Source organism: Amblyraja radiata, chromosome 18 (genome assembly GCF_010909765.2).
Source record: "Amblyraja radiata isolate CabotCenter1 chromosome 18, sAmbRad1.1.pri, whole genome shotgun sequence".
In the NCBI taxonomy this organism is placed as follows: domain Eukaryota; kingdom Metazoa; phylum Chordata; class Chondrichthyes; order Rajiformes; family Rajidae; genus Amblyraja; species Amblyraja radiata.
In genome coordinates, this window is record NC_045973.1 from 25,714,244 (window position 1) to 25,858,422 (window position 144,179).

The 144,179-nt window shown below is 47.2% G+C and overlaps 2 protein-coding genes across 4 annotated transcripts in view; both read right to left on the minus strand.

The window, feature by feature from the left end:
• Positions 1 to 2,073: 2,073 nt before the first annotated feature.
• usp19 (ubiquitin specific peptidase 19) lies at positions 2,074 to 92,751 on the minus strand. Of its 3 annotated transcripts, none has more exons than XM_033036937.1 (25): positions 92,458 to 92,751; positions 82,025 to 82,153; positions 79,386 to 79,522; positions 72,020 to 72,523; positions 67,216 to 67,576; positions 64,295 to 64,451; positions 62,644 to 62,715; positions 61,182 to 61,297; positions 58,667 to 58,881; positions 56,247 to 56,445; positions 54,802 to 54,935; positions 49,470 to 49,628; positions 48,785 to 48,895; positions 43,197 to 43,307; positions 41,808 to 41,909; positions 39,756 to 39,896; positions 38,606 to 38,721; positions 32,844 to 32,981; positions 30,765 to 31,129; positions 27,471 to 27,581; positions 22,656 to 22,872; positions 20,089 to 20,241; positions 19,452 to 19,615; positions 11,155 to 11,333; positions 2,074 to 3,797 (listed from the first exon to the last, which is right to left on the minus strand). In XM_033036937.1, exons 1-25 carry the CDS (start codon positions 92,591 to 92,593, stop codon positions 3,654 to 3,656), a joined length of 4,371 nt encoding a protein of 1,456 aa, XP_032892828.1. In that variant the 5' UTR covers positions 92,594 to 92,751; the 3' UTR covers positions 2,074 to 3,653. The 3 variants fall into 3 exon arrangements, with proteins under 3 accessions (XP_032892828.1, XP_032892827.1, XP_032892826.1); XM_033036936.1 differs by lacking the exon at positions 2,074 to 3,797 and adding an exon at positions 4,995 to 5,533 and having other exon boundaries at positions 58,667 to 58,875; XM_033036935.1 differs by lacking the exon at positions 2,074 to 3,797 and adding an exon at positions 4,995 to 5,533.
• Positions 92,752 to 103,660: 10,909 nt separating this feature from the next.
• lamb2 (laminin subunit beta 2) overlaps positions 103,661 to 144,179 on the minus strand; it is a 49,748-nt gene continuing 9,229 nt past the window's right edge. The window contains exons 2-33 of the mRNA XM_033036934.1: positions 142,512 to 142,681; positions 141,656 to 141,791; positions 137,900 to 137,973; positions 137,227 to 137,415; positions 136,418 to 136,481; positions 133,173 to 133,375; positions 131,434 to 131,554; positions 130,572 to 130,760; positions 129,683 to 129,862; positions 129,053 to 129,165; positions 128,672 to 128,751; positions 127,186 to 127,321; positions 126,556 to 126,714; positions 125,808 to 125,935; positions 125,195 to 125,315; positions 124,633 to 124,825; positions 123,792 to 123,935; positions 122,940 to 123,171; positions 122,545 to 122,708; positions 121,706 to 121,930; positions 119,599 to 119,816; positions 118,790 to 118,886; positions 117,217 to 117,589; positions 116,409 to 116,593; positions 115,420 to 115,661; positions 114,124 to 114,327; positions 113,800 to 113,944; positions 112,950 to 113,157; positions 111,294 to 111,435; positions 109,928 to 110,104; positions 108,771 to 108,930; positions 103,661 to 106,375 (exon numbers count right to left, since the gene is read on the minus strand). Of these exons, the coding sequence (XP_032892825.1) occupies positions 106,239 to 106,375; positions 108,771 to 108,930; positions 109,928 to 110,104; positions 111,294 to 111,435; positions 112,950 to 113,157; positions 113,800 to 113,944; positions 114,124 to 114,327; positions 115,420 to 115,661; positions 116,409 to 116,593; positions 117,217 to 117,589; positions 118,790 to 118,886; positions 119,599 to 119,816; positions 121,706 to 121,930; positions 122,545 to 122,708; positions 122,940 to 123,171; positions 123,792 to 123,935; positions 124,633 to 124,825; positions 125,195 to 125,315; positions 125,808 to 125,935; positions 126,556 to 126,714; positions 127,186 to 127,321; positions 128,672 to 128,751; positions 129,053 to 129,165; positions 129,683 to 129,862; positions 130,572 to 130,760; positions 131,434 to 131,554; positions 133,173 to 133,375; positions 136,418 to 136,481; positions 137,227 to 137,415; positions 137,900 to 137,973; positions 141,656 to 141,791; positions 142,512 to 142,681 (5,309 nt within the window). The 3' untranslated portion in view covers positions 103,661 to 106,238. The remainder of the gene's footprint in view (positions 106,376 to 108,770; positions 108,931 to 109,927; positions 110,105 to 111,293; positions 111,436 to 112,949; positions 113,158 to 113,799; positions 113,945 to 114,123; positions 114,328 to 115,419; positions 115,662 to 116,408; positions 116,594 to 117,216; positions 117,590 to 118,789; positions 118,887 to 119,598; positions 119,817 to 121,705; positions 121,931 to 122,544; positions 122,709 to 122,939; positions 123,172 to 123,791; positions 123,936 to 124,632; positions 124,826 to 125,194; positions 125,316 to 125,807; positions 125,936 to 126,555; positions 126,715 to 127,185; positions 127,322 to 128,671; positions 128,752 to 129,052; positions 129,166 to 129,682; positions 129,863 to 130,571; positions 130,761 to 131,433; positions 131,555 to 133,172; positions 133,376 to 136,417; positions 136,482 to 137,226; positions 137,416 to 137,899; positions 137,974 to 141,655; positions 141,792 to 142,511; positions 142,682 to 144,179) is intronic.

The window sequence follows — 144,179 nt, forward strand, 5'->3', positions numbered from 1 at the left end:
ACTTCAAGTTTGGAGCCTCCTTGACTCAAGGAGGGTCTCAGCCTGAAACGTCACTTAACCATATTCTCCAGAGATGCTACCTGACCCGCTGAGTTACGCCAGCACTTTTGTCTACTTTTGTAAACCAGCATCTGTAGTTCCTTGTTTCTCTCAGAATGTTTAATTCCTTACTCCAACAGTCCTTTTTCCAAAGATTAACAATGTAAAGTAATTAATTAAGGGTAAGAAAAGAATTCAATTACATTACAGTAAATAGCAAAGAATACTTATCAAAAGATTCAAGGATTCATGCTTTGGATCAAATTTGAAATGTTTAAAAAAAATTAGGATTTCAGATAACTAGAAATACCTTTGGTCCATTTATGCGTGAAATAGGGGCATTTGATGAATAAATATATCAAAGAAACCACAGGTAGACATAAAATGTTGAAGTAAATCCACAAGACAGGCAGAATCTCTGGAGAGAAGGAATGGGTGAAGTTTCGGGTCGAGACCCTTCTTCAGTCAAATAAACCACTCCAGTTTACCCATGTGGCATCCCTCTGTGAGCCCCCCTCCCCCCCCCCCCCCTCTAACAGCTCATGAGGCGGGGCATCAACCAGGGTCAAACACCCAGGTGGGAACATGCGATTGAATCTGTGCCCTCAGATAGGCAAAACAGATTTTTATTAAAAACCTTGCAAAGTGCAGCATGAAATGAATAGAAATCAATAAGACAAGGGCAAAACTATTTGTTTAATCAAGGAGAAATTAACAAACTGAAGTGCAAACAATTAATTTACACAACATTTTGTAAGACAGTGACTGCGACCACATACCTACAAAGTTAGGGCTGCAAGGAGAGGATAAAGAGCAACTCAAAATCAACCAACGGGACCGGGGGGGGGGGGGGGGGGAGGGAATCGGAGGGAGAGGGAAAGCTCCTGAAGGGGAAAGAGGGTGGGGCAAGAGCAGGAGGGAGGGGGAGGGGGGGCAGGAGAGAGGGGGGAAGGAACAGGAGGAAGGGGAAGTGGGGCAGGAATGAGGGGAGTCGTGCAGGAGGGAGGGGGAGTGGGGCAGGAGGGAGTGGAAGGGGGCAAGGGGAGGGGGCAGGAGGGAGGGGGAGAAGGGCAGGAGGCAAAGTAAGGGAAGAGAGAAAACAAGAGGGGGTGGAGGAAGTGACCATGAAGGGTGGGGGGCGAGAGAGAAAATGGAAGTAGCAGTGATGGGAGAGATCAAGAAAGTAGGGGGAATGGGAAGATGGAGGAAGTGGATGGGAGAGAGTGAGGGGTGTTGATGAAGAGTTTGTGAGAGAACATACAAAAAAGACAAACTAAAATCACACTTTTCATTGTTAAAACAGCCGCAGTAAGTTACCAATGCTCTTATTCAAAAGAACTTTAGAATCATTTCCCCAGTTGTACTATTTTTCATAGTCTCTGGTACACATCAGGAAGCTGGTGGCTGTGCCCAGGAATTCTGTGCCAGCGTGCCAATCCCCATGGAGCGTGGGTGTCCCTGGCCTCCAGCGTGTGTCCCTCCACCTCGAGTCTGTGCCTCGCAACATTTGATACCACAGACGAAAGCCACCGGAAGGAACGGAAATTTGCATTGAGCCCTTTTGCTCATTTCCCCAACACGTCGCCTTGTGGCTTTGTCAGCCATCTTTCCACAGAGATCTCAGATGCTCCCCAGCTGATTATTCCAGAAGGCTCTCAATCACCAAGAGTGGGGCCGTCACACCAGAATCCCCTCCAGTCCTCATCGGCCACATGACCTGTAGATATTAGGAACGCAATTCTCAACCGTCCATCCCAAGCTGGAGATGGCGGTCTAGATCCTGAAGTTCCCAACCCACAGTGGAGAACCTTCACCAAACGGGCCGAGTGATCTGGGAAGAAGCCGTGCCCCATAAGAGCCCGGTGGCTCCCACATCCCCAGAGCAGGGCTGGGGCCGGACAGACGTTCCACACACACCCTTTCTCTGTGCACATACCCACAGGGACAAGCAAAGAGTCTCAGATCCACAGGCCAGGGACACCAGGAGGGAATGCATGCAGCTTCAGAGACAAATAATGAGACAGGAGCCAAGCCTGCTGGAGTTTCGTTTTTAGTAAATTATAGCAAATACATTTTGATAACAAAATAGGAAAACAATTCAGTAAAAGGTAAATGGTCTTCGGAAAATTATATCGGAAAGGAAAACAAAATAGAATCAGCTTGTGATTCAGCAACCACTTCAGAAACACAAATTCTCCTGCCCCGCCAACCCAAGCCTGGAGGTGCAACGCAGGAATTGGGCAGCTACCTGTGATTGAGACTCCCCTCTGTCTTCCTTCTGAAGGCAGCTTGCAACTGCATCAAGGCACGACATAGGGCTCGACACCATGTTGCGGTGGCAGCTTTCACTCAGCTACATATAACCTGAAGCAACTGAGAGGCAGCTAGGTAAAAGGAATCCTTCAAATGTTGCTCATTATAGTTGCATTCTACTTTTGAGTGGGCAAACAAACTGCAAGGAAAGCCTAAAGGATCCAATTAGTCTGATTTTCTGAGCTCCACTGCCCACCCAGCAAGATGTGCAGGGGTTGTAGGGATAGACCCCAGCCTGTTGCAAGGACATCCCGTTTCCCTTCCAGTTGTATAAATCGACACATCACCGTTGCAAAAGGAACACACATTCATGCACGCACACACAAATACAGACATCCCAACATCACTGACAGATGCCAAATTAGATAGGTGAGTGGAGACCATTTTCATCAGTTTTGGACACCAATTCCCCAGGGGCCCCATGTGGGGGAGGGGGGTGGTGGGAGTATAGCTTCCATGCAAAGATAACACCAGTTATAAGAGCACGCAGAGGTCAGGAAATCACTCCAATCCACACTCATCCAGCAGACAGTCCGATTAATACAACCCCTCCTTGTCCCGTTGCCTTCTACGTCAGGGTCACCCCTCCTCTCAGCCCAGCTCTCTCTCTCTACCTCTCGCTCTCGCGGTGCCCCAAACTGCTCTGTCCAATGTGAGCCACATCCCAATGAGCAGTGGGGAACTGGCAAAAGGCTCAGCCCCCCAATGTTGGCCCGTTTAACTTGCAAACTTACAAACAAAAACAATTTTATTTTGCTTTTCGTTCCTCCAATGATTCAGGAAACATTATACAAATCAAAAAAGACCCTTTTTTGTTTATTTTATATAAAGCAGATGTAAAGAGAGATTTTTTTAAAAAGTAGCTGAAACAACGAATGCAAACAGGTGATCCCAGATAGATGCTGCTGGCAGAACAAACAGCACACCGGGGCTGCAGAATGTCTCCATTAATATGCACGTTGGTGACAGAATCGTTGTCTAAATACATTCCATTGCATCACCTTAAAAACACAATTCAGCAGCATCCTCGCACCACAATGGCATCCATGATACGAAGACACCACCACAAATTCTTCCCAACCGTCTCATACCTAGTGCCTCCGAGTCAGGCCCAGAAAAAGGGGTGGGAGTGGAGGCTGGGATGGAGGGGGAGGGAAGGTGGGGGTAAAGAAGGTGAGGAGGGGAGGGGATGGAGGGAAATAAATTAGTTTTATGAATTGAGGGGTTGTATTTTTTTGTCCAAAGTGCCAGGTCTCTTGCTGTGACATGCAGTTTATACAGAGTGCCCGTGAGCGGGACATTCAGTCTACCTCCTCCACGTTTCCATAGGCTGGGGCGCAGTGCTCCGTGGCGGGACGCGAGAACAGACCAGACACCGAGTCTGGCGTCAGCTGGGGAGCATCTTCGGGGTCCACACCTGCCCCCCGTGCTGCCTGACTAGAAGCCTGCAAATATATCAATCCCAAGATTTAGGACAAAAAGAGAGTACAACAGTGCTGTGCAACTCAAAATCGGCTGAAAAAGTCCAATAAAAATTTATTACTTTTGATTTTTGTATTTGGCTGCACCAGTATATTTTACGAATCATATTTAAACCTCAAGTGCCAATTAGTTATGTTCACTGACACTTGAGTGCAAGTACTGAAAATTGCAAATGAGATTTAAACTCTGCAGTTTTACAAGTTTAAAACACATTAACATTACAATATGGAAAAAAAATAATTAAATATACATTTAGCGGTGAGGCACCAATGTAACATCTAATGTTACACAATCCAAAGACAAAACACCACACTCATCCACACACACACGTTCGCGCACACATACACATGTCCACACACTCGTACACACACACACTCGTACACACACACTAGTACACACACACTCGTACACACACACACGTTCGCGCACACATGCACACACAGACTCGTACACACACACACACGTTCGCTCACACATACAGATGTCCACACACACTCGTACACACACACACACACACACACACACACACAGTAAGCCGCCTTTGCATGCAACATTTGAGATACAATGTTAGAAAAATCTTAAAAAGCAACAGGCCATGAATGTACAACAGTTTGTAATCCTAATCAAGCATTAGATTTGCAACATCCTGCAAAGATACAATCAACATATTTCATTGTTGGGGGATAACGTTGCTTGATAAAAGTTAGGCAGCCTCAGGCTGCACAACTGTGCATTTAATTAGTTCATTGTTGCTTGGATCATCAGAGATGGGTACTTCACTCTCATACCCCCACCCTGCCCCACTGCTCATTGCCTTGGCCTGGGAGGGGGGGAAAGGGAGATGGCCCTGATCTGCTACAGCAGTGGCCCACAAGCAGCAGACTGAGTCAGATTCACCCGCACCATTCTCCCCCCCCCCCCCCCCCCCCCCCCCAATCCTATGTACATCGGTGTCTTCAGCTGTGCGGATACAGTTCGGGTTGTGAGGGCGTTTTGTGTCCTGATGCAGTGGTAGTAAAACCAAAACAATTCACTGCTCAAAAATAGGTGTGCTTCAGAGAGAAAAATCACGTTGCTTTCAAGGGTTTATTAACTAATTCTTAAAATGTAAACTATCCATAATTAAAGCAATAAGATCAAACAATAGGCAGAGGTCAAAGACTACCAGTATTAAATTTTTATTTTTATTTTAAGAACCACAATAAAACTAGTTGTAATGAGTAGTAAAGATGCCATCGTCCGACATTGACTGGCTCAAGACGGAACATGTAGTCTTTGCAATGCCCTTTAAAAAAAATAACAACTTGTGGGAAAATCAGGCAGCAGAGATAAAGCGAGCCCGTGACGCAGGGCAAGACCATCACGGGTATGGGAAGGGGAATGGCTTGACCAAGGGTGTAAGAGAGACAGAGTGAGGGGCTGGTATGCAGTTGTGACCAACTACTGCCGCCCCCTGCTGCAGGTCCTAAATGAGCAATGGGTACAGGACATTTACAAAGAGAGCTAGTATTGCAGCGAAAGTGCTGAGGACAAAATATCGGATGCAGTCTTGGTCTGAGTAGTCTGTGAGCAGAGTTCCTGAGAGGTCCTCGTTCTTGCGAGACTGCAGGGGCCTAAGTCCCTGATTATGCCTGTTTGCTGTGCGTGGTGCCTCTTCCCCAGTATCTTCTGCCTCCAACTCCTGCCATATGAGAGACGCCTGCGATTTGTGGAAACTCCCGTCAGCCTCTCAAAAGAACATCGTAATACAGGCCTTCTCTAACTCAAGTCCCCCAAAACAACAACATAGCCACCTTTGGGCACAGTAAACCAGGAATGTGCAAGAGTTCTGTGGCAAGCCTGATGGGAATGCACGGGGTATAAAGGCAGGCCCTGCACTTGGCTGGGGAGAATTAACGTTAGAGATAAACAGAGAGAAAAAAAGATTTAGAAAGGAACAGTTTTTCCTTTACGAGGGAGAAACAAACACCTAATGTAATAGGGCAACAGATAAATGGGTCCAAGGTTTCAGACCCAGTTAGAGAACAGCTCTAAGCCAGAGTGGGTCATCGATCAGGAGCAGAAAGGTAGATTTATTCACCATTTTGTTGTAATTCAGCACACCACAGGAGGGAGTGGATAGCAGTGAAGTATGTGTGCTGTTCCACAGGTTAAAAATCACCCGCCATTTCTGTTCCCAACCACTGTCCGCGTGCTGGTGAATGGTTACTCCAGTGTTGGCCGAGTCCTGGACTGGTCAGAGTTTATGGGTCCGTTATAACCAGTGAGGGGTGTGGGTCAGAGCGAGGGATGAAATTTCCCATAAAGGCACTCGTTTCCAACATGTTATATTGACTACAATCAAATGGGGTGGGGGTGGGGGTGGGGGCACTCTTTTTTTAAAGACCCGTCAGTTGCAATAGAACGTTTTGCACATTCCAAGAGGCCAATGATAACCCAGGTTAATATCGTAGTACAGGCTCGCCTGAGGGTAAGTGGAGTTGAAGCACCCATTAGTTTGGACATCCTGCACTCTGGCCATGCAGGATGGCATTTGCAACAATTCAATTTGATATTTTAACCCTCAACCCACCTACAACTTTAAACCAGCACAACTCTCAGGTTAGCCTGCCTTATGTTATCAGACTGCAACAAATAAGGGTGTAAACATAACTAGAATGTTATTAAATATACACAATCTCGTTTCAATAAAACTAACACAAACCATGTAAAGCATTCAGCCTGTGTTTAAAACACTGTTGCGGGATGTTCTGTTTATCTTCTAATCTCAGAGATACATTGGAAAAGGCAACAAGGGTGGTCAGATTATCACAGGGTGGTAACATGTAGAAGGGGGAAAATTGTGCCCCATTAATGTTCTCCATGGGGAAACTGTGCAGGAGAACTCTTGGTGAGGAGGGAATGGACACTGAATGTGATGCTGCCTTGTTCAATAACTATCCAACGTTGGAGAAAAGTACAAAGCTGGATACGGTGCTGGAAATCACCCTTGGGATTTCCCCAAACTTCTCGCCACCTCCATGGAGAGAGGAAAAGAGGAGGAAAAATATCCCACACAGGGAATAGGCAGGATGGAGAGCAGCAAGAGCAGACAGATGGAGCAGTGCTACAGGGAGATTTGAGAAACAAACCCACTGAAAGCAACCAACAGCAGGAGGCCTGCAGGGACCGAGGCTAAATTAAGAAAGGTCACCTTTGAGCTCTTAATCTTACTAAGGCCATGAACATGAAGGTCTCCAGGAGACTGTTACACAAAACAATTGTTTAAATATTTTGCTTTAAAGGAACAGGCTTACAGATGCAGATATTCACGGGATAAAACTAAAGGCTTCAGTAAACTGATTAGTAAAACCCATGAGTTTCCCCCAATATGCAGAGACTAGAACAAGCAGAGGTCTCTGGCCCACCACAACAGCAGGCACTAAGCGAGAGAAAGGGCTCTAAACACCAAGTGCAAAGCAGTGGGATCGTTTGCTTTTGGCCCACTGATCACTGGGAGACAAAGTGATTCCTTCGGCTTTACTAATCTGACCAAGAGCAGAGCAATCTCCGAAATGCTCCCAGTTCACTGGAACGCAGTGACAGCGTGGGCCCACTTCAGCCAAGTGCCACTCCTTCACAAGCAGCCTGCCTGCCTGCCCTGAATCACAGCTCAGGAACCACAGTACCATCATTGGCATCAGGGAGGGCAGCACCATTTGCAATACTTGTTCTACCCAATTTCCGTCACCCCATATCCAAAAAGCCCCTTGGCACTACTCCCTGTTTTTTTAGCCAAATGATTAGCCATGTGTCTGTAGCTGTTTTATTCCATGGATTTCTCTCTATGTGGCACATCACCAAATAGCCTTTGGAACTTCATCAATCCTCTTCAAACTCCATCAATCTACTTCAAACAAACTCTCATTCATTTGACAGACTCGCCTTTAACAACATGCTGGATGCCTCCACAGTTGACCAAGTGACTGCTTTCTCTGCTTCTCGAACCTTCTACACCAGAGGTTTGAGAGTCAAGAGTGTTTTATTGTCATATGTCCCAAACAGAACAAAGACATTATTACTTGCAGCAGCACAACAGAATATGTAAACTGACAGGTCTGAAGGTCATGAGATTATTCCAACCCTAATGCTTGAACAGGATGCAACATTTGCAGGGTTCTAATTCTTATTTTTGGATCATTCCCCTGAACCCAAACCCTGTTTGGAAAATTATGGCCAGGGCCTCTACAATTTCTTTCTACATCTCCCTCAGCAATCGAGGCTCATTCCATCCAGCTCCTGGACAAAGGACCATTTGAAGTACAACCAGCTTTTCCACTTCCAACTCTACACATCCCTTATGACTACATTCAATGCCTCAGCGGCAACTTCCCTCTTGCTCTCTCATCTCCCCCACTTCTCCTACAACCTACTTCACGATTTTGTACCCGTGGAATATTTTTGGATTCTCTTTTACGTTTTACTGCGACTCTCTCTCTCTCTCTCTCGTCCTTTTCCACATCTCCTCTGACCTTTCTACAATAATGAGACAAAGTCTTCCGCAGCTACCAAGGATAATGAGTCAACAAGGAAATACCATTGCCTGCTGCTTGTGGCCACCACGCCAAAGGCCTCTTTCAGCCTCTGCAAATTCATCGTAGCTGTGTGTGAAAATCAAAATTCCTAAGAAACCTTTAAGCCCTGCTAAGGATGTGTAGCATGGGTCCTAATCCAGTCATGGCCTGTGTGTAGTCAGGTAGTGTTGCTGCCTCACTGCACCAACAAACTGGGTTCGACACTGACCCTTGGTGTCGTGTGTATGAAGTACACACGCTCTCTTGCGTCTGTGCGTTTCCCCCGGATACTCTAGTTTCCACACATATTCCAAAGATGTGCGAGTTATTAGGTTAATTGCTGCTGTAAACTATCCCTTGTGTAGAAGAATTAAGGGGGAGCCAGGAGAGAGAATAAGTCACAGAGAAATGGGAGAGTTGAGGCCAACACAAGTCATCCATGATTATACCGAATAGCCAAGCGGGATCAAGGTCCTGGCGGTCCACTCCTGCTCCTATATTTTGTGTACAAATGGGGGAAAGGAGTTCAAGGGATTTCTCCAAGAGCCAGCATAGACCCGATGGGCAGAGTGGCCCTCCTGTGCCATGAAACAATGGGTGATGAGATAAAGCTAGAATTTGCACGGAGCTGGTGCTAGGAGTAGACACAATGTCCACGGTTGAGGCGGGACATCAAGATGTGATGCAGCTAGAACTTCAGAACAGGAGATAGCTGCTCAGCTGGGAGGCTGGCCAAGTTTCCGTACAAAATCTTTAAGTTTGATTTTTATTTGTAACGACTCAAGGACAAGGTCATATTGGGGGTTTTATTCAGGGATATTCAAAGTAACAAGTGTTGAATCTAAGGAGGCAAAAAGTAAAGAAAATCACGAAAATGAAACAATTTCTGAGCACGTGATACCCAAGTTCAAGTTTCAATCTGTTACATTTTCTGATCTGCAACACATTTGGAAATATGACTTTTTAATCAGCTCTGCTAAACTGGCAAAATTGGCTTGTGATCTCAGAATAATGTTGCTTATTTACACATTCCTCTCCTAAATAAACTGTACAATCAATAGGCTGTATTGTTCAACAATACTCCTGCTTGGCACAGCTAGTTGGTGAATTAAAATAGCAATTGCAACCACAGAATCCTGTTCAATTTGCTTTTAAAAACCCTCAAACAATCATGGAAAATGATTCAAATAGTGAAAATTTACTTCAATGTACTAAAAAGGGTAACTATTTCATACTCATACACCACGGAAACTGGCCTTAAATGACAACGTCCGTGCCAAACAAGATGCCCCATCTAAGCCCATTACATATCCCTCAAAACTGTTGATATCCATGCACCCGTCCAAACTTATTTTAAATGTTGTTATAGTTCCTGCATCAACTACTTCTGACAGCTCGTCCCATAGACCTCTGAGTGGAAAAAGTAGCCTCTCAGTATCCTATTAAATCTTTCCCCTCTCACCTTAAACCTATGTCCACTGGTTCTTGATTCCTTTACTCGTGGTTAAAGACTCTGTGCATTCACCCACTCTATTCCCCTCATCATCCTAAACCTCCAAGATCATCCCTCAGCGCTCCAGGGAGTAAAGCCCTAGCCTGCCCAACCGCTCCATATAGTTCAGGCCCTTGAGTTCTAGCAACATGTTTTTAAGTCTTCTCATCACTCTTTCCAGTTTAATTGCACCTTTCCTATATCTGGGTGACCAAAACTGAGCACAGTACTCCAAGTGTGGCCTCACCAACATCTTGTATAACATTTCCGGTCCCATCAGAAATGTAATGGTTAAATAGTGTCTCCACCAGACAATCCTAGCAGCATAGTGAAGTTTAACACGTGGCTAAACCAAGCACGAGAGAGAAAAGCAAAGCAGCCACAGTGGTTAGGCTAGCTGAAGTGCTGGTGGAAGTCGGTCTGGCCACCCCCGATGTGCTCAGGAAACAAAATAGCTTTATCCACCAATCTACCAAAATAGCTGACCATCAATCACCCGTTCATACTAGTTCAATGTTATCTCATTTTCACATACTGGAGACAATTTTACAGCACCCGATTAACCTACAAACCCACAAGTCTTTGGGATGTGGGAGAGAATCCTCGCAGTCCCAGGGAGAATGTGCAAACTCCACGCCGAAGGTTACGATTGAACCCGGATCGGTAGCTCTGCAAGGCAGAAGCTCTACCAGCTGAACCACTGCACCTTGATCCAGTAATTCGTGCTCAGTGTGCATGTGTGGGCATGGAATGAGAAAGACCAGGGTGGCAGCATCTGCCATCTTGTTACATCTGTGAACAGCCATGCCATCCGAGGATACCACAGGAGGATGAGGGATAAGTACATTGAGATTGCAACTCTCAAGCAAGGTGACACCAGCAAGAAATACAGTACGTTTCTTCAGAACAATGTGTTCATGGTGACAAATCCAGCTGACTTGGCAGCTTCAGAAGCAGAGCGAGTAACCTTGAACAAAGATACGTGACAGAGTAACACATCCCAATCAACTTTTACTGCACACAGAGTGGCCAAGGAGGAAAGTTTATTGCGGCACGCGGTTTAAGGAGAGTTATTGTTCAGTGGCCTGTGTGGTACATAACATTAACAAGTAAGTCTATGGAAAGGGCAAATCAGAGGGCTGCACTTTCCTGTATATGCTGGAGAGAGCGTGGTAAGATCTGTCAGCCTCGGGTTAGGCAACAAAAGCAATACATCGCATCAGTCACAACAGACTGCAGAGCAGGGGAGACGGACATCCCGGCCCTTCTACAAACCTGCGAGGCCGCTCCATCCGCTTCGGCCGTGCACTCCGCTCCACGTGCTGCACCTCTTGTCCGCGACGGTCTCACCACGGGAGAGTTTCGGCGGCGGTAAAAAAGCACATATGCGTGCCGTGCAACCACATGGCTCTCGTCGACCGTTGTAACGGTGCTGTCGTCAAAGAGACGCCAACCTGCGTGGGAAGAGCGGAAAAGCAAAGCACAAACTTAGCTCACAGCTTGGAAGCGACATGGACCAAGATACAGTGAACAGCTTTCTTTTGAATGCTCTCCTAACAAATCAGATATACCATACCTAGATACAATCAGGTCAAATTCAAGTACAACAGGTAGAGCAATGTACAGAGTGCAGTTTATTGTCCTTGGCAATATCATTTTCCCTATCCACATAGCTAGAGCCAAAACAGGGAGGAAATAGAGGGAGATGCTGTGCATGTGGTGGAGATTCTTCTGCCATTACTCAATACAGTTTTGGAAATGAGATTAAGCAGTAGCTGACTCAGCATACTGAAATGAACTACTCCAAATGATGTTTCCATTTCACTCAGAGTAGCAAGCTGAGGAAAGTTGCAACTCACACACAGAGAGAGGTGAATTGTTACCCAGGGACATTTTGCACAAGGGAATAAATGCACTAGAAAACAGCATCACACTAGTGCATCTGTTGTTACTAAATTAATACTCAGAAGTCTGGACAATTGATCCACAAGTTAAGTTCCACCCTAATTGCAAAATCTGGGTAGTTAAATGAAACTGCAACGTATACTGTATATACACAGTGCCCTCCATAAGGTTTGGGACAAAGACCCATCATTTATTTATTAGCCTCTGTATTCCACAATTTGAGATTTGTAATAGAAAAAAAAAAAATCACATGTGGTTAAAGTGCATATTGTCAGGTTTTAATAATGGGCATTTTTATACATTTTGGTTTCTCCATGTAGAAATTACAGCAGTGTTTGCACATAGTCTCCCCATTTCAGGGCACCATAATGTTTAGGACACAGCAATGTCATGTAAATGAAAGTAGTCATGTTTAGTATTTTGTTGCATATCCTTTGCATGCAATGACTGCTTGAAGTCTGCGATTCATGGACATCACCAGTTGCTGGGTGTCTTCTCTGGTGATGCTCTGCAGGCCTGTATTGCAGCCATCTGTAACTTATGTTTAAGAAGGAACTGCAGATGCTGGAAAATCAAAGGTAGATAAAAGTGCTGGAGAAACTCAGCGGGTGCGGTAGCATCTATGGAGCGAAGGAAATAGGTAACGTTTCGGGCCGAAACCCTTCTTCATACCATCTTCTTCAGCATCTTTAGCTTATGCTTGTTTTGGGGGCTAGTCCTCTTCAGTTTTCTCTTCAGCATATAAAAGGCATGCTCAATTGGGTTCAGATCGGGCGATTTACTTGGCCACTCAAGAATTGGCCATTTTTTAGCTTTGAAAAACGCTTTTTTGCTTTAGCAGTATGTTTGGGATCATTGTCTTGTTGTAGAATGAACCGCCGGCCAATGAATTTTGAGGCATTTGTTTGAACTTGAGCAGATAGGATGTGTCTATACACTTCAGAATTCATTATGCTACTCCCATCAGCAGTTGTATCATCAATGACGATAAGTGAGCCAGTACCTTCAGCAGCCATACATGCCCAGGCCATAACACCCCCACCACTGTGTTTCACAGATGAGGTGGTATGCTTTGGATCTTGGGCAGTTCCTTCTCTCCTCCATACTTTGCTCTTGTCATCACTCTGATATGTTAATCTACACCTCATCTGTCCACAAGAATTTTTTCCAGAACTGTGGTTGCTCTTTTAAGTACTTCTTGGCAAACTGTAACCTGGCCATCATATTTTTGCGGCTAACCAGTGGTTTGCATCTTGCAGTGTAGCCTCTGTATTTCTGTTCATGAAGTCTTCTACGGACAGTGCTCATTGACAAATCCACATCCGACTCCTGAAGAGTGTTTCTGATCTGTCGGACAGGTGTTTGGGGATTTTTCTTTATTATAGAGAAAATTCTTCTGTCATCAGCTGTGGAGGTCTTCCTTGGACTGCCAGTCCCTTTGCGATTACTAAGCTCACCAGTGCTCTCTTTCTTCTTAATGATGTTCCAAACAGTTGATTTTGGTAAGCCTAAGGTTTGGCTGATGTTAGGGACACCTGCAACAGATGTAATCAATCTCCTGCCAACCATAGCCATATGTTTTGGTCTTGCCCTAAGCTAGCAGCATTTTGGAGGAGTGTTTTCGACTTGATAAGCAGAGCCTACGGCCAGACTATTCATCCAAACCCACTGTCAGCCATTTTCGGTACCCCTCCCAACACCAACCTCTCTGTTGCGGTGAAACGGGTTCTAGCTTTTACAACCTTGTTAGCTCGGAGACTGATCTTGCTTAACTGGAGGCGCACCTGTCCCCCGACACACACCAGCTGGATTAAGGAGGTGCTTTACAATTTAAAGCTTGAAAAACTTAGGTTCTCTCTCAAAGGCTCTACCAAGACATTCCTAGATACATGGAACCCTTTCTTGGAACTTGTTAACTCTCTCAACTTGTCCCCAGACTCGGACTGAGTGCTCTCCACCATTGTTCTGCTCTACTGCAGCTGCTCTCCCCTTAACCCCCCCTCCCCACACTTATTTATTTATTTATTTACTTATTTACTGTTATTAGTGACCCCCCCTTTTTTTTCCCTTCTTTTTTTTTTAGTACTTTTTGTTTTGTTTATCTTACCATATTTGTGTAGATGTGTATGTATGTGAGTGTTGTTTGTCCCCGTTTGGTTCCGACCTGATTCGGGTGGGTTGAAGGTGGGTAAGGGTAAGGGCTTTGAGGGTCGCTTACATACTGTTGCATAATTATGCCTTGACTGTCACTGTCTGTTATCATTGTATGTACGCAAATTGCTGTGAAATTCAAATAAAAAGATTTAAATCAGGTTTGGCTGATGTCTCTAACAGTTTTATTCTTGTTTCTCATTCTCATAATGGCATTGTTGACTTTCATTGGCACAACTTTGGTCCTCATGTTGATAAACAGCAATAAAAGTTTCCAAAGGTGATGGAAAGACTGGTGGAAAGACTAGATGCTGAGAGCTCTCTGATGCCTGCATTGAGGCAATTAAATCCACCTGAGAAATGACAAACGCCTGTGAAGCCACGTGTCCCAAACATTATGGTGCCTTAAAATGGGGGGGGGTCTATGTATAAACACTGCTGTAATTTCTACATGGTGAAACCAAAATGTATAAAAATACCCTTTAATAAAATCTGACAATCTGCACTTTAACCACATGTGATTTTTTTCTATTACAAATCTCAAATTGTGGAGTACAGAGGCAAATAAATAAATGATGGGTCTTTGTCCCAAACATTATGAAGGGCACTGTATACACATACACACATTCTATAAAACAATATTATTATTGGCAACCAGACATCGTAGATTGCTGCAACATCCATCTGGTTTGTTACTCATCCTTAAGTGATGGAAAACCATTGCTCCATACATCCAAGCCGACATGGGACTCGATGTATGGTTAACTCTTGACTGCCTCTGACACTGCCGAGTGAGCATCGTAATTCACGGGACAATTAGGGACAAACAACTAGTGATGGCTTTCCCAGCGACAGCCAGATCCACCAATGAATGAAACAAATGTGCTCTAGGTTTAAAAAAACTCATGGGAAATGAAGAGAAACCGGCTCCTTTTATTTTCAACCACTGTTTCTCTGGACCTTGTTGGGTAAAGCTCAGAGACAAGGGGTATCCAGTTCTGTGATTGCACTAGAATTTCCAGTGATTCTGTCCCAGGAAGTGTGGGGACAATTGCTGAGACCAATAGTCCCACCAACATACACACAATAACAAAATTAATAAGCTGCTGGGACAACTCAGCAGGTGTGTGAAATGAAACGCACAATATTTTGTCCATTTGCTCCACAGACCCGCTGAGTTCCTCCATCAATTTGCTCTGTACTTAAGATTCCTGCATCTGCAGCCTTTTGTCGACATAACACCAAAGACTTGGAATAACTGTGTGCCTCAGTGGGTAATGGAGGCAAGTACTTCCACAACATGGAGCACTAGCAAGGTGTAGGCGGTTACAGACCAAGAGTTGGTAAATGGAGTTATTATAGCGAGACATAGGCCGCCTGTTCTCAGAGTCTCACAGCGTGGAAACAGGCCCTTCACCCCAACTTGCCCATGACGACCAAGATGCCCCATCTATACTAGTCCTAACTGCCCGCCCATATCCCTCTAAACCGTTCATATCCATGCACCTGTCCAAATGCCGTTTAAACTTTTGCTACGATACCTGCCTCAACTATCTCCTCTGGCAGCACGTTCCAAATACCCACCACCCTCTGTGTAAGAAAGTTGCCCCTCAGGTTCCTATTAAATCTTTCCCCTCTCACCTTAAACCTTTGTCATTTGGTTCCTGATTCCCGTACTGTGGGTAAAAGACTGTGCATTTACCCAATCTATTCCCCTCATGATCTTATACATGATCACCTCTCAGCCTCCTGCGCTCCAAGAAATAAAGTCCTAGCCTGCCCAACCCCTTCCCATAGCTCAGGCCCGAGAGTCTTGGCAACATCCTCACAGATGTCTGTCTGTAAGTTGATTTTGTCCATTTGCTGGAAAATACATAAAATCACTGTTCACGTTTACCATGCCTCCACTATTGTTCTGAACAACATTAACATGAACATCTATTGACCTCCCCTGCCTAGTTACAATGCTACAGAATCAGGATGTCACTCGCCCAACAGCTGGTTGGGGTAGGTATGAAGTGTCACCTAGATGTTGCATTGTTAAATGGAGGATGGTTGTACAAGTGTCCATATAATCAGTGGCTTGTCAATTTGCAAAGCAACTCTGAGTGACCTCCTGTGGTGAAACCAACAGCCCATGTTCTTAGAAACAGTGGTGTCTGATTACAGCAGAGAGGAAACATGGAAACAGGTTTTTAATCCACGACTGGTTCTTGTTTGAATTGAACAATATTTATGGGAGCCGGATTGTATTTATGGGGTGTTCAAAAGTTTGTAACCCGGGAGAGGGCCTGTCCTGTACTAAAAAACAAAAGAAAAATGCCAGAAGGCAAATCCATTTCTGCATTGACCGAGGCTGTTCCGGGCATGCCGGCATGTACAGCACCAGGAGAGAGAGAGCAACTAAACTTCTCGCTACAAGCCTCTCTTTAATTACTGGAGCCTAATCTTCAAACATTTGCATGAATCAAGTGAGTCATCCTTAGGTTTGTCACAAGCCCATTTGTAAATCTGCAGATACTGGAAATGGAATATAAATAAAATTAAAACCAGGAAAAGTTGGAGATAAAATACATTTCATGCAAAACCTAGATTTGTTTTGTCTTCAACATCAGTCCTGAAGAAAGGCGATTGGCATGAAACGATAGCTCTACCTCTGTCGCCAGGTTAGTTCTCTCAGGGAGTTTCACCGTCGAGGGGGCAACTGCGAGGAGCAGTGGGAGATTTAAAAAGCGGCCGTCAGTGTCTGGGAGTGACTGCTCATTGTGGCAGGTAGGCAGCAGCATGGTGGGAGAGGTTCTTCTCCGAGGTCCAAGTGCTGTGGCCAAATGTTGTGGCTTTGGTGAGGAGTCCGAGCACAGGGTGTTGTGAAAAGGCCCTACGACTCTAAATCTGCTGTTCCTTACCCTGAACCCGTGTCCTTTGATTATGGACACTCTTGGAGCAACGTGGCTGCCCTTTGCACCAGAGTCCTCTCATTAAATGTCTATAATTAAAGGACTTTCGTGCAGACTGCAGTCACGTTGCTCCAAGAGTGAGACCCCAGGCGTCCTAACCAATAGTTTATAACATCGTACCATAGCATCCCTGTGCCTGTGCTCTGGCCTGCTAGCTTCCTGTGCTCTGGCCTAGTATGCTTCCTGTATGCCTTCTTCCTCAACTCAAGTTGCCACTTACAGGGATCGTCGGGTGTGGACCAAGGGCCAGGTGTTCCCCAATGCTCTCTTTGGCCATTCATTGAGGATGTTCCAGCAGTACTAGTCAATAGACAATAGACAATAGGTACAGGAGTAGGCCATTCGGCCCTTCGAGCCAGCACCACCATTCAATGTGATCATGGTTGATCATCCCTAATCAGTACCCCGTTCCTGCCTTCTCCCATATCCCCTGACTCCACTATCTTTAAGAGCCCTATCTAGCTCTCTCTTGAAAGTATCCAGAGAACCGGCCTCCACCCTCTGAGGCAGAGAATTCCACAGACTCACAACTCTCTGTGTGAAGAAGTGTTTCCTCGTCTCCGTTCTAAATAGCTTACCCCTTATTCTTAAACTGTGGCCCCTGGTTCTGGGCTCCCCCAACATCGGGAAAATGTCTCCTGCCTCTAGAGTATCCAAACCCTTAATAATCTTATATGTTTCAATAAGATATCCTCTCATCCTTCTAAACTCCAGAGTATACAAGCCCAGCCTCTCCATTCTCTCAGCATATGACAGTCCTGCCATCCCGGGAATTAACCTGTAAACCTACGCTGCACTCCCTCAATAGCAAGAATGTCCTTCCTCAAATTAGGGGACTGAAACTGCACACAATACTCCAGGTAAGGTCTCACTAGGGCCCTATACAACTGCAGAAGGACCTCTTTGTTCCTATACTAAACTCCTCTTGTAATGAAGGTCAACATGCCATTCGCTTTCTTCACTGCCTGCTGTACCTGCATGCTTACTTTCATTGACTGATGAACAAGGACCCCCCAGATCCCGTTGTACTTCCCCTTTTCCCAACTTGACACCATTTAGATAATAATCTGCCTTCCTGTTTTTGCTGCCAAAGTGGATAATCAAAGTCACATTAAACTGCATCTGCCCACTCACCCAATCTGTCCAAGTCACCCTGCATCCTCATAACATCTTCCTCACAGTTCACACTTCCACCCAGCTTTGTGTCATCTGCAAATTTGCTAATGTTACTTTGAATCCCTTCATCTCAATCATTGATGTATATTGTAAATAGCTGCGGTCCCAGCACCGAGCCTTGCGGTACCCCACTAGTCACTGCCTGCCATTCTGAAAGGGACCGGTTAATCCCTACTCTTTATTTCCTGTCTGCCAACCAATTTTCTACCCATGTCAGCATTCTACCCCCAATACCATGTGCCCTAATATTGCCCACTAATCTCCTATGTAGGACCTTATCAAATGCTTTCTGAAAGTCCAGGTACACTACATCCACTGGCTCTCCCTTGTCCATTTTCCTAGTTATATCCTCAAAAAATTCCAGAAGATTAGTCAAGCATGATTTCCCCTTCGTAAATTCATGCTGATTCAGACCGATCCTGTTACTGCTATCCAAATGTGCTATTATTTCATCTTTTATAATTGACTCCAGCATCTTCCCCACCACCGATGTCAGGCTAACTGGTCCATAATTCCCTGTTTTCTCTTTCCCGCCTTTCTTAAAAAGTGGGATAACATTAGCTACCCTCCAATCCACAGGAACTGATCCTGAATCTATAGAACATTGGAAAATTATCACCAATACATCCACGGTTTCTAGAGCCACTTCTTTAAGTACCTGGGATAGAGACCATTGGGCCCTGGGGATTTGTCAGCATTCAGTCCCAACAGTCTATCCAACACCATTTCCTGCCTAATGTGAAGTACCTGTTCTAACTAGTCCTCCCTAATTAATGCATCAACTAGCAGAATTAAATTCCATCTGCCGCTGCTCTGCCCATTCTACCTTTGAACCAATATGATCCTATGGCTGTCATTATCCTCACCATTAACACCACCACCGATTTTCCTGCCATCTGGAAACTTACGAACCATACCTCCTAGGTTCATATAGAAACATAGAAAATAGGTACACGAGGAGGCCATTTGGCCCTTCGAGCCTGCACTGCCATTCAATGTGATCAGGGCTGATCATCCACAATCAGTAACCCGTGCCTGCCTTCTCCCCATATCCCTTGATTCTGCTATCCCGTAGAGCTCTATCTAACTCTCTTTTAAATTTATCAAGTGATTTGGCCTCCACTGCCCTCTGTGGCAGAGAATCCCACAAACTCACAACTCTCTGAGTGAAAAAGTACCTTCACGTGACAATAAAGTATTCATTCATTTATTCATTCAAAATGTGGTTGAGTCTAGCATCAAAACCACCTGCAATATAATGACCTCAGTGATTCTCATGCAGAAGTCGGTGACAGTTGTGACGATTCAGCCAGGGAACATCAATGATAACAAACAGGAAGATATCTGTGGCTTGAACAGAAGATGTGCTGAATACTGACTCACCCACATCGCTCCGCTGACTGTTCTTATCGTTCGGCAGGCGAGCGTAGGCAGTGTAGTGACCTCCGATCATCCCGCCATAGTGATTGATTACTGCGTACAGATCGTAGACAGGCGGCTGTCGGTCATCCTTCTGACCAATGCAGAACTTACTCAGGTCCAAATTCCTTCAAGGCAAGAGGACTGATAGTAACAAATTATCATTTCTAGTAGTTCTGGTGCACTGTACGATAAATGATCAGACTGGGCACCCAACATCGCACACCCCCAAGAAGCTACAGCACCAGTTAGACACAGTATAGATCCCACTACACTCACCCCTCAAATCATCCTGGGTTAGGCATAGTGAAGCTCCCTCTACACCGTCCCATCACACATGGTCAGGCCAGGCAGAGTAAAGCTTTTGGAACATTACAACATTGTGTGTGTGTGTGTGTGTGTGTGTGTGTTCTTGTTCCGGAAGTACCCCCCCCCCCACCCTTAATGAGTTATGAGACGGTTAACCCACCAACCTTACCCACAATAGCAAATTGCGACATCCCTCAGAGCTGGAAGTGACTTCATTATTACTAGAGCCAGCAGGCCCACTGTGCTTTCTGACTCTACAGTGAAACACCATTTCTTCACCTGCGATACATACCTGATGGGAAACTCAACCATATCATTGATCTTATCTCTCCAGATAAAATTGCGAAAGGAAAAGCGTTTCAGTTGAATGATGAGTACATTGGGGAGCCACCATAACATCAGCTGCTTGGATGCCTCCCTGTGCTGTTTACATTTAGGGCAGTACCTGTCACAGATCAGAGATAGCGTCAGACCAGGTGTTCCACAAGCCATACCAAGTCTCACTCCACTTTGCGCCTTGTGCCCAAAACACCAAATTGTGTAGTTGGGGCAAGCAATGGCAGAGTGCTATTATCACCGGATTAATAATCTAGATACCGAGGGCAAAGTCCCACCACAGCAGATAATGATCAATTCCAACTTAAATTCTGCAATTTAAAAACTTCTCATGCCGATTGTTTTAAGGCAGTAGTGGCACAGTTGGTAAAGCTGCTGCCTCACAGCACACAAGACCATGGTTTGATTCTGACCTCGGGTGCTGTCTTTGTGTGGAGTTTGCACGTTCTCCCTGTGACCATGTGGGTGCCCCGGTTTCCTCCCACATCCCAAAGACCTGCAAGTTAATTGATCTCGGTAGTTTGCCATGTGTAGGGAGTGGATGAGAAAGTGGGATAACATAGAACGTGCGATCGATGAGTCGAAGGACTTTTCCCCGGCTACATCTTTCAATCTTCAATTGACCTGACACCCAACACAAAGTGCTGTTCTTTACGTATGAGCCTTGATAGATAAAGGTCTACCCTGACGTCTTGTCCATCATCGCCCAACTCGACGTATTAATAATAGTGCATTGATTCTAGGAGAATACAGTTAAAAGGTTTTCTAAAAATAAATTCTTAACCTAGACATAAATGTAGATGGGTTGATGATTAAGTTTGCTGATGACCAAAATTGGAGGAGTTGCAGACAGTCAGGGAAGCTGTCAGAAGATACAGTGGGATATAGATCAGTTGCAAAAATGGGTAGAGAAATGGCAGATGGAGTTTAACCCGAGGAAGTGTGAAGTGTTGCACCTAGGGAGGCTGAATGTAAGGAGGGAGTACACTGTTCATGGCAAACTGTTATGAGCATTGATATGCAGAGGGATGTTGGCAACACAAGTATATAGGGTGGTAAAGAAAGCAGATGACAGAGGGTTTCAGCTGCAGGGGCAGGTTGGTTAGACTTGGGATGATTTCTCTGGAAGGGAGATCGAGAGGCGACTTGATAGAAGTATATAAAATGAGAGGCATAGATAGGGTAGACAGTCAGAACCTTTCCCCCCTGTACTGTTCTAGGTTAACATTGGTGACATGGCCAAGGCTGATGTTCAGCCAGCTGAGGCTGCATGTTTGGCTGTCGTTACTAACGACACTGCAATATACCCGGGAGGATTGAGTTGATTTTGAAGTGAGTAACGGAGCATTGATCAAGTTGCCCGTTTACCCCAGGCACTGTTCTTACTTTGCACTTATTCTGGACACTGCCAGGTATCCCATCCCTGGGCTGTGTAAAAGGGAAAGATTCAAACCAGAATTCATGATCTCTATCCAGGGACATTTGTAATAAGCTTCAGATTTAGTGCAGAAGGAAGAAAAGAGGAAATTATCCAGGTTATTTAAGTCTTCAGGAGTACATCAAATGCTTTATTTTAAAATACTCCTGGCTAAGGTTGCTGTATTAGGAAATGCAGACTACAAGCCACACATGTGAAGCTCCCACAAACAACACAGATAATTATCAAATAGTCAGCTTAAAGAGTTAATGAACAAGGGATAAATCCTAGCCAAGGTATTGGGTAAATCTCTCCAATGTATTGATGAAATCTGAAAGAAGAGGTAGGGAACAAGTCACATCTCACTCAAAGTCAGCATTAACAATAGAGCAGTGTTTCTTCAGCACTTCTTTACAGAATTAGTTTGAGTTAAGTGGACTCAAAACATTATTTCGTTTGGCTCAATGAAGAGGGACATTTACTCTCTTTAGCAGGCTAACAATGGCAATCAAGGCTCAGACGTAAAGAGTAGCATTTAGTGTTGAGAGAGTGATGTAGTTTATAGCTATGGATCACAAAACAGTACAGCACAAGAATAGGCACTTTGGCTCACAGCATCTGTGTCGAATATAATGCCAAGACCATCACTTACCTACCTGCATTTAACAAATATCCTCCATTTCCTGTACACCCGTCTGCCTATTTAAAAGCCTTTTCAATGGCACTAACGGATCTGCTTCAATCACCACCCCTGGCAGCACGTTCCAGGCACTCATCACACTCTTGTGCCCACACATCTCCTTTAAACTTTGACCCTCTCCCTTTAAACCTCTAGCATTTGATTGTCCCATCCCGAGAAAAAGATTGTAACTGGCTACCCCATCTATGCCTTTCGTAATGTTATGTACTTTTATCAGTTCTCCCCACAACCTCTGGCGTTCCAGATAAAACAATCCAAGTCTGTTCAACCTGTCCCTGTAGCTGCGTTACCCACTAATCTAGGCATCATCTTGGTGAACCTCCTCTGTACAATCAAGGGAAACAGGAAGAAAAAAACAACTAGAATGGAGTGACATACAACCTATTTGACCTGGATGATGTCTTACCAAGCTTCCTCAGGTGCCAGCACCTCAGGTTTAGTGAAGAGGTTCAGACATTGCTCCAGTGTGAAATAGCCAGCTTTGGCTGCCTCGTTGGCTGAACTAGGATCTTCAACATACTCCAGCTCCTTCGACTCCACTAACACATACTCCTTCTGTCGCTCATTGTTCTTCCACACCATCGCTAAAGAGGCATTATCTGGAAGCTCCAACGGAGCATCACCTGTGCAGAGGGGAAATCAGAGTCATTCGTGGGTCATTGTCTGATCACCAGTAAGTATTAAATGTTAAAGATTACACTGTACACAATAGATAGTAGTCACAAAATGCTGGAATAACTCAGCCGGTCTGGCAGTATCTCTGGAGAAAAAGAATAGGTGATGTTTCAGGTCGTGACACTTCTGCCTGACCTGCTGAGTTACTCCAGCATTTTGAGTCTATCTTTGGAGTAAACCAGCATTCCTTCTTACACACTGTACATAATGCTGTGTTCATACACTGAAGGAGACTTTTTTCATTATAGCCTACTGTTCTCGCCAAAGATGGTTGAGGGAACACTGGGTAAAATCTCCCTGCACAGGGCTCCACTAGTTGAGCACTCTCACCAGCACCGGCACCCACCACTTCCTGCCCCAGTGGTGTAATAATAATTATGAGAATAATTCAGGTTGAGATTTATTATTGTCCCGTGCACAGAGTTACAGTGAAAAGCTGTGCTGTCCAAACAGATCAGATAATACTAGACATAAATACAATCAAGTCAAACTCAAGTACAATAGATAAAGCAACGGGGAAGAATGCAAAACAACGTTCTGGGGTTTGACAGGGCATATGTAGAGAGGATGCCCCCCCCCCCCCCCCCCCCCCCCCCCACCCCCTCGTGGAGCGATATAGAACGAGCGGGACATAGAAGATAGATACTACATGCTGGAGTAACTCAGTGGATCAGGCAGCATCGCTGGAGAAAAGGAATAGGTGACATTCTGGTTGAGACGCTTCTTCAGACCCAGACTTCTTCAGAGTGTAACAGTTTCAGAATGAAAACTTCCATTACTGTGGAAATGAGGAGGAATTTGTTCGTTCCTACTGTTTGGCTCCGAGCTTTCAGCATTTTAGGTTTAGAGGGATATAGGTCAAACATGTGCAAATGGGACTAGCTTAGATGGGGCATCTTGGTTGGCATGGACGTGTTGTATGACTTTATGACACAGTTTTCTGTTATAATTTCAGATTTCCAGCACTTGCAGTTTTTGATTTTCTTCTGCAACAAAGGCTCTTTGACTTCAGGTTTTACACACCCCCTGTTCACCCCTTCCCTCCCACTCCTTGCCATTCGTCACGCATCTTGAATTGCTATGCGCAATATTGTCCAATAGTCACAGGCATAACTTTAAGGTGGGAGGGACAAAGTATTACAGAGATATGTGGAGTAAGTTTTTTTTTTAAACCACACAGTGGTGATTGCCTGGAGCGTGTTGCCAGGGATGGTGGTGGAGTCAGATACGAAAGTGGCGTTTTAGAGACTTTTAGATAAACAAGTGAACATGCAGGGAATGAAGGGAAATGGATCACGTGCAGGCAGAGAAGACGTGTTTAACTCGGCTCCATGATCAGCACAGCCATGATGGGCCAAAGGTCCTGTTGTTATACTGTGCTGTTCTATGTCAATAGAGTCAGAGTCATGCAGCATGAAAACAGCCTCTTCAACCCAACTTGCCCACGCCAACCAAGATGCTCTTTCTATGCTATTCAAACCTGCCCTTTTTTTTGGCCCATATCCCTCTAAATCTTTCCCATCTATGTACTTATCCAAATGTCCTTTAATTGTGGTTATTGTACCTGCTTCAACTACCTCCTCTGGCAGCTCATTCGATATATACACACCACCCTCTGTGTGAACATTTTGCCTGCTCAGGTTCCTTTTAAATCTTTCTCCTCTCACCATAAATCTATGTCCTCTAGTTCGTGATTCCCCGACGTTACTCAGCAGGGACAATACTTCAAACAAGTACTCGGGTGTAACTGCTACAATCACGCAAATCAGGCAAATGCTGGATCTTTGGACAATTTGATATGGAGGCTTCACGGATTACGGAAGACCTGACTTACAGACTTCACAAATGTTTGAGAGAATTTGTGGAAATAATTTTTCAAAATAGGAAAGTTTCAGCTGACATCTAGAGCAGCGGATGCAATAGATGAAGTTGGAGGAGACGCAGGTGAACCTCTGTTGCACCTGGAACGACTGCTTGAGTCCTTGAATGCTTGGGTCCTTGAATGTAGTCGAGGGGGGTGTTTGTTGTACAAATGCAAACATCTTCAAGAGTTTCGGAAATAGGGATAGCAGCTAGTTAATTTAAAAGACAACCAATCTTCAAAATAAGAACTGTTCACATATAACCTCCCCTCAGTAATCAAACATACACCACTATGATGGATGCTGCTGCTATTCCACAGGGGCCAATCGCCACGTATAGCCCTCTGGCTTTACATTTCACTCCTCTTACACCTTACACCCATCTGTCAATCACCCTCTCCAACCCCTCACCTGTATCTATCACTTGCCAGGCTTTGTCTCACGCTTACCTTTTTTCCGGCTTCCTCTCCCCCCCCCACACCCACTACAAGCAGTCTGAAGAGGTGACCCGACCCGAAAGGTCATCTGTTCATTCCCTCCACATATGTGGCCTGACCTGCTAAGTTACTCCAGCACTTTGTGTTTTGCTCAAGCCTCCTGCATCTGCAATTTCATGTTTAGTTTGGGACACGTTCAATAACTACATTTAAAGGACATTTGGACAGGTATATGGTCAAATAGGTCTAGCTTAGATAGTGCATCTTGATTGGCATTGATGAGTTGGGCCGAAGGGCCTGTTTCTGTGCTGTAGAACTATTTTGTATACAGTATTGTAAATTCTTACACAGAAGTTTGAGAGGGTGAGGTGGGAGGACAGAATGTAAAAGTTCGTCATTTCTTTTCTACCGAATCTTCACATCACATTTAATAAAGCAAATAGCTGACTTGAAATGTTTTGTTTAAATTGAATGAAACAGGGTGTCAGAAACAGAGCACTTGGGTTGATGGCTGACATGTCCTCAGTGTGTAACAGGAGGCCAGCTTTGTGGAAAGCCATACAAAACCCATCTACCGTGTCTGGCAGAGGAGCTGCAACAGCTGCCACTGACAGTCCACATGCCTTCCGTAGTCTAACCGGTGACCGCTCTCAGTGGCAAACCCCCCCATGCATCAGTGTTACAAGCTGCTAGACAACGAGGATTCATGGAGGCGACCTCTTCAGGGTCTATGGAAAACAAAAGGGAAATTAATTTTCACAGCAGGTACTAGGACGAGGGAGCAGAGGAAAGTTAATAGAGAACTGAAGAGGTAAGTGCATTTGGAAGGAGACAATATATGGTTGGTGTGTATTGTGTATTGTATTGTATTGTATTGTATTGTTAGCGGGCCTGTTACGCTGCAGCCAGTAAGATTTTCATTGTTCTCCTGTCGGCACAATTAAACTCACGACTCTGGCAGGGTGCGCTTTCAGGCAATGTATCTGGAAGGATTATGAAGGGACTGGATTAAACTAGACTGCTCAGAATGACCAAGGTTCCCAAAATAGCTACAGTTGCTCTATATTTCAACCTAGCTTTGTACAGCAGCTGGCCAGAGAGATAAAATTCCACACACACATTAACAAACAGCCACATCTGGAAGTTCCACAAATAGGCTGTGGGCCGAGGAGCTTTTTCGTTCAGGTTCGTGACCCAACTCACGGAACTACCTGAATTTTTTAACATATTGTGTAAAAATATTATATAAATCATACCTGAAACTCGTCAAGAACAAAACCTGCGCATATTGTTTAAATATGACAAATACTTCCAATTTTCCGAATAGCAATTGTCCAATCGATGCACGTTTGACATGGACGCAAATTGACCAATCCCGCGCTTTGCTTTATGGTCGCTAGGCAGCGAGGACACTGGGATCATGGCTGCCTCCTCATTACATCAATAGCAATAGCGAGGTGTCCAAGGATAACGGTAATGCTAACCTTGTTGATCATTTTGTTTTTCAATTGAATTATCTTTATAAAGTTATGATGTGAACTTAAATAAAAATGATAAATAACAAAAGTGCAGCTAGGGTTAGGATTAGGGTCAGTCAGGGTTGTCGGTAGGCCGATGGATGCTGTGGCCGATCGGTCGGGCAGTCGGTCCGCCGGTAGATGGTGAGAGTGGTCGGACGGCAGGTGAGTGCTGCGAGGGGTCGGTCGGGCTGTCGGTAGGCCGGTGTTGCAGCGAGCGGGCAGACTGATGGAGCCGGCACTATGGGGGTGCTGAAGGCGGCCCGGGCGGAGTGCAGGTCAGTGCCACCATCATCACCACCACGATCCAGAAGGGCATGCTGGGTTAGGGTTAGTAAAGGGTTAAGCATTTTCCTCTCAGTGGAAGATGCCTTAGCCTTCCCCCAGCCTGGTACTGCCCCAGTCCCACTATGGCCGTGACCCCCACTCTGCACACTGGCAGTCAGTGGGGTTCAGTAAACGGGGGAACCCAGAAGAACTGCTCTCACCCATTAATTAGGCTGGTTCAGGAGCCGGACCTCTGTGGCAGTCTTATTCAAAAAACACACACACTTATATTGCAGCTTTTGGCACTGGCGAGTTACGACTTCCTTCTCAATTATTTTTTATCTAAATCTATGCAAAATTTCATGTAGTTCCGAGACACGGGTCACAAAAGTTCATTTCTAGACACATTTTTGAAGCTCGGCCCACAGCCTAAAAAGGGGCGTATCCCCACTGTTCACATCACCTTTATCTTCCATTTTCTGCTCTTTGTTTGATGGGTCAATGAGTTTGATGTAAAATTGGGGAGTGTGGAAACGCACAGATGCAGATGGCTGCTGGTAACCAGGGACTGCGGCTGTGGAGAGAGGACACGGGGAATCACAAGGTGCAAAAACAAGGACAAAGGTTACAGAAAGTAGTCGGCTGAGCCCGGTCCATCACAGATACTACCTCCCCACCATCAAAGGGATCCACAGGAGGCACTGTCCCAGAAAGGCAGCCAGCATCAAAGACCCACAACACCCTGGCCACACTCTCACCTCGCTGCAACCATCGGGAACAAGGCCTGAAAACCGGGACCTCCAGGTTCTAGAACAGGTTCTACACACGACACAACACTGTGATCTTCTGTGGACAGTGTCTTTGGTTGCACTACAGACTTTAGTTATGGTTAACTAGTAATACCATTATTAATTTATTGTACTATTGATTTCTATATATTTATCTGTGTGTTATTGTGCTAACAGGCCTGTTATATTACAGCAAGTAAGAATTTCATTGTCCCATTGCCGATACAGATGACAATTAAACACTCTCGACTCTTGCCTCTCCTCCTCACTCACCCTGTTATCACGTATTCCAGCTCCAACCCACAGCACAGGAAGGAGAGCTTCCAAGCCCCTGCCAACACCAATTAAAATTCACTGTGCCACAAAAATAAATCCAAATATCTTCTCCACTCCACCTGTACATTCCCAGTAACTCCCGGAAGTGTAGAGGGAGTGTCACTCTGTGCCTGACCTCTGTTCTGAGAGTGTGACAAGGGATAGTCAGAGCATGGAACAGGTTCTTTGGTGCACCTTGACCAAGTTGGCATACAAGGCAAGTTCTATTTGCCTGCAACTATCGGGCTCTTGAATGACCTATTGTACTTGAACGTCGCTGCTAAGCACAGAGGCATTTCGGCTTCAGCACCACTCTGTTTGCTCTAGGTACTTTGGCTTTGACACTACCATGGTCTAGCTTACTTAGAATAACCGATAATATATTGTATATGTATTGTTGCTGCGCTTCATGGAAGTGACAACGCAAGTAGATAAGAGTGGTAAAGAAGGCATATGGTACACTTGCCTTCATTGGTTGGGGCATTCAGTATAAGAGTCAGGAAGTCATGTTGCAGCTTTATAAGACTTTGGTTTAGCCGCATTTGGAGTATTGAGTGCAGTTTTGCTTATCCTATTACGGAAAGATGTGGAGACTCTGTAGAGAGTACAGAAGAGGTTTACCAGAGTGCTGCCTGGATTGGAGGCTATTAGCAAAAAGGAGAGGCTATTAGCTATAAAGAATGATGACAGACAGATGGAGTAGACAGGCAAAATATTTTTCCTAGAATGGACGGGTCAAAGATTAGAGGACACAACCTTTAGATGAGAGGGGCAAAGTTTAAAGGTGATGCGCAGACTGTTTTTTCCCCCATACAGAATGGTCGATGTTTGATGTGGTGGATGTAGCTATGAAAATGACATTGAAGAGACTTTTAGGTAGTCACATGGATATGCAGTGAATGGAGGAATATGGATCACATGCGGGCAGAGGAGATTAGTGTTACTCTTCATCATGTTTGGTGCAGTCATTGTGGGCCAAAGGATCAGCTACTGTGCTGTACTGTTCAATGGTCTATGTACCTGTAAAGCTGCAACAAATAAGAATGTCATGGTTTCGGCTCATATGACACATGTTAATTTTACTGCTGTTTAATAACAGCCTTGAGGGGGGGGGGGGGGGGAACCCACACCTATAAGAAAAGCTGCTCAGTCTCAAGCATCAAATAAGGTTGACAAGAAAATAACTGGAAAATGGCCTTTAAGTTTACAGAGAACATTTAGTAAATTCTCTAGGGAAGACTTCCAGTTTAGAGATACAGCACAACCCACCGAGCCCACGTGACCATTTACACTAGTTCTACGCAATCCCACTTTCTCAGCCACTCCCTACACACTAGGGGCTACTTTACAGCAGCCAATTAACCTACAAATCCGCAGAGCTTTGGAATGTGGAAGGAAACCGGAGCACCCACAGAAAATCCACGTGATCACAGGGAGAACGTGCAAGCTCCACACAGATAGCACCAGAGGTCAACATTGAACCAGGTCCCACTGAACTCTTGGAGGTTCCTGGGAATTTTACGGGTGGAGTGGGTAAAGCATTTGGATTTATTTTTGTGGCACAGAGAATTGGTGAGGCAGCTGGTCTACCAGCAGCTCAACCTATACTTTGGTCAAAGGATTTTAGGATTATTACAGTGTATTCTGGGGAATGTCTGGGCAAGGGAGAGTAAGGAAAATAAAAAAAATAAAAATAAATTAAATTTTTTTATTAAGGATGCAAGGTCCTACAAGAGTAAGAAAACTTGCCCTCTGTTCTCCAATCTAGTAGCACAATCTAGTAAGCACATGTAGAATTTTAATTATAATGTAGCGAAATGCTCTAATCTTGAGAATGAGATTATATAAAATTGAAGAATAGCAAATGATTTGCAAGGAAAGGTAGGAGTGAAGTTTTCATTTATGATAGTACAGTAGGTTAAAAAAAACACTGCAATCTATTTCTATTGGTGTGGTGATAAAAATGAAGGCAAACCTGTCACCTGCAATATTCCAGATTTATAGTGACAATAGAACACTGGAATCTATAGACACTAGTAGATACAAATCCACACCAAGACATTGACAAGCCACCTAAAGATGTACCGATATGGGTGCACGCAACAGCAAGTATGAATGAGGTGAGCGTTGAAGGAATGATGTTTACACCCTTCTGTTCTGTCCAGCAATTAGTTGATGATCTTCATCCTCCCAAAGTCACCATCCCAACACAGAGCCCCAAAGCTAGGAGCAAATTACTCAGCAAAGAACACAAAGTTAAACTGGAACATAAAATGTGGCCATGGGTGCATTAGTGATGGAATAAAATGAACAGATAATTCCCTGTACGTACAATAATACCGGGCATCTCTGGTGGAAAAATGTGGTGCGGTAAACATTCACTGTCTCAGAGGCAGCCTGAGCTGTCAAGTATTTTTAGTTTTTATTACAATGACGAAGGCACTGCTTGTGTTCAAAATCAAGCAACAACATTGAAGCTTGAACAATGTTGTGGGTCTTCTCTGCTCCTTGAAGGAGGCCATGACAATTACACTGCCCTCTCTGGTTTCTCAGGCTGGCCTTCCATCTCAGGTGGAGTGTAAAGGATTAGGAACGACTGTGATATATTTATCACCCTCCTTATCAAAATAATTCACAGAGGGCACAAAGCCTACCTTCAGGCTTTGGCGCCTTCTCATAAGAGGTTTCTTTCTCGCATCCCAAGTGCTCCTGCGATTCTGGCCGCAATTCCGAAAATCCAGAGTCGTAGCTGTGAATGGATTCCCTCTCTCTGCCTGGCAAGTTCGTTCCCTTTGAGAAAGCGGATGTCAGGAGGGGCTCGGAAACAGAGCTGGTTATGTGAGGACGGGGGACAGGCCTGAAGTCTCTCTCCTGAACTTCTGAGGGCAGCTTTCCGTCTCCAGTCTCAGAGCTGGGATTGCTTCCAGCAGAGGGCTGCGTGCTGTCCATTTTGGAGGGTGGCGGCTCTGGCGAGATTCGACCTGGCTGGAAGGGTGGCTGGAAGACGTTCACTGAATACCTACGGCAAAATATAATGCAAGAATGTTAAGCATGTCCTTTTCCAGACAATACAGATATCACATCATATGGCACTGGAAGAGACCACTCTTACATTATGGCTGCTCCATCTCTGCAGTTAGCCTCACACCACCACAATATTTTACAACATTCAACACAATGTGGTTTTGAAATACCCAACTGAATCCCTTTCCAATGCCGCTGCGCTTGCCCTACCATAACCCGAGAAGTAAAATGCAATTTCCATCTCCCTGCAGTGTTTTTGCCAGCTCCTGGATAGTCTAATGATCTACAATACAGATGTACCGTAGAAAGTAAACTGTCAGCATGCATCACAGCTCGGTTTGATAACAGCTCTGCCCAAAATCGCAAGAAATTGCAGAGAGTTGTAGATGTACCCCAGTCCATCACTCAGACCAGACTCCCCACCATTCAATCCATCGACCCCTCACTCAGTCTCAGAAAAACTAGTCCCACCCTGGCATTTCCTTCTTTTCCCTGCTTATGTCTGGCAAAAGGTACAGAAGCTTGAAAATAGGCTCCACCAGACTCGGGAACAGACTCATCCCCTCTGATATCAGGCTTCTGAATGGTCCTTCCATTAGCTAGGGTACTGTCTGATTCACCTCTACCCTGTTGTGGACATTGTCGCTACAATGCCAAGAGCTACTTTTTGCGATCTGTATCTTCCCCTTTGCTCTATCTATCGAGTTGAGCTTGAATTGATTGCATCTATGTGTGTGGGGGACATGGTCTGTTTGGACAGCGTGCAAAACAAAGTTTTGTGACAATAATAAACCAAAACCATCTTAATATAAACAATCTCTTCTGATTTTATCTGGTAAACCTTCTCATAAATTGGGACAGCACAACCAATTAGATGTTGGGGAGTAGACAATGATCAAGCAGTCTGAGCCTATCTGTGAGGTGGTGCCCAATAAAATAACAGCAGGTTGGTCACTGTGAGTTGGAGGTTGAAGCGAGCATGGATCGTAGGTAAGCGCGAGTCTCATGGTACATCTCTTGACACGCATGGGGAGTCACCATAACGTGAAGATGTACGCGTTGCGTGAAACTGAAGATAACCTCCCCCGCAGCTGGCTACCTGGACAGGTTCCAAGAGAGATTTTAATACAGCAATTAATGCAAAACTGTTTCCGCTGACAGACTCAGTAACTAGAAGACCATATTGGTTCAGATAATTAGGGAAAGAACCACTGGCTCAAGGGTGCTTTATTGTGTACAATGGTATAAGTGACAAGTGGACTAGGTGGTAAAGTGCAGCAGAATACCAACTCCCTCTGCTGATAACTCCCTCTGGCCAATGGCAGCAGCAACCAGCATCACACTCCAACCCACTGAATCATTAGTAATAGGCAGCTATCTCAGCAGATCACACAACCCAAGGGAGAATTAATAATCACACCGCATAAAGTCCACGCATTGTGGAACAATGGAGTCAGCAGGCCTGCCACATAACTCAAACGTCAGAGAAGTCATATCCCTGTGACTAAAGCCTTCTTGTATATCACATATTTGAATGATTCATAAATCCCTTCCACAATGTTGAAATAAAGTGAAAGGCATGCATGCATGTGTTACAGCCATTGTTTCTCTGCCCAGTGGGAGAAAGGGACAGCTGTTACTCTAAACCACTGCTGTACTAACCCGCACAGCCAGCTATGCATTTCTATATGAATTAATTTCCATTGTACCTTGAATATCCCTCCAGCAGCTGGGTGAGTCTGGAATACGTGAGCCGTGATTCTGGGACACTGATAATGAAGGGGAAGCCAATGTTTTCTGCTCTACATTGGTTTTTGTGATCTGACCAATGATTCATTTGACAGGTCCTGTGGGAGGGGAAAGACGGAGAGAGAAATTATTCCAATAAGGTTAGTGTATTTTCAACATCATGAAACAGCAATTTTCACTTGGAGAGCCTCATCACTGTTCCAGTTTACATGGCCCTTGCTTTATTCACAAACCTGTCTATATAGACGGGATGATGGTGGAGAGAGACAAAAGCTTCAAATTCCTGGACGTGCATATTTCTGAAGATCTTTCCTGGACCCAGCACACTGATGCAATTATAAAGAAAACCCGTCAATGTCTCTACTTCTTGAGAAGATTACGGAGCTTCGGTATGACACAGAGGATTCTCTTGAATCTTCTACAGGTGTACAGTAGAGAGCATATTGACTGGTTGCATCATGGCTTGGTTCGGCAACTTGAATGCCCAGGAGCAAAGAAGACTGCAAAAAGTTGTGAACACTGTCTAGCCCATCACGCGTTCTGACCTCCCCAACATTAAAACCGGAGTCGCTGCCTCAAAAGGGCAGCCAGCATCATCAGTGACCCACACCAACCTGGCCATATACTCATTTCACCTCTGCCATCGGGAAGTACAGGAGCCTGAAAACTGTAACATCCAGGTTCAGGAACAGCTTCTTCCCTCCAGCCATTAAGCTATTAAACACAACGACCTCCAAATAAACTCTTATTATTGCACTATTACTGTTTGTTTTTTATGTGTATGTATTTATACACCCACACACATACATATGTATATATGTATCATTGTTCTATCTGGGACATATGACAATAAAACACTCTTGACTCTTGACTCAGTGGTGCTCGCTTCCACCCAGAAGATATCAGTCGGACAAATGTAACACGACTGAACTTTTTCAACTTGTTGAGCGAACATGTTCAAACCTATCCTAGTTGTCCAAGAAACTGAATTCAGTTCCAAACAATAAATCTTGAAATTACTTTCATAAGAAAAATTTCAACTCAGTATCCTGTACCTGCTTTCTCTCCATACCCCCTGATCCCTTTAGCCACAAGGGCCACATTTACCTCCCTCTTAAATATAGCCAATGAACTGGCCTCAACTACATTCTGTGGCAGAGAATTCCAGAGATTCGCCACTCTCTGTGTAGAAAATGTTTTTTTCTCATCTCAGTCCTAAAAGATTTCCCCTTTATCCTTAAACTGGGATCTAAAATCTTTTAGGACTGAGATGAGAAAAACATTTTTTACACAGAGAGTGGTGAATCTCTGGAATTCTCTGCCACAGAATGTAGTTGAGGCCAGTTCATTGGCTATATTTAAGAGGGAGTTAGATGTGGCTCTTGTGGCTAAAGGGATCAGGGGGTATGGAGGGAAAGCAGGTACAGGATACTGAGTTGGATGATCAGCCATGATCATATTGAATGCAGTGCAGGCTCGAAGGGCCGAATGGCCTACTCCTGCACCTATTTTCTATGTTTCTATGTTAGTTGACATAGACTAAATGGGCTTCCACGTTGTACGGAAATGCAAAAGCAGAGCACAGCCATCTCACCACTAATTTTCTCTGTAACCTATTCCTCCCACATTCCCATCAACTTCCCGATTCTACCATTCTCCTGCACACTGGGGTTAAATTGATTGCAAAAAACCCAACTACCAGCACATTTTGGGGAAGTGGGAGGAAACCAGAGCACCAGAGGAAACCCAGGCTGTGACGGCTGAATGTGCAGCCCTTTGAAAGAGTTAATACATGTATGACTTCCCTTACTGTATAATTTGTGAGTAGCAATTTAGTGAATTCAAAAATAAACATGGTTCTTGTCCAGCAACAGTGAACATTTGACTCAGTGGGAACCACTTGCATTTGCAAGAAGAGGGTGCAATGCTCAAACCCTGCGAGTACAGACAAGCCCCAGCTAAGAAATGAGGCGATAGAATCTTCTTTCCCCATGGGTGAGGCTGGTCTTCAATACCACATGGAAGGCAAGAGCTCATAAAACACCTACCACTTTCCCTGAGAGGACTTGTCTCTTTCTCAATTAACTGGGATAAGAGGGTCGCAACCATAAGAGGGACAGCCTTATTAGGTTCTGAATCCAACCTGCATAATTCTAATCTTACCTCAGCAATGGAACACCACGGACCATCTCTTGCACTACCGCGACTTACATTCAAATTGTTTTTTGCACGAATGTCTTCTTTTGTACTTTGTTTTTCACAGCCTTCTATGATTTATGCATAATTATGTATAACGAGTTTGTGTGTGTCTGAGCCCATGTGCCTGTGATGCTACCGCTAGTAAGATTCTCTGCAAGTAAGGGCAACGTTTGAACCTTGGAACTGGGGGCTTTCAAGGAAGATTTGGAATAGGTTTGTGCACAGGTGATGGTAGAAATTCAGAATTCTTAATCAGAAATGGTAACTGTTAATTGTTAACATTGGATGGGGAAAAATGTAATACCTGCAAGGCTTTGAGGGAAATGGGGAAAGGTAGGTTCCTCCTCACCACTGACCCCATTCTGACTTTAAACTGTCACAGGAAAGCAGCCAACATAATCAAGGACCACTTACACCCTGGTTATTTCCTCTTCTCCCCTCTCCCGTCGGGCAGAAGTCACAAACATTAAAAAAACACGTACCACCAGACTCAAGAAAAGTTTCTTCTCCGCCGTTATTAGACTACGGAACATTAGACTACTGAACTCCCATAAGCAAGGGTGTGGTCCTGATCTCACAACCCAGCTCATTGTGGACCTTGGACATTTTTTCTGGCTCTAACGCAATAACTCTGTAACACTATATTCTGCACTCTGGTATTTTTCTCTTTGCACTACCTGTTGTACTTGTGTATGGCTTGATTGTATTCATGGACGGTATTATTTGACTGAAATGGCATGCAAACAAAAGCTTTTCACTTCATATCGGTACACGTGACAATAATAAACAAATACTAATAGCTACTAAATTACATCACAGCTCAGCCATGATCTCAGTGCAACAAGCAAGAGGGTTTAAAGAGCCTTTTGCTGTTCCACTGCAGACTGTTAGCAATTCAGCCCACAGATCTATCACTTCACACCATTCCCGAATGGAGCAGCCAGAAAACATGAAACAAGGTTCAGGCAGCGACGGTTTCCCTATAGGATGGTATAAAATATTTCGGAATGAGCTGAACCCACTTCTTCTCAGAACCTTTAACTGGATTATCGAAGAAGGCAAAGACACCCCCGTCATGGAAAGAGGCAATTATAATATTAATTCCCAAAGAGAACAAAGACAAGGAAAATTGTACCAACTACAGACCGATATCAATTCTAAATGTGAACTATAAATTATATTCTTCAATTATCTCCAAACGATTTGAAAAGTTCATGCCAGATTTAATTGATGAAGACCAGACTGGTTTTATAATAGGCAGACAAACACAGGACAGTATTAGAAGAACCCTACATATAATACACAAGATTCAAAAGGAAAGTATGCGCGCTGTTCTGATAAGCCTAGATGCGGAAAAGGCTTTTGATAGGGTTAATTGGGAATTCTTATATCAAACACTAGAAAGATTTGGCTTTACCGAAGGTTCAATTCAAGTTATTAAAGCAATTTACCAGCAACCTACCGCAAGAGTAAAGGTGAATGGGTCCTTAACTGAGAGATTTGTGTTAGGAAGAGGAACGAGACAGGGATGTTGTCTTAGCCCTACCCTATTTGCTATATATATATTGAACCATTGGCTCAAGTGATTCGTCAAGATAGGGAACTGAGGGGAGTAACTATAAGAGACAGAGAACATTAAATTGGCCTTTTTGCAGATGATGTAATGATGTATCACAGAAGTAAACACCTCCTTTCCAAGGATGATGGGGATCATAGAGAAATTTGATTTTTATGCAGGATATAAAGTGAATATTTCAAAAACTCAAACCCTCCTGTGCTCCTCCAGAAGAAATCAAGCAAAAGTATAATATTAAATGGGATTCAAAATCAATCAAATACATATAACAAAAAATATCAATGTTGTATGGGGCCAATTATAATCACATCAACCAAAACATAAGAAAGGATATAGAAAGATGGTCCACCTACCCAATGGATTTTAGTACTAAGATAAATGTGGTGAACATGAATATTTTGCCAAGGCTATTGTACTCATTTCAATCTCTGCCAATAGAGGTACCATTAAAACAATGCACGGAATGGGATAAATTAATATCTAGATTTATTTGGGGAGGAAAGAAGGCCAGAGTTCGATACACTACACTCTAGTTGCCAAAGGACAAAGGTGGAATGGCACTTCCAAATTTTAGGATATTTCTATGCAGCCCAACTTCGACGACTAATTAATTGGTGTGAGGACAGCTACATAGCTAGGTGGAAAGAGATTGAGACATATATCCCTGACTTCCACATCCAAACACTCTTGGGAGAAAAACGGCTTCCTGGACATATCAGGAGTATAATCGATCCAATAACGATATTTACTTTAGAAACCTGGTTCAGTCTTACCAGACAACTTAAACTGAATAAAGGACAAAAAGTTTTAAGATGTATAGCTTTGGATAGTGAATTTAAACCAAGGATGTATGACTCAACATTTAGAGAGTGGATGAAAAAAGTAATTACTGCATTTTGTACTGTTACTGAAAATGGAGACCGAAGAAATTTTCAAGATTTGATAGATAGATTTGCACTTCGGAAACAAGACTTGTTTAGATATCTCCAACTGAGAGATTTTTACAATAAAAAAGTTAAAAGGGAGGCACTAGAAGAAAAGAATCCAGTGGTAGAAGTGACAGTTAATGCGTATCATCAAAAAACATCAAGGATTATTTCTAAACTTTACCATAGTTTAATGGAATGTCAAGTTAAAACTACATTTTGTGTAAAATTTAAGTGGGAAAAGGAATTGAACATCACAATATCAGACGAAGAATGGCATCATATGTGTGTAACGCTACAGACACCCACTAATTCACAAAAATGAAGAGATTTCTGATTTGTTTCTTTATTACGCCTAACATAAAAAGCAAGCAAATTCTAAGGCAGCAAACATGCTGGGGCAATGTGGCCAAACAGACGCAAATCATGCACATATCTTCTGGAGTTACCCAAAAATAGAACCATTTTGGGACAGAGTGAATTCAGAATTAAAGGAAGTATTAGGATATATAGTTTCCAAGAAGTGTTCCATTTTACACCTGGGTAATATAACTACAGTGGTGCTGAAGGAAGATCATTACTTGGTTAAAATCCTACTCACAGCTGGCAGAAAGGCCATTACAAGAAACTGGCTTGCAGCGGACACACCCAGACTTAGACAATGGGTTAGACATAGTACAGGAAATATTTGTCACGGAGAAAATGACATTCTCTAAGAGTGAAAGAAGACGAGTTTAACAAAAAATGGGAAAAATGGATTAGGTATAGAAATAAAGACATCAACACTGTATAATTTTATTGACAATAATGTAAGTTATTGGAAAATGTTTTAAGAAAATAGTTCTGTATACTGCATCATTAATTGTAAACTGGACCCCCCGCTGCACTGTTGTATGTTTCACTGCATTGTTGTATGTTTCGTTGTATATTTGTGTTTTATTTGTGTATGCATAAAAGCAATAAAGACTAAAGTAAAAAAGGAAAAAAAAACAAGGTGCATGGAAAGGAAGGGCTGACTCACTGGTTGCAGTAGGCGACTCGGTAACAACTGGTGCAACGTCGCAGCTTCTCGTCGGGCTGCTGGGGCTTCTGGCAGGCAGCACACTTATTGATCGAGATGTTGGGGATCACCAACCGCTGCAAGACAAAGAAGCAGCAAATTACTTGTGATGCAGCTGGAAAAGCCAGATACACTCAAGGTGCAGGTTGCATCGTTAGCAACCTCCAGCTCAGCCAGTGCGTTTGATTTCTTTCCAAACAAGATTCAGAAATGTATTTCATTCTGCAATCACCAAACATGGCCTCACCCCAGTGGCACCTGGTTAACTGTAACAGAACTCACGATGGTGCTCGGGCAGGAACAGAAAGCACACACACAAGTGGATGAGCTTATTCCACAGAAACTGCAGCGCACCTCAAAAACACGATTCAGACTCGAACTTGAATTCTCCAACGTCAGACAATTTGCTCAATCTTTATTTGTATCAGGGATGTCACATTTGTTTTGCCATTCCTCACTTCGTCAGAGTTATAAAGCTATCTGTCACGGAAACAGGTCCTTTGGCCCACCCTCTCCATGCCAACCGAGTTGGTATACTCAGCTGGTCACATTTGCCAGCATTCGGCCATAGTAAGAATTTAATTGTTCCGCTTATAGTATATATGTCAGTTAAACATTCTTGACCCAGCCCTCCAAACTCTAATCATGTCCTCCAGAGATGCTGCCTAATCTGTTGAGTTACTCCAGCACTTCGTGTTCTACACAAGATTCTAGCATCTGCAGATCATAGAAACATAGAAAATAGGTGCAGGAGAAGGCCATTCAGCCCTTCAAGCCAGCACTGCCATTCAATAGGATCATGGCTGATCATCCAAAATCAGTATCCCGTTCCTGCTTTTTCCCCAGATCCTTATGTCTTGTTCTCTAAACCTAATCAATATATCCATTCAAATGTCCTTTAAAAGTCATAATTGTATCTTACATATATGCTATCTGACCTGCTGAGTTACTCTGGCACTTTGTCTTTTTTAGTAAACCAGCATCTGCAGTTCTTTGTGTCTCATTGTAAACAACCTCTCCCTGCCTCAAGGCTACAGCAACCCCTATTGCCACCCCATCAGAAAGCAGGCAACCAAAGACAGTTCAGAAGAAACAATAATTGGTGACGTACCTGTTGTACTTGCAATTCGACCACTCTCTCTTTTGTGAGGTCTTGAGAATGGACCTCAAAGCAGAAGAGTGTATCGCTAGGGGAAACGGTATCCAGGGACTGCGACGCCAAAAATAGCCGATGGAATCTGTTTCTCACAACCTACAGGAGAAACAAAGTCGAACAAACATGAGAGAGCCAGTCATCAGCAGAGAAACATACACCTTCTCCAAATGTAGCTCTGAGAATCTTCTTATATCAGTGGATCAGCAATGGACAAAACATTAAGTTGTTAAACCACTTAAATATATTGAAGTTATTTCATGAAATTATTGATTAGGTCTGCAGGAATTGGACAGGTAGTGGAAGAGATGGTCCTGTGGACATAGTCAGATTCAACACATTTTAGCTGCGGCAAAATTCATTACTTATTATTTAACTGTAATTAAAAGTGTAGATCGTCCACAGGTCCATCCAGCTCCGGTCAATGCTGCACGGTGGTGCAGCGGTAGAGTTGCTGCCTTGCAGCGCCAGAGACCCGGGTTCAATCCCCACCGTGGGTTAATGTCTGTACGGAGTTTGTACGTTCTCCCTGTGACTGCGTGAGTTTTCTTCGGATGCTCCATTTTCCTCCCACACTCCAAAGACAGGTTTGTAGGTTAATTGGCTTTGGTAGAATTGTAAATTGTCCCCAGTGTGTAGGATCGTGTTAGTGTATGGGACGATTGCTGGTAGGCATAGTCTCAGTGGGCCGAAGAGTCTGTTTCCGTATTGTATTTCTAAAGTAAAGTGAAGATGGTTATAAAGATATTTCTTTACTAGCCAAAGCACAAACTGCAAGGGCAGAGAGGTTAGGCTGAAACAGGATATATCAGTTGTTGGGCCTCAGCTCAAGTGTATAGGCTGCTTACTAACAGGAAAGGTGCAATTGCATGGACGGTTGTTGACCTGAATGGAAAATTTGAGTCAGAGACTGGATAAGTTGCAGTTTCTCTTTCAGGAACATAGGAAACAAAGGAGATGTCATTGAGCACATAAAATTACAAGTGATCTACAGACAGGACTCGTTTTTCTTAACAAGAATTAAAAATCTAAAGTATTTGGGTTTCATCCAGAAGGTGGAGGGTAATGGTAGGAAGTGGCAGACCCACTCATATCATTTAAAATGCAGTTCACTGTGTATTTAAAGAGCTGTGATCTACAAAGCTGTAGTCCCAATACAGAAAGGCTGCCATCATGTTGTAAAGTTTCTCTGCATTAATGCAGTTGGAGATAGGTCACAGAACATCAATGATCTGACTGAACTCCAGGGCAGGCTGAAGGGCAGTAGGGCCCACAGTTACTATATTAAGACAGACTGTTGGCAGGTTAATCAATCCCAGAGATTTCATTCCCAGAACCAACTACGTTCTCAGTGTCAATCGGAAGTGCATGTTTTGCAAGCTGAAATTGTTCATCAATATTCAGGATCAGAAACACCAGTTAAATGTGGAATGGAATGGAATGGAATGTGCCCTCGATATGCTCAGGAAAGCATATAGCGAGGCTGGGAATCCTGTTGTAAACAAAGGACTATCTTGTTTGGGGACTTTCAACTAATTTCTCTTGGAAATTCAGCCCAATTCACAGAATGGATTTGTTTTAAATTGGGGGAACATTTCCCTGGAGTTCTGTCACCACCTCTGGTCTTGTATCCAATTCAAACCAAAGGTATTTTACCTCATCAGCAAAGGGTTTATGAAGAAGAGTATTTTAATAAAATGAGAGAAACAATTCTTAAACATTTTTCGATATTTGTTTTTGCTCCCATCAATGTCATCGGAGTTTAACACTGACTTGCAGATTCCAGAACAATTCTGACAGAACAAGTATAAGGATCAAGACCCAAAACGTTGCCTTTCAATTCCCTCCACCGATGTTCCCTGACCCACCAAATTACTCCAGCACTGTGTTCTGCATGCTATAGACAAAGGTGGATTTCCAAGATAGAAATGTCAGTGCTGAGTTTAACCCACTTCCCCAGGGCCTGCTCCAGTTTAATGCCATCACCTTTGCAGCGTTTCGAAGACTTACCTCAGCTAGTCGAAGTATGCCTGCTTTTACCTTCATGTTCCGGGAAACGGCCTCAAATATGTCAGTGGCGCTGGCATTCTCCTTGCTCACACTCACCAGGATCTGTTGGTAGAAATGGAGCAATCACTTTAACAAAAATTATTTAGAGCACCTTTAACGGCAAAACATTGTAAGGGTCATCACAAGACCATAAGCAACCTCTGATATCAAGCAATTTAGACGGTTAACCAAGAGCCTGGGCAATGAGAGCAAGTTTGGAGGAGCATCTTAAAAGAGAAAAGAGAGATCGAGGCAGAGAGGTTTAGGAAGGAAATCACAGAAATTTTTCACAAGATGTTTGTCACTGAAGAGGCTGCAATTGTTATCCTTGTAGCAGAAGAAGCCAAGGGTGGGGGCAAGGGATTCAGAGATACAAAGTCATGAGGGCATGGATGGGGGAACAGCACAAATAGTTTCCTCATAGCAGAGGAGAACCAGAGAGCCAGATTTAAGGCAAGGGGTAGGAAAGTTGAGAGGATCCGAGGAAGAATGCCCTAAGGAGTGGTTGGTGCAGAGTCACACACATTAAAGTTGTCTCTGGCTGGCCACTTGAATTGCAAAGGGAAGAACTGTAGAGACTGCTGGAAAATGAAACTCACATAGATGGCTACTCAATGGTCGGCACAGATACAGTGGCCAAAGGGCCTGTTTCTGTGCCGTATGACGTATAGACTGAGTTTCAGAACATCAGTCATGTCTTTGCAAGTCTCCTCTGAGGGACAGACCCAGCATCTCCAGAGAATTGCCAACAAGTGAGACTGATCAATTTGAAATTATAGCCTCGAACGTCAACAGTGCAAAGATGGACTATTCACTGTCCTGTGGCCACCCGCGGGAGTCGCTGTGCATTAACCGCTGCTCTGCCTTCACACTTTACAAACAACAATAAAATAAACAACGCTTTTCACTCTCCCAGTATATATGACAATAATATTAAAAACCTACAATCACCTTTACATCTCTAGCTTTCGGCACTATCTCCACCCATCTGCCAATCACCCCCTTACCTGTATCCACCTATCACTTACCAGACCTAGTCTCACCTCCACCTCTCTTTCCCAGCTTTCTCCCCCGCCTCCATCTGAAGAACAATCCCGACCCAAAATGTTGTCTGTCCGTTCCCTCCACAGGTGATGCCTGACCTGCTCAGTTACTCCAGCACTTTGTGTTTTACTATCCACTTATAATGTTTGGTATTTGATTAGTGGCCTTTCTAATGTAACTGTCCCTCTGTTCAATCTTGTATTGCCCATGTCAAAGCAAGTCCCCTCACTTCCACGACTGTGTGACGGGAATTGTATGCACCATCCAGCTGTGTTGACCAGCTCTACACAGCAACACTGCTCTTACCTTGATTGGTTTTATGTGAGGCTCTTTAGCAAAAAAGAAAACAGTCAGCAGCTTCTGTTTCTGTGGCAATGGGACCGATAAGTAGAGGAAAGGATCAAATGTGATCGATACCTGGAAAACAAAATTTACAGACGAGTCAGACACAGGGACACATACAGACAGATACTGACACTGTGTCCTCTCTCACTCAGGCACCTTCACCACATCTTCATCACCCCATAAAGGACATAAATGACCCCGACTTCTTCCTTCAGACTGAAGCTCTCAGAAGCTTCCCACGAGTCGCTCACGGCCAAAGAAGATGATTTGCAGAGCCTGGGATTAATCATATTCCCAGCCTCGTGGGATAATAAAGCAGTATCCTGTTTATACCTCTGCCCTTATTCTCAGTACTTTGCTTCCAAATTGGTTTAAACATTGTAGTTTGTGAGCTTGACCAACAATCTGACCACTCATGGGGGGGCTGCACTATTGGAGTTGTAGCCTTTTTGATGAGGCATGAAATGAATGCCATGTCTATTCTCCCTGCCTGGGGTCATCAATTATTGTCAAATTACCTGGATGTTTCCATCAATGTTGCCCACTGGATCGTGCTATGTGTAGAACATTATAGAACATAGAACAGTGTAGCACAAGAACAGTCCCACAATGTCTGGGCCAAACATAATGCCACAACCATACCTTATCTACCTGCACATAATCTCTCTATTCCCAACATATCCATGTGCCTATCCAAAAGTCTTCTAAATATCACTTTAGTATCTGTTTTCACACCACCCGTGGCAGTGTTCCAGGCATCCATTACCTTCTGTGTAAAACAAACTTGCCCAGCACATCTCCTTCAAATATTTGCCCTCTAACCGTAAAGCTATGCACTATAGTATTTGATTTGTTTTCATCCTGGGGGAAAAGATTCTAAGTGTCTATCCTATCTGTGCCGCTCACAATTGTATATACTTCTATCAGGTCTCCCCTCAACCTCTGGTGTTCCAATCTCTCCCTGCAGCTAATATCCCCTAATCCAGGCATCATTGTTGCCATGTTTCCCAACTACCACACATACTACTCTGAAAGGCGACTTATTTGGTTTGGGAAATTGATTGCTGCAACAGCACGAGATACAATTTGAGCTTTTTTAAAATTCATTTACACCTCATATGAAAAGCAGAGCATGTGACGGTGTCTCAACAACCATACACCCATGCTCCTATTAGGCATTTGGGGAAAGGATTGCTTGAACTTGATTAGGGTAGCACTGACTGATAAATGTAGAAAGGTACAGCACAGGAGCAGGCCATTCAGCCCACAATGTCTGTGCTGAACATGACACCTATCGATCAATAATGTGAAACTCACATGCCTTTAATTTCCTGGATTATTCCCATCTGAAACAAGGGAACAACTTTGGCTATCCTCCAGCCCTTTGCCTGAGGCTAGAGGGGATATAAAAATCTCCAGCTGCTAATTCCAGAGAGTGATTGAACATTTTATTTTTTTAGCTCTACCCATATTGCATCAAAGGGCGACTCCTCCAATGTGACCTCGGAGTGATGTTGTGACATTCTCCCCGATTAGTAATGCAACTCACCCACCTCCCTCGCTAGCACGTCTGAAACATCAGAAACCTGGATGTTGAGCGGTCAGTCCTGTCCCTCTCGCAACCAATAATAACTACAACCTCAGTTCCAAACACTGCTCCACCACACTCTACGTTCAATCCATTAATATCAATAAAGTGTGCACATCACCAGTCACAGGCCACCAGTGTGAAAAACAACCCGTTACCACACTGATCAATTGGCAACCTCACCCTAGATCCAATGTGATCCAACCTTGCAGACCTGCCTTTTTCCCCAGGCTAAGAGAGTCTAAAACTAAAGAGCCTAGGCTTAAGGTGAGAGGAGCAAGATTTAACGGGGATCCGAGGAACAGGTTTTCCCACAGAGAGGGTGCAGGTTATGTGGAATGAGCTGCCAGAGGAAGTGGTAGGGGCAGGTACAACTGCAACATTAAAAGAACATTGGAATTGGCACACGGACAGCAAAGGTTTAGAGGGATATGGATTAAATCCAAGTCAATGGAACTAGCCCAGCTCGGCATCTTGGTTGGTGCAGACGAGTTGAAGGGTCTGTTTCTGCTTGTACGACTGAAATTATAACAGACATAACATAGGGCAGGTAGAATATTTTGTTCACAGTAGAGGTATCAGAAACTAGGACAAGTTTGGGGTGAGAGGAAGGAGTTTTATAGTGAATTTGGGGGAAGATTTTTTAAGCACGCACAGTGGTTGATATCAGGAGCTCGCTGCCAGAGGTGTAATCTGATATCACTGTATTTAACAGACATTTAGACAGGCTTAAATGGGCAAGGCACAGAAGGATATGGTCCTAATGTGGGCAAGTGATTTTGGCATGGACATGGTCGGCCAAGGGACCCATGTCTGTGCTATACAACCCTCCGCATCTTTCAAATGCAGTAAACCTCTCCAGCCTTCACTGGGTCCTATTTCAGAAGCACTAGACACTAGAAGCCATTGCTTACGTGCAAGTTTTCTTGTATGAGGTCTACATCCTTATTTGGCTTTCACGCTGTAACTTCAGCTGAACATCACCACCTAGTGTTATGTTAGGAATATACAAGTCTGTGTGGATGCAGTTCAGAAGATGACATCATCCACAACATAAGCAGCATTTGTTCAGTTACATTAAATTACTTCTTTCCACAAAAGCAGATCATTTAAATTCAAATTTAACTTTATTCAATGCTCGAAAAGTTGTGAAGCCCTTGTACATATTCAGCAATTATTCATCTTGATGGGGGCACTTAGGGTAGGTGGGTAGGTAGTTAAAGATGTCCCGAGTGCATTCTGCTGGTCATGGTCATTGCTTTCACCATAACACTCAATGAGTTCAGTATTTTGCATTTGCTTATTCACCATTTTGAGCAGCAACAGGCCAGCTGCGGTGATCGGGTGGACTTTATTCCTTGGAGCGCAGGAAGCCAAGGGTGATCTTACAGTCAGACTGACTGTCCAGATTACATTGGATCTGTTTGTTTTGTTGTAACCCTCTCCCAGCTAACAATAATCTATTCTACATTTACCTTGATCTCCACCCCCTTTGATGTCTTGTACTCACACCTTTCACTTCCTTATCACTGTATCTCCCCCTCCGCTGACTCAATTTGAAGGGTCTCGACCCGAAACGTCACCCATCCCGTCTCTCCTGAAATGCTGCCTGTCCCGCTGAGTTACTCCAGCATTTTGTGCCTATCTTCGGTAATCTTACATAGCTATATAAAATTACATATACATACACAATAGGTGCAGGAGTAGGCCATTCAGCCCTTCGATTTGATCATGGCTGATCATCCACAATCAGTATCCCTTCTACCCATATCTCTTGATTCTGCTAGCCCTAGGAGCTCTATCTAACTCTCTTTTGAATGCAGCCAGTGAATCGGCCTCCACTGCCTTCCGAGGCAGAGAATTCTACAAATTCACAATTCTCCTTGTGAAAAAGTTTTTCCTCATCCTAGTTCTAAATGGCCTACCCCTTATTCTTAAACTGTGGCCCCTGGTTCTGGACTCCCCAACATCGGGAACATGTTTCCTGCATCTAGCATGTCCAATTCCTTAATAATTTGATATGTTTCTATCAGATCCCCCCACATCCTTCTAAACGCCAGTGAATACAAGCCGTCGTCCCATTCTTTCATCATATGACAGTCCCGCCATCCCGGGAATTAACCTTATGAACCTATGCTGCACTCCCTCAATAGCAAGAATGTGCACACAATACTCCAGGTGTGGTCTCACTAGGGCCCTGTACAACTGCAGAAGGACCTCTTTGTTCCTATACTCAACTCCTCTTGTTATGAAGGCCAACATGCCATTAGCTTTCTTCACTGCCTGTTGTACCTGCATGCTTCCTTTCAGTGATTGATGCACAAGGACACCCAGGTCTCATTGTACTTCCCCTTTTCCTAACCTGACACTATTCAGATAATAATCTGCCTTTTTGTTCTTGCCACCAAAGTAGATAACCTCACATTTATCCATATTATACTGCATCAGCCATGCATCTGCCCACTCACCCAACCTGTCTAAGTCACCCTGCACCCTCACAGCATTCTCTTCACAGTTCACACTGGACAGATACATGGATAGGAAAGGTTTAGAAGGTAGTTGAGGCCAGTTCATTGGCTATATTTAAGAGGGAGTTAGATGTGGCCCTTGTGGCTAAAGGGATGAGGGGGTATGGAGAGAAGGCAGGTACAGGATACCGAGTTGGATGATCAGCCATGATCATATTGAATGGCGGTGCAGGCTCGAAGGGCCGAATGGCCTACTCCTGCACCTATTTTCTATGTTTCTATGTTTCTATATGGGCCAAACACAGGCAAGTGGGCCCAGTGTGGATAGGCATCTTAATCAGCGTGGGCAAGTTGGGCCCAAGGACTTGTTTGAGTTGTATGACCTTGGCTTCGAAGCATTTTCCAAGGATTGCTGCCAGGTATGGTGTCTTGTTCGAACTTATTCAGCTGACAGGTAATGATCTATCATTTCTTTGGTCCCATCGTTGATATTGTTTTGTGGGCTGGGGAGTTTCCTGCCGCAGACATAGAGTGGTCATGGACTTTTGTCTTTGTTGGCGTAAACAATGACTTGGATTTATCTCCAATCTTTCTCAGCAGTAAAACATTTCAGTGTTCATTAACCTCTTCTCCATCCCCTCCCAGTACTTTTCCATTATTCCTGTAACATGGCAACCAAAACTGCACACAGTGTATCAGCTGCGGTTTAACAAGCGTACTCAATTCAAGCATAACTTTCCGGCTTATATTTTATACCACATTCCACATTTTATACCACATTCATGGAGAGTATCCTGCCTTTGTAACCACTTTATCCACCTGCCATCTTTCAGGATTGGTGAACATTCATTTCATGATCCCTCTTATTTCTGATGAACAGAGGGATCCAGGGTTACCAGAAACAGTTCTCCAAAAGCAGCAGTACCAGTGGATGGGGCGGTGAAGTAGGCACAGGCCATGTTCTCTTCATTAGCCGCAGCACAGAACGTAAACGGTTGGACATTATGTTCCAACTTTATAAAATATTGGTTTGACCGCATTTGCAGCAATTCTGGTCAACACACTTTAGTGCAGTAGCACTGGAGAGAGTGCAGAGGAGATTCACCAGGATGTTGCCCGAATTGTAAGACTTTACTTATGGGGAGAGATTGGATATACTCGACTTGTAATCCCCAGAGTAATGGAATCGAGGGACAATCTGAGAGTGCTATGTAAAATTATAAAAGGCAGACATAAGACAGAATCTTTTTCCCATGGTATGGGTATCAAAAAGAGGGTATGGGTTTATGACAAGCGAAAGGAGATGGGAGAAATATATATATATTTTTTAAAGCAGAGAGTGGTTGATATCTGGAACTAGCTGCCCAATGAACAGGTGGTCAGACACAATTGCTATGTTTTAGAGATATTTAGACAGGCACTTGAATAGGCAAGACATTGAATAATACAGTCCATAATGCAGGCAACTGCATCGCACTCGTTTAACCACTCACCTTTAAACACATGGGACACACCAGCTTGGACTTGTACTGGCCCTGGAACAGATCCACGATAAAGGAATCATTTCTCATCTTGTGACGCTCCCAGGCCTCCTCTGCCACTACCTACGTTCCACATATAGAAGGAACAGGAAACACTGCAGATCAAAGAAGCTATAGAATTCCTTATTTCAACCAGAGTAATCAATAGCAATATGAGATCATTGGTACTTAATCTTCTCTCTAAGGTTATTTGTATGACAAGCAGTACAGGGAAAGCATGAGCAGTACAAAATAAACTGCTGAGGGACAGTTTCTTCCTAATAGAAATTGAAAGGCCTTGCCAAATAACAAGGGCTACGGGCCAAACGCAGGCAAATAGGACCAGCCCAATATGCCAACTTGTTTGGCATGGACAGCGTGGACCAAAGGGCCTGTTCCCATGCCGCATAGCTCTAGGACTCTCTGTCTCTATGGTTAGCTGAACGCTCCCTTTGTTAAAAGAGTGGCCAAAATTACACCGCGACATGACCAGTACTGAACTGAACAAGGAACAACAAAGCATTTAACGAATGGACAAGGCACTGATACACAGAAGGCACTGTTCATGGGGATGTACGCAAAGGCCAACATGTAACGTTGGGAACAGATGCAGTGAAAGTCCCCGGCAACAGTGTCAGGTCTGGGGTAACAAGCTTACCTCGTCGGGGCGCCCGTCGGAATCCACGGTCTCAGTGTACGGTTTATTCTGTATCCTATTTAGGTCCTCATGGAGGCCATCAAGCAGAAACGCCATAAACTCCTGCGCGTCGTGCTGTGCGTAGCCGGTGAACTGGCTGGCTTTGCTTGCCACAATAGCCTGGAAGGAAAGATTGACGACAAGTAGCCAAAACAACAAATGGCAGAGTTATTTGCATCACACAGACTTAGGCATTGGATATTCCTGCTCTACTCTTGGGTGGCCTTTGCCCTGGTTTAGTGTCAGTAGGTGCCAAAAATGGCCCATGAGAATCAAGATGAAACATTGCTTCTGCACAGACACTGCCTGGACTGCTGAGCTTTTTACAGCAGTTCTCACTTGGAGTGTCTGTGCATGACATTTGCTGGTCGAGCAGTGGAAACTGCCCAGCAACACCTTTTCCAAGCCTGCATTACATCCTGTTAATTTTAACACATACGTTCTGACATTTATTTGGCACATATTGCCAAATTTTCTATCATACTTTTGCAAGTGTACAGTAGAGTGCTTATTGGCTGGTTACATCGTGGCCTGTTTCAGCAACTCGAACATCCAGGAACAAAGAGAGTGGTGGACACTGCCCGGTTCATCACAGGGACTGACCTTCCCTCCATCCAAGAACGGAACTCACTATCAAAACATGGAGGGGACGGGGGACACAATTTTTTGGCGGCCACGCGCGCATGTGCACACTCACACATACGCACGAGGCTTCGGAGGCTCAGTCCAGCGCTAAAAGCGGCGATTTTAACATCGGGATCACAAAAACTTGGGGGGGGGGGGGGGGGGGATATCCCCCACCTCTCAAAACATGGGGGGGGACGTGTCCTCTCTGGCCCCCCCGGGTTTTCCGCCCCTGCCACCATCCATGGGATCTACAGGAGGTGCGGCCTCAAGAAGGCAGCTAATATGAAAGACCCACACCACCCTGGCCTCGCTTTCATCTCACTGCTAATAACAGAAGAAAGAGGTACAGGAGCCTGAAAACCGTGACCTCCAGGTTCAAGAACAGCTTCTTCCCAGCAACCATCAGGCTCTTGAACACTGCACAACACTAACCTCAGCAACTATGATCTTCTATGGACTGTTTCTTTGGTTACACTACGGACCTTGGTTTTGCACCATGTGGTTACCTAGTATTACTTATTAACCGATTGTATTTTTATTTTGTGCATTACTGTCTTTATAGGCCTGTTGAGCTGCAGCAAGAATGTCATTGCTCCAATATCCGAGAAACAGTCGCAACAGTTGGACAGTCTGTGTCATTCAACACGGCCTCTCACACTTCTAAACCCCAATAGGTGTTGGCCCAATCTTTCTTACTACAAAAATCTCTTTATCCTAGGAATCAAACTGGTAATCTTTCTCCGCACTGCATACCTTACTGATAAAAGCAACCCTAGTGCAGCACTAACTCAATGCTCCATCACCGCTGCCGTTTAACAAGCCGTCAGGCACAGCTCTGTAACGCTGATTTTTGAGAAATGTGTTTTGGCAGGTTAACGGCACAATGCCAGAGGAGGGAAAGAGGCTATTCGGAAGATGGCATCTGCTGTCATTTGCAGAGCAGGGACCTGGGGAGATAATCATTGCTGCACAATACCTCCAGATATTCATAATCTACATCAGTTCAAAGTATGCCATATCGACCAAGGAATCGTGCAGCTAAAAGGAGGTCACACAGTCCCTGCAGCTAGAGCAGCATAGGTTCATTAGATTGGTCCCTTGGATGTTTGTCTCACGAGAGAGCAAAAGCAAATGGTCTACACTGTCTTGAATTAATAGGAATGAGAAAGGACACTGAGGATGCCGAGTAAAACTGTTAGGATAGATTTGAGGCTGCTTCCTCAGGCCAGAATCTCGGAATTAGGGGCATGGTCTTGAGGAGTTACCCACTTGGAGAAAAGTTCACACTAAAAGGCTCAGATTCTTTGGAGGCCTCTGTTCCTGAAAACTATGGTTGAATGGCTGTCGCCGATATTATTGGCTCATAGAAACATAGAAAAATAGTTGCAGGAGTAGGCCATTCGGCCCTTTGAGCCAGCACTGTCAATCAATATGATCATGGCTGATCATCCACAATCAGTACCCCATTCCTGCTTTCCCCCCATATCCCTGGATTCCCTTAGCCCTGAGAGCTAAATCTAACTCTCTATTGAAAACATCCAGTGAATTGGCCTTCACTACTTTCTGTGGCAGAGAATTCCAGATTCACAACTCTCTGGGTGAAAAGCTTTTTCCTCATCTAAGTCCTGAATGACCTAACCCTTATTCTTAAACTGTGACCCCTGGTTCTGGACTTACCCAACATTGGGAACATTTTTCCTGCATCTAGCCAGTCCACATTTTATATGTTTCTAGAAGATCCCTTCTCATCCTTCTAAATTCCAGTGAACACAAATGTCAGTCCCGCCATCCCAGGAATTAACCTGGTGAACCTACGCTGCACTCCCTCAATAGCAATAATGACCGTCCTCAAATTAGGAGACCAAAATTGCACAAAATACTCTAGGTGCGGTCTCACCAGGGCCCTGTACAACTGCACTAAGATCTCCTCACTACACATTGAAAAAGTTTGTGGTCAGTAATAATTCTCTCAATTACTTATTGGACACAGGCAGATTCTCATGATTATGGAATTATAAGCAGAAAGACCATTCAGAAAAATTCGATATTCCACTCCCTACTAAAACTAGAGCTTTCACAATTATTGTATTGCAGCGGAGTTTATTCCCAGTAGCGATCACTGCAGATGAGAAAGTCCACTGCCAGAGCTCTCCCGTTCACTTTGCCATGTTTGTTCACTACTTCTTCTATATAATTTACCTGCAATTTACCATTTGTAAGTGGAAAACAATCAGCAGAATCATTCGCCCTCTTGTGCTTGCTCTTCCTTTCAATAAGACCATGAACAAACTCTAACCTCAGTGCTATTTTCTTGCACAAACCTGTTATCTCTATTGATGACAATCTATTGATAACTGCCTTGAATATACTCAGTAACCGAGACTCCACAATCCTTGTAGGTAGAGAATTCCAATAGACTCACCACCTGTGTGTGAAGGCGTTACTTTCCTTCTGTCCTGAATGCCTGATTTAGAGACTGACCTAGTTTGCAGGCTCTTTGACCAGGGGAAGCATCAATCCCCACAATGAATAGATTTTCAGATTTTATTTGGGAATGAGGCACAGAAACACTCATCATCCTACTGATGTAGATCAACACTGAATCTTGCACTGCCATTTCTAATCAAACAGGCGAGAACCGTTTACCCGTTTGAACCTTTTAGACCGAAACAGGATAATGCCAATCAACCTTCCAACCTGTCACGTTTCACGTACAATCAAAAAACCAAACTACACACAGTCTGGGGCAAGTGTTTTTGGAAAATTCTTCAATGACCGCCCCCACACACCCAAGCATCTCCTCAACTCCTTAACAGGGGAAATATGTGCAACATGGATACGAGTAGACTACTAGAATCATTTGCCCAGGTGGCTGCTTGGAACCCGCTGCCAGGGGTGGCGGGGCATTTAAGCGGCTTTTGAATAGGCACATGGAAATGCAGGAAATGGAAGGATATGGATCACATGCAGGTAGAAGGGATTAGATCAATTTGACACAATTGTTTGGCACAGACATTGTGGGCAAAATAACTTGGTCCTTCAATGTATTGTGTAAGAAAGAACTGCAGATGCTGGGTTAAACTGTAGACGCAAAAAGCTGGAGTAACTCTTCGGGACAGGCAGCATCTCTGGAGAGAAGGAATGGGTGACGTTTCGGGTCGAGACCCTTCTTCAGCCTGGTTAGGGATAAGGGAAACGAGAGATAGACTGTGATGTGGAGAGATAAAGAACAATGAATTAAAGATATGCAAACAAGTAACGACGATAAAGGAACCAGGCCATTGTAAGCTGCTTGTTGGGTGAAAATGTGAAGCTAGGGGAGGGATAGAGAGAGAAGGAATGCCGGGGCTACCTGAAGTGAGAGAAATTAATATTCATACCACTGGGCTGTAAGCTGCCCAAGCAAAATATGAGATGCTGTTCCTCCAATTTACGTTTAGCCTTACTCTGACAGACTGAGGACAGAAAGGTCTGTGTAGGAATGGGAAGGAGAATTAAAGTGTCCGCATCCAGGAGATCAGGTTGGTTCACGTGGGCCGAGCGAAGAAGTGCCGCGTAACGATCGCCCAGTCTGCGTTTGGTCTCGCCGATGTAGAAGAGTCCACATCTTGAACAACGGATACAGTAGATGAGGTTGGAGGGAGTGCAAGTCGAGGGAGGAGAAATAACGACAGGTGTTGCATCTTCTGCAGTTGCAGGGGAAGGTATCTGGGGAGGGGGTGGTTTGGGAAGGGATGGGTTAACCAGGGAGTTGCGGAGGGAACGGTCTCTGCGGAAGGCGGAAAGGGGTGGAGATCGGAAAATGTGGCTAGTGGTGGGATCCGTTGGGAGGTGGCGGAAATTTTGGAGGGTTATGTGTTGTATGTGACGGCTGATGGGGTGGAAGGTAAGGAAGGTAAGGACTAGGGGGACTATGGCTGTGTTCCGAATAGGGGGAGGGAGAGCAAGGGCAGAGCTGCGGGGTACTGAGGAGATACGAGTGAGGGCCTCATCTTTGATGGGAGAGGGGAACTCCTGTTCCCTAAAGAATGAGGACATTTTGGATGTTCTAGTATGGAACACCTCAACTTGGGCGTAGATGCGGCGTAGACAGAGGAATTGGGAGTAGGGGATGGAGTCTTTGCAGGAAGCAGGGTGGGAAGAAGTGTAGTCGAACTAGTTGTGAGAGTCAGTGGGTTTGTAATAGACGTCAGTCAATAGTCTATTTCCTGTGATGGAGACTGTGAGATCAAGAAAGGGGAGGGAGGTGTCGCAGAGGGTACAAGTAAATTTGTGTGCAGGATGAAAATTGGTGGTAAAGCTGATGAAGTCCATGAGTTCTGCATGGGTGCAGGAGGTAGCACCGATGCAGTCATCAATGTAATGGAGGTAGAGTTCAGGGATAGGGCCTGGAACAGGTACGTGTAATGTAATCTCTGCCCCACTCAAATTTCTCGCAAAGCAAATTCCCACTCACTGTATAACCTGTAATTATTATTCTTTGGCAGAATGGTGCCTGCCCACACACTTTTTTCCGTTAAGCAAGCTCCACACATATTTAATCCTCCCACTTTAAATATCTAATTCCTCCTTCAGCCGACCGTTCCCATAAGGCTCCAACGATGCCCAGCTTAACAGGTTGTGCTGACACCAGGGTGCGCGGTTCTGCCAAGGAGGGATCACTCACCTTTAACTTAGACGGTTGGTAGGCATGGTGCGTTCCTTTCCACAGAGCCCTCAGCAGCACTGCAAAACCAATGGCCAGGCGCCCGCCCGTCCCCAGAGGGTTGTTGTAATTTATCTCTGACTCAAAGGATTGATCTGGTCAAACACAGAAGCACACCCAGTCACAACTCTATCTTAATTTTTTCTTTAAACGCTGGCATTAAATAAATCAAAACTTAAACTCGACAATTTGCAAAAACCTGGCAAAGTATTTCCCAATGAGCCAATTGTAGATAATTTTATAGGATACTTTCAAGATTGTAAAGTATCCAATTGTAGGTTACTTTCAAGAGAGAGCTAGATAGAGCTCTTAAAGATAGCAGTCAGGGGATATGGGGAGAAGGCAGGAACAGTGTACTGATTGTGGATGATCAGCCATGATCACATTGAATGACGGTGCTGGCTCGAAGGGCCGAATGGCCTACTCCTGCACCTATTGTCTAAAAGCAGGCGCTATCCAGACATCAATTTCCCCTAAATGGCATCGATAATTGTCCAGTTAAATATTGTGCTCTGGTTGACTGAGAGAAGAATCTTAGCATTTATGTGCCCATCATATCTCTGAACATACAAAGCACTCTGTATGCAATAAAGTTCTGAAGCATGGTCACTACTAATGGCAACAATCAGAGAGTCAAAGAGCAATCCAGCATGGAAACAGTCCCTCTGGCCCAATTTGCCTAACCCAGTCCCGCTTGCCTGTGCCTGGCCCTTCAAACATTCCTTATCCATCCATGTACATCATTTTCTAAACGTCTGCTTCTATTACTTCTATTGTACCTGCTTCTACTACTTCCTCTGGCAGCTTGTTAAATACATGCATCTCCTTGTGGGAAAAAAAACAACAACAAAAAACACCCCTGGGTCCCTTGCACAACGTTCCCCTCTCACCTTCAACCTATGCTCTCAAATTTTACACTTCCCACCCAGAGGAAAAGACAGTGGCCATTCACTTGGTCTTTGCCTCTCATGATTTCATGAACGGCAATAAGGTCATGCCTTCATCCCCGATGTCCCCGGAATAAAAGGCACAGCAACTTGGAAGGTCATTGCATTCAGGAGTCGCCCACAAACTAATAATACAATAATCACATAACCTGCTTGATGTTGGTTCAGGGATAACTCCACAGCTCTCGTATTAGTTAGTAGCTGTGAGATATTTAGAACACAGGCTTGGATTAATGTTTGATGAGTTAGCATCTGATAGTTTGGTCCACTGCGACACTGCTGATCACCATTCACCCTCCTTGTAGCACCAGGATGGCTCTCTCTTGCTACGGAAGCAGATTCTCTTGAGCAAGGACTCAAGCCCACAAGGTTCTGGTTTGGAGAGTGCCATCCTCAGCAGCAATTTGACTGCTGAGGTTTCTCCCCAAAGCAGCTTTGGGCCTTTCACACTGCACTCACCATGGAAGTAGTCTCGGAGCTCCCGCGTGTTGGACAGCGACTGGATGACACTGTTCATGAAGCAAGTGTTGCCCAAGTTGACCAATCCAGTGAAGCCGGGCAGGCAGACTTTCTTCTCTTCCTCTTCCTCCTCCTCCACTGTGTGATCAGCAGCAGCAACACTATGTGTCATTGGAGGCACCATGCAGGTAGGCTTGGGCTTCAAAAACACACATGTTAAACTTCAAGGTGCACCTCCAAACATTCTTGTGGCAGAAGCAGGCCACTCAACCCACATGATCCATACTAACGCTTATGTTCCTTCATGTGAATTTCATTCCATCCTAGCAAGGTTCTAAAAAGACACCAAATGCTGGAGTAACTCAGTAGGTCAGGCAGCATCTCTAGAGAACTTGGATAGGGACCTTTCTTCTGAGGGTCACGACCGGAAATGTTGCCTATCCATGTTCTCTAGAGATGCCGCCTGGCCTGCTGTTACTCCAGCACTTTGTGTCTTTTTTATGTAAATCAGCACCTGCAGTTCTTTGCGTCTATGATATAGATCTACCTTTTCCCTTGTAATCCATTTATCTAGCTTATCCGTAAATGTGTTATTCCCCTCAACTGCACACCACAGTTCCACATTGGCTCTGCACTTGTGCTTAAATTCACACAGAACCCCATTTATTAGTGACCCTCTTGACTTTATTGGATCATTTTTACTCATAAAATTTTTCCTTTCCCTCCCAATTGTCAATATTTTTTTACACAGTACAATCTGGAATTTGGTATGCATGGGAGTTATTAACAGAATTGTGCTGTTGTAAAATTTATGTTTACATTTAGTGTTTAAGTCAACTTCAATTGGTAGTGAATTCTAACAAACATGCAGTTTCTTTTGTGCTATTCAATAATAAGCAACTACATACCAGTGGCAACTACATGAGTGGCTGTTAACTATAATTGGCCATGAATACAGGAATCATTACTGTCAACAGAAGCTATGTCATTACTTGGTGGATTTGGACATTCCTTACAGAGATAGATAACTGAAAGGATGTTGCTCGTATAGTGTGGTTGTACAGAGAGCAACTTGAACTAGCACCAAGGCAGAAAATGGAATCAAGTTTAATACTGGCTGAAGAGGGTGTGCATGATGGTTAGCATTCTTTGTAGTTCACTTTATGAGACCTGGACATTGTTGTAAAATATTACACTGCGTAGGGCACCAAAAAAGGTTCTGACAAATAGCGGGTCAACATCGCAGAAAGCCCAAATACAATAGAAACTCCAGAAGAGGAATGTAAATGGAAATTAGTATACAAAAAAAGTTCATGAATAAAACACTGGCAGGCAAAATGAAAACAAAACAATAGGTATTTTTCACAAGAATAAAGAGGAAGCCGTATGGAGAGAGCCTCACTGGAGAGAGAGTGAACCAGTATCATGGAGAAACAGTATGCTGCACTAGAAATAGAAAGAGGAAAAGGACATAGCAAGGGTTTAGCATCTAGCACGGCTCAGTGGTGTAGTGGTAGAATTGCTGCCTTACAGCGCCAGAGACCTGGGTTCAACGGGTGCTGTCTGTACAGTTTGCACATTCTCTCCGTGACCTGCATGGGTTTTCTCCGGTTGCTCCAGTTTCCTCCCACACTCCAAAGACGTGCAGGTTTGGAGGTTACTTGACTTTGTTAAAAATGTAAATTGTCCCTGCTGTGAGATAGAGTTAGTGTGCAGAGATCGCTGGTCGGCACAGACTCGCTGGGCCAAAGGGCCTGCTTCCACACCATCTCCAAACTAAACTTAAAAGCAGATAAATCTACAGGCATTCATACAATGTATTTCCGTCTCTTGAAATAAGGTAAGCTATAATGTAGGCTCCAAATATTATTTCCCAATCCTCTTTGGCTATTGAAATTGTGCTGGTGAACTTCACAGTTGCTAAAGTAGAGCACTTGTTTAAAAAGAAAAGAGATGGACAAAGTATCTACAGGTCAACTAATGTCAGTAGCATCTTCCTCTGCATGAGAAACCTGTCTCCTGGCTCTACACACAGCACTTACACACAGGAAGGGACCATATATACTTGTGCAACCCTCAGCCAGTCTGATCAATCACCATGCATCAACATACTCGTATCCTCCAAATAGCATAGATCCTCAAACAGATTGCTTTGTTAACAGTGTGAACAGATATTCCTTGGTAATCCCTGAACCAAGTAACCATTTTCCAGGATGGAAACAGTTGGGCTGGGGTTGGAACACAAGTCCGGTTCACTCGGTTGCACTGTCCGCCGTTCAAGCCGAGAGCAACTCACCGCAAAGCAACCAGGCGGTGGGCAATTAGCACGAGCGTTGTCTGCGAAGTTCACGTCCCAGGAGACGTTAAACATTTATAACTAAGGGAAGGAGAAACAAGCTTACCACAGGTGCACGACTTACCGAGGTCACCAGCGGGTCCTGCTTAATCTGGACGTTCTCGTGCATGGGCCTGATTGCCACCGACTCGAGGCTGACCTCCTCAGAGCACACCTTCTCTTTCTCGTTCGAGCGTGGCTCTTCCTTGGGAGGAAGAGCATGTTGACTGCTCCCAGGCTGGGATTTATCTAGTGATGGCGGACCTGCGGGCACAGCTACTTTTGCACCACCCACTGCACCTTAAACAGGGGAGCACATGGCTTATGTTTAGAAGATCAAGCAAAGACACAAACAGGCTGAAGCATATTTTAAAAACAACAAATAAAGCTGTAACTCCTCTAATTTCCCACAAGAGTTGGATCAGGATCAGTAAAACTCCCTCTATACAGTCCAATCAAACATTCCCTGGACAAGACTGATTTGGCTTTGGGTTCAAAATAATACTCCATCTGCATTAACAAATGCTAAATGGCACAGGCTTGAAACGAGAGATTTAACAGGAATGTCAGGAGCAATTTTTTCACTGAAGGTAGTCCATAGCTGACAGAGAAGTTATAAAAGAGGATACAATTACAACTTTCAGAAGACATTTGGACAGATATGGATATGTAGGATTCAGAGGGCCGTGGGATAAATACAGGCAAATGAGACTAGCCCAATGTGCCAACTTGGACAGCATGGACAAGTTGGGCTGAAGGTCTTGTTTCCATGATGTACAGCTCTATGACAGATAACCAGGAATAAGTAAGATAAAGGGTACAGCCACTGGCGAACAAGTCAGGAGAGGCCAGCATCGTAGACACAAAATGTTACTCCCGGCATGTGGGAGACTGGATGTGAAAAGGCCCACTGACATTTATTTACACTCTGATATTGTGCTTTGGAGACTCAAGTAGCAGCTATCTGACCTCGGTTATAAAAGTCTTCCCCCCACACGGAGTCTGCTGTTTCATCAGCACAAGGAGCGGATTCAAATGCAGATACTAAATTTGGAAGTTCTATTTAAGTACAGTGCACATTCCAGCCCTTGTTCCAAAGCAGAGTCACGTCAACTGAAGTACTATTAACTGAGCAATGGGTATTCTTTGAGCTGTAGGACTGGGACTGGACCCATCTGAGTAATGCTTGCCCCCAGCAATGCTGAACAGCAGTGACTGAAATAAAAATACAACCTGCTATTAAGGGCCTAATGTACCTATCTATATATGATAGTTCTATCATATAACACGAGAACTGCATCCTGATAGTAGCCCAGTGTTATACAGAAACAGACTTCCTAAACACAATACCCGACAAACCCACGTTAGGCTTTGAGACGCAGATTTGAATCTTCACCATGCCCCAGTGTACCTCATAGTAGAGCAGACCCAGACCTGTACCCAATAGTAGTGCACTTCAATGTTACATTGTTAGACTGGACACAACTGTGTACTTCTGTACTATAGCCACTTCATTCACTTGCTGATCTGGGTTATATCGAGGGAAACATGCCCTGCACCTGTCCTGTATCAAATTCTGTGATCAAGTGCTGTACAATCAGAGTCATAGACTCTTCTATGGGGCAACACAGTGGCGCAGTGGTAGAATTGCTGCATTTCAGCAACAGAGACCCGGGTTCAATCCTGACTACAGGTGCTGTCTGTACGGAGTTTGTACGTTCTCCCTGTGACCTTGTGGGTTTTCTCCGGGAGTTCCGGTTTCCTCTCACATTCTAAAGAGACGCAGGATTGTAGGTTAATTGGCTTCTGTAAATTTCCCCTAGTGTGTAGGATAGAACTAGTGTACGGTTGATCGCTGGTCAGCCCGGATTCAATGGACTGAAGGGCCTGCTTCCACTCTGTATCACTAAAACTAAAACTTCTTCAAACAACATTCTGATGGTTTAAATTCAGCAACCACGTGAACCAGGGGAATCGAGGACCAGAGGACATCAAGGTGAAGGGGGAAAGATTTAATAGGAATCCGAGAGGTAACTTTTTCACACAAAAAGTTCAAAAGGTGGGTGTATGGAACAAGCTGCCAGAGGAGGTAGCGGAGGCTGGGACTATCCCGTCGTTTAAGAGACAGTTAGACAGATACATGAATAGGGTAGGTTTGGAGGAATATGGACCAAACACCGGCAAGTGGGACTAATGTAGCTGGGACACTGTTGGCCGATGTGGACGTTGAGCCGAAGTGCCTATTTCAACACTATATCACTCTATGACTGCTTCCCCAGTTGAAGTAGCTTTCTATGAAAGCCTTGTGCAATCAGATTAACACTTCACTGAAGCAACAGCCTTGCACGGTCCCTATCTTTACAAAGCAAAAATGCACAGGGAGCACTTACTGAACTACATTAATAATAATTGGCATGTCATAGCAGCCGTGTGTAACACTGGGATAAAATCAGAGTAAAACACACAGCAGTTCAGTCAGCATCTAGAGAGGTGGTGGGTTGTATTCCCTTCATCACAACACGCCCCTTCTCTTGCCAGCTACTGCCTAGCCCAGCTTCCACTGCCAGTATTTAGAAGCGGTCAGATATCACTCTTCAGACCTTGTGCTGCTAGGGCTTCCAGCCCTCCCCATCGTTGATTCAGTCTCTTCTTCAAACAGATGTCAATGCGTAAGGCCGTGAAGGTATAGTGACATTGCTCTGGGTTAATAAGATTCCTAGAGGGAGAGAGATTAAAAGCAAATCATTAGATGACCTTTTATCGTACGTTCACATCCTCTCTCCTTCAGCTCAGTTGCTGCTCCCATATCATTATCTTATATAACGAGTCTGAAGAAGGGTCTCAACCCAAAACACCACCTATCCATGTCCCCCACAAATGCTGCCTGACCCGTTAAGTCACTGCAGCACTTTGGATTTTTTTGTAAGCTGGCAACTGCAGTTCCTCAAGTCTCTTATATACTGGGTTTTTCCACCTTGGAGAGGTAGCCGAAGATAATCTGATTTCCAAGTTTAGAAGAAACCTTGTATTGCATATGAGACAGATGTTCCATGAAAGAATCTTCACTATAACGGTTTCCAATGCAAGTGTTTCCTTCTGTAAACTGTACAACACCAGGTATGATCTCGCCATAGCATTATATATTTGTCACAAGCCTTTCCTATTTTTGTATTGTACCCTCCCTAACAATCAACATATGGTAACACTACATTGGTTGCAGAATATGTCCAAATCTTTCCATTTAACTTTATTCAAGAAACTAATATTCCAATTTTGTTTTTTTCTGCCGAAATGGATAACCCTACAATTCCCCCACATTATGGTTTTGCTTTGTCTAACAACCTCTTTATTCCATCAAAGATACTGTGTCGTCTTCAGTGCACTGCTGTTTCACCTACCTTGCATTGGGAACCAATACAAACACTTGGTGCCTGCGTCCATGTAGTTAATATAGGCAGCAAAAAGCTTGATCTGACATTGATTTCTGGTTTCCTCTAATCACTGGTTAACAAGTCTGAAAACTGCCTGTTTATTCCTATTATCATCTAACCAATCTGCTAATTATGGTATTATCCTCAATGACAAACCCACTCAGTAAAGTGCAAACAGGTCACTGTTGGACCCATCAGCTCATCATTACACACATGTTGCACACAAGAAGCTCCTCATACCCAAGACTCGTGGGAGCTGATCTTGGAGACTATGATTCGTAATTCAACTGAAATAAACCAAGACCGCTCCCCAAACGATCAAGTGATCAAATATCACTTGGCATGCTCAAGAACATTTTACATTTTTTAACAAACAACCATATTAAGTTTGAAGAATGGTTTCGACCCGAAACGTTGCCTATTTCCATAGATGCTGTGTCACCCGCTGAGATTCTCCAGCATTTTTGTCTGCCTTTGATTTTCCAGCATCTGCAATTCCTTCTTAAACCATATTAAGTTTTTTTTTTAAACAGGAGCTCTGCTACGACCCCCCAGAATAACATATACCCCTTGAAGCTCTCGTGATCAATACGAAGTTCATGCCAAATATCTATAACACTACAGGTCTTACCGAACTTTAACCTGCCATTTGAAGATGGTGTTTGGTCCACAGTCAGGGTGCATGCGCAGAAAGGGCTCGTGGCTTTAAAATATAATCAGAACATTCATGTAGAAAATAGTCTGTTTATTAACCAGTCACTGCACTATACACTGCAGCAATACTAGCTCAAATGAAGAGGCTAGACATTCTACTGAAAGTAGCGTTAATGTACAGTACTCCTCCAAGGTATAAATAAGAATTCAGTATATATAAGCAGGTACATTTTGGTAGGACAAACTAGGTTAGGATTTGCACAGTAAATGACAAGGCCCTGGGTGTGCTGTTGAATAGAGAAATCAAGGAGTGCAGGTACATTGTTGCATGAAGGTGACAACACAGGTGAACAGGGCGATGAATGCAGTGTTCGCACACTTGCCTTTATCAGTCAGGGTATAGTTTGGGAGTTGGGATGTCACATTACAGCTGTGAGACCTTGGTAAATCCACATGTGGAGTTCTGGTTACCCCGTCATAGGAAGGTCATCATTAAACTAGAAAGAATGCAACAACAACAAATAATTGGACAATGTAACCAGCCCTGAAGGCTTTGAGTTGTAAGGAGATGCTGCATAGGCTGGGTGGTTTTTTTCAACACTGATGCTGAGGGGTGACCTTGGCATATAAAATCATGTGGTGAAAGGATTAAGAAATAGCCACAGTCTCTCCTTCCTCCCCTCCCCCCACCCCCTCCCCCATATGCAACAAGCTTCTCGAGGATGTAGTTGGGTAGGTACTATAACAATTTTTAAAAAAAAATTAAATTAGAAGTAGACATATTATAAAGTATAGTTACATATTATAGTAAAAACAACTTTTCATATACATCAGTCATACATTATTAACATTTTCAATTGTCGATTAATTCTGCTTCTAGTGGTTTTTTTTATATAGATAGAAAAAGAGAGAAAGAGAGAAAAAAGAGTTACAAATATCAAAAAAACAGAAAAGGTGGAATGGATTACTTATAATATGTCATTGGAGGTAGGTTCGTAGATTATAAAGTATGACTTTTCATCCTGAGTTCAAGTTTCAGTTGGATTTTCATGCTGGGCCAGTCTATCCCTTCAGATAATTAATGAATGGAGCCCATATTTTAACAAAAAGTTCTTGTTTGTCCATTAAGACAAGTCTAATTCTTTCTAGATGTAGGGTCACCGACATTTCCACAATCCACATTTTAATTGTGGGGGTTATAGGGCCTTTCCAAAATTTTAATATTAATTTTTTCCCGGTTATTATACTGTAGTCGAGGAAATTTCTTTGGCTTGTTGTGAGTGTTAAATTTAAAAGACAGTTAAACAGATACATGATCGGGATGGTTTAGAGAGATGTGGGTCAGACGCAGGCAGGCGAGACTAGCTTGGTTAAGCAACATGGTCGGCATGGAGAAGTTTGGCCAAAGGACCCGTTTCAATTCTGCATAGCTCAGTGACTACATAACTAGATTAAACTCAATTCCACTGTAGTGGGTCGGAGAATGCAATGAAAAAGTGACATTGTTTTAAGTATATACCCCACAGAAATTGTATGTACCTTGTAAACCAAATTGAACTGAGTAAGCAGATAAAGTGAAATAGTGTTTCCTCTCTGCGAAATTTACGGATGACTAGACTGGACCTCACCTGGTCTGGAAAATGAGATTAAAGTCTTGCTCCCGAAACAGCACCTTGGATGTGGATTTGCAGATCTCCTTCACATACACGTGTACCACCATGGTATCTGTGCCTTTCTCATACGAGTCATACTTTACTAATTTCAGATTCATGTAACCATCTGGTACTGCGGGATAAAACAAAGCATTCTTACAATTTTGGACCTTGTGCACAAATGTGTACAGTACCTACTACACATCGAAGAGGTTTGTGCTCAGTAACACATCTCTCAATTACATATTGGACACATACAGATTCTCATGATGACTATGGAATTCTAAGCAGAAAGACCATTCAGAAAAACTTGATTTTCAACTCCCTCCTGAAATATCCACTGTTCCATTAATAACGACAGAGCTTCCACCTTTATTGGATTGCAGCAGAGTTTATTCCCAGTAGTGATCACTGCAGATGAGAAAGTCTACTGACATAGCTCTCCTGTTCACCTTTCGACTGCTTCTTCTATACAATGTACTTGCGATTTACCATTTGTAAGCAGAAAACAAGCAGCAGAATCATTCGCCCTCTTGAGCTTGTGTTTTCTTTCAATAAGACCATGAACAAACTCTAGCAGCTCTATTTTCTTGCACAAACCCGTTATCTCTATTGATAACAATCTATTGATCTCTGCCTTGAATATACTCAGTAACTGAAATTCCACATTCCTCGTTGGTGGAGAATTCCAAGATTCGTACAAAATCATGAGAGGAATAGATCGGGTAGATGCACAGACTCTCTTGCCCAGAGTAGGGGAATCGAGGACCAGAGGACATAGGCTCAAGGTGAAAGGGAAAAGATTTAATAGGAATCCGAGGGGTCACTTTTTCACACAAAGGGTGGGAGGTGTATGGAACAAGCTGCCAGAGGAGGTAGTTGAGGCTGGGATTATCCCATCATTTAAGAAACAGTTAAGACAAGTACATGGATAGGACAGGTTTGGAGGGATGTGGACCAAGCGCAGGCAAGTGGGACCAGTTTAGCTGTGACATTGTTGGCCGGTTTGGGCAATTTGGGCCGAAGTGCCTGTTTCCACACTGTATCACTCTATGACCTCTGGGTGAAAGTGTTACTTTTCATCTGTCCTGAATGCCTGATTTTGAGGCTGACCATTATTTCTTTGACCAGTGGAAGCATCAATCCCCACAAAGCACAAAGAAATGTGTACTTTTCAGTGAGATCAGGCTCATTCTTTTAAACTCTAGAGTACTGACCCAGTAATCTCTCCATGTTTGACAACAACTCCTAAGTTGTCAAACATTTCTCAGTCTGAAGAAAAGGGTTTTGATCCAAAACGTCACCCATTCCTACTCTCCAGAGATGCTGCCTGTCCCGCTGAATTACTCCAGCATTTAGAGTCTACCTTTGATTTAAACCAGCATCTGCAGTTCTTTCCTAAGTTGAAAATATGGTTATGAATAAGGACAAGTTTGGACCATTGGGGAAAGGAAATTCTCAATTGGAGGGGGAAATTATAACATTATCAAGCTTGGGAGACTAATCTGGGAGCAGCTGTACTTAGCCAAGTGCACATCTGATATGTGGGAATCATTTAAGGCTCAGCTGCATGGAGCTCAATAGGAGAATGTACAAATATGGCAAGGTAAGACAACCCTGGATGATGATAGAACATAGGAACAGGCCTTTTGGTCCACAATGTCTGTGCCGAATACGATACAAAATGACACTGCTTCCATCACCATCCTCGGCAGCATGTTCCAGGCCTCAGCACTGTGCAACAGAAAACCTGATTTGCACATCTTCTTTTAACTGCCCCTCTCAACTTAAAGCCTTGCCTTCTGGGGAAAAAAGTTCTGACCATCTACCCTATCTACGTCTCGCATCATTTTATATACTTCTATCAGGCCTTCTGAAGTGCCAGAGAAAATAATCCAAGTTTTCTCAACCTCACTTATAGCTAATACCCTCTAATCCAGACAGTATACTGGAAAACATCTTCTGTACCTTCTCCAAAGCCTTCCCATCCTTCCTGTAATAGGACGACAAGAAATACATGCAATATTCCATATGCAGCCTGACCAAAATTTTATAAAGCTGCAACATGTCTTCCTGACTGTTATACTCAATGCCCAGACCGATAAAGGCAAGCATACGTACGGATGTCTCTGGTTTCCTCGCACACTCCGAAGATGTACAGGTTTGTAGGTTAATTTGCTTGGTAAAATTGTAAATTGTACCGAGTATGTGTAGGATAGTGTTTTAGTGTACACGGATTGTTGATGGGCTGAAGACTTGGCAGGCCGAAGGGCCTGTTTCCGTGCTGTATTTCTAAACTAAACCTTGCATGTGCCCGGTTTAAACTCCATCTGCTATTTTGATGTCCATATCAGTGGCAGATGGACAACATTTAAGATCATAAGTGGTAGGAATAGAATTAGGCCATTTCGGCCCATCAAGTCTACTCTGCCATTCAATCATGGCTGATCTACCTCTCCCTCCCAACCCCATTATCCTGCCTTCTCCCCATAACCCCTGACACTCATAAATTTGAATCTGAGAGACGAGATTTCTTCATTTAGAGGGACGGGAAGCAGTGAAACTCACATTAGTCTAGCTCATTTCTCCTTGTTTGAGAATCGTGCCCTCTCTGGGATCAAATTGGTGTGCCTTTGCTGCACTTCCCCCAACAGAAAGTATGCTTTCTTAGACAAGGAGACCAAAATGGGACATTATCCTGCAGGGTATTATGAAGGCCTAATATAACTGTAGCTGACACCTTGTCTCAATACTTAAAGGTTCTTGCTATGAAGGTCAGTCCTAGCAGAAATGCAAAGCAGTGCAGGAAGCCAGCAGATGGAAGCTTTTTATTTGTAGCTTCTTTACCTCACACCTCCAAATAGTATTTAATTTTAAAAGGTACATTAGTTACTTACCTTCAACCTTTTCCTCAGCGTGGTTTTCCTTCACCTGGCTGGTCTCTTCCACAGATGCTGGAGAGGGCACAGTGGTGTCCTCATCAGAGCTTCCTGTTGGGAGCTGCTCTCCAGTTAGTTGTTTAGTATGCCCCATTTGGTTCCCGGCAGATGTGTCAGAGTTCTCAGTTACACAACAACTTTGAGTAACAGTTTCTTCCACGGTTACATCTGCAACCTCAAGCCAGCCTCCAACAGATTCCGGAGCGTTCGGTTCAGTCTCACTCACTATCTGATCCATAGGAACATTGACATCTGAAGACTGTGCAGCATTGATATCTTGGTTCTCAGGAAGCAGTTTCTCCTTCTCAGTTACTTCCAGCTGTTGGAAAGAGAATACAAGCATTAGTATCATGGAGAATCCACTGGATCCCCATTCACTAACATAACAGACCTGACACAGGAGATGAACACAGCCAAAGTGTAGGATTGAATTTTTTGAAGAAGTAAATCAAGAAGGTTGATGAGGGCAAGGCCATTGACATTGTTTATATGGACCAGAAAGGCCTTTGATAAATTCTGCATGGTCAGCTGCTCTAGAAGGTTACAGCGCATGGGATCTAGGAAGAGGTAGCTAACAAGATATAGAATTGGCTTTAAGGTAAGAAGCAGTCTGGTGGAGGAAGGCTATTGGTCAAACTGGAGGCATGTGGGACAATCTGATAGATGCGGATAAAAGCATGAAGGGAACAGAAAGTGCAAATACATCAGCTTTTTGCCAGGGTAGGGAAATCATGATCTAGCGGACACAAATTCAAGGTGAGATGAGAAAGAGTTGATAGGAGCCAAAGGGGCAATTTATTTCACACAAACAGTGGTGGACATATGGAAAGTGCTGCCAGAGGAAATAGTTTAGGCAGGTCCAATAACAACATAGAAACATAGAAATTAGGTGCAGGAGTAGGCCATTCGGCCCTTCGAGCCTGCTCCGCCATTCAATATGATCATGGCTGATCATCCAACTCAGTATCCCATACCTGCCTTCTCTCCATACCCTCTGCTCCCCTTAGCCACAAGGGCCACATCTAACTCCCTCTTAAATATAGCCAATGAACTGGCCTCGACTACCCTCTGTGGCAGAGAGTTCCAGAGATTCACCACTCTCTGTGTGAAAAAAGTTCTTCTCATCTCGATTTTAAAGGATTTCCCCCTTATCCTTAAGCTGTGACCCCTTGTCCTGGACTTCCCCAACATCGGGAGCAATCTTCCTGCATCTAGCCTGTCCAACCCCATAAGAATTTTGTAAGTTTCTATAAGATCCCCTCTCAATCTCCTAAATTCTAGAGAGTATAAACCAAGTCTATCCAGTCTTTCTTCATAAGACAGTCCTGACATCCCAGGAATCAGTCTGGTGAACCTTCTCTGCACTCCCTCTATGGCAATAATGTCCTTCCTCAGATTTGGAGACCAAAACTGTACGCAATACTCCAGGTGTGGTCTCACCAAGACCCTGTACAACTGCAGTAGAACCTCCCTGCTCCTATACTCAAATCCTTTTGCTATGAAAGCTAACATACCATTCGCTTTCTTCACTGCCTGCTGCACCTGCATGCCCACTTTCAATGACTGGTGTACCATGATACCCAGGTCTCGCTGCATCTCCCCTTTTCCTAGTCGGCCACCATTTAGATAATAGTCTGCTTTCCTGTTTTTGCCACCAAAATGGATAACCTCACATTTATCCACATTATACTGCATCTGCCAAACATTTGCCCACTCACCCAGCCTATCCAAGTCACCTTGCAGTCTCCTAGCATCCTCCTCACAGCCAACACTGCCCCCCAGCTTAGTGTCATCCGCAAACTTGGAGATATTGCCTTCAATTCCCTCATCCAGATCATTAATATATATTGTAAATAGCTGGGGTCCCAGCACTGAGCCTTGCGGTACCCCACTAGTCACTGCCTGCCATTGTGAAAAGGACCCGTTTACTCCTACTCTTTGCTTCCTGTTTGCCAGCCAGTTCTCTATCCACATCAATACTGAACCCCCAATGCCGTGTGCTTTAAGTTTGTATACTAATCTCTTATGTGGGACCTTGTCGAAAGCCTTCTGAAAGTCCAGATACACCACATCCACTGGTTCTCCCCTATCCACGCTACTAGTTACATCCTCGAAAAATTCTATAAGATTCGTCAGACATGATTTACCTTTTGTAAATCCATGCTGACTTTGTCCAATGATTTCACCACTTTCCAAATGTGCTGCTATCCCATCTTTAATAACTGACTCTAGCAGTTTCCCCACTACCGATGTTAGACTAACTGGTCTGTAATTCCCCGTTTTCTCTCTCCCTCCCTTCTTAAAAAGTGGGGTTACGTTTGCTACCCGCCAATCCTCAGGAACTACTCCAGAATCTAAAGAGTTTTGAAAGATTATTACTAATGCATCCACTATTTCTGGAGCTACTTCCTTAAGTACTCTGGGATGCAGCCTATCTGGTCCTGGGGATTTATCGGCCTTTAATCCATTCAATTTACCCAACACCACTTCCCGGCTAACCTGGATTTCACTCAATTCCTCCAACTCCTTTGACCCGCGGTCCCCTGCTATTTCCGGCAGATTATTTATGTCTTCCTTAGTGAAGACGGAACCAAAGTAGTTATTCAATTGGTCCGCCATATCCTTGTTCCCCATGATCAACTCACCTGTTTCGGACTGCAAGGGACCTACATTTGTTTTAACTAATCTCTTTCTTTTCACATATCTATAAAAACCTTTGCAGTCAGTTTTTATGTTCCCTGCCAGTTTTCTTTCAAAATCTATTTTTCCTTTCCTAATTAAGCCCTTTGTCCTCCTCTGCTGGTCTCTGAATTTCTCCCAGTCCTCCGGTATGCTGCTTTTTCTGGCTAATTTGTACGCATCATCCTTCGCTTTGAACATATAAAAGATATTCAGACAGATACATGGATAGATAAAGGTTTAGAGGGATATGGGCCAAATGCGGGTAGATGGGACAAACTTACAGTGCCCTCCATAATGTTTGGGACAAAGACCCATCATTTATTTATTTGCCTCTGTACTCCACAACTTGAGATTTGTAATAGAAAAAAATCACATGTCGTTACAGTGCACATTGCCAGATTTTAATAAAGGCCATTTTTGTACATTTTGGTTTCACCATGTAGAAATTACAGCTGCGTTTATACATAGTCCCCCCCATTTCAGGGCACCATAATGTTTGGGACACATGGATTCACAGGTGTTTATAATTGCTCAGGCGTGTTTAATTACCTCCTTAATGCAGGTATAAGAGAGCTCTCAGCACCTAGTCTTTCCATTACCTTTGGAAACTTTTATTGCTGTTTATCAGCCATGATCACAATGAATGGCGGTGCTGGCTCGAAGGGCTGAATGGCCTCCTCCTTCACCAATTTTCTATCAACATGAGGACCAAAGTTGTGCCAATGAAAGTCAAATAAGCCATTATGGGACTGAGAAACGCAAATTAAACTTTTAGAGACATCAGCCAAACCTTCGGCTTACCAATATCAACTATTTGGAACATCATTAAGAAGAAAGAGAGCACTAGTGAGCTTACTAATCGCAAAGGGACTGGCAGGCCAAGGTAGCAGGCCAGGCTGATGACAGAAGAATTCTCTCTATAATAAAGAAAAATCCTCAAACACCTGTCCAACAGATCAGAAACACTCTTCGGGAGTCAGGGGTGGATTTCTCAATGACCTCTGTCTGCAGAAGACTTCATGAACAGAAATAGAGGCTACACTGCAAGATGCAAACCACTGGTTAGCCGTAAAAATAGGATGGCCCAGTTACAGTTTGCCAAGAAGTGCTTAAAAGAGCAACCATAGTTCTGGAAAAAGGTCTTGTGGACAGATGAGACGAAGATTAACTTATATCAGAGTGATGGCAAAAGCAAAGTATGGCGGAGGGAAGGAACTGCCCAAGATCCAAAGCATGCCATCTTATCTGTGAAACACAGTGGTGGTGGTGATGTTATGGACTGGGCATGTATGTTTGCTGAAAGTACTGACTCACTTATCTTCATTGATGATAGAATTGCTGATGGTAGTAGCATAATTAATTCTGAAGTGTATAGACACATCCTATCTGCTCAAGTTCAAACAAATGCCTCAAAACTCATTGGCCGGCGATTCATTCTACAGCAAGACAATGATCCCAAACATACTACAAAGGAGTTTTTCAAAGCTAATAAAATGGTCAATTCTTGAGTGGCCAAGTCACTCACCCGATCTGAACCCAATTGAACATGCCGTTTATATGCTGAAGAGAAAACTGAAGAGGACTAGCCCCCAAAACAAGCATAAACTAAAGATGGCTGCAATACAGGTCTGGCAGAGCATCACCAGAGAAGACACCCAGCAACTGGTGATGTCCATGAATCACAGACTTCAAGCAGTCATTGCATGCAAAGGATATGCAACAAAATACTAAACATGACTACTTTCATTGACATGACATTGCTGTGGCCCGAACATTCTGGTGCCCTGAAATTGGGGGGGGAGAGGGGGCTTACGTATAAACACTGCTGTAATTTCTACATGGTGAAACAAAAATGTATAAAATTGGCCTTTATTAAAATCTGACAATGTGCACTTTAACCACATGCGATTGTTCCTATTACAAATCTCAAATTGTGGAGTACAGAGGCAAATAAATAAATGGTGGGTCTTTGTCCCAAACATCATGGAGGGCACTATAGATGCGGCATTTTGGTTGGCATGGACGAGATTGGCTGAAGGGCCTGTTTCGTGCTGTATGACTATGATTTAGAAAACTGTACCTCAGCTTTCTCAGTCGATGCTTGCCTCACATTCACTTCACTTTTGTCTTCCATGTGCCAATCTCCCTGGGGACCACGGCCGTTCTTCTTCACCCTAGCCTCAACCGCGGCATCCAATAATCCTCCATCAGCATCACTTACAATGAGTTCATCCTCCGGGCTTTTTGGACCCTCTGCAGGTTTTTGAAAACAAGCGGGATCAGTTTCTTCGCTGGACTTGACACAGACGGGTTGTGATGCAATGGGCTCCTGGATAACCCGAGTGTTATTCAGAGTCTTGCACTGACTGGTCCGTTTCATCCCAGGTTCAGGCGGGGACTCTGTCTTTCCTGGAGCTTTCACCTTGATGGGGCGCTTAATTCCGCGCTCTGCTTTCGCTTTCCTTTCTGCGATGTCAGATAATTTTCCTGATTTTTCCACTTCGATATTTTCGCTGGGCAAAACCTTTTCCTTCCCAACATCTTTTGGTGGAATAACTATGGGCTGCCCTTTATTTTTCTTCTTCTGCAACAGCAATGAAATCAACGTCAGTCAGTTGAAAAGCTGCACCTTTGAAGCGCATTTTACAGAATTGCAGAATCGAACAGTGCAGGCAACTCGATCCGCTGTCTCTGCGTGGATTCTGAATGGCCTCTCTGATTGGTCTTACTCTCTGCATTATCCCCAATAGACCTACAATGCTTTGTTCAAATACATATCCAATTCCCTTTTCAAAATTGCTATTGAACTTGCCGCACACCCCCCTGCTATACAATACAGAAAAAATCCATAATTAACCATTTGAAAAAACTAATTTATTTTATACATCATTCAAATATTTCAACAGGTCCATTGCTCTTGGAAATATCTGCATGCAATCATGGAAGCAATGGCTTGGTCTCGTCAGGCCGCAGTGGATGACACTCGATCAGAGCTGTGAGATCGGAGATAAGCGATCTACCAGATAAGTAAGAGACAAGTAAACAAAAACACTCTAGCGTTGGCAGACAATCCTACCTTCTGCGAATCTTCTAACTGATTGGCCCTCACTTCCTCCTGCACAAGGCACTCGGCACATCATGTCATAATTAACATAACAACCAAGCTCGCCATTAAATAAACTGTAGGGAACCCACAGGCTGAAGTATTGGAGAGAAGAACACTATAGATACCCCAAAAACACAGGTAATCTAAGAATAGTGCAAATCACATTAATATGCAAGGAAAAAAATTTGCAAATAGCTTATTGTTAAAATAGTCACATTTACGTTTGAGCATTGCTGTCCTAACTTCTCAAAAAGTCTGACAATGGGTCTAGATCCCAAATGTCACCTATTGATTTTCTTCGTAGATGCTGCCTGATCTGCCGAGTTACTTCAGGATTTTGTGTTTAACTTTAGTGTAAACCAACATCTGCAATTCATTTTTTATTACAAGTCTCTCTTCACTAGTCAAAGCCACACTTTCCTTTGCAGGTGTCTGAATACACATACTCTCTGGTTCTCAGATACAATGCTGCTTGCTGTGTGAATAAACTTCAATGCACTTACCTTTTAACTGGACCAATGTGTCTGAAGATATGCCATTACCATAATTAATTAATTCATGTCTACACTTGGGAGTATTCTCTAGAGATGCCTTTTTACTTTGACACAGAAGCCTTGGAAACATCACATGACCAACCAGCTATACAGTAAATCAGTTGTTGGTTAATCAAGAAGCCCACTTGTAAATGTTTTACTGCGGTGGCAAATGAAGCAGAATAAAAATAGCACAGTAATCCCATCTAGTCAGCAAAGCAAGTAAAGGCAATGCTCAGAATAGAACTCAGGTAAACAGAGCAGGAGGAAAACAGCCTGGCTCCAAGACACTAGACCACAAATCGTAAAGAGTTGTTGATGTAGCCCAGCCCACCATGCAATCACAACCCCCATCTATACTTCACGCTGCCTCACAAACAGCCAACATAATCAAGGACCACTCCCACCACAGGCATTTCTTGGTCTCCCACTGCACAGAAGATACAAAATCTGAAAGCAAGCCCCACCAGATTCTGGAACAGCTTCTTCCCCACTGTTATCAGACTACTAAACAGTCCTCCCATGAACTAGTGTAGTCCTAATCTCCCAAATTACTTCATTGCGGCCCATGGACTTTTCCTCGGGATCTGTAACTCTGCAATGCTGTGCAACCATATTCTGCACTCTTGCACATTTCTCTTTGCTCTACCGTCTGGACACGTGTGTGGCTTGATGCGACTCATGTACAGCATGATCTGACTTAGTTGGATAGCACGCAAACAAAAGCTTATCTCAGTACTCAAAAGGCGCTTCACCATCTCGGTACGAATGACAATAATAAATCAACATGGCCGTCGCTGTGAGGACGCAGCAGGGAAAGGCAACGTGTGCAGAGAACATACAGGGTTCAGTGGGTGCCTCCGTTAATCTGGCATATTGCAAACAATGTGGTAAGAGAAGACATGGATGGATATCCAGAGTGTTGTTTATCCTTCTTGATCACTAGCCAGTGGTTCTTGTGATCACATGCACAGGTGGGCATTGCATGCCAATGTCACCCGAGGTTAGCTGTGAAAAAGGGCAGCTGGCTGCAATAGGCAAGCAACCAGTGACTGCATCGCAGATGTGAGTCTTTAAAAGAGCTACCCAATTAACCTCACTGCCTTCTTTCTTCAAAGACCTGCAGTTTGTTTTATTCCTTTTTAAGAATTACGGAATCTTTTGTCAAATCTTGACTCATTTTGCTTGGTTTTACAGATGACTGAATTTGTGCCCTTTGGTAATAGACCCTCCTTCCAACAAGAACATTTCCTTCCATTAGATGAAGGTTGTGAAGACTGTCATGGTTAACTAGTTATTCCAAACTCAATGTACGCCAACAAGCAGCCCAGGTTGCTTTCCCATTAGTGGGAATCAAAAATAGGTTGACAATGAATGGACCCAGGAGACCTGTCAAGAATCAGTATAACATGAGGGCAACACAGTGGTACACCTGGAAATGCTGCTGCCTCACAGCACCAGAGGCCAGGTTCAATCCTGACCTCGGGTGCTGTCTGTGTGTAGTTTCCACGTTCTCCCCGTGACCGCATGTGTTTTCTTCGGGTGCTCCCACATCCCAAAGACGTGTGGGTTTGGAGGCTATTGGCCTATAAAATGAACCTGGTGTAGAGAGTGGATGTGAAAGTGGGGAACATAAAACTAGTATAAATAGGTGATCAAAAATAGGCCGAAGGGCCTGTTTTCATGCTGCATCTTTCAATTAATCAAACTCGAGGAACATCTAAGAAAACCACCCAAGTGTTCATTTTAAAATTTTAAAGCCAATATGGTCAGTTAATGTTTGAAATTCTCAGTGGCAGCTACATTTCGCAAATGCATAACTTTACCATTTCAAGCCAGGAAATCTTGTAGTTCTAATATTAGATGAGTATTGGAGTAAAGTCACCAGTCATAGTTTGGGATGAAAATGCAACCTCTCCTTCAAGAAAAGCAAAAGCTTGCATCGTCTGAAGATGGGCCCCTTTTATTTCCCTCCACACGTGTTCCTCCTGCTGAGTTTCTCCAGCACATTTGCTCAAGATTCCAGCATCTGCAGTCTTGTGTCTCCAAAGCAGGAACAAAACTAAAAGCAGAAAAACTACTGTGCCTTTCATTCGCAATCTCAAGATACTCTGGGAAACCTTGCAGTCATTGGGCAGTGTGTTGTAATCATTTTTTTTAATTTTATTTTTTTATTTTTTTTTATATTTATTTTATTTTTTATGTTTTGTTTATTTTATTAGAAGTTAATACAGTACAAAACAGTACAGTGGAACCTAATTTTAGGTGCCAACTATGTCATACCGTAATCCATTCTATGTACAACCTCTACTTTTATGTTTTGAAAAGGAAGTAAGCAAGACAAGAAAAAGAAAACAATGGAAAGGGGAAAAAGAGGAAAAATAGATGGTAGAGAATAGAAAAACGTGAAGTGTGTATATAAAAAAAAGAAAAAGTGGAAAGTAGAAATAGGAGAGAAGGCCCCTTAAAAGATAAATTTTCAAATCTGTATTCGGAGATGTAGATCTATCCGCGGCTTGAACTGAAATCAGCAATCTTTACGGTACCGCTGCATCACATGATTCCAAAAAGTCGATGAAAGGAGACCAACTCCTTAAGAATTGTTCATATTTATCTATTAATCGGAGTCTAATTTCTTCAAGGCGTGCTATGTCCATCATATTCCTAATCCACATTTTAACAGTTGGTATGGTTGTATTTTTCCAAAATTTAAGTATCAATTTCTTTCCAATTATTAACCCATAATTAAAAAAAACATTTTGGTCTTTATTTAAATTGATATCTTCTACTATTATTCCAAATATAATCCATTCCGTTTTAGGTTCTATTGTGGACTTAAAAAGCTTTGTAAATATATCAAATATATCGCTCCAAAATGTATTCAACTTTGTACATCCTACAAATGAATGCGTTATATTAGCGTTTTGAAACAAACATTTATCGCATCTGGGAGAGACGTTTGGATAACATTTATTCAACCTCGTTTTTGAATAATATAGTCTATATAATAATTTGAATTGAATTAAATTATGTCTTGCATTAATAGAACAATTATGTGTGTTCATCAGATACTTTTCCTATCTATCCTTCCAGATCTTTATCATTAGCTCATGTTCCCAATCTTCTCTTAGTGCTTCTGTTGAGGGTAATTCTCTATTTAATATATAATTTTTGTGAATCAGCCTTAATATTCATTGCTTCTTCTAAAGGGTCTAAAAATATAGTTTGAAATCTATGTATATATTTCTTCATAAAGTCACATATCTGTATATATTTAAAATATTGATTATCCTTCAGTTTAAATTTAAATTTTAAATGTTGAAATGATAACAGTTTGCCCAATTCATACACATCCCCTACTTTCCTAACCCCCAGTCTATCCCATTGTTGATATGTTTTGTCGATGAGAGATGGTTTGAATGTGGGATTGTTCACTAGTGGGGTTAGTACTGATAGATTATTTAATTTCAAGGATACTTTTATTTGTTTCCAAATTCTTATTGTATTGTGAATAATTGGGTTCTTCTTATATATTATACTATTCAATTTTATCGGTGAGAGCAAGATCGTTCCTATATCGTGCGGATAGCATTCTTCTTTCTCCATTCTTATCCACTCCAACTGCTGAGTGGAACTATCCAACCAGTACATTATGTTCTTAATATGCACTGCCCAGTAGTAATACATAAAGTTAGGTAATGATAAACCCCAACTTCTTTAGGTTTACACAAATGCTTTCGTTGAATTCTGTGTGCTCTGTAATCCCATATAAAATTAGTGATAGTAGAATCTAGTTTTTTGAAAAAGTATTTTGGAATATATATTGGGATCGCTTGAAACAAAAATATTAATTGTGGTAAGAAAGTCATTTTTATAGCGTTAATTCTACCTATCAATGAGAGCGGGAGCGTTTTCCAAAATTTAATCATATCATTCAGTTTATTTAATAGTGGCATAAAATTGGCACTAAATAATGATTTGTGTCTTCTCGTAATTTGAATACCCAGATACTTGAATTTTTCTGTTGCAATTTAGAAGGGGAATTTTAGTAAGTGTCTCGAATCCTGTGGTTTTAAAGACATAATTTCGCTTTTATTCCAATTTATTCTATATCCTGAAAAAGAGCCGAATTCCTCAATTAATGTTAATAATGTGGGTATACTCGTTTGTGTATTAGTAATATATAAAAGGATATCATCAGCGTATAATGAAATTTTATTCTTTGAGTCCTTAGTGTTATATCCGTGAATATTCGGGTGATTTCTAATCCTTTCGGCCAGCGGTTCTATCATAAGGGCAAATAGCAATGGTGATAAGGTACAACCTTGCCCATTACCCCTTGATAAGTAAAATTTTGGAGATAGCATATTGTTAGTTAATATTCTAGCCGTAGGTCTATCGTAAAGTACTTTAACCCATCTAATAAAATTCTCTCCCGTATTAAATTTTTGGAGTACCTTGTATAAATACTGCCATTCTACCTGATCAAATGCCTTCTCTGCATCCAGCGTAAAAACTGAAATATCTTCATTGTCCTCATTGTGAGAGTACATTATATTGAAAAGCCTTCTCAAATTATTAAATGATTGTCTTTTGGGTATAAATCCCGTTTGATCCGCATTTATTAAATTGTTAATATAATTATTTAGTCTTCTAGCTAGAATCTTTGCTAAAATTTTCTGATCCGTATTTAGAAGTGAAATAGCTCTACAAGAACCCGGTTCATCTAAATCTTTATCTTTTTTTGGTATAAGCGTTATTGTTGCTTCCAGTGTGTTGTAATCATGATGGCAAGGATAGAGATATGACAGATAGGCTATGCAAAACAAGCTCCCACAAACAAACACAAACATAACAAATCAACCCGTTTTCCTGAAAAGCAAAACATATGAGACAAGTGGATCTTTTTCAGAATGCAATGAGTAGAGTGTTCCCCAGTTCAGTTCTTGGCCTCAGTAACTTGTTATTAATGATTTGGAGAGGGGGGGGGGGGAAGAAGAGAATATAAGGTGTTCAGATTTGCTGATGACGTGAAATGGTTGGAAGGGGAAACGACAATCAAGATACAGGTACTGAGATTCTGCAAAAGGGCATTGAGTGAGCGAGGGGACAAAAACTTGTCAAATGGATTTACCGCGCACAAAACACAAGTTAGCAGGCAGATGCAGCAATAGTTAAGACAACACAGGGCTGGGGTTTAGAAATAGGGAAGCTTTACTATAATTGACAGTCGGCATAGACTTGGTGGGCCGAAGGGGCCGTTTCCATGCTGTACCTCGAAACAAATATGAACAATTGTACAGTGCTTGCAGTGTCACATCTGGAGCACTGTAGGCAGTTTTGATCCCCTTTCCCTAGAAAAGATAGATCAGCATTCACAGTCCAAAGGATATCCACTAGGTTATTTTCTGGAATGGGAGCATTGTCCTAAACAGGTTGGATCTGTTTAAATGGAGTTTAGGAAAATGAGGCATGATCTTATTGCTATCTACAGATAGTAAGGGAACTTGTTAGGTGGATGTCAAAACGATGTGAGATGTAAAACTTAGGTACTTAGAAATTCTTTCTTGCAGAAGGCGACACATCTCTGGAATTCTCTGCCACAGAGTGCTCTGGAGGTTACTTCATGGAAGAGCACCATCTTCAAATACATCTTGGACAGCCAATAAAAAATGGTCTTTCTAGCCATGTTTCCGTCCAAGGGAAGAACACCAAAGGCCATTTGGCCCAGTCACGTGCGAAGGCCTCAAAGAACAATTCAGAGAGAAATAACAACAGCTGTAACACATGTTGGTAATTTACTATACCATGAGAGATGACCACGTGTGCAGCGGAATCTTCTTTGGCATTACAAGCTGGAGGATGTTTCCCTTCTCTTTGTACTGCAGCTTACTGCACGAGCTCTCAATCTCTTCATGGAATTGACAACTCCACTGGCGTCCATCTAAAGTGCCACAGCAAGAAAAAATACAAGATTAAATGAAAAATTGGAAGCGTTTTGTTTTAGAAAGAATACGTATAATCAAGAGTAGTCTGTGAATTTCTCTGCCCTGGCAACCTACTCCTTTCCTCATTCCCGTTCAGGGAACTATGGTTTTATATTAATGTTAAATTATTTAAAAGTCAATAGACAATATGTGCAGGAGTAGGCCATTCGGTCCTTCGAGCCAGCACCGCGATTCACAGTGATCATGGCTGATCATCCACATTCAGTACCCCATTCCTGCCTTCTCACCATATCCCCTCACTCCGCTATCTTTAAGAGCTCTATCTAACTCTCTCTTGAACGCATCCAGAGAAGTGGCCTCCACTGTCTTCTGAGGCAGAGAATTCCACAGATTCACAACTCTCTGGGTAAAAAGGTTTTTCCTCATCTCCGTTCTAAATGGCCTACCCCTTATTCTTTGACTGTGTCCCCTGGTTCTGGGAACATTTTTCCTGCCTCTAGCGTGTCCCATCCCTTAATAATCTTATATGTTTCAATAAGATCACCTCTCATCCTTCTAAATACCATAGTATACAAGCCCAGCTGCTCCATTCTATAAACATAGGACAGTCCCGCCATCCCGGGAATTAACCTAGTGAACCTACGCTGCACTCCCTCAATAGCAAGAATGTCCTTCCTCAAATTAGGAGACCAAAACTGCACACAATACTCCAGGTGTGGTCTCACTAGGGCCCTGTACAACTGCAGAATTACCTCTTTGCTCCTCTTGTTATGAAGGCCAACAAGCCATTAGCTTTCTTCACTGCCTGCTGTACCTGCATGCTTACTTTCAGTGAGTGATGAACAAGGACCCCCAGATCTCTTTGCACTTCCCCCTTTCCCAACTTGATACCATTCAGATAATAATCTGCCTTCCTGTTTTTGCCATAAAAGTGGATAACATCACATTTATCCACATTAAACTGCATCTGCCCACTCACCCAACCTGTCCCAGCACCGAGTCTTGCTGGATCCCACTACTCACTGCCTGACATTCTGAAAGGGACTCGTTAATCCTTACTCTTAAGTTTCCTGTCTGCCAACCAGTTTTCTATCCATGTCAGTACCCTATCCCCAATACCATGTGCTCTAATTTTGCCCACTAATCTCCTATGTGAGACAGAATGTACAATTTATAATTATTTTAAACCTCCTCCAACACCACACAGTCTGATGGCTACAATCAAGGTAGGTCCAAGAGTAAGCACAAAGGTAATCCAGCAAAAAGACAAAGCAACTGATTGCAAAAGCTCCAATAGATATACAAACAAAAGGCTGACGAGTTAATGTGGGTGCCTTTCAGACTGAAGCAAGAACAATTACAATGAGCAATGAGGAAATGGCAGAGAAATTATGCAAATATTCTGTTGTCTTCACAGTTAAAAACAAAAAAATGTTGCAGCAACAGGTCTAGTGAGTAAACTGAAATAAATTTGCATTGGTTAAAAACATACAGAAAAGTAATCATTTTGAAAGGCAATAATCTGAACTCCAAGGTTTTTCTCTGAAACAAGTAGCCGACATGTGGAACCTTGTCACTTCTACCTCATGTGCAGTTAATAAAATCTGTCCTAACCCAGAAACCTCCTCCATTGCTTCCATTAGCTTACGGAGATAGGTCCCATCCTGTCCTCGGGATTTATTCACCCTAATGTGCTCCAAGATTTCTAACACATCCTCTTCCCCGTTACAGATGAGCGTCTCCCTTAACTTTCTGGTCACCACGTCCTTCTCCCTGGTGAATAGTATTCATTTAGGATCTTTCTCCTGGCTCCATGCACACTTTAATTCGTTGAACCCCGAGGGGATTTAGTCCTTCATTAGTCACACTCTGGCCTCTAATAAACACACACAATATTTGGACTAGCCTTAATTTGATTTGCCATTCCAAGTCATTCCATGGCCCCTTTTGATTTCTTTAAGTTCTTTCCTATATCTTCTATAAAGCACGTGGCTTAGATACCAATCTCCCTTAACTACGACGATCAGAAAGAGACCATAAGAGAGAGGTTTACCAATTAGCAAACCATTGTGAAATAGTACTGTGGACCTGAATGATCCGAGAGCTTACCCAGAGTCCAGGAATTAGTGGCTTGGTTAGTGTTGGTAGTAGGGTGTTGGTATGGAAATGAACCATGGACCTCCAGATACTATATGTCATACAACAGCACCTTGACAGTGGCTTGATGACATTATTGGATCGGATGAAACAGCACGCTGAAGTAACGGGAGTGGAGTTAATGACTGGCTGCCCCAGAGGCTGGGGTCTGGAAGTGCAGTGAAGACTCGGGATATGATTTGAAAAAAAAAATTAGATGCAGAGGAATTTTAAAAACCATCCTGGAGAGAATGCAATGAGGAGTCTGTTACTACACACCCTGCGACCATGTCCCACGGGTGATCCTTGCTGTGAAACTTAAATTAGTAACAGCAATAATGTTCCCATGATGTCTCACTCACCTGGCAGTGTAATTACACAGTCAGAGTCTGTGAAAGCTGCATCAATCTCATCAACCTTTAGGCCCCCCTCTCCTGGCTTCAACTTCACAATAACCTCATCAGCATTCTGTTTCCAGTCGACAAACAGATCTGCAAGACAAAGCAGAACCACTGTAAACACATAGGGCCTGTGAGGAGTTAATCACATTTCAGTCACGTTAGTTTGAAGTTGCCACTTTCAATAGCAACAAACCCATTAAACATAGTGGTGCATCATCCCAACATGATCAAATATCAAAATTGAATAATACAATAATCACAATAATTATCAGGCTAGTGTTCCCTTTTCAGCTGATCGATTTACTGGTGAGATCATTCAAAAGCAAAACTTCCTGCATTATTATACAAACCCGACACCAATAATCAATTTGTCCTGAGCAGTGCAAGTGGGCAAGTCAGAAGCAAACTGAAGTAAAGGAGGGGGTTAACAATGAGCACAAGCCCAAACCCATTTCTCCACCAACACCGCGCAACAACCAAAATAGTAAATGGAAACTGGTGTTTGATGACAAACACAAAGTTGGTATTTGAGAACAACCCTGTATATATTCAGGCCATATCTTTGATCAGGATGATGGAGCATGATGCCAGATGCTTATCCAATTGTTCACTGTCCAAAGGAAGAATGGTCTTTGATATTTAAACTAAAACTTCAGAGTTCACTTCCCACAAGGCTATGGAGGCTTGGCCATAGAACAGAACAAGGCAACACAGGAACAGGCCCTTCGGCCCATCATTAATTCCAGCAGATTTGTCAAATATAACTTTTTTAAATCTATGTTACTCTGCTCAATCTATTATTTCATTTATGGTGTTCTGTTACTATATCATTCATCATCATTTGCAGGATCTTCCCTATCACTGACATTAGACTGATAGGTGCAGTAGTTCTCCATTTTCTCTTTTCCTCTGTTCTTTTAAACATCAGGGTCACATTTGATACCCTCCAAACCACAGAAACATTTCCAGAATCTATAGACCACGACCAATTTCTCATCCTGAAGCAGGGTCTGGACCAAAACATCAACAATCCCTTTTTGTTTCCACAGATGCTGCTTGACTGCTGACATCTTCTTCATGTGGTAACTCAAATTTCACTGTACCTTAGTTGGTTAAATGACAATAAACGCGGACTTGAACTTGAAGTGCCACAAACATTGAATGATATTCTTGATATATAATGAATATAACGATATATAATAAAGCTGTGTATTTCAGATAACAGGTTCTGTAATTTATAGAACAATTGCAGGTTCACTGCTACTCAATGTAATGGGATTAGGAGGGGATAAAATGAATACATTCAGCATTGAACATGTGGAGAATGTCTAAATCTTGGGTACCAGACTGCCTCCTACAGTTCTGGGTAGTGTACCTTAGAGAACATTGAGCTTGCAAGGAGCACACCACATATTCCCAGAATGTTATCAGCACTCACAGGATCTATTACTTAACTTCAGAAATTATGTACATTAGGATAAAAACAGAAAATGCTGGAAACACTCAGGAGATCAGGCAGCCTGTGGAAAGAGACACAAAGTGTCAGAGTAACTCAGTGGGTCAGGCAGCATCTCTGGAGAAAGTGGATTGATGGTGTTTCAGGTCAAGGCCCCTCTTAAGAAAGATAAATAGATAAAGTTTCAGTTTCAGGACCCTTCATCAGAACTGTTTTTCCCCCCATTTCGGCAGTTCTTTGATTTTCTTATTAAGCTTTTATTCCCTGCACAAGAAATGGTCAAAGGGTAATTTAATGAAGGATTTTAGAATTTTGAAAGGAGTTTACAAGTCAAGGGTTTCTGATGAAGGGCAGTTTACAGGGAAAACCAAATCTGATGGACTTTATTAAATGTTGTCACCAATTTTAACAAAGAATATAAACTCCAGGAACAGGCGGAAATGTTTATGCTGTAGTTATATGCCACTTAAATCTGCTCACGTTATTGCACAGCATACTTTTCTACATTTCCTTTGTTCCCTTGCACCTGTTGATCCAGTTTTACCTCGTGTTACCACAGCAAGTGCCTCAACCAAATCCCTTACTATATTTAGAAACAAGGAAATGCAGATGCTTGTTTACTAAAGACACTGGAGTAACTCAGCATCTCAGGAGAACATACGTGATGTTTGGGGTCAGGACCCTTGTTCAGTTGATCAGAGTCTGAGGAAAATGTGACCTATCCATGTTCTCCAGAGATGATGCCTGACCCGCTGAGTAACTCCAGCACTGTGCATCTTCCCTTCCTATCTATATTACTAAAAGTCTGTTCTTGACCGGTTTTGGCGATCTGTGCTGCGATTTCCGAGAGAACGCCGCCACCTACGGCCGTCATTTTTGGCCACCTCGCTCAGAGCCCCCCTCCGCCGCATGTGTGCCGAGGATTTTTCCAGTCGATGAAAAATGACAGAGATATTAATGATTTTACAAAATTCCCCATTCTCTCTGCTGCCCCCACTGGCGGCAGGGGGGATGGACTATAAACCCAGGAAGTGGTGTGCCTCAATTAGTCTGCAAGCTGGAGGAAGGCAGAGGGTCACGTTTCTCCGAGCTGTCAATAACACTGAACACATGTTCACACAACTGTGAGTAAGTACCCTTAATGTGGTTTGAAAATGAAAATATGGTTAAAGTAAAAAAGCACTGCCTGCAAATGGTTGTTTGGGGGGGTTTGGGTTGAAATAAAAAGGCACTCTCTCTTCCCCCCCCCCTCCTCTTCCCCCCCCCCCCTCCTCTTCCCTCCCCCCCTCTCCTCTCCCCCCCCTCTCCTCTTCCCCCCCCTCTCCTCTTCCCCCCTCTCCTCTTCCCCCCCCTCTCCTCTTCCCCCCCTCTCCCCTCCACACACCCCTACCCCCTTCCCTCCACCCTCCCTGCTCCCCACCTCTCCCCCCACTCTCCCCCCACTCTCCCCCTCCCCCTCTCTCTCCTCCCCTCCCACCTTTCCCCTCACTCACCCTCCTTCTCCTCCTCGCCACCCCCCTCTCCCTCTTGCCCCTCTCTCTGTGTCTCTGCCCTTTCTCTCTCTGCCCTCACTCTCTACCCCCCCCCCCCCCCCTCTAGATGTGACTGCAAGTTGGGGGCTATGCGTCAGTAGATCGGGTGGTTATGGGGTAAAAGGAGCAAATTAATAATATAAATATAATATCAAGGGGGGTAATTAGCGTGCGTACGTGCGGGGGGATAGTTAGTGTGTGTGACGCTGTATGCCGACTCCCCCCCCACAACCGCACGTTGGGAGAACAGACCCAACGGGTCTACACTTGGTCTAGTATTTACTATTATCTTCAACAAGGCTTAGTTCTCGTCTTCTCCCAGATAACTACTAAAATGAAAAGAAAATGCCATCGCTCAGTAACCACTATGTTTTGATCTCCTACTTGGAAACCAGAAGTCAACATGAACTGGTAATGCAGCATATTCTGATTTCAGGCGTGGGGCAGTCACCAACACTACATACAGGAAACGTATTGGAAGCCAGCCGGCTCAACATTAAACATCAACCAAGTCATATCTAGACTTAGAACCAACAGAAAAATACAGAGTGCAGTTTTTAAGATGTTAAATTATCTCATTCTTCAAATTTTCAAAGCTGGGATGCAGATCTCTACAGGCAGGCCAAGTACAAGCTGAGAAGAGGAATCAGAGCTGCCAAGGAAAGGTACTCTGAGAGGATGAGGAGCAAGTTCTCAGCTAATGACTCATCTTCAGTGTGGAAGGGCTTGCAAGAAATCACCAACTACAAGAGGAAAACCCCTCGCTCCTTGGACAATCGTTAGCTGACCAACGACCTGAACGGGTTCTAATGCAGGTTCGATAGACAGAAACAGAACCCCTGTACCCCCTCCTTCCCTCCCCCACCCACTCCTCCCCAATCACCACTTACAGCCTGATTCCAATCTGCAAATATTGACTTGTCCACTATCCTTGCTGCCCAACATCAGTCTGGCCACTTCTCCATCACTAACAATAGCAATTGAGGAGGTGGAAAAGTTATTCAGTACAGAAAAACCGGAAATCTCTAGGATCGGGCAATGTTTCCCCCTCTACCCTCAAGGTCTGTGCCGAACAACTGGCACCAGTCTACACAGACATTTTCAACCAGTCCCTGTAAACCTACACTGTCCCAGCCTGCTTCAAAGTCTCCACTGTTGTTCCCGTACCCAGAAGCCAAGGATTACTGGTCTTAATGTCGCACTGACCTCTGTAACCATGAAGACCCTTGAAAGACATGCTGGCCCACCTAAAAAATATCATGAACCCCTGCTGGACCCCATGCAGTTTGCATACCGGGCCAATAGATCAGTGGATGACGCAGTCAACCTGGGCCTGCACTAGACCGCCAGGAGACCTATGCAAGGATTTTGTTTGTGGATTTTAGCTCTGCATTCAACACCATTGTGCCAGAGCTACTACACTCCAAACTCTCCCAGTTGAAGTGGATCACCAACTTCCTGACAGAGAGGAAGTGGCACATGAGGCTGGGAAAGTACATCTTGGACCCGCTGACCCTCAGCATAGGAGCACCGCAAGGCTGTGTACTCCCCCCTCTACACCAATGACTGCACCTCCACTGACTCCTCTGTGAAGCTTCTCAAGTTTGCAGACGACACAACCCCGATTGGATTGATCCAGGATGGGGAGGAATATGCCTACAGACAGGAAGTGACACAGCTGGCGTCCTGGCGCCATCGCAACAACCTGGAGCTCAATGCTCTTAAGACAGTGGAATTGATGGTAGACTTTAGGAGAGCTCCCCCTCCCCTCCCCCCACTCACCATCAACTACATCACAGTCACATCTGTGGAGTTATTTAAGTTACTTGGAACCATCTTCTCCAGGGACCTTAAATGGGAAGCCACCATCTTTTCCACAGTCAAAAAGGCCCAACAGAGGATGTACTTCCTGCGGCAGCTGAGAAAACACAATCTGCCACAGGCAATGATGGTCCAGTTTTATACTGTCATCACAGAGTCTGTCCCCACCTTCTCTATCATGGTTTGGTTTGGCTCAGCCACCAAGCATGACATCCGGAGGCTGCAGAGCATCATTCGATCAGCCGAGATGGTTGTTGGCTGCAACCTTGTCCCCATCGACGAACTGTACACTGCAAGGGCCAGGAGGCGAGCGGGTAAGATCATCTCTGACCCCTCTCACCCTGGTCACAAACTCTTTGAAGCACTTCCCTCTGGAAGGTGACTCTGGACTGTCAAAGCAGACATAAAAACAGCTTTTTTTCCACGAGCAGTAGCTCTACTCAACAGTCAAAAGTCTGTAGCCTCCTTTTGCTCTGGTATTTAATTTAATTCTTCACATGTTTAAATTATGTTTAATTTTAATTGTCGACAGTATATTGTGTTGTTGCTTGCAAGCAAATAACCAAGGCAAATTCCTTGTATGTATACATACTTGGCTAATAACATTTATTCAAGTCAATTCAATTTTCTAATTCACCAAGAAATCAATTTTCCACATGACTGCCCTAAAAATGATCAAATTCCCCACTCTACACAGTCAGAGACATAGAGCAGTGGTCCCTGGCATTCCAGACTTCATCAACTTCACCACCAATTTTCATCCTGCACTCAAGTTTACTTGGACCATCTATGACATCTCCCTCCCCTTTCTTGATCTCACAGTCTCCTTCACAAGAAATAGACTATAGACTGACGTCCATTACAAACCCACTGACTCTCACAACTATACACTTCTTCCCACCCTGCTTCCTGCAAAGACTCTATCCCCCTACTCCCAATTCCTCCGTCTACGCCGCAAGTGCGCCCAAGTGGAGGTGTTCCACTCTAGGGCATCCGAGATGTCGTCATTCTTATGGGAACAGGAGCTCCCCTCTCCCATCATAGATGAGGCCCTCACTAGTGTCTCCTCGGTACCCCGCAGCTCTGCCCTTGCTTCCCCTCCCCCTAGTCTCAACAGAGTCCCTTAGTCCTTACATTCCACCCCATCAGCCGTCGAATACAACACCTAATTCTCCGTCACCTCCAATGGGATCCCACCACTAGCCACATTTTCCCATCTCCACCTCTTTCCGCCTTCCGCAGAGACCGTTCCCTCCGCAACTCCTTGGTTAACTCATCCCTTCCCACTCAAACCACCCCCTCCCCCAGGTACCTTTACCTGCAACCACAGATGATGCAACACCTGACACTATATCGCCTCCCTTGACTCTGTCCAGGGACCCCGACAATCCTTCAAGGTTAGGCAGAGGTTCACTTGCGCCTCCTCCAACCTCATCTACTGTATCCATTGTTCAAGATGTGGACTTTTATACATTGGCGAGACCAAACGCAGACTGGGCAATCGTTTCGCGGAACACCTTTGCTCAACCCGAGTGAACCAACCCGATCTCCCAGTTGCAGACACTTTAATTCTCCTTCCCATTCCTACACAGACCTTTCCGTCCTCGGTTTCCTCCATTGTCAGAGTGAGGCTAAACACAAATTGGAGGAACACCATCTCATATTTTGTTTGGGCATGGCAGGTGAAGAATTCAGTGCACCACCTATTGAAGAGTCACTGGGAGAGATAGGAAAGGCGGCTTTCTTCATTAACCATTTGTCCCCACTCTAGGGCTAACGGAATCAATGGATATGGGGAGAAAGCAGGAACGGGGTACTGATTTTGGATGATCAGCCGTGATCATATTGAATGGCGGTGCTAGCTCGAAGGGCCGAATGGCCTACTCCTGAACCTAATTTCTATGTTTCCATGTCCAATTAACATGATGGAAGTGCTCTGCTGCCTGAGAGGCTCCGGGAAGAGGAGACTACATTCACCCACCAGCTCTAAGCAACACTAGCACAGTAGACTACAGGACTTGGCCTCTCAAAGTAGGCAGCTTAGAGCCAGCTGGGAATATTCCCTCCACCTCCCCTCACCAAAATATTGCAAGAGGTTTTAAAAATGAGGAACCATTATCTCAATTGTATAGGGTACTTGCAAAGCCGCAGCTGAAGCCCTGTGCAGTTTGGGTCTCCTTATTTAAGAAAGGTCATATGTAAATGACGTGGACATAAATGTAGATGCATTGGTTAGTAAGTTAGTACATAACACAAACATTGATAGAGTTGCGGACAGTGCAGAAGGTTGTCAGAAAATACAGCAGGATATAGATCAGTAACAGATGCAGACAGGGAGATGTGGACAAAGTTTAATCTGAGCAAGTATAAGGTGTTGTCCTTAGGGAGGTCGTATGCACAGGGAAAACATAGTTCATTACAAGACCCTGAACAGCAATGATGTGCAGAGGTATTTTGTGGTCCAAATCTGTAGCTCCCTGATTGTGGTATAGTGATAAAGAAGGCTTGTGGTATGCTTGCTGGTTGGGCTGAAGGGCCTGCATCCATGAGGTGTGATTATGACCCTGGCTCAAAACCAGTTTCTGGTCACGACTTCCTTACGTGTTGTCCTATTACACAGCAGAGGATTAATTAGCATGGCTCGATCAGTGCCAGTTAGAGACAGAGTTGAAGATCATGAGACAAAAGGGGCAATCAGAACAATATTGCCCACAGATGTATTGATTACAAGATGGTGACAACTCGCGTTATATGTATTTGCCTCATGCCCAGCCTACATTTGATCCCGACATCTGCTGCTGTCTTTGTGGAGTCTGCGCACACTCTGTGACTGCTTGTGTTGTTTGTTTCCCATCATCAATAACAAGATGAGCTGGTTATTTGGTTAATTGGCAACTGTAAATCACCCTGGTGCGGTCAATTGGCACAAGAGAGTTTTGGCACAAGGAGACGAGTGGGGGAATGGGGTTACTCTGCGTGGTTTCCTTCCACTGTCACAAGGAGGCACGGAGTAAGAGACTTGGGCTGGAGTTAAAGAGCATCAATCCAGATCCTGTTCACACGCATGGTCCAAGTCATGAGAAACTAGCCATTCAATGAAATTCAATGAAAGTCTTCAGGATGTCAGATAGATCGGCAGGTTCAGTGAATTAAACTCCAAGCAGGAAAATAAGTAGTAGCATAATCACAGAACAGTGATTATCCAATGAGGGAGGCCACCCATCCCATCGGGTCTAACAGCAGATGAACGCAACATACACCCAACTGTTCCCACACCCCTCACCTTTGCTCCATAGCACTGCTTTCCTGTCAAATATGTAACAGGACCTTTTTAAATGCAATGATTGTCTGTCTTTATTACTATCCAAGGCAGTACATTCCAGACTCTAACCACTTCCTACACAAAAACATTTTTCTGAATGTATTTTCTGCTTTGGTTTCAAGGACACCTTCCTGTGACCACAGCAGCAGATCATCCCCAGCTAAGGCCAACGTCAAGTCAAATTTGTTTAAAATAAAACTGATGAGGGAAGCAAGTATACACCAATCCCTATTTTTTTAAATAAGGTGTAAAGATTTAGGTGTGCATGTACACGGCAACATGAAGATGAAAGTAGATTAGTTCATGGAGTCATACAACACTGGAACAAGCTCTCCAGACCAACTCGTCCATGCTGACCAAGGTAACTTCCTGATCTAGTATTTGCCTGCATTTAGCCCATATTCCTCCAAACCATAATCTATTCAAATGTATTTTTAACTTGGTAATTGTTCCCACCTCTATCACTTTCTCTGGCTGCTCCTTCAATACACCCACCACCTTCTGAGTGGAAAAATGTGCTCTTCAGATCCCCTTCTGCTTGCTCCCTGTACCTTGGGTGTGACCACCTCACTCTAACTTCCAGAGGTTAAGAAGCTAACTTAAACCATGAAAAAATGAATTCTTTGTTTTTAGAAGCATAGATAAGTGAACTCTACATAATCTTAATTATTAGATTCAATAATTATTCAACAGAAAAACTGTAACTAATCCAAAGTGTGTAATTGCACAGTTCGCCACCTCAAACGGCTTCAGTGAAGCAACTGGCTTATAACAGTCAGAACTGTATCAGTTTTAGAGATCTCTGAATGATCTCAACATTCCACCCAAGTGGAAGGTCAGATTATGTAAATGCAATGCCACGCGAGGCAAATTTACTCCATTTTATCAGAACCCCAGGACAATTTCCTGGCCTCATGAATCAGTCTACTGCTGACTTATATTTAGTACAAGACACAAAGTGCTGGAGTAACTCAGCGGGTCAGGCAACATCTGTGGAAAATATGGATAAGTGATGTTTTGGGTCAGGACTGAAGAGGGGACTGACCTCAAACATTACCTATCAATCTACTTCAGAAGTGCTGTCTGGCAAGCCAAGTTACTCCAGCATTTTGTGTCTTGTTTTGTAAATCAGCATCTTCAGTTCAATGATATTCAGTAAATCAGAAATACAACCTGAAGCCATTTACCAATTGTATTTTAGAAATTAAAAAGCAGCAAATCCTGCAGGGTCCCAACATTCCCATGGAATATTTATTTTCAAACGACTGAACAGTTAATACCTTACAATGCATCTTGATTGCTTGGTAAACCTGACAGTCAAAACAAACAAAGAGATTCAGAGGATCACATGGACTTAAAAAGTAGCATGTTCTCCTTCTCCCTCCATCAACTGAAAGTTCCTAAAGGGCCTGCATTTTCCAAGATGTCTTAGCGTCTGCCTTCACCTCACTTGCACTCGTGGTGCTGCACTGAGCATACGATTTGCTTGTGTTTATATCACCCTAGAGATAGCCACTTCTCTTGTGAAGGCAGGGTAAGAACAATCAGTGTCTGTGACAAGTAAACACGAGGGGTGAGCGAGAATGCAAGCCTTTGATAGATGGGGAGGAAATAAAATAAACCATTTTAGAATCACCAACAATCAAGCTCACAAAGGATTCTTATCCACAAGCCACATTCAACATTTAGTTCAAATACATCAACTGATTAGCGTGAGGAGGCTTTCAGCTACAAGATTAAACTGAAGACGTTAACCTTCTACTGGAGAAGGCTGAGAGAATTTGATAAATGTGCACAAAACCATTATTAATTTGATGCAGCACACCAGTGCAATGGGTAAACAACCTTCTTCACCTTGCTGCAACCGCTAAACATCCACGCTCCTCCAGTTCTAGCCTCTTGTACAATTCTGGTCTACAGCGTCTGATCTTCCCTTGACCAAACCTTAAAAGTAGTTCAAAATGCACCTGTTTCACCAACTGTTGCTGAACCTATTGTTGTAACCGGACTTCATAATTTTTGTTATGTGTTAACTTGCATGTGGTTAGCAGTTCTGTGCAACACTTTGTAATGTTCTGCTCCAATAAAGGGCAGCATTTATGAGCATGAACTATAGCTGCACTTTGATCATCCATGTGCAGCAGGGAGGATTGGTGCTGAGAATTGAAGGTCTGCACCCCCATGTCATACTTCCTCCACTGGAGCGACAGCACGCCATGCTGGAGAATGGTCTGTACATCACCATTGGCTACAAATCCCTTACCTCTCTTTGGCTCACTCTCACCAGTTTTCCCATCCTTGTTCTCTTGGTTGACTTTGTCCTTCAGCTTTTTCTTGTTGGTGGCCTCCTCCCGGTTCCGTCCCAACCTCCTCCTGCCGTTCTCAGCCGTGCTGGCCATTTTCAGCCACTTGGCCGACAGATGAGCTTTGCTTGCGTCACTGATGGGATCTGGCTCAGGGTTTCGTCGTTTCTTTCCTGGCCCGGCTATCTTGGCGGCTCTGGATGTTGGAGCTCTCACACAATGAAAGGCTGTCCGGCACGTCCAGAGTCAGGCTGCAACTGGAGCCAAGAGGCACAGGATAGGTCATTTAGAGAAACAAACAACCGCAGGCTACTTTACAAAGAAGGGCACAAAGTTCTGGAGAAACGCAGTGGGTTAGGCAGCTGCACATTTGTACCCGGGGAACATAGGTAGGTGACATTTCTTCAGACGGATTGTGGAGGTATGTGCGGGGAAAGAGAGCAAGCTGGAAGAGAGGAAGGGCAGGAGAAAGCAACACAAGTGATAGGTGGTTGCAGGTGAGGGGGGGTTTTGATAGGCAGAGGGTTGGACAAAGTTTGCGAGTGGTCTCATTCTGGCAAAGGAGGTGGCTTAAGACAGAAAGGTCAGTATGGGAATGGGACAGGGAGCTAAAATGGTGAGCAACTGGGAAATCCGGTGGTCCAGGCACAAGTGTTCAGTGTTTCTAAAGTGCTTTGGAAAGTCCCCTGGTTGTTGAAGTCCAACTTTGTTTGATGCAGGAAATAAAGATCACATTAGTAGGGAGGTACAAAGTGATAACCTGTCGCTTTCCGGAAAGATCCATACGGACATTCCCAATTCCGCATTGAAAATTTCCACATCCCAGCAAGCACATGTCCGAAAATGAGCACAAAATTTAAACAAACCGTTTAATGTCAACTCTGCCAAGTGTATCTGCCAAGTACTGAAATTAAAAAGACAAACCAAACTGGTTTGCAAACACAATCATACAAGCTTACAATTGGACCAATAAAACCCTGGAACCAAGAGACACCACTGATTCACCACAATCTCAAAAGGAGTTCCCACATCTAGGAAACAGGTTGATAAATGTAGTAATTGTCTAATGTTTAAACTATGTACTCAACTGATAACAGACTGACTGGTGCTAGAATAATCACTGGATTTATTTACAAACGGATTGCACACACACCAACTCACAGACACAGGATCCATACAAAACAAAACACACAAAACAAGAAATGGGTCAGGAGGGGGGGGGGGGGCATCAGGTCCAGGTCTGCCCTGCCATTTAATATAATGTAGTCTGTCCCTTGCTGGCCTCAATATTCATTTCTGATGTACTGAGAGTGGTTTAAGTGGAGTTTACAAGTGTGGACCGACATTCCCAAGCTTACAGCTCCTGAAGCGTGGGAATTATTTCTTCTAAACATCTTTTTAATCCCGACTTTCAACCTGATGTGAACACCATTCCTCTAGTCCACTTAAATAACCTGTCACGATCAAAGTGTATTTTATTTCCAAGTGGAGCGGACACGGAAGGCGTCAGAAGGAGATGATCTCTGTTTTCACTTCCTGGTACTTCCGCACAAGCCTCATCATTCATCCCAAACTCCACAGCATAAGTTTAGACTGCTATTTCATTGTGCATTTATGCTCAACGACAACAGGATTGAGAAATAATCACAAGCAAGCAGATTTTGTCACAAGCAGCTGGGGCAAAGAGTACCATGCAATAGTGAGGCAGTGGTGGAAAAATCTATCAAATAAGGTAGCTCAAAAACAAAACACGTCAACAACGTCCAATTTAACACAAACAACACATCCCTCAGGCTAATGCACTTGATACTCCAGAGTCTTTAGCATGTGCAGCACTGTTCTAAAATAACTATGCCACACTATGTGGCCTAGACCACTGTGCTTAGGCTACACAGTGCACAACGTCCCCCAAATATACACAGTGAATGAAAAAAGAGGAATACGTTTGCACATGTATAAATACTATCTAAGTTTCACATTGTAATCCATTGGTCTGCATCGGTCTCCAAATGATATGCAGGCTACTGGGGAAAAGGTTGCTAGAAGCTGGTGTTATGATGCTTTTGAAATTAGATTGTGCCATCAAAACAAGATGATTTTATTACATATGCTTTGCACTTATATGGTTATTAAAACATTTTGATATTGAACATGTTAAAAATTCCGTAACATCCTACGATCATTTCAAAAGAAAATTTATTCTGAGCTGTAAAGTTAAAAATTGTTCACCGTTTATCCACAGTATCTGTGAATCAATATACTTTCACAAATAGACCCAATGACAACATGGAAACAAAAAGCTAGTTAAAATACCCATCAATAACCACTGAAAGAATGGTAGCACCAAAACTTCATTTACAGAAAAGGCACAGAACAACATTTATTTTTTGGAAATGGAAAGAATATTATTTTAGTACATTGATCAATCAATGCTCTGGCTCTTCATCAACAATCTCTTCCTCCAAGTTTGATTATGCTCTCACTGACATAGTTTCAAATCATTTAAATTTTACGGTATCATTTGAACAGTTAATTAGACAGCAATTTGCCGCACATTAATCCTGTCAATTTTGTCTTGTACGGGACGGCACAGTAGTTGTGCCAGAGAGATCATGGTGCTATCTGTACGGAGTTTGCATGTTCTCCCCTGAGTAACTTTTCTCCGTGCACTCTGGTTTCCTCCCACACTCCTAAGACGTACAGGTCTGTAGGTTAATTGGCTTGGTAAAATTGTAAATTGTCCCTGATATGTAGGATAGTGTTAGTGTGCGGGGATGACTGGTCAGCACGGACTCGTTGGGCAGAAAGGCCTGTTTCTGCACGGTATGTCTAAGCTAAACTACTTGCCCATCATGCAATACAGACCAATCAATGCTGCAAATAAAGTAAACTACAAAACCCTCTACCCACCACAACACACCCCACTCCCCTGTGACCCACCCATTTCTACCACCCCCCTTCTCGTCCCCTTCCACCTACATTTCTCCATCTAGCTTCACAATCCACAACTTTTCAACTCTTCAATTGTTTCATGCCTTCCATTTTAACATCTCTGGCCTTTGCCCACCATCTGCCTATCAAAATCCCCCTCCTCTCCTGTATCAACCTATCACCTACCAGGCTTTGTCCTGTCCCTCCTCTCTTCCAGCATTCACCCCTCCCCACCAACAATCAGTCTGAAGAAGGGTCCCAACCCAAAACTCAATCGATCCATGTTCTCCAGAGATGCTGCCTGACCCGCTGAGTTACTCCAGCACTGTCTTTTCTACAAACCAGCATTGCAGTTCATGCTTTCTTAAACAAGAAAAAAAATCTGCCATTTGCGCACCATTAAACAGAACCTTGTATCATACCACAGCGGGGCCAGGGTGCTTTCCGCTCTCTGTCTTTCTCCTGTAACTGTGACATTTCCCACTGCCTGGTCATGTTTTGAAGTTATCAGGCAGGCATGGTTGCAGCTCCCAAATAATGCATTGGAACAGTATGAACTGGTTCTAGAATGCACGGCACAATGCCGTCAGTTAATGAGACTAATCACATCACTCTTGAAGGCACAGAACATGCACCAGCCATTAATGTGAGGATATTCGCAGCTGCATTTAGATGGCATCTAAACAAGAAATCAACGGCACTTCTCAGCAGCACTACCTGATGCTATCACATTAAAAGACTGACAAGAGGTAGGTTGACAGAATCTGTATAGATGGCTGCAGGTACAACCAATGATGGATTGATCAAAGAGTTAGAGTGTTAAACAACATGGAAACAGGCCTTCCAGTCCAACTCATCCATGCCATCCAAGATGCCACATCTAAGCAAGTCCCATTTGCCTGCATTTCCCCCCCATCCCTCCGAAACGTTCTTAACTATATACCTGTCCAAATGGTTTCTTTAAATGTTATAGTACTGTGTCAACCACTTCCATGGCAGCACGTACCATGTACCCACTACCGTCTGAGCAACAAAATGTCCCCCCAACTTCCTATTATATCTTTCCCCTTTCATCATAAACCTATGGCCTCTGGTTCTTGATTCCCCTACTCTGGGTAAAATACTTTATAAATATCCAGTCTCATGATTTTATACATCTCTGGAAGGTCACCCCTCGACCTCCTGCACTCCTAAGAGGGAGACAATTGGAATGTCAGAACAATAGGGGCAGAGGTTTGGAGCCCAAACTGGTTAGAGAGATGTGGTCAGGGAGGGAACCATGGTGGATACAAATTAAGAACTAAAAAGCAATGGCAGAACACGGGCAAATGGGCATAGCTAAATGGGACTGTGTGTGAGCAGAGGGTTTGAATGAAGTAGAAGTGAAATTGTTCAGGAGAGCACTGAGCAGAGACGATACAACGAGGTAACAAGCATTTCAGCTGCAACAATGTTGGGAACATGGGTGGAGTAGAAGGACTAATATTTGAAATGCCACAGTCAATCACTGTTCTATTAATGATTTACAGCTAAATGCTTGGGTGTAACACAACTGCCGACTTCAATGGCGGGTCAGACATCAACCGCTACAGAGGAAAAGAATAGTCGTCGATTGCGATGTTGCAACTGCTAAGGGCAGCAAGAGTGGGCAAGGCTTCCTGCAAGGTCTGCTCAAAGCCATCATCTCATCAACAGCTTGCAACACCGAGCACTGAAGAAAGTTGCAGCATAATAATAAACAGAGGAAACAGTTTGACAGCCAAACACACCTCTTGAAGTTTAAAGACTTGCTGATTTACAAAAATGTGACTGTATCCATAATTTGGGTACAGTAGCACAAATAGCAAGATTCTGTACAGCCAACTCCAAAATTGTGAATTTAAATTTGCGGCAGCACTGTGGTGCAGCATTAGAGTCGCTGCCTCGCAGCACCAGTGACCTGCGTTCAATCCTGACTACAAGGGCTGGTTGTATGTTGTTTGTAGGCTTTTCCCGTGGCCATGTGGATTTTCGCCGGGTGCTCCGGTTTCCTCTCACACCAGGTTTGAGGGTTAATTGGCTTTGGTAAAAAAAATTGTCGTTAGTGGATAGGATAGTGCTAGTGTAAGGGGATTGCTGTTCGGCATGGACTCAGTGGGCCGAAGGGCCTGTTTCCGAGCTGTATCTCTAAAGTCAAAAGCAACCTGAATCTTCTCTGATAGTCATCAAGTTGTCGGAGAAAACTGCATAGATATCACTCAAAGAGCAAAACAAAGGGTTAATTACCAGAAAGATTTTTTTTAGATCAAGGAAGAAGTTATCAGTTTCAGGCAACAGAGAATACTGAAAACATGGGATAGGCCAACAACATCCACCATGGAATTCCAACTTGAAAACCGAGGCTAACCCATTCCTTCCTCTCCTTGAGTTTTTGAATCAGCCCCATACAAGACTGCAAGAAATTGCAGAGAGTTGTGGACGTAGAATACTCAATTACATTAAACAATCTCCCTTCCATGGACTCCGTCTGCACTCCATGCTGCCTTAGCATAGACATCAGCATAATCAAGGATCAGTCTCACCCCGGTCACTCCCTCTTTCCCCTCTCCCATCAGGCAAGAGGTACAAAAATGTGAAAACACACATCTCCAGATTCAGGGACCATTTCTTCCCAGCTGTTATCAGCCAATTGAACCATCCTATCAACAACTAGAGCGTGGTCCTGATCTCCCATCAACCTCAATGAAGACCTTCGAGCTATCTTTAATTGGACTTTATTTTGCACTAAATGATGTACCCTTTATTCTGTATCTGTGCACTGTGGACGGCTCTTTTGTAATCATGTATATTGTTTTCGTTGACTGGATAGCACGCAACAAAAAACTTTTCCACTGTACCTTGGCACACGTGACAATAATAAATCAGATCGCACTTGTTGCACATTCAAAATATTAGAAGCACCATAGAGTGACGATATTTTGCATGAAGCTCCGATCAAAAAACTCTTCTAGAATCCTCGTACTGATAAGAGCTGGGCTGAAGATCCCGTATTCATGCTGTATAACTGTTTGACAATCTCTATACTTCAACTCACTCCAGGCTACATGGATTAAAGCAGTAAGAATACTCACCAACAGATAACATTTGAACAGACCCCGATGTGCAAACTTCTGTCATTTACAAGGCAGGAAGAGAGCAAGGCAACATTTAGCAAGTGCGAACATTTGGACGAGGTTGAATCAAATACTTCCACAACCTGACAAAACAAGATGACAGAGGAATTAGAAAGGGTTTTTGTCTTCTGGGAAGGGCGTGGGGTACAGGAACAAAGGGAAAGACACAGGACACACAGAGCCCCATTATACCGGCACCCAACCAAACCCATCCTGTGTCACGGTGTACCTGGGCAAACATGTCCACCCCGTGACCTGGGCAAACAAATCCATGACCCAAGGTGCCTGTCTAACCTGTTGCCGCCATGACACTGCTGGTCCACATAAACACACCCCTTGAGAGCACATGTAAACACATGCCCCAGGAACTCTGACCAACTGTGCCTGTGTAAACGTAATACCCCACCCCCACCCCACCACAAGCAGTGACCCAGATGTAACCCTATACACCCCTGGACACCGAGATCAAGTATCTCCTAAACCCAAACCCAGGCAATGACCAAGTGTTTAAGAAGGAACTGCAGATGCTGGAAAATCGAAGGTAGACAAAAGTGCTGGAGAAACTCAGCGGGTGCAGCAGCATCTATGGAGGGAAGGAAATAGGCAACGTTTCGAGCCGAAACCCTTCTTCAGACCCAGTGCTTCCCTGACCCCGTCCCCCAGACACAGTGTACTCCCTAAACCCACCCCGCGATCAGTGACCCAGTGTACTCCCTGACCCCGTCCCCCAGACACAGTGTACCCCCTAAACGCACCCCGCGATCATAGTGACCCAGTGTACTCCCTGACCCCGTCCCCCAGACACAGTGTACTCCCTAAACCCACCCCGCGATCACAGTGACCCAGTGCTTCCCTGACCCCGTCCCCCAGACACAGTGTACTCCCTAAACCAGCCCCCTACCTCCTCCGCGAGCTCCGCCGGCTCCCGGCCGCTCGGATCGCTCACATAACGGGCGTCGGGCGCCTGTGCCGCTGGGTGGCGGTGGCAGTGCCGGGGGCCTGGGTGCGCTGGGTGCGCTGGGCTGGGCCTCGGGGCTCGGCTCTGGCCGCCGCGGATCCCAGTGCCGGTGCCTCAGGTGGGCGCGGAGCGACGAACGAACCTAAACTTCCGCCGACGGGAAGTACGTCACGGGCCGCGCGCCTCACGTGACCCCGCGGCCGGCGTCGGGTGCGCGCGCAGTTCGAGGGTGACATCGTTCCCGCTCGAATGTGAGCTGGAGCGCGGGGGAGGGGCCTGGGGACCGGGGTCACAGGCACGTGGGGGGGGAGGCACGTGGGGGGGCACGCACGTGGGGGGGAGGCACGTGGGGGGGGAGGCACGTGGGGGGGGAGGCACGTGGGGGGGGAGGCACGTGGGGGGGGAGGCACGTGGGGGGGAGGCACGTGGGGGGGGAGGCACGTGGGGACATTGACAACAGGTGCAGGAGTAGGCCATTCGGCCCTTCGAGCCAGCACCACCATTCAATGCGATCATGGTTGATCATCCACAATCAGTTCTCCGTTCCTGCCTTCTCCCCATATCCCTTGATTCCTTTAACCCGAAGAGCTAAATCTAACCCTCTCTCGAAAACATCCAGTGAATTAGCCTCCACTGCCTTCCATGGCAGTGAATTCCACAGATTCACAACTCTCTGGGTGAAAATGTTTTTCCTCATCTCAGTTCTACATGGCCTACCTCTTATTCTTAAACTGTGACCCTGGGATTCGGACTCCCCCCAACATCAGGAACATTTATCCTGCATCTACCCTGACCAATCCTCTAATAATTTTATATGTTTCTATAAGATCTCCTCTCCTCCTTCTAAATTCCAGCGAATACAAGCCCAGTCGACCCATTCTTTCATCATATGTCAGTCCCAACTAATTAACCTGGTGAACCTACCCTGCACTCGCTCAATAGTAATAATTTCCTTCCTCAAATTAAGAGACCAAAATTGCACACAATACTCCAGGCGCAGTTTCACTGCAGGACCTCCTTGCTCCTAAACTAAAATCCTCTTGCAATGAAGGCTAACATGCTATTAGCTTTCTTTTCCGCCTGCTGTACCTGCATGCTTACTTTCAGTGACAGATGTACAAGCACACCCATGTCTCGATGCACCACCCCTTTTCCTAATCTGACACCATTCAGATAATAATCTGCCTTCCCATTCTTGCCACCAAAGTGAATTTATCCACATTATACTGCATCTGCCATGTATCTGCCCACTCACCCAACCTATCCGAGTCACCCTGCAGCCTCATAGCCAGGGCCGGCCTTAAGCCGATTGGAACAATTGCTCCCAATTGGGCCCCGCGCCTAAGAGGGCCCCGCGCCTGAGTAATCTACTCTTGTTTCGGGTAGATCTACCCCGGGTGGAGTGGGGAGAGTGGGGTGGAGAGAGAGTAGAGGGGTGGAGGGGGAAGAAAGGGATAGATGGGGAGGGGGGTGTGAGGGGGAATGGAGAAGGGGGAGGTGGGTCGTTCCCTCATGGTCCAGGGGCAGCGCTCCTGCCCCTCCAGTCGCCGTGCTTCACACACACACAGCCCCGCCTCCACCCCTCTCTCCCCCCGGGGAGACGTGGTGAACAATACAGGGAGGGCCGGGCCGGCGGTTGTAGCAACGTTTACAAACCTTGGCCTCAGCTCACACACGTTCGCCCGGATCCTGGCATCCGCTCCCGCCGCCGGCCCTCTCCCTCCCTTCTCTCCTTCCCTCCCCTTCCTCCCTTCCCTCGTTCCCTCCCCTCCCACCCTTCCCTTCTTCCCTTCCTCCCTCCCTTCCCTTCTTCCCTCCCTCCCTTCCTTCTCTCCTTCCTCCCTTCTCTCCCTCCTTCCCTCCCACACACACACACACACATAACGCACAGACAACTAACACACCCACATCACGCACAGACAACTAACATACACACAACTAAGACACACACACGCAACTAAGTTAGGATGTGGTAGAAGCCCAAAGGGTAGGATGGGGCTGATGTCCAAAATTTTATGCCTGGACTGGTTTTTCGCCAATAGTTATTGGTTTTCCAGGATCTAGTTAACTAAATTTATTTTTTTCATTTCAGTCACTAAAACAAGTGGTATTGGAACTATGTACTTTTCAGAGGTGATCTACACATTTTGTTTGTTACTTGTAGGCCTACATGTATGCAATTTTATATTAAAATGTAGTTTAGATCTGTTTGGTCCACTAACTCACGGGCACTTTTTAAGCGCACATTTTGATTACTTTCCATTCTACCATAGAGATGTAAAATCTATAATAGACTTTATTTCTATTTCTATGATTCTACAGACCTTGGCTGGGAACCTGGGGCTCACCAAAATTGTTCCCAATTGGACCCCGCACCGCCTAAGGCCGGCCGAGCTCATAACATCCTCATCGCAGCTCACACTGCCACCCACTTTGTGTCAACCGCAAACTTGGAGATTGTCGTGAATCACAAATACTTACAGATGTGGTACAACGGTATTTGTTGAATAACACATATAACACACTACAGCATGTTGCTTCTACTGTACAGCAGCATAGACTGCCCGTACATGTCGGGTTGCGATAATATGAACAGTGTGGTGGTAGGCGGAGCTTCTAAACGACTTGCCCACTGGAGAGAGGTTTAAGTGGGCATTTCTGGGCATCGCGTTTCAGCTGGAGTTGTTTATGTACAGCAGGTGGTGAACGAACCTGTGGCTGCAGCAGCTGCTGGGGCACAGGCAGGGCAGTACGGGTCTGTCGAGACATCAGGCGTTGGGCAGGAGACCCCAGTATTGGGACACGGGCGATGTTCCTTAAGTTGAGCAGGTCCAAGTAGACATCGGATTTGCCAAGCGCTCCATTAATTGTTTGGCGCTCCAGACAGCCTGTTCTGCAAATCCGTTTGACTGTGGAAATTCAGGACTGCTGGTGACATATCGAAAATCCCATCATTGAGCAAAGTTTTTGAAGCATTGGCTGGTGAATTGACTGCCGTTATCTGACAGGAGGCGTGCAGGGGCGCCGTGCCGGAGAAATGGTGTGACAGCTTTTGGATTACTGCATCGGATGTGATGCTTTGGAGCAGGTCGATTTCGAACCAGCCCGAATACGAGTCAACGAGAACCAGATAATGTTTGCCACGCCACTCGAATATGTCGGTAGCGACCGTGGACCAAGGCAGAGGCGGGACAGGGTGTGAGAGCAAGACCTGCTTCTGTTGGTGTGGCGTTAGGCTGTTGCAGACAGCACAGGCTTGAACTTTTTCGCGCACATACTCGGTCATCCCGGACCAGTAAAACATGCTCTTTGCTCGTAGTCAAGTTGCTTCCACGCTGGGGTGGCCTCTGTGAACGGCATCAAAGTATTTGTCCCATAGAACAGCTGGAATGACTGCTTTGTGACCCTTGATTATGACACCGTCCTGCAGTACCAGTTTGTCGCGAACCAGGTAGTGTGGGTGAATGGCAAGTGGGGCACGATGTTGTTTATCCGGCCAGACACGCCGGGTAGTATGACTGAGGACAGTAGTTGTAGAGTTGTGTCTGCAGCCGTGTGCTCTGCCAGGTTGCTTAGGCATTCTGTAGGTACCTACGACACCATCATTACTGTGAACTAGTCTTTTTCAGACGGCTGTGGTTCGCAGGTTCGTGGGGCTCTTGATTGCTTGTCAGCCATATGCATGTCCTTGCCCCTTTTGTAGACTAGGGTAAAATCGAAGAACTGCAAGTTCAAGGCCCCCACCACCTCGCGCCACCTTGCCCTGCACATCTCCATTAAACTTCCCCCTCTTGCCTTATAACTATGCCCTCTCGTGTTGGACATGTCCACCCTATCCAGTCTCTACCTGTCATCATTTTATATTCCTCTATCAGGTCTCCTCTCAAACTCCGACGTTCCATAGAGACAATGAAACGAGTGTTGAATTCACCATCCACATAGGACAGGCAACGTGCTTCACACACAGAGAAAGAGAATCACAAACATTTCTCACCATCCATAAACCAGGAGATTGAAACAGGCACCACGATTAAACACACTTGTACTCTTTGTGTTGCGATGTTTAACCAAGAGACTCAGGAATGCCACACGGCAGGAAATTATTCACACTCAAGTCAGATGTCCAATGATTGTCATTTATTTTCTAGTCATCAATTAGAAACGGGGTTAGTTACATCTGGATTACCAAGAGGCACACGGAGCTATTGGGCAACAGTGATGTTGGGATCACGCTGTTTCCAGGCAGAGATTTCTCTCAGATCAACTCTGTGAAAAATATTCCATTAGTTATGTCTCACACTGTCTGTGAAAGGAGTGAAACTGATCTGCAAATATTTACTTCTTAAATCCTGGCCCTAAAAGTCTGAGATATTCCAGAGCTTCAAAGGAGCGTAGAATGTAATATAAAAGGAATTTGGTGCAAGGAGCCTCCCATAAGAGGAAGAAAAGAGTATCAGAAGAGTACGCAAAGAGAATCAGAAACTCTTCCACGGACCTATGTCGATCCACACTGGCGGCCGTTCTGACTAATAATTTCTGGGAGCAGCTTATTCGATATTTATGCTGGTGTTGTGGCTTCATACATTAAGGTTCAGAAACTGAATGGAAAGGTGCTAAATGTAAACATGCATCAGAGACCAAAATCCTTGCTACTCGTGATGCACTGCTGGTCATCACTACCCAGCCCAAGACAAAGGCAAGTGTCAATGCAGATTTACAGTATGAACACGAACTGGCTGTCAAAAAAAGCTGAACTGCCAGACTGCTCTCCTTCAGCAGAGATTTTCAAACTTGTGAAAAGTTTTGATGGGGCAGAAAAACCAATAAATTGCAGATGCTGGAAATGTGAAGCCACCCAACAGAGGGAGCCAGGGACAATGTTGCAGGTGGACGACCAGTCACGATGACTCCGGTCCTCTCCCCATAGACGTTGTCTGACCTGCCGAACATCTGATCTCTGATGGGTGGCCGGAAGGCCACTGGCCACAGGGTCACATCCTGCACTCCACGGTTCTCTGTTTCCTTTCCACTCCAGCATATCAGAGAGCAGTGGGCGGGGTTTTAAGGTTGTTTTGGAGTGAGTTTTGATCTGGTAACTGTGTAACTGGAAGTGGCAGGTAAACCACTGGCAAAAAGGGAAACATCAGCGGAGATACGGGGAATAATTGAAGCTCTTTGTGAAGGGCTAGCACAGATATGACAGGCGAATGGACTCCTGTGCTCTGTGGTTCAATGCCAACACTGAACTAAATTAGAAACAGCATTAAAGTTCTGGCATATCCTGATAACTAGTTACTGTTCAGCATGCGGAGATCAGTTTACTGGCAATCTAAAGCCTACGTATGAAGAGGATTAATAAGTTCCTTTGGCATTTGTAGCGTCTTTGGTTCTTGGCTGGCTAAGTTTAAGGCAAAAGGTAAGATCCCCACGTTGCCTGAGTCAACAACACCTCGGCAGTTCAGCACTTGGGGTATGTACAGGACAGGAGCATTCAACACTGACGAGGAGATCGCTGCTGCACTCAGCAACTAGCCAAATGAAAACTGGATGCTCCTTGAATATTTACCTTCTTAAAAAAGTATAAAAAGATGAGAGCAGGTTGGAAACGAGTCACGACAGGGCCTGGTATTTCCGGGCTTTCTCAAATGGCCGACCAAAATTAACCAACACCCCTGCAAATCTATCAAATCATTCATCTATCAAATCATTTTTATCAAAGAAAACTCCATGACTTTGATTCTGCAGGCTGATTAAACAAGGGTTCAGGGACAGGCGAGATGTTCGGGTGAGACACAGACAAATAGTGGCAGTGGTCACAGGTTGGGTTTCAATTGTGTACATGGGGAGCAATAAACACAAAGTTAAAATAATATTTTAACTGAGATATTTGATTCCCTCTCTACACCTTTGTCAAACCATTGAAGAACTGAATTGGAGTTCAACAGGACACATGGATAGCCTTTGTTGTTTCAGCACAGTTGAGCAAAGATCTTATAGCGAGCTAGAGGATCTTTGGAGTTGAGTAGGCCATGTTCAAAACACAAAGTACTGGAGAAACTCAGCCGGTCGGGTAGCATCTGTGGAAGGAATGGACAGGTGATGTTTTGGGTCAGGACCCTTCTTTAACCACTCCCCTTACCCACTCCAATCTCCCCTGAAAGCACAGCTCCTCATTCACTCATACAACTGTCTGAAGAAGGGTCCCGACCTGAAACGTCACCTGTCCATTCCTTCCACAGATGCTGTTGGACCTGCTGAGTTTCTCCAGTACTTTGTGCTTTGAACATGACCTGCTCAGCTCCATGCTAAAACAACACAGTACCCACTTGTCATGTGGCCATCCAGCTCACTGGCACGTAGTGTTACACGCAACGGGTGAATGGATCAACAAAGGCATCTTTAATTCAAATCCAATAATCCTGATATTCCTCAGCTGATGAATGGTGTAACAAAGGAGTAGGGAATTGATTCCAGCACTCGCAGTTCCTTGTATAAGCAGCTCATCATTCTGCCATGTCTTTGGTTGGGAGCTTTGGAGGCCACAGGCCAGTTGGGATTCCAGAGGTATCGGGGTGACGAGGGTTTGGTGTGGGTAGGAAAAGCCAGGGTGTGGTATACGTTGCTTAATAAACATTGCATCAAAACTGTGGGATTCTGTCAGCTCCACTAAAGGCTGGGTTACACACACACAGGGTTCAGGTTATTGGCAGGTGTTGTAGATCTGGATCTGTTGATTAATGGCTTTCAATATCTCTTTCATCTTCTCCTCCAGTCCGTCCAGCTGCCGTGCCTTTCTTTCCAAAACCTGCTCATTGATTTTGTAAGCACCCTCGAGATCTGTGGGGCCGGACACAAGGCACCCTGTTAGGTTCCAAAGAGTGATAAACAGGAGCAACATGAAACAACACTTCCCTGAGCTGCATAGAGAGAGAGCAAGACAGAGAGAGACAGAGAGAGAGAGAGACAGAGAGAGGGACAGAGAGAGAGACAGAGACAGAGAGAAGGAGAGAGAGAGAGAGAGAGAGAGAGAGACAGAGACAGAGACAGAGACAGAGACAGAGACAGAGACAGAGACAGAGACAGAGACAGAGACAGAGACAGAGACAGAGACAGAGACAGAGACAGAGACAGAGAGATGAAGCTTGATCGGTGACATGTTACAAGCAGGTGGGTTTTGGTTAGGGTGGAGGTGGCTGGGGAGGGAGCCAGGCAGGACACTCAGCAATGCCCCCCATGCCAGCACTGGAGGAGTGCCAGGCCCTGTGCTGTTCAGTTACATGGCATGGAAAGAGGTCCTTCGACCCGACTCGTCCATGCTGATCAAAGTGCCTTCCCGAGCTCGTCCCATTTGCCTGCATTAGGCCCATATCCCTGCAACCCACACAACAACAAAAGCTTTTCCCTGTACCTCAGTACATGTGACAATAAACAAAACTAAACTTTCGTATCCATGTATCTGTCCAAGTGTCTCTTAAATACTGTTATAGTACCTGCCTCCTCTGGCAGCTCATTCCAGACACCCACCACCCACTGTCTCTGTGTGGAAAAGCTACCCCTGGGGTTATGATTCCCTGCGTGCTGGTTCCCAGACTGGGATCTGCAATCATTCATTACAATCGCTCCACTGGTTTACACCTGTACTCCGACAACAGCACTAAACGTTATTCCCTTTATCCTATATGTGTACATGGTGGACGGCTTGATTGTAATCTTGTAGTCTTTCCACTGCCCGGATAGCACGGAGCAAAAAGCGTTTCACTGTAACACGTAACAATAAACTAAACTAAACCTATTTCACTTTAAACCTACGTCCTCTGGTTCATGATTCCCCTCCTCTGGGGGGTCATGTAATAGGAGCAGAATTAGGCCATTCGGTCCATCGTCTATTCCACCATTCAATCATGGCTGATCTATCTTTCCCTCCATTCTCCTCCCGATAACCTCTGTCACCTGTACTAATCAAGAATCTATCTATCTCAGCCTTAAGTATACACATTGACTTGGCCTCTACAGCCTTCTGTGGCAAAGAATTCCACAGATTCACTACCTTCTGATTAAAGAAATACCTCATCTCCTTCATAAAATAACATCCTTTATATCTGAGGCTATGACCTCTAGTCGTAGACTCACCCACTAGTGGAAACATCCTCTCCAAATCCACTCTATCCAAGCCTTTCACTATTCAGTACATTTCAATGAGGTCCCCCCTCATTCTTCTAAACTCCAGCGAGTCCAGGCCCAGTGCCGACAAACACTCATCATAAGGATAAAAGGCTCTCTGCATTCCCTTCATGAATGATGAATGCAGAAACAGCCAAGGCCAGTGTTCCCACTGCACCAGCTCTGTGTTAGCCATGTAGCAGGTTTGTCAGATGCTGGGGTACATTTAAAGAGAAGTGATTCATGTATTTTAGGTTTTATGCTGCAAGATTTGTAGCGGGGCTGATGGTAATAACAGTAAAACTCGGACAGTCTGTATCCTCGGGGGGGTAGTGCTGCTGGAGTAACACGTGTCCTGGACTGCTGGAGGTTACGACACACTTAGTGTGAAAGAGTCACTTACTGGGGCGCGGATAAAGTGAACGCTCACTTGATCCACACCCCTCCGTTCCCAAAGTCAGCATGTAACCTCTCTCCAACAGTAAAACCCTGTAGGCATTGGAAACCTGGATCACATGGGAAATGACAGATACTGGAGAGTTGGTGAGACCACACTTGGAGCACTGTGTGTAGTTCTGGTCTCCCAGCTACAGTAAGCATGTCATTGTTGGAGAGGGTGCAGAAGAGATTCACCAGGCCGTTACCTGGGCTTGAGTTACAGGGAGAGGTGGGATAGGCTGGGACTTTGCACTTTGGAACATAGGAGGCCGAGGGGTGATCTTACTGAGGTGTACAAGATCATGAGGGGCACGGATAAAGAGAACGCTCACAGTATTTTTCTCCAGGCTAGAGGATTCTAAAACTAGAGGGCACAGGATTAAGGTGAGAGGGAAGAGATTTAAGAGGGACCTCAAGGGGAACTTTTTCACTAACGAGCTGCCAGAGGAAGCTACAGAAACGGATACAATTATGGGTTTTAAAAAGACATTTGGACAGGTGTATGGGTGGGAAGGGTTTAGAGGGATATGGGATAATGGCAGGTAAACGGGACTAGCCCAGTGTGTCAACCACAACCCTACCCACCGGGGACATGTGCAGGCAAGTAGCACTTCACCACCGCCCGCCCGCTCACCGTTCAGCCTCTCGAGTTTGACCTGTGCGTCTGTCAGCAGCTCCTTGGCCTCGTTGCGAAGGCTCTCAGCCTTGTGTTTGGCGTTGAACACGGTGCCGCTCTTGCGGTCTATCAGTCCCTGCGCCATTTTGTACTTGTCCTTCAGCAGCCCGTCCAACATCTGGAACCAGAGAAACATCTGTCACTCACACACTGGTGGGCCAGGAGGGTGGGGAACGACCAGCCTGTGTACACAACAGAGCTGTCCCCACTCCCTCTGCCAAGCCTGCACACTGCCGTCTTCAGCCGTGTACACGACCGTGTGCCTCAGGCTGCGTACCGCGATCAGCACCTGTGGGGTGTGTCTGCAGTCTTAGTTTACTTTAGAGATACAGCACGGAAACAGGCCCTTCAGCTCACCGAGTCCGTGCAGACCAGCAATCACCCCCTATACCAGCATTATCCTACACACTAGGAACAATTTACAATTTACAGAAGCCAAATAACCTACAAACCTGTGTCTTGGGAGGAAACCGGAGCACCCAGAGAAAACCCACGCAGGTCACAGGGAGAAGGTACAATTTCCGTACAGACAGCACCCGTAGTCAGAATCAAACCCGGGTCCCTGGCGCTGTCAGGCAGCAACTCTACCGCCATGCCACTGGTCCACTGGTTCTTTATCATCACATGTACAGACATCTAGTGACATTCTTTATTACATGTAGTTCAGTGAAGTATTGCTATACCCAAGCACAAGCCCTGATTGGTACAAAGTGCATGGAAATAGTCCACTTAGACCGCATGTAAGAGCCGCCAGATTTTGGCGCTATTTCCGTAGTCCAGTCCAGCCCGTGTGCTCGGGCTCCTGGAGCGGAGACTGGACTAATCAAGGATTGTGCTTGGGTTTGGCAAATAAAATAATTTCACTCTATGTCTAAATATGTGATGATACAGAACCAGTGGTCCTGGATCCAGGCGAGCCCCAGGCTTCTGCAGGGCCTTCAGCCGTCACCTCCGTCCAGACCATCCAGCGAACCATCGCCCCTTTCTCCTCGCCCGGCCACCTTCAGCCTTCGTGCCCCTGGATCATGAAGGGTGTGGAAGGTAACACCCCAGTTCCCTCTCCATTGGGCCCTGGCTTTGCCTCTCCCCTGCCGGGCCGCTCCCTGCGCCGGTACCTGCTTGGCCTCGTTGGCTTTGTCCCGGGCCTGGCCGGCCGTGTCCCGTGCCCGCGTGGCCACCAAAGAGTTGTTGGCTCGCTTCATCCTGAGCGCGTCGATCCTGCCGTCCAGCTGGGTCAGCTGGTCCATTGCCTTCATCAGCTCCCGCTCCGCACTCGCAGTCTCACCACGGATCTGTAACGGGGGGGTAGAGGGAGAGGGGTAGGAGAGGGGAGAGTGGAGAAAGGGGTGGGTGGGGTGGGAGGGGAGATTGAGGGGAGAGAGGGGAGATTGAGGGAGAATGGGAGAGGGGAGAGAGAGGAGAGAGAGGGAGAGGGGAGAGAGGGAGAGGGAGGGAGAGAGAGAGAGAGGGAGAGAGAGAGGGAGAGAGGGAGGGGAGAGAGAGGGTGAGAGGGAGAGAGAGGGGGGAGAGAGAGGGAGAGGGGAGACAGAGGAGAGAGGGAGAGGGGAGAGAGGAGAGAGGGAGAGAGGGAGAGGGGAGAGAGGAGAGGTGAGAGTGAGGGAGAGGGGAGAGAGAGGGAGAGGGGAGAGAGAGGGAGAGGGGAGACAGAGGAGAGGGAGAGGGGAGAGAGGGAGAGGGGAGAGTGAGGGAGAGGGGAGAGTGAGGGAGAGGGGAGAGAGAGAGGGAGGGAGAGAGAGGAGGTGAGAGAGGGAGAGGGAGAGGGAGAGAGGGAGAGGGAGAGGGGAGAGAGGAGAGAAAGGGAAAGGGGACAGTGAGAGGAAAGAGGGAGAGACACACAGACCATCAGTCAGGATCCGGTTACACCCGTTCCTTATCACAGAGAGTGAGTGACCTGGGAATGTATCCATGAAACCATAACCCCATGGCGGAGTGGTACAGTGACCAAGCTGATGGAATGATCTTCTACAATGGGCACTGCCCGGTCCATCACATGTACTGACCTCCAGTGAAACCATGGAGCAGTCTGAGCAGAATTAAGCTCTGAAAATAGGGCCTAATTCATGGAAACAGGCCTTTCGGCCTACTGAGGAAACATCACCCATTCACACCAGTTCTATGTTATCTCACTTTCGCATCCACTCCATACACTCTAGGGGTAATTTACAGAGGGCTGATTCACCTACAAACCTGCACGTCTTTGGGATGTGGGAGGAAGCACTGAGCTCCCCGTGTCCTGGGCCAGTCTCATGGTGCCCCCCGTGCCCCCAACCCACCCACCTCCAGTGCCCATGGACTCACAGTGACCTCCCCGTACCCCCTGAGCTCATTGTGACCCCCCCTCCCCTCCCCGTGCTGTCTCACCCCACGGTGTCTCCCCCTCGCCCACTGACCTCCCCACCTCTGGTCCAATGGTGACCCGCAGCACCCCCTGGGCTCACGGTGACCCCACTGCCCCCTCACCTCGTTGAGCACCCGTTCGCTGTCCTCGATGTCTCCCCGGGCCTGCTGGATGGCGGTGCCGGCAGCAGCCTGGGCCCGGCCTGCTTCCTCCAGGGCCTGCTTCACCGCCTCCGCCGTCTGCTTCACGTTCTCCGCACGGCCCCTGCCAGGGGTCAGACATACCCCGTTATACCCGCCCACACACTGCCCCCATATATACCCTCCGCCCACCGTCTGCTTCTTGTTCTCACCCAGGTTCTGCCAGGGACAGACACACCACCTTATACCCAATTATAACCCCATGATACACCCGACCGCCCACACACTGCCCCCCATGTACCCTCTGCGTCCGCTTCACGTTCCCCGCACGACCAGAGCAGAACCTCCTCCCCCAGGGTGGAAATGTCAGAGACAACAGGGCATAGCTTTAAGGTGAGAAGGGCAACATTTAAAGGAGATGTGCGGGGCAAGTGTTTTACACAGAGGGTGGTGAGTCCCTGGAACACACTAGTGGTGTGGTAGTGGAGGCACAAACAATAGTGGTGTTTGAGAAACTCTTGGATATGCAGGGAATGGAGGGATATGGATCACGTGCAGGCTGAGGAGAATAGTTTAACTTGACATCATGTTTGGCACATTGTGGGCTGAAGGGCCTGTTGCTGTGCTAGACTGTACAAGTTCTGTGTTCTTGTATAGGCAGATGTTGGATGGCAGAGACAGAGAGAGACAGAGGCAGAGAGAGACTGAGACAGAGAGACTGAGACAGAGAGACTGAGGCAGAGGGACAGAAAGAGACTGAGAGAGAGACAGACAAAGAGAGAGACAGAGAGGGGGAGAGGGAGAGGGAGAGAGAGAGAGAGAGAGAGAGAGAGAGGGAGAAACAGAAGCAGAGGCAGAGTGAGACAGAGACCAAGATAGAGCAACATTATGTATGGATGGTTCTGGGGTCCAAGTCTACAGCTCCCTGAAAGTGGCAACACAAGTAGATAGAGCGGTATAGAAGGTGTACAGTATGCTTGCTTTCAGCAGTCAAGTGAGTATTAGAGTCAAGAAGTGATGATGCAGCTTTATAAATCTTTGGTCCGGCTACATTTGGAGAATTGTGTGCAGTTCTGGTCACCCCATTGCAGGAAAGATGTGGAGGCTTTGCAAAGGGTACAGGGGAGATTGACCAGAATGACGCCTGGATTACAGGGTATTAGCTATGGGGAGAGGTTGGACAAACTTGGATTGTGTCCTCTCGAAAGGTGAAGGTTGAGGGGAGACCTGATAGAAGTATGTAAAATTATGACCGTTAGGTAGGCTACACAGTCAGAACCCTTTAGCCAGGAAATGTTAAAGACTAGAGGGTATAGTGATGATGTTTAAATGAGACGTGTGAGGCTAGTGTTTTTACACAGAGTGTGGTGGGGGTCTGGAACGTGCTGCCGGGGGTGGTGGTGGAGGCAGATACGATAGTGGACACAGAGAGCCATACATGAAGAGGCAGGGCTGGAGAAACACAGGCCACATGCTGGTGGATGGGATTAGGTAGGTTGGCATCATGTACAGCACAGGCATGATGTGCTGGAGGGCCGGTCCTGTGCTGTTCTGTGCTACGCTCCATGGAAGATGATTAAAGGCACAGCAGACAGAGAGTTAGCTGGCCAGTGGAGTGGGGCATCCGGCCAGACTTACCGAGCCCTCCTGGCGTCCTGAAGGAGTTCTCCTGCTTTTCTCACGTCGTCCGCGGTCTGGTCCAGGATGTCATCCACGTTGGACAAGCTGCTCACCCTGTCCTTGATCTCTTCGGCAAGGTAACGGATCTGCTGTGGGTTAGCGGGGATGTGGATGTTCATGACCTGGGTGGCCACCTCCTCAATGCTGTCGGGATCTGCACCCTCCTCTGTACATGGGTTCAAGGAAACATACAACAGACAGTCAACTGGAATAGTAAGAGGTGATTGTGAACGGAACGATAGTGAACCTGATTAGTGAATGTACAGGGATGGAGGAGACTACAGAGAGTGGTGCACACTGCCCGGCCCATCACAGAATCTATGGTAGGAGCTGCCTGAAAAAGGCAGCCGGCATCATCACAGACCCACACCACCCTGGCCACGCTCTCATCCCACTGCTGCCATCGGGAAGAAGGTAAAAGAACCTGAAAACCGTGAGCTCTAGCTCATGAACACCTTCCCAGCAACCAGCAGGCTCTTGAACACTGCACAACACTAACTTAACCTCTTAGGTTGCACTACGGACCGCTATTGCACGTTTCTGGTTACATAGTATTATGGTTTATAGGGATCGGGGCTAAACACAGGTGGGTGAGACTAGTGTAGATGGTTGGCATGGGCGAGTTGGGCTTGTTTCCATACAGTGTGACTATGATGCTACTGATCATTATTGATTGTATTATTGATTATTGTCTATGTTATTGTGTGTACAGGGCTGTAAGGCTGCAGCTTGTCAGATTCTCGCTGGTGCGTTGCCGGTACAGAAGAGCGGTGAGCTCTCTCGCCTGCGGACCCGTGATCGCCCTTACGTGTGAGGAAGTCTCGGATTTGCCGAATGAGATCACGCAGCTCTTTGTTGGAGTGACTGATCCTGTCCTTGGCATCATTGGCTTTGTCCAGCGTTCCCTGGGCTTTCCGCTTTGCCTCATTCGCCCTCACCTTGGCCTCGGCCACCTGTAGGGACACAAGCAGTGACCACCTGTCCCTCAGTGCCCACACACAGGTACCACACCAGTGACCAGAGGTCTGTCTCCACTGGTGGTCTCTCTCCGCCCCGTAACCCAGGCTGCCCCTCCCCGGTGGTCTCCCCGCCCCATCTCCCCCTCCCCTGGCCCGGACCCTGGGCTGCCCACCTTGTTGAAGAGCTCCTCCACCTCGTTCATGGCCTGCCGGATCTCTTGCTTGGACTGACGTGCGCGGCCCAGCGCCGTATCTGCCACCGCCACTGCGCCGTTGCAGTTCAGGCCGCCGCAGCGCCGAGTGCCGTCGTCCTCGTAGCAGCCGGCCCCACCGCAGGGACTGTCCGCACACGGCAGGTTACCGGGGAAACCGCACACCTGTAACGCAACAACCATACAGTCAGTTCCCAGCACGGCGCACCATGGCACGGCACACCATGGCACGGCACACCATGGCACGGTACACCATGGCACGGCACACCATGGCACTGCACACCATGGCACGGTACACCATGGCACGGCGCACCATGGCACGGCACACCATGGCACGGTACACCATGGCACAGTACACCATGGCACGGCACACCATGGCACGGTACACCATGGCACGGTACACCATGGCACAGTACACCATGGCACGGCACACCATGGCACGGTACACCATGGCACGGTACACCATGGCACAGTACACCATGGCACGGCACACCATGGCACAGTACACCATGGCACGGCACACCATGGCACAGTACACCATGGCACGGCACACCATGGCACGGCACACCATGGCACGACACACCATGGCACGGTACACCATGGCACGGTACACCATGGCACGGCACACCATGGCACGGCACACCATGGCACGGTACACCATGGCACTGCACACCATGGCACTGCACACCATGGCACGACACACCATGGCACGGCACACCATGGCACGGTACACCATGGCACGGTACACCATGGCACGGCACACCATGGCACGGTACACCATGGCACGGTACACCATGGCACGGTACACCATGGCACGGTACACCATGGCACAGCACACCATGGCACGGCACACCATGGCACAGCACACCATGGCACAGCACGACACAGACCCTTCGGCCCATAATGTCCGCGCCCAACACGTGGGTGGAACTTTGACGGAGTAGGTAGAGCCGCTATCTCATAACACCAGGGACCGAGTTCAATGCTGACTTCAGTTGCTGTCTGTGTGGAGTTTGCGCGTGCTCCCTGTGACTGCTCTGGTTTCCACCCACATCCCACAGATGTGCGGGTTTGTAGGTTAATCGTCCTCTCTGTAAATTGTGCCAAGTGTTTGGAGAGTGGATGAGAAAGACGGATAACGTAGAACGAGTGTGAACGGGAAATCGTTCAATGGTGCTGCGGATGGGAGCTGGCATGCTGGGGTGCTGTGAGACAATTGTTGGCACCCTAGGGTGCAGCGGGGTGGCAGTGACCCACCTTCTCGTTGACATTCTCCAGGCTGAGTGTCTGCACCTTGGCGCTGAGGTCGTTGAGCGCGCGCCGGTTGGCGGCGTTCTTGCGGTGGAAGTCGTCCTTCCTCGTCAGGAGCAGTAGCTCGACACGGCCGCGGGTGCCCAACGATTCACTGATCGTGCTGGGCACGGCCAGAGTGGAGGCATTCACCGCCCACTCCGCCTGCCAGGACCGCCGGTACGAGTGGGTGATGCTGTCATAGGCACCTGCGGAGAGGCAGCTATGTCACTGCAGGTGTACAAGTGTGCGGGGCAGGTGTACGGGGCAGGTGTACAGATTTACAGGGCAGGTGTACAGGTGTGCGGGGCAGGTGTACAGGGCAAGTGTACAGGTGTACGGGGCATGTGTACAGGTGTACGGTCAGGTATACAGGTGTACGGGGCAGGTGTACAGGTGTACAGGTGTACGGGGCAGGTGTACAGGTGTACAGGGCAAGTGTGCAGGTGTACGGGGCAGGTGTACAGATGTACGGGGCAGGTGTACAGGTGTATGGGGCAGGTGTACAGGTGTACGGGGCAGGTGTACAGGTGTATGGGGAAGGTGTACAGGTGTATGGGGCAGGTGTACAGGGGCACGTACGCAGTTTACCGGGCAGTTGTACAGGTGTATGGGGCACATGTACAGGTGTATGGTGGGTACAGGTGGACAAGGATGTCCCCCAACTGATCACGTGCCAGATAGGCATATACCCCAACTGACCACGAGTTAGACATACGTGTGCCCTACTGATCATATGTCGGACATATGTGAATCCCCCTACACACGTTGGACACATGTGTACCGTGCTAATCATGTGTCTGATACGCATGTACATGCACCATGACCTTGCACCGGACACACGTGTGACCACTCTTCGGACCCGTGTGTACCCCACGTGAACACATGTCAGTCCTGTGTGTAGCCTGTATGACCACGCCCACACATACCCCCCTGCCCGGGTGTGGGCCACGTACCCAGGAAGTTGGCGTGCCTGAGTTTGTCGAGCTGGCGGCCCAGGTAGCGGGCGGACATGTTGAGGGCGAGGACGTCTCGCTCCAGGTGCCCCAGCTCCACGCTGGCCCCCCCGTTCTGCTGCTGCACTGCCGTCAGCGTCCCCTCCAGCCCGTCCAGCGTGTCCGTCGTCCCACTCACCCTCTCCCTGGAGAACACAAAACTAGTGTCAGAGCAGAGAGAGCCACTCTGCTCCTTCCCCCTCTACACGCCCGCCAGGGTGCCCCACCCCCACGGGTGAGAGGGATGGAGGCAAATGTGGGTACGAGGCACTGGTGTAGGTGGCATGGGCGCGATGGGCTGAAGGGCCTGAAGGACAGAGGATGGAAGATCAGTGGGAATGGGGGTGGAGGGGTGGGGGGGCGGGGAGTTCTGATGAGCCCAAGAGGGAACGGGGGGGGCAGGTTGTGGTGTCCCCTGAGGTGGAGAGCAGGCTGTTGTGCTGGGGGGAGATCAGATGGCCTGGAGGGGAGTGGGAGAGGGTGGGCGGGGAGAGGTGGTGGGTCCAGTACTTGACTGGAGGGAGGGTGGTGTGGGTTCTGATTCCCCCAGGAGGGAGTGAGAGTGGGTGAGGGTGTTTTCCCCCAGAGGGTGAGTGGGCCATGGGGTCAGACCCTCACGGGAGGAAGCAAGAGTGGGGGAGGAAGCAAGATGGGGGACAGGAGCTCATGTTTACTGTGGGGGGAAGAGGATCGGGGGTCAGCTCCTCACTGAGGGAGTTGAGGGGAGTGGAGGAGGAGGGGTGGGTTGGTGATGGGGTCAGCTCCTTACCGCAGCTCGTTGATCAGCTGCATCAGCCCTGCGATGGCGGCTGCGGTGGTGTTGCGGGCGCTGACTATTTGTTGCGCCCGCCGCAGCTTCTCCTCCAGCTCCCGGAAGTTCTTGTCGTAGAGAGCGCTGATGCCAGATAGCCGGATGTCGGCGGCCCGCCGCGCCAGGTCACGGGTCTGCGCCGCCAGGTCCTGCACCAGCCGGTCCCAGTCCCCAAAGCACGCGTGGCACACCTGGCACACGGGAAACTCCCCCGAGAAGCCGCGGGCACACGCGTCGCAGCGCACACCCGACACGCCTGGACGACAGGCACAGTGACCAGTCGCACGGTCACACTGACCACTCTGCACCCCCTGTTCATCACAGTCACACACTGGGGGGGGGGGGGGAGAGGGGAGAGAGAGGGGGGGGGTGTGAGGGGGGGTGGGAGGGGACAGAGAGGAGGAGACAGAGGAGATAGAGGGGGAGATACAGGGGGAGAGAGAGGAAGGAGAAAGAGGAGGGGGAGAGAGAAGGCGGGAAGAGTCAGCAATTCATGATGCATATTTATAAACGTTATAAACTGTTATGAGACTTTGCAAAAAGATTTATATAATTTGGTTAGACCACATTTGGAGTATTATGTGCAGTTCTTGTTGCCCCATTACAGGATAGATGTGCAGGCTTTGGAGAGGGTGCACTGGTCACCATGTGGTCACGGTGTGGACCGGGGTCCCGGTGTGAACGGGGTCATGGAGTGGACGGGGTCACTGTGTGGATGGGGTCACCGTGTGAATGGTGGTCCCGGTGTGCAGGCACGGAACTCGCTATCAAAATATGGAGGGGACCGGGGGACAGGGGGGGAATTTTTTGGCGGCCGCACGCGCATGCGCACACTCACACACACATGCGCAAGGCTTCGGAGCCTCAATCCAGCGCTAAATGCAGCTCAACTCTGCCTGGCTCGCCGGGTTAACTACAGCCGTGCCTGGACTGACGGGACACCAGCGCTGCTCCTCCACGCTGGCCATATTTCTCGCAAGCCCAGGCAGGTTAACCTGGCGGGACAGGCAGAGTTGAGCTGGGTTTTTGCGTTGTTTCTCTGCGCTGGCTGTGGGCCTGGGGGTACCGTGCCCGTCTGTCTCCCGACCTCCTCTGGCCACCCGTGGTGGGGGGGGGGGGAGGCATTCGGGTGGGGGCGGGACAGCACCGGAGAGCCGGCCGGGATCGATCCTGGTGGATCCAGGTCTGTGCCACGTGTCCCTCCTCCAATCAACGCACGCTATCCTCAGTACCACCCACCCCCACTTCTCCCTCCTCCAATCATCGCACTGAATCATCATGTCCTGCCCCCATTGCCCGCTGACCGACGTCTCTCTCGTCCAATTGGCGCCCTCGATCAGAAGTCCCACCTCCACTGTCTCGCGGAAAGTGGAGATTTTAAAATCGGGATCACAAAAACTTGGGGGGATGTCCCCCACCTCTCAAAACATGGGGGGGACGTGTCCCCTGTGGCCCATCCGGGTTTTCCGCCCCAGCCGGTGTGGATTGTGATGGGGTCCCAGGCTGCGGTGAGACCTCGGCCATGACTCACCTCGACACTGCACGTTGGGGTCACCCCAGTGATTCTCCTGGCAGTCGGTGCAGGTCCGGCCCCCAAAGCCAGGACGACACTGGCACTGCCCGCTCACCTGTGGAGAGAGGAGCCACCGTCAAACCCAGCTCACCGGCTGCGGCACGGGATAGAGCCGCCACCACAGGGCCCTGTCAGCATCCAGGGGGCCCACGTTTACAGAGATCTCCCGCACCACAGTTGAATTCTGGAGCGCAGGATATGCGCAGGCAACTGCTGGATTCAGCAGGTCAGGACAACAGCTGGATTGGGGAGCACTGACTTTGCACAGGCAACAGCTGGATAGAAAGCTGACTGCACACTGGAACAACAGCTGGATTCAGGAGTGCCAACCATACACAGGATAACAGCTGGAATCAGCTGCACAGGGGAACGCTGGATTATAATAATAATAATAATACATTTTATTTGTAGCGCCTTTCAAAGTCTCAAGGACACCTTACAGAAATTAACAAGAGAGAAAAAACATATACTCGGAGTAAAATAAATAATAAGGACATCACCAATACACAAATTAAAGACAGAATTCGCTCCAAAGACAACTCCAGTGCTGACCATACACTGGACACTGGGAGCACTGGCCTGGTCTCTGGATGTTTCAAACCGCTGACACAAGGATCACTGCCCGCTGGTCAGCGGGTGTGGACTGGACACAGCCACGGTCAGCGACTGGTCACTGCCCCGCGGGGACTTGCCCGGGGACTGACCGTGCCTGGCCGTGAGCACCCACCATCACGGGAACGACAGTGCAGCGACGCGCGGGGCCTCACCTCGTTGCAGGTTGCGGAGAATACATTGGTGGCGGCGCAGCGGCAGAGCTGGCAGCCGGACCCACCGGCCAGGTTCCAGTGGTCAGGGGTGCAGCGGTCACAGTTCTGGCCAGTGACGTTGGGCAGGCACGGACACTGCCCGGTGGTCCGGTCACACTCACACCCCTCCTGTGGCGGACAATGGCCGCTGGCAGTGCCCAGCACATTGCAGGTACACTCTGTGTCAGGAAACATGCGTTAGTGAATGGGGAACGGGTTGGGGAACGGGTTGGGGAACAGGGATGGTGAGGGGGATGGTGAACGGGATCGGTGAGCAAGAATGGTGAGCGGGGACGGTGAGTGGGAATGTGAGTGGGAATGGTGAACGAGTATAGTGAGCAGCGATAGTAAACAGAGTCTGTGAACAAGAACAGCGACTGGGAACAGTGAAGTGGACAGTGAGTGGGAATAATGAGGTGATAGTGAAAGGGGAAGTACAACGAGACTTGGGTGAGGTACATCAGTCACTGAAAGTAAGCATGCAGGTACAGCAGGCGGTGAAGAAAACTAAGGGCGTGTTGGCCTTCATGACAAGAGGAGTTGAGTATAGGAACAAAGAGGTCCTTCTGCAGTTGTACAGGGCCCTAGTGAGACCACACCTGGAGTATTGTGTCCAGTTTTGGTTTCCTAATTTGAGGAAGGATATTCTTGCTATTGAGGGAGTGCACGCGTAGGTTTACAAGGTTAATTCCCGGAATGACTGTCATATGATGAAAGAATGGAGCGACTGGGCTTGTATTCACTGGAATTCAGAAGGATGAGAGGTGTTCTTATAGAAACATATAAAATTATTAACAGATTGGACACGCTAGATGGAAACATGTTCCCGATGTTGGGGGAGTCCAGAACCAGGGGCCACAGTTTAAGAATGGGTAGGCCATTTAGAACTGAGATGAGGACAAACTTTTTCACACACAGAGTTGTGAATTTGTGGAATTCTCTGCCTCAGGAGGCAGCAGAGGCCGATTCACTGCGTGCATTCAAGAGAGTGTTTGATAGAGCTCTTTGGGCTTGCAGAATGCCCCTTGCAAGGGGTATGGGGAGAAGGCAGGAACGGGGTACCGATTGTGGATGATCAGCCATGATCACATTGAATGACGGTGCTGACTCGAAGGGCCGAATAGCCTACTCCTGCACCTATTGTCCATGTATCTATGTATGTATCTAGCTTCTTCCCAGCAACCATCAGGTTCTTGAACACTGCACAACACTAACCTCAGCAACTGTTGATGGATTTTTCATGGACTGTGTCTTTGCTTGTACTACGGGCTTTGGTTTTGCACCATTATGGTTTCCCAGTATTACTGTTATTAATGTATTGTAGTGTTCATTATGATATATTTACCTGTGTATTGTGTTTATGGGCCAGTGCAGATAACAAATAAACACTGTCCCTTGAAGGTAATGGTTGGCACATCAGGACCGAGCTCAGATGGAAAGCTTTCCACTTGAACACAGTGTGGCAGACAAGGAAACAGGCCCTTCGGCCCAACTCGCTCATGCTAACCAAAGATGCCCCATCTACGCTAGTCCCACCTCTAAACTTTCCTATCCATGTACCTGTCCAAATGTCTTTTAAATGTTGTGATACTACCTGCCTCAACTACCACCTCTGGCAGCCTGTTCCATACACCCACCACCCTGTGTGTTAAAAAATTGCACCTCGGGTTCCTATTAAATCTTTCTCCCCTCACTTTATACCCATGTTCTCTGGTTCTCGATTCCCATACTCTGGGTAAAAGACTGTGCATTCACCCTATCTATTCCCCTCATGATTTTATACACCTTTATGAGATCATGCCTCATCCTCCTGCGATCCAAGGAATAAGGTCCTAGCCTGCCCAACCTCTCTCTCTGCAGCTCAGCCCACCAGCAACATCCTGGTAAAACTTCTCTGCACCTTCTGGAGTCCCCTGGCACCCTCTTCCCTCAATCCCATTGCTGAACATTCCCTTCAATGCTGATCTAGTCTTGTGGCTGAAGTGCCAGATTCCGTGTGTCCCCATCCACTCCCCATCCCCCCCGGTGACACCGCCCCGGACCCCCGTCCCGTGTCGGACAGACTCACTGCGGCAGGAGCGTCGCCGGGCATCGCCGTGGTAACCCCGCCGGCAGAGTTGGCACTTCGCCCCCTCCGTGTGGTACAGGCACCTCAGACACCGGCCCGTCTCCCGGTCACAGGCCCGAGGATCGCCCGCGGCAACGTTGCCATGGCACTGGCACGGAGCACACCGGCCCCCTGGCAACAAGGGGTTTCCATAGTAACCGGGCGCACACTCCTGGCATCGGGGGCCTGTTGGCAAAGAGGGGAGTCACCTACAGTCGGTCTGTGTTAGAGGGCCAGGGGTCCTCAACAAGCTCCCTCCCAGCTAATCATACCCCCTCTCCGCCCCTTCTCATTCTGCTGTCCCTCCTACTCCCCAATGAACACATCTCCCTCACCCACCACGCTCATCTCCCATCCCCAAATCCCCCATTTCATCCCCCTCTCCCCTGCCCCCTTCCACCCATATCCTTCCCTTCAGCTTTACATGTCACTGCTCCTCTCCTTATCTGACACCCTTTTGTCTCCTGTTCACCTCCAGCCTTTGTCACTTACTCCACTCTGCCTATCACCCCCTCACCTGTATCCACCTATCACTCGCCAGGATTTGTCTCACCTCCACCTCTCTTTTCCAGCTTTCTCCCCCCTGAAGAAGGGTCCTGACCCGAAACGTCGTTTGTCCATTCCCTCCACAGATGCTGCCTGACCCGCTGAGTTCCTCCGGCACTTGGTTTTTAGCTCAAAGCCCTGAGCTCTCCTTTCTGGCTCCACCCACCCCACCTCCACAAGGGCATTTGCCTCTTGCCCCCCCCTGGCCCCACTCTCCCCCCCCCCTCCGCCCCCGCATCTCTGCCCCAACCCACCTGTGTGTCCGGCCTGGCACTCACACACCAGCTGCCCGCTGTGCCCGTCCAGCCGACAGGAGGTGGCAAAGTTGCGGTCACTGCCCGGACCACCCGGACACGGGCATGGACGGCACTGCCCCCCTGCACCCAGCTCCGGGTTCCCATGGTAACCGGGGGCACACCTGCAGGAGAAGGGGCACGTTACACAGGAGAGGGGTCACGGTACATGGGAGGGGCACGGTACATGGGTGGAGGAGGGGTTGGAGGAGGGGTTGGGGTGGGAAGAGGGAAGGGTGCAGAGGGGGAGGGGGTGTGGAGGGGGAGGGGGTGCGGAGGGGGAGGGGGTGCGGAGGGGGAGGGGGTGCGGAGGGGGAGGGGGTGCGGAGGGGGAGGCGGAGGGGTGTGGTGCTTACTGCTGGCAGTGTGTGCCGCTGGTGTGGTGCCGGCAGCCCTGGCAGGCTCCAGTGTGGGACTCACACTCCTCGGCGTGCCCGTGGCACTGGCAGAGTCGACAGGTGGGGAACCCCCAGTGCCCCCGCTGGCACTGACCGCACTGGGAGCCGAACGCCCCTGACCGGCACTGGCACTGACCGCCGACTGGGTCACACTGTGGCCCCACTGACCCCTCCGGATCACAGCGGCACGCTGGGGGAAGGGAGAGACTGTCAGTGCCCACGGCTACACCCCCTCCCACCCTGTACCCCCCGCCCCCACACTGACCCCCCACCCCGACACCCCCACTGACCCCCCGCCCCCACACTGACCCCCCCACCCCCACACTGACCCCCGCCCCCACACTGACCCCCCCACCCCCACACTGACCCCCCCACCCCCACACTGACCCCCGCCCCCACACTGACCCCCCCACACCCACACTGACCCCCCACCCCCACTGACCCCCACCCCTAGCCCCACCCCCACACTGACCCCCCCACCCCCACACTGACCCCTCCACCCCCCGACCCCCACCCCCACTGACCCCCACCCCTAGCCCCACCCCCACACTGACCCCCCCCACCCCCACACTGACCCCTCCACCCCTCGACCCCCCACCCCCACTGACCCCCACCCCTAGCCCCACCCCCACACTGACCCCCCACCCCTAGCCCCACCCCCACCCTGACCCCCCCAACCCCACACTGAGCCCCCACCCCCATACTGACCCCCCACTCCCACCCTCACTGAGGAAAGTATGCACCCTGCCCTGACCCAGCAGCCCGGCGACCCTGACCCCTGTAGCCCGGTGACCCTGCGGTGACCCTTACCCCTGCAGCCGGCGGGTCCAAAGCCGAAGGTGCCGGGGCTGCAGCTGTGGCACCGTTGACCCATCACGTTGGCCTTGCACTGGCATTGCCCGCCCCGCGGACGGCACTCCAAGCTCATCGAGCCCTGGAGGTCACAGCGGCACACTGTAACACAGAGACCCGTCACCCCCAGAGTCACCATACCCCCATCACCCCCCACCCACCCCACCCTGGGGTCACAGCGGCACACTGTAACACAGAGACCCGTCACCCCCAGAGTCACCATACCCCCATCACCCCCCACCCACCCCACCCTGGGGTTCCCAACGGCAGGCAGCAACATCATGTCCCGCGTCACCCCCATTCTTCCTGTAGCCGGGCAGCCACACCTGCACGCATATGTTAGTGTGCGGGCTTGAGTTACTGGAAGAGGTTGGATAGGCTGGGACTTTATTCATTGGAGCGTTGGAGGCTGAGGGGTGACCTTATTGAAGTGCATAAGATCATGAGGGGCACGCTCACAGTGAACGCTCACAGTCTTTTTCCCAGGGGAGAGAATTCTAAAACTAAAGGACACAGGATTAAGATGAGAGGGGAGAGATTTAAGAAGGACCTCAGGGCCAACTTTTTCGCTCAGAGGATAGTCCGTATCTGGAACGAGCTGCCAGAGGAAGATATGGAAGCGGATACAATGATGCCTTTTAGAATACATTTGGACAGATATATGGATAGGAAGGGTGTAGAGGGACATGGGGCAAATGCAGGCAAACTTGACCAGCCCAGATTGCCAACTTGGTCAACGTAGGTGAGTCGGAGGTGGGGGGTGGGGGGTGGGGGGGTTTAACGTGCTGGCCAGACTCACGCTGTGCGCCGTGGTAGACCAGAGCGACCATGCTGTCGATGAGCGGCTGGCAGAGCTGGGGCACGGCCGGGGAGCCCAGGATGATGCTGTTGCCGTGGCAATGGTAGCGCTCGAAGGTCTCCTTCCTGGCGATGGAGGTAGCGTCCCCAGCGATGAACATCTCCAGCGAGGAGTATCGAGGGACCAGGACAATCTGTGGGCAGAGGCCAGTGGCTGAGGTGTTCTCCGATCCTGCCCAGCCCATCCCCATCCTACCCCCATCCCTGACCAACTCACCCTGCCCCACCTCATCTCACCCCGCCCCACCCCATCTCACCCTGCCCCACCCCATCTCACCCTGCCCCACCCCATCTCACCCTGCCCCACCTCATCTCACCCCGCCCCACCCCATCCCACCCTGCCCCACCCTGCCCCACCCCATCTCACCCCGCCCCACCCTGCCCCACCCCATCTCACCCCGCCCCATCTCACCCCGCCCCATCCAGTCCCATCCCGGCCCCCACCCATGGACGGAGCCAGCTCTGGGAGTAAGTTTCGACATCCAGATCCCCTTGCCACTCACCGAGTCGAGCAGGATGCTGGCGTTGGGGACCCGCTCCCTGGCGGAGTAGTGCTGGAAGTGGAGCCGCAGGGTGTAGATTACCCCCCGCTCCAGGCACACGGGCTGTGGGAGCACCACATACCTGGGGAGGGGGAGAGAGGGTCACCATGGCACCAGACCCGGGAGTGGGGAGGGGGGGGTGAAGGAAGAAAGAGGGTAGAGAGTAGAGAAGGAGAGAGTGCGGAGGGCGAACATGAGGTGGGAGGAAGTGAGATGAACAAGGAATGGGAAGAGAGATGAAGGGGAATAGGGAGGGGATGAGGAATGGGTGAATGGGAGGTGTGGAGCTGAGAGATATGGTGCAGAGGAGGATGGGTAGGGGGGGTAGCGGGGAGTGGACTGTGTGGCGGGGAGTGGAGGGGAGCGGTAGGGGGCGAGGGAGGGTACAGTCCCGTGTGGGGGGGGGGGGGGTGACAGAGAGATGGTGGGCTGAGGTCAGCGAGCTGCTGTCAGACAGGGCAGCGGACGGGCGAATCAGTGACCCCGTGGACATTGGACCACCCCCCCCCCCACTCCCACGCCCCCCCCCCCCCCCCCACCTCCACAACGGCCCCCCAACCCCGGCCCTCCTCACCAGGGTGTTTGCAGCAGGCTGGCGGTAAGGATGTCGTCGGCAGGGATGGTGTTACCGCACGGGCTGCTGGTGGGGATGGGTCCCGGCCTCTTCACTGAGACCACCAGCCTCTCCCACTGCCCTCGCAGCTGCAACATCCAGCGGCACTCCGTCAGCAGGCCCCTCACCCCCAATCCCCCCCCCTCACCGCACCCCGCTCACCCCCCCACCCCCTCACCGCACCCCGCTCACCCCCCCCCCTCACCGCACCCCGCTCCGTCCAATGACTCCCCTCCCCCCACCCCGCTCACCCCCTCCCCACTCCTCCCCTCCCCACTCCTCCCACTTCCTCCCTACTCCCCACCCTCCCCACCCTCACGCATGTGTGGGTCAGATATAGGCAGATGGAATTCATTTGACATCTTGTTGGGCACAGTCATTATGAACAAAACATTTCCCCATGGAAGAAATGTCCAACACCAGAGGGCAGAGTTGTACGTTGAGAGGGGAAGGTTTAAAGCAGAAGTGTTTACACAGAGGGTGGTGGTGGAGGCAGATACCTAGTGGTGTTTCAGGGGCTGTTAGATACACACATGGATATGCAGTGAATGGAGGAATATCGATCTCTGCCCCTCCCCCATGGCAGGATTGGGAGCCCCGGGGGAGTAACACGGCCATAGCTCCCCCTTCTCTCTTTCCCCCTCCCCCCCAGGGCAGACGGTGCACCCCCCCCCCCCCCAGTTGGGGGAATGGCAGCCCAGCCCCCTACCTGTGGCTCGTAGCGGATCACCACGTCGTACTCCATGGAGTTGGGAACGTCGTCCACCCGGAACTCCAGCACTCCGCCCACCAGCACCTGGGCAAAGCCGGCACCCGTCCAGGTCACTGGCTCCGGCCCCAGGCGCTGCCGCGAAACCACCGTCACCCCCTGGGGAGAGGGGGGGCGTTACAGCGGCACTGGCCTGGGGGGGGGGGGGGGGGGGAGAGGAAGAGGGATGGAGGGGGAGAGAAGGAGGGGGGTGTAGAAGAAGGTGGGTGGGGGGTTTGGGTGACAGAGGGTCTGGATGGGGAACAGGATGTTGTGGGCTGGGGTACAGTGGGGGAGGGGGAGGTTAAACAGGTGATGGGTTGGGGCTGGGTGAGAGTCGGCAGGGGGAGGAGGGGGTGTGGGGACGTGCACTGGGGCAACAACCGATCTGGGACAGTGAGGGGTGTGTGCCTCAGTTCCACGGGGGGACGGGAGAGACTGGGGCTCTGGGATGGGGTCGGGGGTCTGGGAGAAGGGGGGGGTGGGGCAGTAGCGGCTGTGGGACAGTGAGGGGTGGGGGCGCCTCAGTCCCGACGGGGGGAGTGGGGGTAGTTGGCGTCTCAGTCTGCCCCCCCCCGCCGGCAGACTCACGGTGCCGTGTTGGGCCAGCTCCCCCTCGTACGTGAGGTGGTCAAGCGCAGGCAGGTAGTGACCGGACTGCACACCGTCACACCGCCGGCCCGTCAGATGGTCCCGGCACCGGCATTGACCCGTCTCCATCGAGCACCTGCCGAGCACAGAGACGGCAGTCAGCGTGTGCGGATACGTCTCGGCTTCCTCCAAACGTGGAACGGTACAGCACAGCAATAGGCCCTTCGGCCCACAATGTACGTTGCCAACATAACGCCAAGTTAAACTAATCTCCTCTGCCTGTACGTGATCCATACCCCTCCATTCCCTGTATTTCCATGTATCTATCTCAAACCATCTTGAACACCACTATGGTATCTGCCCCCACCACCCCTGGGCAGCACGTTCCAGGCACCCACCACCCACTGTGTAAAAAACTTGCCCTGCACATCATCTTTAAACGGCCCCTCTCACCTTAAATCTATGCCCTCTAGTCGTTTCCACCTTGGAGGATAAAGGTTCTGACTCTCTACCCTATCCATGCCTCTCATCAGTTTATATACTTCCATCAGATCTCCCCTCAACCACTGACGCTCCAGAGACAACAATCCAAGTTTGTCCAACTTCTCCCACTACCTGAAACCATCTAATTCCGGCATAATTCTGGTAAACCTCCTCTGCAAAGTCTCACATCCTTCCCACAATGGGGGCGACTCGAGCAGAACTGCACACAATAATCCATATGTGGCCTGATCAACGTCAGGTCGCCCTGGCTCTCTATCTTCATTCCACCCCCTTCCCAGTTCTCCCACTAGTCCCACTGTCTCCTCCTACGTTCTTTCTTTGTCCTACCCCACTCCCCTGACATCTGTCTAAAGAAGGGTCTCAACCCGAAACGTCGCCAATTCCTTCACTTCATAAATGCTGCCTCACCCGCTGAGTTTCTCCAGTCTGTCTGTCTTCGATTTTACCAGCATCTGCAGTTCTTTCTTAAACAAAGTCCTATAAAGCTGCATTGTGACTTCCTGACATGTCTAATGCCCCGCCAGACGAAGGCAAGCAAACCTTTCGGAGAGTTGTGAATTTGTGGAATTCTCTGCCACAGAAGGCAATAGAGGCCAATTCACTGGATGATTTTAAAAGAGTTAGATAGAGCTCTAGGGGCTAGCGGAATCAAGGGATATGGGGAGATCAGTCATGATCACATTGAATGGCGGTTCAGGCTCGAAGGGCCAAATGGCCTCCTCCTGCACCTATTTTCTATGTTTCTATGTAACCTTACGCCTTTGTTACCGCTCTGCTCCCTATGTTGCCGCTTTCAGGGAGCTGTAGACTTGGACCCCAGTATCCCCCTGTACTCCAGGAGTGCCCTGGGTGCAGCCATTCCCTTTGCCCCCCACTGGCTCCTGCCCAGCCACCGCCCCCGGCTCTCCCTCCCCTCGCCCCGGCCAAACCTCACCCTCCCTCCCCTTCACCCACCCCAGCTCCCCCCTCCCCCCCCACGTACTGGTTGTCGTGCGCTCCACCCAGGTCGCAGTCACAGGACCGGCAGCCACTGGCATCGTGGCTCAGCCCCCAGTGTTCCCCCTGCAACACAGCACTGTATTAGCACAGGGTTCACACCACCACCATCGCACACACCCGGCACACTCACACCACCGCACTCGCCCACACACCCGGCACACTTACACCACCACCCCTGCACACACATGTACCGGGACAGTCACAGCGCTGGCCATTCACCACAGCAAATACACGGTCACACATGGGCACAATTACGGCATGGACATGTGAATACACACACACACACACACACACACGCGATGAGGAGGGGGAGGGACACACCACACACTGTGGAGGGGGGGGGGGGGGGAGAATAGGGACTCACCACACACTGGTCACAGCGCCGCCCGGTCACCAGCCTCTTGCAGAAGCAGTCGCCAGTGACGGGGTCACAGGTCACAGGGCGAAGCACCGTCCCACGGGGGTTGCACCAGCAAGCTGCAAAGAGACCGACACTGAGGGTGGGGCAGCGAGGTGAGAGGGGGGAGCGCAGGAGGGCAGGAGAGGGGAGGGAGGCGCAAAGAGGGGGAGGGGTGGTGCGGCACCAGGCGCACACAAGGCAGCCTCAAGGGTTTTCAGTGGGAGGGGGGGACAGTGGGGGAGGGGGTAGAGGTGCTGACAGCTTTGCGGGTTTGCGGTGAGAGGGGCAGTTGGAGGGGGTGCAGCGAGGGGGGCAGAGGAACAAGAGCATGGTATGTGGTGGGTGGGACGGTGGTGGGGAGGGGAGGAGGTGCAGTAGTGTGAGGCACACCCGCAGGCCGCTCTGTGGGTTTGTGACGGGACGGGACGGGACAGGACGGGATGGTGGGGCGTTCGGGGCGGGGGGGGGAGGTGCAGTGAGGGGTGGCGTGGTGCAGTACACGCATGCTGCGGGGTTGAGGATGGGAGGGATGTGCGGAGGGAGGGTGGGGGTGTGGGGAGGGGTATTAGGCGGGGTGTGGTGTGGGGCACTCACGCTGACAGCCCTGTGGGTTGGCTGCACTGAGTCCGTAGTAGCCGGCCTTGCACTGGTCACAACGTGCTCCCTGCACGTGCTCCTTGCACCGGCACTGCCCGGCCAGCGCGCCCAGCGAGGACTCCTCACGTCTGTCACACATCCCTCCGTCCAGCGATCCGTCCGGGTCACAGTCACAGGCTGCAGCATACAGACGCTGACCTTCTCACAGCTGACCCCACGCATGCCCCATAACCCCCACCCCCACCTAAACCCTACACCCTGTAACCCCCCCTCCCGCCTAAACCCCACACCCCCTTAACCCCTCCACCTGCCGGCATAGTACGGAAGTCAAACCAGGGCAGGACCTTCTCAGTGAAGGGCATGGCTCTGGGGGGTGTGGTAGGGCAGAGGGATCTAGGTGTACAGGTACATAGTTCCCTGAATGTGGGGTCACAGGTAGATAGTGTGGCAAAGAAGGTTTTTGGTACATTGGCCTTTATCAGTCAGGGTATGAATATAGAAGCTGGGACATTATGCTCCAGTTGTACAGGGTATTAGTGAGGCTGCTCTTGGAGTATTGTGTTCAGCTTTGGTCACCCTGTTACAGGAAGGATGTCATTAATCTGGAAAGAGTGCAGAGAAGATTTACAAGGATTTTGCCAGGACTCGAGGGCCTGAGCTACAGAGAGGTTGGGCAGGTGAGGACTTTATTCTTTCAAGTGCAGGAGGTTGAGGGGTGATCTTATAGAGGTGTGTCAAATCATGAGGGGAATAGATAGGGTGAATGTACAGTCTTCTACTCGGAGTAGGGGAGTCAAGAACAAGAGGAATCAACTACCCTCTCAGGCAGTTTGAGACCACCTTCTCCCCCCCACCCCTGGTTCCCAGCCGGTACCCGGGTACTCACGCACGCACACGCGTGGGTCACGCATGTCCCGGGACGGGTGGTGGTAGTAGAATGGTTTGCACATCTCGCAGTTCTTGCCCATGGTGTTGTGGAAACAGTTGTCACACACGCCGCCGCTGGCATTGCCCGTTGCCAGGAACACCGCCATGTCGAAGTGGCAGCGGGCAGAGTGGTTGTTGCAATCGCAGCCTGGAACCACAGGGTCACCATCACTGCCAGGCCCCAGCACCCCTCACTCCCACTATCCACCCCTCACCTTCACTGTCCACCCCACCCCCACTGTCCACCCCCCACCCCATCGTCCACCCCTCACCTTCACTGTCCACCCCCCACCCCCACTGTCCACCTCTCACCCCCACTGTCCACCCCCGTCCACCCCCCACCCCCACTGTCCACCCCTCACCCCCACTGTCCACCCCTCACCCTCACTGTCCACCCCTCACCTCCCACCCCCCACCCCCACTGTCCACCCCCCACCCCCACTGTCCACCCCCCACCCCCACTGTCCACCCCTCACCCTCACTGTCCACCCCTCACCTCCCACCCTTCACCCCCACTGTCCACCCTTCACCCCCACTGTCCACCCTTCACCCCCACTGTCCACCCTTCACCCCTCACCCTCACTGTCCACCCCTCACCTCCCACCCCTCACCTCCTCCACTCTCCCCATTTCAAAGTGGCAGCAGCCGGGTGGTTGTTGCAGTTGCAGCCTGGAACCGCAGGGTCACCGTTACCACCCAGCCACGCAGGGAACCCCTCACCCTCACCTCCACCACCCCCAACAACTCCCCACCCCTCCCCTGCCAGGACACCCTTATCCGCCCCTCTCACCCCTCCCCCCCCACCCTCTCCCCACACTGACGTTTGCATGCGTTGGTGTTGCGGCCCTCAGCCGGCCTCCAGGGACGATCGTTGTAGAAGTCTGCACATTTCTCGCAGTTCAGCCCATGTGTGTTGTGGTTACACACGCACCTCCCGTGTACCTGGTGGCAGGGAGGAGGAGTGTCAGTGCAGTGGGCAATCCCACCCTGGCCCTCACACATCAACCCCCCCCCCTCCCACACTACCCCACCCGACCCCTCCTGGCCCTTCCCTTTCCCAGTGCAGAGGGATCTAGGAGTGCAGGTACATAGTTCCCTGAAAGTGGCGTCACAGGTAGATAGGGTGTGACAAAATGCTTTTTGTACATTGGCCTTCATCAGTCGCAGTATTGAGAGTAGAATTTGGATTGATATTTTTGCAGCTGCACAAAACATTGGTGAGGCCGCACTTGGAGTATTATGTTCAGTTTTGGTCCCCCTGTTACGGGGAGGATGTCGTTAAACTAGGAAGGGGTGTATAAAGTTCTGCCTGGATGTGAGAATATAGTGAGAGCACATGCTTCAACTGCCCCCTCTGGCAGCTCGCTCCATGCACCCACTACTGTGTTCCTCTGGTCAACCATCCCGGCGGTCTGGCTGGACCCAGTACTCCAACCCCGACACAGCACCCTCCCCTCTGATCCACTGCCCCTCCCCTGTGGCCCACTGCCCTGGTTCTGGTTCTGGTTGATTACTGTACAAACACCTCATCAGTGGTTATCTCGCGCAGGTCGGAGTGAGTAGAGTAGTGATGAAATTTTGAAATGGGCCTTTTTGACCAAGTTGAGTTCTATTTGCTTTGTTAGACACTTGACTAATATGCTTCGTCCAACTTTAATCTTTGCTTAATTCGACTCCTAGATAATGGGTGACGGTCGACAGCAAGCAATGTATGGCTACCCATGTTGTATTCTGATAAAAGTGGTTTAATCTTGTGTGAGAGATGCATGGTATTATAAAATTCTTAAGGGGTTGGACAGGCTAGATGCAGGAAGATTGCTCCCGATGTTGGGGAAGTCCAGGACAAGGGGTCACAGCTTAAGGATAAGGGGGAAATCCTTTAAAACCGAGATGAGAAGAACTTTTTTCACACAGAGAGTGGTGAATCTCTGGAACTCTCTGCCACAGAGGGTAGTCGAGGCCAGTTCATTGGCTATATTTAAGAGGGAGTTAGATGTGGCCCTTGTGGCTAAGGGGATCAGAGGGTATGGAGAGAAGGCAGGTACGGGATACTGAGTTGGATGATCAGCCATGATCATATTGAATGGCGGTGCAGGCTCGAAGGGCCGAATGGCCTACTCCTGCACCTAATTTCTATGTTTCTATGGTATGGTATTTGGTTGTATTGAATGACATCTGCCCGGTTTTTCCCCCCACTCACAGAGAGCATCCAGATCCTTCTGTAAGGACAAGCTGCCTTCTGGTGTTTTAATCTCTCTATAAATTACGGCATCATCTGCGAAGAGTCGAACTCTGGACGAAGCTGCATTAGGAATGTCATTGATATACAGTAGGAAGAGCAATGGACCCATGCCAGTCCCCTGTGGTACACCTGATGTCACAGAAGTTTCAATAGACGTCTCTCCCTCCAAGAGAACCTGCTGGTGCCTCCTTGTCACGAAGATCTCAATCCATTTTAAGAGGTTGCCGTCTAACCCACCATCCCCTTCCCTCTGACCCAGTGGCCGTTTCACCAGCCGCCTTGGTGCCCCACTGCTCGGTGGGATGCCAAACCACCTACCATGCCCTCGATGTTGCCGGGGACGCCGGCAATGGGCGCGCACTCGCTGGCGTGGCCGTAGCAGAAGCAGTTGCCGCGCACCACCAGCTCGTACAAGGCGTAGTAGTACTTCTCCTTGATCTCGTGCCGCGTATCCAGCAGGTTGTCACCCAGCGTCCGCAGCTTGGTGAAGTTCACCCTCAGGTTGGTGATCTTCAACAGATCTAGGGGTGGGTGGGAGAGGGGAGGGGAGAGGAGAGGAAAAGAGTGGCGGGGAGGGGAGAAGAGGGGAGGGGAGGGGAGGGGAGAGGAGAAGAGGGGATGGGATGGGTGGGGAGAGGGGAGGGAAGGGGAGAGGAGGAGAGGAGAGGAGAGGAGAGGAGAAGAAGAAAAGGGAGGGGAGGGGAAGTGAGAGGAGAGGAGGGTAGAGGAGGGGAGGGGAGGTCCATCAGTGAAACGTCACCACCACTGCACACTTCCCATCCCTGGCTCTTCACGTTCCCATGCAGTTATAGTCTCCCCATGGCAGCTAAGATGTGGAACATGAGCAACTCATGACCCATCCTCTCACCAACTAGAGAGCGGTCCTGACCTCCCATCTACCTCATTGGAGACATTCGGACTACCTTTAATCCAACTTTACTGGACTTTATCTTGCACTAAATGTTATTCCCTTTATCATGTATCTGTGCACTGTGGACAACTCGATTGTAATCATGTATAGTCTTTCTTGAGACTGGATAGCACGCTATAAAAGTTTTTCATTGTACCTCAGTACACATAACAATAAACTAAGCTAAACTAAACTTCAAACTTGAGGGGTCTTCTGCTGTCACTTTATTTATAGAACTTAAGGATCCCCTTTTAAATCATTCAATTATTTTTCCAAACTCCTGATCTCTACGTGCATCTTTTCCCCCTCCCACTCTTCCCAATGTTTGGTTTGGGAGGGGTGGGGTGATTGTACAAAGGCCAGCACAGGTTCGATGGGCTGAATGGCCTCTTTCTGTGCTGCACCACCTCTGGGCTGCATTGCATTAGGGTTAGGAAGCATCGTTGACCCAATTCCCTTCTGAAAGCGCTGCTCCCACCTCCTTCCAGGCAGCGAGTTGCAGGGATAACCAACCACTCTCTGTGTAAAAGTGGTGGCAGTAGGTTGAGCTGCTGACTCACAGTGCCCAAGACCCGGGTTCGATCCCGACCTCGGGTGCTGTCTGTGTGTGTGTGTGTGTGTGTGTGTGTGTGTGTGTGTGGAGTTTGCACGTTCTCCCTGAGACCACGTGGGTTTCTTCTGGGTGCTCCAGTTTCCTCCCACATCACAAAGACGTGCAGGTTTGTAAGTTAATTGACCTCTGTAAATTGCCCCTAACCTGCAGGGAGTGGATGTGAAAGTGGGATCACACCAACAAGTGTGAACGGGTGATCGATGGTTGGCATGGACTCAGTGGGCCGAACGGCCTGTTTCCATGCTGTATCTCTAAACATAATGTCCCGACCCCACCTCTCTTCCAGCTTTCTCCTCCCCCCCCACCCATTACTCTCAATCTGAAGAAGGATCCCGACCTGAAAGGTTCTCCAGAGATGCCACCTGATTCGCTGAGTTACTCCAGCGCTTTGTGTCTTTTTATGTTACCCATCACCTGCAGTTCCTTGAGTCTACTTAAAGCCGAATATACAAGGTTATCAAGCAAGGGAAACACAGAAACTGTGGTTTTCAGGCTTCTGAGGCGGACAGAGATTGTAGAGCGTGGGATTGTTTACGGCAGGGAGAAGGCTCCAGAGAGCTGTGAGTCACTGACTCAAGCTCCATATGGCCCTGGCGCAAACCCTAGCACAGGAGGCAATGTGCAGTTCACCAGAGAGGAGAGATGGCCAGGAGTGCTGGAGACTGTGGCCATCATCACGGATGATAGAAGGATGAGAGGATATCTTATAGAAACATTTAAAATTCTTAAGGGATTGGATGCAGGAAACATGTTCCCGATGCTGAAGGAGTCCAGAACCAGGGGTTCTGTTTAACAGTTTAAGAATAAGGGGTAGGCCATTTAGGACTGAGATGAGGTAAAACCTCTTCACCCAGAGTTGTGAATCTGTGGAATTCTCTGCCACAGAAGGCAGTGGAGGCCAATTTACTGGATGTTTTCAAGAGAGTTAGATTTAGCTCTTAGGGCTAACAGAATCAAGAGATATGGGGAAAAAGCAGGAACGGGGAACTGATTTTGGATGATCAGCCATGATCATATTGAATGGCGGTGCTGGCTCAAAAGGCCGAATGGCCTCCCCCTGCACCTATTTTCTATGTTACTATGACAGCTGACCGTATCTCTCCTCTTTTACTTTATACTTTACTTAGACGATAGAGATACAGCATGGGAACAGGTCCTCAGGCCGACTAACAGTCACCCCGTACACTAGCACTATTCTATACAACAGGGTCAACTTTTTTAAATGTTTTTTACCAATGCCAATTAACCTACAAATGCGAAGGGAAACCAAAATGCTGGAGAAACTCAGCGGGTGAGGCAGCATCTATGGAGCGAAGGAATAGGTGACGTTTCAGGTCGAGACCCTTCTTCAGGCTGTCGACAAACCCGCATGTCTTTGGGATGTGGGAAGAAACTAGAGCGCTCAGAGGAAACCCACGTGGTTACAGAACGAACGTGCAAACTCCACACAGACGACTTCTGAGGTTGTGAAGGTCTGTAATTTATTCTCACAGGCAGAGTGAGGGTTAAACATTAGGATGAGCCCGTATCAGTCTTTACCCAGCAGCAAGTCCCTTCAGAAACAACTTCAATTCCTCCATCGATTCCCAGTCCAAGACCTCACCCAGTGGCCTCTCCCACATCCCCCTCCATAACCCCCTCACCCCCCACACTATACCCCTCCCGCTCCCCCCAGCCCCTCCCTCCAGCTGCCCATCCCTGAACCCAGCCCCTCCCATCCATACTACTCTCCCTCTCTATACCCCCTCCCCACCCCCTCCATAACTCCATACCCTCTCCCTGTTACCCCCCCCCCCTTGACCTGTGCCCCTCCTTCCCACCGGCACTGCCTGAGCCGGGCGCCTCCCCCCCCCCCCCCTCCCTCGCCCTTCCACGTAACCCCACCCCTCCCTCGCCCCTCCATGTAAACCCCCCCCCCCCGACCTGTGCCCCTCCCTCCCGGCGCCCCTCCTTCCCACCAGCACTGCCTGAGCCGGGCGCCTCCCCCCCCCCTCTCCCTCGCCCCTCCATGTAACCCCCCCCCCAGTGCCCACTACTCACTCTGGATGCGGGGGCTGTAGGGATCCTCGATGGCGATGGCTGGGTTCAGCACTCTGAAGATCACCTGCACACAACAAAGATGTGTGGGTTTGTAGGTTAACCGGCCCTCCGTAAGTTGCCCCCTGGTGTGTAGGGAGTGGGTGGGAAATTGGGACAATATTGAACTAGTGTTAACGGGTGATCGATGGTCGGCATGGACTCGGTGGACTGAAGGGCCTGTTTCCCTGAACTGTTTCAATCAAACAAAATACAGGGAATAGGGATATGGATCACGTGCAGAGATTAGTTCAAGTTGGGCATGGATATTGTAGGCTGAAGGGCCTGTTCCTGTGCTGTTCTATGATCTTATGATTAAAGGGTATTAGGTGTGAAATGGAAGGAGATAGAAATTGTGCAGCCAGATGCGATTGGTTTAACTTGACATTAGGGTCAGCACAGACATTGTGGGCTGAAGGGCCTGTTGCAGTGAGAGTGACCACAGGCATAGCCTCCTTCACCTTCCCCGTGAACAGTATGGCCAATGTGGGCTGAAGAGTCTGTAGCCCTGGGAGTGCCACAGACCACTGCCCCCACAGTGGACAGTATAGGTGTGTTGGGCTGAAGAGCCTGTAGCTCTGAGAGTGACCATAGACCAATACCCCCTCACCTCCCCCTCAGTGGACAGTATTGCAGCTGTGGGTCGAAGGGCCTGTTGCCCTGGGAATAACCACAAACCACTGCCCCTCACCTCCCCCTTGAAGGACAGTATGGGCATGGTGGGTCGAAAGGCCTGTAGCTGTAAGAGTGACCGCAGGCTGAGCTCCCCTCACCTCCCCCTCGGTGGAGGGCTCGATATCTGAGTAGCGGGACTCGCAGATGACCTCGTCGACCTCCAGCTGTGGGCCAAGCCGGACGCCGGGAGAGTCCGTCGCGCAGTCGTGGCTGAAGTAGCGGTAAACCTGCCAGGAGCGGCCAAAGTCTGCTGACCGCTCAATCAGCATGGACGCTGGCCGGAACGTCTGTGGAGACAACGCAGGGGGGTCTTCAGCTCCAGTCCTCATCCGGACCCACCCGCACTCCCACCTCCCCTTCCTTCCAGTAATCCTCCCACCCACCCCACCCCCTCCTCCAACACACCCCACCCCCCTCCACTCCACCCAGCATCATACCTCCCACTGCTAACCCTCCCCTCCCCCCACCAAACCCCCCCTCTTCACACCGCCCCTTCCTTCCAGTAACTCTCCCACCCACTCCACCCCCCTCCCATCATACCTCCCACTGCTAACCCTCCCCTCCCCCCCACCAAACCCCCGCTCCCGCTGAACTCCACCCCCCCTCTTCACACTGCCCCTTCCTTCCAGTAACCCTCCCACCCACCCCACATCGCTCATCCCACTGACACCTCCCCCCCATCCCCCTCCTCCCAATGTCCTCCCTCCCTCTGCTAACCCTTCCACTGAACCCCCCCCCCCCCCTCCCGCCGGGCGAGGGTGCGGTGCTCACCTTGAATGTCATGATGAGGTGGGTGAAGTGGAACTCTGCCTCCAGGTCCAGCTGGAGATGGACGTCAGAGACACCTGGGGGGAGAGGGGGGGGCAACATCGTCATAAATCTTCTCTGCACCCTTTCCAGCTTAATGACATTCTTCCTGCAGCAGGGTGACCAACACGGTGCCTCAGGAAGGCCGTCAGCATCCATAAAGACTCCCCACACCCTTGTAATGGACTGTTCGAACTACTTCCCTCTGGCAGACATTACAAGGCCTTCTACGCCCGCCACTCCAGACTCAGGAACAGCTTCATTCCCAGAGCTATCAGTGGCTCTGAACCGGCCCTGCTGATTGCCCCCCACCCCCATGGACTGTCTCCCTCAGATGGTCACGTCGCACAGACACATCTGCACTTTAGTCTGTTTGAACTGTTTTGACTATTTACTGTTGTAATGTTCTTTTTACAAACCATGTTCTCGGGGTATCCAAGTCTAAATGTTATTAGTTATTTAAGTTATGACATCGGATGGAAGCTGCATACCCAAATCTCGTTGCACTTATGTGCAATGACAATAAAAGATATATTATTACTATTATAATTATGCTGAGCATAATACTCCAAACACCAAACACAAGGACTAGACCAGGCTGGGACCTCTGCCCCTTCTTTGTACAAACTCCCATTGGATCATCTCCTCCGCTCATCCACACAGCTTGTCCGAGATCATTGTCACACTGCCGGGAACATTCTCCCGATCTCCCCTCCCTCCGGCTCCCAGGACCCTCTCTCCTCATTACAACATCAAACCCTTCCATACTGTGAGTGGTGAGGATGTTGTCAGGATCCGAGCGTCTGGGCTACAGGGAGAGGTTGGGCAGGCTAGGACTTTTTTCCTTGGAGCACAGGAGGCTGAGCGGTGATCTTATAGAGGTGAGTAAAATCATGAGGGGAACAGATAAGGTGAATGCACAGTCGTTTACTCAGGGGAGAGCAATAGGACATCGGACTCAGGTGAGAGAGGAAAGATTTAATAGGAACCTGAGGGACAACTTTTTCCACACAGAGGGGATGATTATATGGAACAGGCTGCCAAAGGAGGTAGTTGAAATAAAATAATATTTAAAAGACAGTTGAGTTGAGGTTTATCCAGACCTGTCTGGCTCGAGATCACAGGAATAGTCCACCACACAGTTTGAAGATTACCAGAGGCCGCTGGTATCCAGGCTTGTGTGGATCATCACTATAAAAGGATGGTGATCTTAATCCAATGCTTTTTATGGGGTTGTGTACATTAGCTGCGTTCCCCAGCGATGACAGAAATAACAAGGGCCTCAGTGCCTGTGGGTCTGAGCCTGGATTAATGAGGGGAGAGGAGGGGGGGATGGGGGAGGCAGAGGGGAGAGGAGGGGGTGGGGGGGACGTGGAGGTGGCAGAGGGTGTGGAGGTGGCAGAGGGCGAGGAGGGAGGCAGGGAGGAGAGAGGGGGGAGAGGAGTGGGCAGGTGGAGGGGGAGGGGGAGACAGAAGGAGTGTATTTTAAATGTCGTTATAGTATCCGCCTCAAATACCTCCTGTGGCAGCTCGTTCCATAAAGATTCCTATTAAATCTTCCCCCACTCATCATAAACCTATGTCATCCAGTTCTTAAGTCCGCGACCTGGGTAAAGAGCTCTGTGCATTCACCTCATCCCTCGATTCCCCCCATGATTTTATATATGAGGGGCAATTTGCAGGTGTAGTAACAATATTTAAATGACACTTGGACAGGTACATGGATAGGACAGGTTTGGGGGGATATGGCTAAACATGGGCAGGTGGGATTAGTGTAGATGGGGCTTGTTGGTCAGCATGGACCTGTTTCAGTGCTGTGTGACTGTGACTGTGACTGTGAGATAAATAATGGTTTCAGCCCTGCTTCGCAGGCAAGCAGAGAGATATTTCTGTGCGGAGTGAGTCTAAGACTGTACAAGGCCAGGGCTTGGCGATAGAGATGATTACTTCACACAGACACATTCCAGCGGAGCCGAGCTGCCAGAAGCTCCCACACACTGGCTGCACTGTTCCCCTGCATGGCCCCACCCTCCCGCATCTGGCCCGCCCATCCCCGACGCAGCGCTCCCTGACCCCTGCCCTCTAGCCAACACCTCCCTCACTTCCATCAACACCTCACCCTGTCTCCCCACCAACATAATCCAGGGCCAGTCTCACCCCAGTCACACTCCCTCCTCCCCTCTCCCATTAGGCAAGAGGGTACAAAAGTGTGAAAAGACATATCTCCAGATTCAGGGCAGTTTCTTCCCAGCCATTATCAGGCAAATGAACCATCCTCTCATCCACTAGAGAGCGGTCCTGACCTCCCATCTACCTCATTGGAGACCCTCGGACTATCTTCAATCAGACTTTACTGGACTTTTACTTGCAGTAAATGTTATTCCCATCATCATGTATCTGTACACTGTGAATGCCTCAATTGTAATCATGTGTAGTCATTCTGCTGACTGGTTAGCACGCAACAAAAGCTTTTCACTGTACCTTGGTAAACGTGACAATAAACTAAACCAAACAAATGTGTGCTTATCAATACCACATAGAAAATAGGCCCTTCAGCCCAACAAGCCCATGCTGACCATTAAACACCCACTCACACCAATTTTTCAATGATCCATTTTACTCTCTCCACAGTCCCATCAACTCCCCCAGATTCTACCTCTCACCCACACACGTGGGGCAATTTACAGGGGCCAATTTCTGCCACTGAACCTGCAAATGTGTGGTGTGTGGGAGGATATAGAGACTACCTGGAATTATGTGCAAACGCCACACACACAGCACCCGGTCCATCACGGGTACTGACCCACCCACCATCAAAGGCATCTAAAGGAGATGCTGCCTCAAAAATGCAGCCAGCATCATCACCCTGGCCACGCTCTCATCTCACTGCTACCATCGGGAAGAAGGTACAGGAGCCTGAAAACCATGATCTCCAGGTACAGGAACAGCTTCTTCCCAGCAACCATCAGGCTCTTGAACGCTGCACAACACTAACCTCAGCTACTGTGATCTTCTGTGGACTTTGATTGCACTACAGACGTCAGTTTTGCACTATTATAGTTACATAAAAGTACAGCACAAGAACAGGCCCTTCGGCCCACAATGTATGTGCCAAACTCCATGCCCAGTCCAAATCATATCCAATTGTACATTAATTGCAATTAATTGAGTGAATTATTGATTATTATGTCTTATCTGTGTGTTGTATTTGTGTTTGGCTTGATTGTATTTATGCATGGTATATCAGATCTGTTTGGATAGCATGCAAAACAAAGCTTTTCACTGTACCTCGGTACACATGACAATAATGAACCTAAATCAAATGGGCCTGTTAAACTGCAGCAAGCAAGTGGGAATTTCATTGTTCTATTGGTGATACAGATGAAAATTAAACACACATAGACCAGTGGGCATAGCTTTAAGGTGAGAGGGCCAAAGTATAAAGGTGATATGTGGGGCAATTTTTTCACACAGAGGGTGGTGGGGGCCTGGAACATACTGCCAGGGGTGGTGGTGGAGGCAGATACGATAGTGATGTTTAAGAGGCTTTTAGATAGGCACATGGATATGCAGGGAATGGAGGGATATAGATCACGTGCAGGCAGAGGAGATTAATTTAACTTGGCATCATGTTGGGCACGGACAATGTGGGCCGAAGGGCCTGTTCCTGTGCTGTACTGTTCCACATTGTATGCTGTATATTGTATGTGAGCCGTGCACCGTTCTCGGACTGCCACCACGCCTCCTTGCGGTAATGTGTGAATGCGGTGATCACGTTCTGCACGCGGTGACTGTTGGGGTTCCGTAGCCGGTCGTACGACCTGCGCGAGTCGCACAGGAAGCACTTCTTCTCATCCTGTTGGGGAGAAAGGTCACAGGGTCACTGCCCATGGCAACCGGACTGACAGTCCCCGGCAACTGGGCCATAGGTCTCCGGCAACCGGTCACGGGTCCCTGGTAACCGGGTCATGGGTCCCTGGCAACCAGGTCACTGGTCCCTGGCAACCGGGTCACTGGTCCCTGGCAACCGGGTCACTGGTCCCTGGCAACCGGGTCACGGATCCCTGGCAACCGGGTCACTGGTCCCTGGCAACCGGGTCACTGGTCCCTGGCAACCGGGTCACTGGTCCCTGGCAACCGGGTCACGGGTCCCTGGCAACCGGGTCACGGATCCCTGGCAACCGGGCCCTTGGCAATGAGGACTCTGCCAATTGCCTGCCCAAATAGCTCCCCCCAGCCACCCCCCTCCCACCATCCACTCTCAATCTCCCCCCCCACAACCTACCTCGCCCCATTCCCCGACTCTCTCCCCCTCCTCTCCCCACTCGGTGTCTCCCTCTCCCCGTTTTTCCCCTCAACTCTAACCCACTCTCTCCCTCATTCTCCCCACCATGCCTGCTGTCTCCCCCCACCCTCCCCAGCCCCATCTCTATCTCCCCACTGCCTCACCAGCAGGTGGCTGACAATACAATAGGGCTTCCTGCCCTCTCTCCCCCCACACCCCCTTCCTCCCCCTGGCCCTCACCCACAGGTGGCAGGGGCAATATAGCACAGCTGTCTCCCCCCCGACCCTCACCTGCAGGTGGCTGACGATACAGTAGGGCTGTCTGCCACGTAGCCCGCAGGTGGACGATGCGGTCAGTTTGCGCTGCCGGCCCACCAGTAGGTCCCCCGTTGCTGGGTAGCAGCTGCCTTGGGCACAGCCGTGGGCAGCGTCCGGAGCCTGGGCAACGGTGCCCCCCATCACTGCAGGGCGGAAGGGGAGGGAGGGGGCAGAGAGGGGGAAGGGTGTGAGGAGAGGGAGAGACACACAGAGATGGTAACTGTAAACAATACAACACAAATCCTCCTGTGCACTGTGTTCATTCTTTGAATTATAAATTGCTATTTATCGCAAGAGAATTAAGTGTGTTTATGTTTGATGTTCTGTATGACTATGTTTGTGTGCATCTCTGTGTTTATAAGTGTGTGTGTGTGTGTCTGCATGTGTAAGTCCATGTGAGTGAGTGCGTGTGTGTCGTCAGGTTCTTGAACTGACCCGTACAGCCCGAATCCTACCTTGGTAACGAAACACTAAGGATCACCTTTTGCACCACATGGACTTGTGTTTAATTTTGTTTTGCACTAACATCTTGTTTTATTTTACTGTCTTTTTCTGTTCACTGTTTTGCAGTGTGTGAGATTTCTGAGTAATTGATGTTTTTGTGTGTGTGTGTCTCTGTACCGCTCCCTGTAGCTAATCCAGTCTAATCCAGGCAGCATTCTGGTAAACCTCCTCTCCACTCTCTCCAAAGCCTCCACATCTTTCCTGTAATGGGGCGACCAGAACTGCATGCAATACTCCAAATGCAGCCGGACCAAGGTCCTATAAACCTGCATCGTGACTTCCGGACTCTTACACTCACCGCCCCGACCAATGAAGGCAAGTTTACCGTACACCTTCCCACTCTATCTATTGTGTTGCTGCTTTCAGGGAGGTGTGGACTTGGACCCCAAGACTCCTCTGTACATCAAGGTGCTGCCATTCACTGCACACTTCCCCGGCACCCAGCTCCACGCATTCATACTCTCGAATTTCAGATTAGTTTAGTTTATTGTCACGGGCACCAAACTTCAACCAAAGCTTTTTGTTGCGTGCTATGCAGTCAGCAGAAAGACTGTACATGATTACAGTCAAGCCACCCACAGCATACGGATACAGGATAAAGGGAATAACGTTTAGTGGAAGATAATGAACTGTAAAGTCCAATTAGAGATAGTCCAAGGATCTCCAATGAGGTAGGTGGGAGCTCAGGACCACTCTCTAGTTGGTGAGAGGACGGTTCAGTTGCCTGAGAACAGCTGGGAGGAAATTGGAGGTGTGCGTTGTCACACTCTGTACCTCTTGCCAGAGGGCAGAGCTCCCCGTGTCCTCTCCCACTCGGCCAGGCCAGGGGACACCCAGCCTAGTGTCTGTGCCTCTGGCCAGTGTCCTCTGCAGCTGCTTGGTGCCAGCAGCCAACTATCCTCTTCCCAAAATAGTCTCTATTGATAAAATTAGTAAATATGTAAATACAGGGCACTTATACATATCCTTGCCGTTCACCCTGGCCATAGCAGACAATTCTCTGCTGTGTACAGCAGGACAGAAACCTGTTGTTCCCTTTTATATCCGCTGCATTCTACAGAAAAACACCCTTGAACTCAGTAAAGGACCAGTTTCCTTCAGGAAGCAGTTTCCAGGGAGTGTCAATGGCCATATTCA

What these genes read in the sequence shown, in the direction of transcription:
- usp19 (XM_033036935.1), bottom strand. Translation starts at nt 92,593, where the DNA reads ATGGCCAGCACGGCTGAGAACGGCAGGAGGAGGTTGGGACGGAACCGG. An exon ending in CTCACATAAAACCAATCAAG is followed by an intron (nt 41,910 to 43,196) that starts GTAAGAGCAGTG and finishes TTCTACCAACAG; the next exon opens with ATCCTGGTGAGTGTGAGCAA. An exon ending in GCAGAAAATGGAAGATAAAG is followed by an intron (nt 22,873 to 27,470) that starts GTGATGTGAACA and finishes CCCTCTGCACAG; the next exon opens with GTGATGCTCCGTTGGAGCTT.